Source organism: Lytechinus pictus, chromosome 12 (genome assembly GCF_037042905.1).
Source record: "Lytechinus pictus isolate F3 Inbred chromosome 12, Lp3.0, whole genome shotgun sequence".
NCBI classification, from domain to species: domain Eukaryota; kingdom Metazoa; phylum Echinodermata; class Echinoidea; order Temnopleuroida; family Toxopneustidae; genus Lytechinus; species Lytechinus pictus.
The window spans coordinates 18,995,242-19,130,583 of record NC_087256.1 but is presented as its reverse complement, the minus strand read 5'-3'; the positions used below and the strand labels follow the sequence as shown (position 1 = coordinate 19,130,583).

General features: G+C 36.1%; 2 protein-coding genes across 2 annotated transcripts; both read right to left on the bottom strand.

The window, feature by feature from the left end:
• Positions 1 to 68,867: 68,867 nt before the first annotated feature.
• LOC129273646 (tripartite motif-containing protein 2-like) lies at positions 68,868 to 78,071 on the bottom strand. Its single transcript, XM_064107545.1, has one exon. It carries the CDS (start codon positions 77,916 to 77,918, stop codon positions 75,831 to 75,833), a length of 2,088 nt encoding a protein of 695 aa, XP_063963615.1. The 5' UTR covers positions 77,919 to 78,071; the 3' UTR covers positions 68,868 to 75,830.
• A 2,258-nt stretch (positions 78,072 to 80,329) lies between these two features.
• Positions 80,330 to 130,963, bottom strand: LOC129272516 (disintegrin and metalloproteinase domain-containing protein 12-like). The gene is made up of 19 exons (XM_054909651.2): positions 130,885 to 130,963; positions 125,583 to 125,661; positions 124,900 to 124,976; positions 120,256 to 120,365; positions 112,896 to 113,032; positions 104,535 to 104,606; positions 103,973 to 104,142; positions 102,116 to 102,200; positions 101,593 to 101,735; positions 99,977 to 100,148; positions 99,098 to 99,268; positions 96,664 to 96,781; positions 96,036 to 96,138; positions 95,359 to 95,557; positions 94,468 to 94,545; positions 93,900 to 94,017; positions 91,994 to 92,062; positions 84,805 to 84,946; positions 80,330 to 84,375 (listed from the first exon to the last, which is right to left on the bottom strand). Exons 2-19 carry the CDS (start codon positions 125,631 to 125,633, stop codon positions 83,550 to 83,552), a joined length of 2,841 nt encoding a protein of 946 aa, XP_054765626.2. The 5' UTR covers positions 125,634 to 125,661; positions 130,885 to 130,963; the 3' UTR covers positions 80,330 to 83,549.
• Between the last annotated feature and the right edge of the window lie 4,379 nt (positions 130,964 to 135,342).

Genomic DNA, 135,342 nt, shown 5'->3' with positions numbered 1-135,342 from the left:
TTACATTTATATATTTTCATGTGTACATAAAATAAAGCATGTGATATGATTGTGATGAAACATTCAAAGTATGCGGCGGAGGGATTCTGTTTTAGCACTTATACTGTTACCTCTGATTGAGAGATACAATTGACAGGCTGGAAACCACAGCATACTGCCTCAACATCTGTTGGCATGGGGCAGCAGTGGTTGCATCTGCACCACAGTACAGGGTCCATATGTTGTGCCCGTTCTGGTGCAGGCTACGGTTGTGGTGGCGCCCTCAGCAGGTCAAACAGCATTCCACTGTTTCGTTCAGCTACATTCAGTAATAGCTGACGAACTTCATCAAGGCTGAAGCCAAGGACGAGCTCCTAGATAATGAAATAAGAGAAAATTGATTTAAACAAGTTTCCTGACTTATTTCTTCCGTCAAACATTATGAGTGGGAGAGTTTGTGTGGAATGGCGAGGGTCTAAAAGTGGTATCTCACATTGCATAGTATGGCAGACATTTCAGAGATGTGTCTTGGGGACGAACAAAAAAAACAGTATAGCTATAAACATGTTTGATTGTCCCTCAACTCATGAGACGTCACATGGGAGATGTCTCTGTGATTATTGCCGTGGATGATGTTGCCAAGACCGTCTCTCTTCCTCACTGTTCTCTCAAAATCTTGAGCATTGTGTCTTTAAAGTAACCCAATTTAAATAAAGTGGCATCTCTGCTTGACAAGTCGGTAACATGAGCAAATTCAAATGTGGAAAAACTGTATTCTGTGTTCTTAATCTTAAATTTAAACATAGATTTATAGAACCCTCCAATACTCCCCTCCACATGTGCTTGCATTTCTTGGTGAATTAATGAAAGTATAACCTATAGGAGTGCACTTCCCCAATCAGTACATTGTCCTGATTGTTTCAGCAAGTTTCTGCAATGCACATAATACCATTATTGTATTCATTGACATACTCAGCAACATAGGTGGCTTTGTATTTTACAGAATTTGCATTCCACAAACAGACATTACAACTAGATCTACAAGATTATTATCAATACAATACACAGTTTGAAGATTAGCATTGTGCCTTCCTTGCTTCTTCTGTTGACAGCTGTTTGCAGAATCCCTTTTCTGTCCTTCTCTTTTACCTCGATAATGTGTCTGGGTACCAAGTTCTTTAATCCAAAGCCAATTTGTGATAAAATCCTCATCTTTATTAATTTGACATGCTTTTCATATGCATGCAAGTCAAACTCTTACCCATTTGTCATAAAAGGAAAACCAATCAAAGACATAAAGCTTTATGAGAGAACATGTATGCAGGTGCAGATCCAGCCGGATTATACACAACAATATTTCAGGGGCTTAAAATGTTATTAATTACATATACGTAATTAATAACATCTAGATGTTGTTAGTAATTACATATATGTAATTAATAACATCTAGATGCATAATATATACCCGGTAGACTCTAACTCTCTAAAATTACTGCCCCCTCCAAAATTAATTCCTGGCTACGCGGTTGTTTTCCCCAAGAAAAGTAGATCTACCAGCTTTGTATGTTACTTTAATAAAAGACTGTAGCTGACTCACTTAGATCTAGTACTGGATTATAACTTATAGTTTAGAGTCTAGATCTAAGCCTGCGCTGAGACCTAACGTTAGATCCTAGTCCTAGGACCTAACTGTTAGACAGGGGCCGATTGCACGAAAGGGTCTTTGCAAGAACCGTCTTTCATGTCGCCCATTTATTATGATGCGCCATGTGAAACGCATTTTAAATAAATTACCTGCAAACATATTTTATTCATCCGTTAACCGTTAAAGTAAACAAAATCTTTGTTTATGAAATGATGTGATATATCATGAAATTGTATACAAATTGATTTAAATACTAGCTAACAAATTTTAAATGTTTATCATACATTTCAGAAATATCCTGCATACAGCGCATGGTAAAATATGGGCGACACGAAAGATGGTCCTTGGAAAGACCCTTTCGTGCAATCGGCCCCTGGTAGAGGACAGACCTAGTATGTTAGTCAACAAGTGCAAGTTTGATTACCTCCTGACTGTTGCCTGCAGCCCGAGCCGGAGCCCGAAGGCGAAGCAGATGACGATCGACCTCTGGCTCTGCCTCGGTTGCGTGATGAAGTTGAACTTTGTCCTCTCCCTGAGAGCCCAAATAATTGGCGAAACTCGCGGCGCAGGCCGGCTTCTCCTGGTGGTGGGAGCTCTGCTGCTGGAAGTGGTAGTGGTACAACTGGCTGAAGCTGTTGCTGCACCTGCAGTGAAGGTCTAGATCTGGTTGTCATACTACTACTAGGCCTACTGCCTGAATCTGAGGCTAAGCCTGAGGGCGATGCTGATCCTCCCGAGGCTGATGAGCTCGGTACCAGTTGCCAATCAGCCAGGGCATTACTTCAGTTTGTAACACCCTCCATCAGCCTCTGAAAAAGCTGAGATCTAGTACTAGTATCATTTACTTGCTCGGCCATGTTGATAATCGTTGTTGAGCGTGGCTTGAGTTAACGTTAGTGGCCTGGACTCTGAGTACGCGCAAGGTGCACTGCTAGGCTATAGCTGTAATATAGATATGGCTAGCTAGCAGCTTGGCCGGCCTCTGGTGATTACACGTTGGCTGTAGGTTGAGCTCGATCATCGCGCTTGCGCTCCAACAGCCAAACACAAACTTCAGTGGTGCCAACAACAGCGCGTCCCCTATTGGCTGAGAAAAAAAGAGGAGCATTTTTTTTTTCCTTGCCAAAGATTCAAAAGGTTGTTTACTGTCTCTCTAGTTCAATATTGATCGGAGTATCCTTACTCAACCCACTGCTCTCCAGAACATCACAAATCTTTTGTTTCCCTCTGGTTTGCAGCATATCGTTGTGGTTTGCCAAGTGCATGATCTTCCCACATTTGTTTGCACTCTCCTGCAAACTTCTCATTGATGGTGCAGGAGTCTTCATGGCTGTCAAATCTCTTCTGGTAGCGATTCAAATGCTGGTTTGGTATAGCCCTACCTGGAGTGCCAAGTGGGGCACTGATTGTTTTCTGCCACGTCCACTGTTTTCTATCTCTCTATAAAGTTTTGTTGGTGTGCAGTCAAAATTGCATTATTGCATCTAAACTTGGCTCGGCAGTCCTCTTATTGTTTCCGATTCCTTGGGAAAAACCTAGTTGGGTTCTTTGCCAGTCCAGCGCCCACTTGAATGCTGTTTTGGGATGCCATTCAATGTTTCATCCAACTTTCCATAACTATTGTTCTATTTCCTATAGCATTTCCCTCTGGAAAAGCTTTTATTTCATTGAAGGGTAATTTTTGGGGTTTGGGTCGAAGAAGAATCTTGTCCACACTTGCTTGGAAATATGTTCTGGGTCATGGATGATGTTGCCAAGACTGTCTCTCTTCCTCACTGTTTTCTCAAAATCTTGAGCATTATTGTCTTTAAAGTAACCCAATTTAGATAAAGTGGCATCTCTGCTTGACAAGTCAGTAACATGAGCACAATCAAATGTAGAAAAACTGTAATCTGTGTTCTTAATCTTTAATTTAAACACAGATTTATAGAACTCTCCAATACTCCCCTCCACGTGTACTTTCATTTCTTGGTGAATTAATGAAAGTATAACCTATATATCATCCTACAAACCAAATTTGACCTCAAATCGCTCACAGACTGTCAGATGAGGGAAGGTGTAAAGCTGCTGAAAATGCCATGCAAGTTTGCAATTTTCTTGGAACTTAATGTTCAAGACAAACGTAAGCTTGTAACATCCATCAACAGCTTTGAGAAGTGATTTTTTTGCCAGTGCCTTCATTCGAAAGACAACGAATACCTGCATTTGGAGAAGAATATTTTCTTGGTAGAGGCAGAGAACAAAGGGCTGTTGCCGTTCTTCTTTGTTGATGTCTTTCAAGTAGGTCCGCAGGTCAGTCATATCCTTGAAGAGAAAAAGTAAAGACAATATTAAGAAACGTATCCCACACTTTGGTTGTGCTCTTTTGACTCTTAAGGCAATATGGAGTGCACCATCTAGTCCGGCGATGAATCTGCAAAAAGTATCCCCTTCTTTTGCCTCTTCATCGTAGCTTAGAATGCTTCTTCCACCATGGTGACGATGGTGGCAGCAAATACCTCTAATTGCTTGTTAAATTGATATTCCCTTGCTATGATGCAGGATTCAAATATTTCTAGGTCTTGTGACCAACCAAACAATTGTGACAATTTAGCCTTAATCAAGTCAAAATTCATCTTTTGGGATTCTGACAATTCTTCGTAAACTGTGAAGGGAGATCCTGTACGTCTCACAGGAAGAAGGATGTGTGCCTTGCTCGGACCATCAGGGCTCCGTTACATAGGGGTTCCTTATATGGTAACTTTTCCATCCAATTCCAACTTTAATTGTCTAACCAGGCCTCTCTTCCCGCCGACGGTCTCATCGCTGAGGTGGGTTCTCTTTTCAGATATGGTCTGCCAGCTCTCAGAGCCCACCGTCGTCGAGGAGGGGGCCCTTTAGTTTAAAACAACAACACAACAACATGAAATGATTTCATATACAAATAAAAATTTAAGTTTATATATACATTAATTCTTGTTTGGCTCTTTTATTAAATATTAACTATGAGTTGCCAGAGAAATATGTTTATACTCATTTCTTCTCTTTTATAAATAATCAATTAAAATTTAAAGTTAAAAGGGTGTTATATTTTAAGAAAGAAGAAACCTGTTTTTCTTGAAAGTCCGGACAAGATGGACAAGGCCTTTTTGTCGCAGTGCTTTCAGTTCAACAAAATTTTAAGTCCCTCCAGCAGTTCTCCGTAGATCTGAGAGTGTACAATTACTAATTATTTTAGAACAATGGCATCTCACATCACTTTACTATTAATGTCTAACATTAACTTTATTTTTTATTGGGATGGGAATTGTTTTGGTAAACAGAACATCAGGTGTCTAAAGATGGAGTACATTCAACCAGTTATTAATTTCAATTCTTCTTATTTCTTGTCTACCTTCTTTTTGTCAGGTGACAGAGCCCAGTTCACCTTGCCATACACTTTCTCTTTTATTCCTTTACATTATTTGTATCACCCTAGGAACACTTTTTAGAGTACCCTATATAGGAGCACTCTTTCCAACCCACTACAATTGTAAAAAGTAACAAATGAAAATGAAATGGGAAACTGCATAAATGAAGCCAAGAAGCCTTCTACAAGCACAGTTCCCAGAACATTGATAACATGTATTACATGGAAGAATGGTTAAGACAAAGAATTAAACAAGGTATATCAACAACAACAACAACAAAAAGTGTCAATTTACGAGAGAGAAATGACTATACATATTTGAGATATAAAATGCTTTAATTTATCAGTTATATCTCTTGGGATGGAATTCCAAATCACAGGGAAATTGTGTTGTACAAATTTAATTACATTATTAGTTTTAACTGGCCGGTGGAACAAATATTTAAAACAGGTATTGTAATTATGTGTACAGTGATGGAGGGTGAACATTTCATTTTTGAAAAATAAAGTCATTACTAATACTTGATCAGATGATATTGGCTTTTACCTATTCATTCTTGGCAATGAATTTTGTCTGGATCTAAATAATAGGGGGTTTAAACTTTAAGTTTGATCTAGATATCTAACTTTCTGATTTTACACTTAGGTCTACAGGCATGACAGGGAAAATTCCGCATTAGTGCATGTTCTGATATCTATTTACCATGAGTCAAATTTATCTTATGAACAAAACATTGGCTTACGCCTAATTATCTACCTACCTTTTTTCTGAAAGATGATGTTCTTTGTCGTTTGACTTGTGGCTTTGAGTCTGAGTCAGAGGCAAGCAGAATTCTTCCAACGTTACACTTTCCAGCTGGTGTCGATGGCCTTGCTGCAGGCACACTCACAGCTTCACTGGCACTGCCCTTGGATGTTGAACTTGTAGGCATCGATGTTTGCGAAGATGCGTGGGACTCAGAGCTGGAATGGGTTGGAACAGGTTCAGTTGTAGATCTAGAGGTAGAGGCAGCAGGTTCAGGATTATAGATGTGGGGGACAGCTTCTGGCAGGAGTTTAGGCGGGTTTTTTTGGAGTCCCATCTCATACATCCGAAGCTGTGTTTGGTCATACTGGCTTTTGTCAAAGTGCAAACTACGAGTGTGGTCAAAGACCCTATGTAATTGGATAAAATGTATCCATGCCATCTGGAGGGCAGAAAACCTACCACCAGCAGCTGGCAAAGGCCCAGGCATGGAGTGTACTGTAGTGGTCTGGTATGTCGACACGCCGTTCATCACCATGCAGCGATCCCCTGACGTCTTCTTTTTCTTCTTTCCTTTTGACTCCATTTTATCCTCTGGATCATTTCCACTCATTCCGCAGAACAATCGTGAATCAATCCTACTATTCTTCTCAGCCTTCCAAATTGTTTTTTATATTTACACAAGAGATCTGCGAGAGCCGTCACATATACAAACGCCAGTGAGTTGAAGACAGCAAGCACGTATAAGGTGTACAGTAGCTCGACAGCTAGCTACGCCGGCGCGGGCGGCCGGTCGGCACAGAGCAATTCCGCAACCAACTGTTTTTTGCAAGAGCCGCGTCACACCTGTGTTGACTTCCTTGGGGGAGTTTTCTCAGGGCTTAGTTCTTCATCACTATCACTGCTTGGTGACCACCCACTTGGCTCCCTTTTACTCAAATGAAAGTGAAGAAATTATATTTCTTATCCACTGGTAGTAAACATTCAAAGCTGCTGAAAATGCCATGCAAGTTTGCAATTTTCTTGGAACTTAATGTTCAAGACAAACGTAAGCTTGTAACATCCATCAACAGCTTTGAGAAGTGATTTTTTTGCCAGTGCCTTCATTCGAAAGACAACGAATACCTGCATTTGGAGAAGAATATTTTCTTGGTAGAGGCAGAGAACAAAGGGCTGTTGCCGTTCTTCTTTGTTGATGTCTTTCAAGTAGGTCCGCAGGTCAGTCATATCCTTGAAGAGAAAAAGTAAAGACAATATTAAGAAACGTATCCCACACTTTGGTTGTGCTCTTTTGACTCTTAAGGCAATATGGAGTGCACCATCTAGTCCGGCGATGAATCTGCAAAAAGTATCCCCTTCTTTTGCCTCTTCATCGTAGCTTAGAATGCTTCTTCCACCATGGTGACGATGGTGGCAGCAAATACCTCTAATTGCTTGTTAAATTGATATTCCCTTGCTATGATGCAGGATTCAAATATTTCTAGGTCTTGTGACCAACCAAACAATTGTGACAATTTAGCCTTAATCAAGTCAAAATTCATCTTTTGGGATTCTGACAATTCTTCGTAAACTGTGAAGGGAGATCCTGTACGTCTCACAGGAAGAAGGATGTGTGCCTTGCTCGGACCATCAGGGCTCCGTTACATAGGGGTTCCTTATATGGTAACTTTTCCATCCAATTCCAACTTTAATTGTCTAACCAGGCCTCTCTTCCCGCCGACGGTCTCATCGCTGAGGTGGGTTCTCTTTTCAGATATGGTCTGCCAGCTCTCAGAGCCCACCGTCGTCGAGGAGGGGGCCCTTTAGTTTAAAACAACAACACCACAACATGAAATGATTTCATATACAAATAAAAATTTAAGTTTATATATACATTAATTCTTGTTTGGCTCTTTTATTAAATATTAACTATGAGTTGCCAGAGAAATATGTTTATACTCATTTCTTCTCTTTTATAAATAATCAATTAAAATTTAAAGTTAAAAGGGTGTTATATTTTAAGAAAGAAGAAACCTGTTTTTCTTGAAAGTCCGGACAAGATGGACAAGGCCTTTTTGTCGCAGTGCTTTCAGTTCAACAAAATTTTAAGTCCCTCCAGCAGTTCTCCGTAGATCTGAGAGTGTACAATTACTAATTATTTTAGAACAATGGCATCTCACATCACTTTACTATTAATGTCTAACATTAACTTTATTTTTTATTGGGATGGGAATTGTTTTGGTAAACAGAACATCAGGTGTCTAAAGATGGAGTACATTCAACCAGTTATTAATTTCAATTCTTCTTATTTCTTGTCTACCTTCTTTTTGTCAGGTGACAGAGCCCAGTTCACCTTGCCATACACTTTCTCTTTTATTCCTTTACATTATTTGTATCACCCTAGGAACACTTTTTAGAGTACCCTATATAGGAGCACTCTTTCCAACCCACTACAATTGTAAAAAGTAACAAATGAAAATGAAATGGGAAACTGCATAAATGAAGCCAAGAAGCCTTCTACAAGCACAGTTCCCAGAACATTGATAACATGTATTACATGGAAGAATGGTTAAGACAAAGAATTAAACAAGGTATATCAACAACAACAACAACAAAAAGTGTCAATTTACGAGAGAGAAATGACTATACATATTTGAGATATAAAATGCTTTAATTTATCAGTTATATCTCTTGGGATGGAATTCCAAATCACAGGGAAATTGTGTTGTACAAATTTAATTACATTATTAGTTTTAACTGGCCGGTGGAACAAATATTTAAAACAGGTATTGTAATTATGTGTACAGTGATGGAGGGTGAACATTTCATTTTTGAAAAATAAAGTCATTACTAATACTTGATCAGATGATATTGGCTTTTACCTATTCATTCTTGGCAATGAATTTTGTCTGGATCTAAATAATAGGGGGTTTAAACTTTAAGTTTGATCTAGATATCTAACTTTCTGATTTTACACTTAGGTCTACAGGCATGACAGGGAAAATTCCGCATTAGTGCATGTTCTGATATCTATTTACCATGAGTCAAATTTATCTTATGAACAAAACATTGGCTTACGCCTAATTATCTACCTACCTTTTTTCTGAAAGATGATGTTCTTTGTCGTTTGACTTGTGGCTTTGAGTCTGAGTCAGAGGCAAGCAGAATTCTTCCAACGTTACACTTTCCAGCTGGTGTCGATGGCCTTGCTGCAGGCACACTCACAGCTTCACTGGCACTGCCCTTGGATGTTGAACTTGTAGGCATCGATGTTTGCGAAGATGCGTGGGACTCAGAGCTGGAATGGGTTGGAACAGGTTCAGTTGTAGATCTAGAGGTAGAGGCAGCAGGTTCAGGATTATAGATGTGGGGGACAGCTTCTGGCAGGAGTTTAGGCGGGTTTTTTTGGAGTCCCATCTCATACATCCGAAGCTGTGTTTGGTCATACTGGCTTTTGTCAAAGTGCAAACTACGAGTGTGGTCAAAGACCCTATGTAATTGGATAAAATGTATCCATGCCATCTGGAGGGCAGAAAACCTACCACCAGCAGCTGGCAAAGGCCCAGGCATGGAGTGTACTGTAGTGGTCTGGTATGTCGACACGCCGTTCATCACCATGCAGCGATCCCCTGACGTCTTCTTTTTCTTCTTTCCTTTTGACTCCATTTTATCCTCTGGATCATTTCCACTCATTCCGCAGAACAATCGTGAATCAATCCTACTATTCTTCTCAGCCTTCCAAATTGTTTTTTATATTTACACAAGAGATCTGCGAGAGCCGTCACATATACAAACGCCAGTGAGTTGAAGACAGCAAGCACGTATAAGGTGTACAGTAGCTCGACAGCTAGCTACGCCGGCGCGGGCGGCCGGTCGGCACAGAGCAATTCCGCAACCAACTGTTTTTTGCAAGAGCCGCGTCACACCTGTGTTGACTTCCTTGGGGGAGTTTTCTCAGGGCTTAGTTCTTCATCACTATCACTGCTTGGTGACCACCCACTTGGCTCCCTTTTACTCAAATGAAAGTGAAGAAATTATATTTCTTATCCACTGGTAGTAAACATTCAAAGCTGCTGAAAATGCCATGCAAGTTTGCAATTTTCTTGGAACTTAATGTTCAAGACAAACGTAAGCTTGTAACATCCATCAACAGCTTTGAGAAGTGATTTTTTTGCCAGTGCCTTCATTCGAAAGACAACGAATACCTGCATTTGGAGAAGAATATTTTCTTGGTAGAGGCAGAGAACAAAGGGCTGTTGCCGTTCTTCTTTGTTGATGTCTTTCAAGTAGGTCCGCAGGTCAGTCATATCCTTGAAGAGAAAAAGTAAAGACAATATTAAGAAACGTATCCCACACTTTGGTTGTGCTCTTTTGACTCTTAAGGCAATATGGAGTGCACCATCTAGTCCGGCGATGAATCTGCAAAAAGTATCCCCTTCTTTTGCCTCTTCATCGTAGCTTAGAATGCTTCTTCCACCATGGTGACGATGGTGGCAGCAAATACCTCTAATTGCTTGTTAAATTGATATTCCCTTGCTATGATGCAGGATTCAAATATTTCTAGGTCTTGTGACCAACCAAACAATTGTGACAATTTAGCCTTAATCAAGTCAAAATTCATCTTTTGGGATTCTGACAATTCTTCGTAAACTGTGAAGGGAGATCCTGTACGTCTCACAGGAAGAAGGATGTGTGCCTTGCTCGGACCATCAGGGCTCCGTTACATAGGGGTTCCTTATATGGTAACTTTTCCATCCAATTCCAACTTTAATTGTCTAACCAGGCCTCTCTTCCCGCCGACGGTCTCATCGCTGAGGTGGGTTCTCTTTTCAGATATGGTCTGCCAGCTCTCAGAGCCCACCGTCGTCGAGGAGGGGGCCCTTTAGTTTAAAACAACAACACCACAACATGAAATGATTTCATATACAAATAAAAATTTAAGTTTATATATACATTAATTCTTGTTTGGCTCTTTTATTAAATATTAACTATGAGTTGCCAGAGAAATATGTTTATACTCATTTCTTCTCTTTTATAAATAATCAATTAAAATTTAAAGTTAAAAGGGTGTTATATTTTAAGAAAGAAGAAACCTGTTTTTCTTGAAAGTCCGGACAAGATGGACAAGGCCTTTTTGTCGCAGTGCTTTCAGTTCAACAAAATTTTAAGTCCCTCCAGCAGTTCTCCGTAGATCTGAGAGTGTACAATTACTAATTATTTTAGAACAATGGCATCTCACATCACTTTACTATTAATGTCTAACATTAACTTTATTTTTTATTGGGATGGGAATTGTTTTGGTAAACAGAACATCAGGTGTCTAAAGATGGAGTACATTCAACCAGTTATTAATTTCAATTCTTCTTATTTCTTGTCTACCTTCTTTTTGTCAGGTGACAGAGCCCAGTTCACCTTGCCATACACTTTCTCTTTTATTCCTTTACATTATTTGTATCACCCTAGGAACACTTTTTAGAGTACCCTATATAGGAGCACTCTTTCCAACCCACTACAATTGTAAAAAGTAACAAATGAAAATGAAATGGGAAACTGCATAAATGAAGCCAAGAAGCCTTCTACAAGCACAGTTCCCAGAACATTGATAACATGTATTACATGGAAGAATGGTTAAGACAAAGAATTAAACAAGGTATATCAACAACAACAACAACAAAAAGTGTCAATTTACGAGAGAGAAATGACTATACATATTTGAGATATAAAATGCTTTAATTTATCAGTTATATCTCTTGGGATGGAATTCCAAATCACAGGGAAATTGTGTTGTACAAATTTAATTACATTATTAGTTTTAACTGGCCGGTGGAACAAATATTTAAAACAGGTATTGTAATTATGTGTACAGTGATGGAGGGTGAACATTTCATTTTTGAAAAATAAAGTCATTACTAATACTTGATCAGATGATATTGGCTTTTACCTATTCATTCTTGGCAATGAATTTTGTCTGGATCTAAATAATAGGGGGTTTAAACTTTAAGTTTGATCTAGATATCTAACTTTCTGATTTTACACTTAGGTCTACAGGCATGACAGGGAAAATTCCGCATTAGTGCATGTTCTGATATCTATTTACCATGAGTCAAATTTATCTTATGAACAAAACATTGGCTTACGCCTAATTATCTACCTACCTTTTTTCTGAAAGATGATGTTCTTTGTCGTTTGACTTGTGGCTTTGAGTCTGAGTCAGAGGCAAGCAGAATTCTTCCAACGTTACACTTTCCAGCTGGTGTCGATGGCCTTGCTGCAGGCACACTCACAGCTTCACTGGCACTGCCCTTGGATGTTGAACTTGTAGGCATCGATGTTTGCGAAGATGCGTGGGACTCAGAGCTGGAATGGGTTGGAACAGGTTCAGTTGTAGATCTAGAGGTAGAGGCAGCAGGTTCAGGATTATAGATGTGGGGGACAGCTTCTGGCAGGAGTTTAGGCGGGTTTTTTTGGAGTCCCATCTCATACATCCGAAGCTGTGTTTGGTCATACTGGCTTTTGTCAAAGTGCAAACTACGAGTGTGGTCAAAGACCCTATGTAATTGGATAAAATGTATCCATGCCATCTGGAGGGCAGAAAACCTACCACCAGCAGCTGGCAAAGGCCCAGGCATGGAGTGTACTGTAGTGGTCTGGTATGTCGACACGCCGTTCATCACCATGCAGCGATCCCCTGACGTCTTCTTTTTCTTCTTTCCTTTTGACTCCATTTTATCCTCTGGATCATTTCCACTCATTCCGCAGAACAATCGTGAATCAATCCTACTATTCTTCTCAGCCTTCCAAATTGTTTTTTATATTTACACAAGAGATCTGCGAGAGCCGTCACATATACAAACGCCAGTGAGTTGAAGACAGCAAGCACGTATAAGGTGTACAGTAGCTCGACAGCTAGCTACGCCGGCGCGGGCGGCCGGTCGGCACAGAGCAATTCCGCAACCAACTGTTTTTTGCAAGAGCCGCGTCACACCTGTGTTGACTTCCTTGGGGGAGTTTTCTCAGGGCTTAGTTCTTCATCACTATCACTGCTTGGTGACCACCCACTTGGCTCCCTTTTACTCAAATGAAAGTGAAGAAATTATATTTCTTATCCACTGGTAGTAAACATTCAAAGCTGCTGAAAATGCCATGCAAGTTTGCAATTTTCTTGGAACTTAATGTTCAAGACAAACGTAAGCTTGTAACATCCATCAACAGCTTTGAGAAGTGATTTTTTTGCCAGTGCCTTCATTCGAAAGACAACGAATACCTGCATTTGGAGAAGAATATTTTCTTGGTAGAGGCAGAGAACAAAGGGCTGTTGCCGTTCTTCTTTGTTGATGTCTTTCAAGTAGGTCCGCAGGTCAGTCATATCCTTGAAGAGAAAAAGTAAAGACAATATTAAGAAACGTATCCCACACTTTGGTTGTGCTCTTTTGACTCTTAAGGCAATATGGAGTGCACCATCTAGTCCGGCGATGAATCTGCAAAAAGTATCCCCTTCTTTTGCCTCTTCATCGTAGCTTAGAATGCTTCTTCCACCATGGTGACGATGGTGGCAGCAAATACCTCTAATTGCTTGTTAAATTGATATTCCCTTGCTATGATGCAGGATTCAAATATTTCTAGGTCTTGTGACCAACCAAACAATTGTGACAATTTAGCCTTAATCAAGTCAAAATTCATCTTTTGGGATTCTGACAATTCTTCGTAAACTGTGAAGGGAGATCCTGTACGTCTCACAGGAAGAAGGATGTGTGCCTTGCTCGGACCATCAGGGCTCCGTTACATAGGGGTTCCTTATATGGTAACTTTTCCATCCAATTCCAACTTTAATTGTCTAACCAGGCCTCTCTTCCCGCCGACGGTCTCATCGCTGAGGTGGGTTCTCTTTTCAGATATGGTCTGCCAGCTCTCAGAGCCCACCGTCGTCGAGGAGGGGGCCCTTTAGTTTAAAACAACAACACCACAACATGAAATGATTTCATATACAAATAAAAATTTAAGTTTATATATACATTAATTCTTGTTTGGCTCTTTTATTAAATATTAACTATGAGTTGCCAGAGAAATATGTTTATACTCATTTCTTCTCTTTTATAAATAATCAATTAAAATTTAAAGTTAAAAGGGTGTTATATTTTAAGAAAGAAGAAACCTGTTTTTCTTGAAAGTCCGGACAAGATGGACAAGGCCTTTTTGTCGCAGTGCTTTCAGTTCAACAAAATTTTAAGTCCCTCCAGCAGTTCTCCGTAGATCTGAGAGTGTACAATTACTAATTATTTTAGAACAATGGCATCTCACATCACTTTACTATTAATGTCTAACATTAACTTTATTTTTTATTGGGATGGGAATTGTTTTGGTAAACAGAACATCAGGTGTCTAAAGATGGAGTACATTCAACCAGTTATTAATTTCAATTCTTCTTATTTCTTGTCTACCTTCTTTTTGTCAGGTGACAGAGCCCAGTTCACCTTGCCATACACTTTCTCTTTTATTCCTTTACATTATTTGTATCACCCTAGGAACACTTTTTAGAGTACCCTATATAGGAGCACTCTTTCCAACCCACTACAATTGTAAAAAGTAACAAATGAAAATGAAATGGGAAACTGCATAAATGAAGCCAAGAAGCCTTCTACAAGCACAGTTCCCAGAACATTGATAACATGTATTACATGGAAGAATGGTTAAGACAAAGAATTAAACAAGGTATATCAACAACAACAACAACAAAAAGTGTCAATTTACGAGAGAGAAATGACTATACATATTTGAGATATAAAATGCTTTAATTTATCAGTTATATCTCTTGGGATGGAATTCCAAATCACAGGGAAATTGTGTTGTACAAATTTAATTACATTATTAGTTTTAACTGGCCGGTGGAACAAATATTTAAAACAGGTATTGTAATTATGTGTACAGTGATGGAGGGTGAACATTTCATTTTTGAAAAATAAAGTCATTACTAATACTTGATCAGATGATATTGGCTTTTACCTATTCATTCTTGGCAATGAATTTTGTCTGGATCTAAATAATAGGGGGTTTAAACTTTAAGTTTGATCTAGATATCTAACTTTCTGATTTTACACTTAGGTCTACAGGCATGACAGGGAAAATTCCGCATTAGTGCATGTTCTGATATCTATTTACCATGAGTCAAATTTATCTTATGAACAAAACATTGGCTTACGCCTAATTATCTACCTACCTTTTTTCTGAAAGATGATGTTCTTTGTCGTTTGACTTGTGGCTTTGAGTCTGAGTCAGAGGCAAGCAGAATTCTTCCAACGTTACACTTTCCAGCTGGTGTCGATGGCCTTGCTGCAGGCACACTCACAGCTTCACTGGCACTGCCCTTGGATGTTGAACTTGTAGGCATCGATGTTTGCGAAGATGCGTGGGACTCAGAGCTGGAATGGGTTGGAACAGGTTCAGTTGTAGATCTAGAGGTAGAGGCAGCAGGTTCAGGATTATAGATGTGGGGGACAGCTTCTGGCAGGAGTTTAGGCGGGTTTTTTTGGAGTCCCATCTCATACATCCGAAGCTGTGTTTGGTCATACTGGCTTTTGTCAAAGTGCAAACTACGAGTGTGGTCAAAGACCCTATGTAATTGGATAAAATGTATCCATGCCATCTGGAGGGCAGAAAACCTACCACCAGCAGCTGGCAAAGGCCCAGGCATGGAGTGTACTGTAGTGGTCTGGTATGTCGACACGCCGTTCATCACCATGCAGCGATCCCCTGACGTCTTCTTTTTCTTCTTTCCTTTTGACTCCATTTTATCCTCTGGATCATTTCCACTCATTCCGCAGAACAATCGTGAATCAATCCTACTATTCTTCTCAGCCTTCCAAATTGTTTTTTATATTTACACAAGAGATCTGCGAGAGCCGTCACATATACAAACGCCAGTGAGTTGAAGACAGCAAGCACGTATAAGGTGTACAGTAGCTCGACAGCTAGCTACGCCGGCGCGGGCGGCCGGTCGGCACAGAGCAATTCCGCAACCAACTGTTTTTTGCAAGAGCCGCGTCACACCTGTGTTGACTTCCTTGGGGGAGTTTTCTCAGGGCTTAGTTCTTCATCACTATCACTGCTTGGTGACCACCCACTTGGCTCCCTTTTACTCAAATGAAAGTGAAGAAATTATATTTCTTATCCACTGGTAGTAAACATTCAAAGCTGCTGAAAATGCCATGCAAGTTTGCAATTTTCTTGGAACTTAATGTTCAAGACAAACGTAAGCTTGTAACATCCATCAACAGCTTTGAGAAGTGATTTTTTTGCCAGTGCCTTCATTCGAAAGACAACGAATACCTGCATTTGGAGAAGAATATTTTCTTGGTAGAGGCAGAGAACAAAGGGCTGTTGCCGTTCTTCTTTGTTGATGTCTTTCAAGTAGGTCCGCAGGTCAGTCATATCCTTGAAGAGAAAAAGTAAAGACAATATTAAGAAACGTATCCCACACTTTGGTTGTGCTCTTTTGACTCTTAAGGCAATATGGAGTGCACCATCTAGTCCGGCGATGAATCTGCAAAAAGTATCCCCTTCTTTTGCCTCTTCATCGTAGCTTAGAATGCTTCTTCCACCATGGTGACGATGGTGGCAGCAAATACCTCTAATTGCTTGTTAAATTGATATTCCCTTGCTATGATGCAGGATTCAAATATTTCTAGGTCTTGTGACCAACCAAACAATTGTGACAATTTAGCCTTAATCAAGTCAAAATTCATCTTTTGGGATTCTGACAATTCTTCGTAAACTGTGAAGGGAGATCCTGTACGTCTCACAGGAAGAAGGATGTGTGCCTTGCTCGGACCATCAGGGCTCCGTTACATAGGGGTTCCTTATATGGTAACTTTTCCATCCAATTCCAACTTTAATTGTCTAACCAGGCCTCTCTTCCCGCCGACGGTCTCATCGCTGAGGTGGGTTCTCTTTTCAGATATGGTCTGCCAGCTCTCAGAGCCCACCGTCGTCGAGGAGGGGGCCCTTTAGTTTAAAACAACAACACCACAACATGAAATGATTTCATATACAAATAAAAATTTAAGTTTATATATACATTAATTCTTGTTTGGCTCTTTTATTAAATATTAACTATGAGTTGCCAGAGAAATATGTTTATACTCATTTCTTCTCTTTTATAAATAATCAATTAAAATTTAAAGTTAAAAGGGTGTTATATTTTAAGAAAGAAGAAACCTGTTTTTCTTGAAAGTCCGGACAAGATGGACAAGGCCTTTTTGTCGCAGTGCTTTCAGTTCAAAAAAATTTTAAGTCCCTCCAGCAGTTCTCCGTAGATCTGAGAGTGTACAATTACTAATTATTTTAGAACAATGGCATCTCACATCACTTTACTATTAATGTCTAACATTAACTTTATTTTTTATTGGGATGGGAATTGTTTTGGTAAACAGAACATCAGGTGTCTAAAGATGGAGTACATTCAACCAGTTATTAATTTCAATTCTTCTTATTTCTTGTCTACCTTCTTTTTGTCAGGTGACAGAGCCCAGTTCACCTTGCCATACACTTTCTCTTTTATTCCTTTACATTATTTGTATCACCCTAGGAACACTTTTTAGAGTACCCTATATAGGAACACTCTTTCCAACCCACTACAATTGTAAAAAGTAACAAATGAAAATGAAATGGGAAACTGCATAAATGAAGCCAAGAAGCCTTCTACAAGCACAGTTCCCAGAACATTGATAACATGTATTACATGGAAGAATGGTTAAGACAAAGAATTAAACAAGGTATATCAACAACAACAACAACAAAAAGTGTCAATTTACGAGAGAGAAATGACTATACATATTTGAGATATAAAATGCTTTAATTTATCAGTTATATCTCTTGGGATGGAATTCCAAATCACAGGGAAATTGTGTTGTACAAATTTAATTACATTATTAGTTTTAACTGGCCGGTGGAACAAATATTTAAAACAGGTATTGTAATTATGTGTACAGTGATGGAGGGTGAACATTTCATTTTTGAAAAATAAAGTCATTACTAATACTTGATCAGATGATATTGGCTTTTACCTATTCATTCTTGGCAATGAATTTTGTCTGGATCTAAATAATAGGGGGTTTAAACTTTAAGTTTGATCTAGATATCTAACTTTCTGATTTTACACTTAGGTCTACAGGCATGACAGGGAAAATTCCGCATTAGTGCATGTTCTGATATCTATTTACCATGAGTCAAATTTATCTTATGAACAAAACATTGGCTTACGCCTAATTATCTACCTACCTTTTTTCTGAAAGATGATGTTCTTTGTCGTTTGACTTGTGGCTTTGAGTCTGAGTCAGAGGCAAGCAGAATTCTTCCAACGTTACACTTTCCAGCTGGTGTCGATGGCCTTGCTGCAGGCACACTCACAGCTTCACTGGCACTGCCCTTGGATGTTGAACTTGTAGGCATCGATGTTTGCGAAGATGCGTGGGACTCAGAGCTGGAATGGGTTGGAACAGGTTCAGTTGTAGATCTAGAGGTAGAGGCAGCAGGTTCAGGATTATAGATGTGGGGGACAGCTTCTGGCAGGAGTTTAGGCGGGTTTTTTTGGAGTCCCATCTCATACATCCGAAGCTGTGTTTGGTCATACTGGCTTTTGTCAAAGTGCAAACTACGAGTGTGGTCAAAGACCCTATGTAATTGGATAAAATGTATCCATGCCATCTGGAGGGCAGAAAACCTACCACCAGCAGCTGGCAAAGGCCCAGGCATGGAGTGTACTGTAGTGGTCTGGTATGTCGACACGCCGTTCATCACCATGCAGCGATCCCCTGACGTCTTCTTTTTCTTCTTTCCTTTTGACTCCATTTTATCCTCTGGATCATTTCCACTCATTCCGCAGAACAATCGTGAATCAATCCTACTATTCTTCTCAGCCTTCCAAATTGTTTTTTATATTTACACAAGAGATCTGCGAGAGCCGTCACATATACAAACGCCAGTGAGTTGAAGACAGCAAGCACGTATAAGGTGTACAGTAGCTCGACAGCTAGCTACGCCGGCGCGGGCGGCCGGTCGGCACAGAGCAATTCCGCAACCAACTGTTTTTTGCAAGAGCCGCGTCACACCTGTGTTGACTTCCTTGGGGGAGTTTTCTCAGGGCTTAGTTCTTCATCACTATCACTGCTTGGTGACCACCCACTTGGCTCCCTTTTACTCAAATGAAAGTGAAGAAATTATATTTCTTATCCACTGGTAGTAAACATTCAAAGCTGCTGAAAATGCCATGCAAGTTTGCAATTTTCTTGGAACTTAATGTTCAAGACAAACGTAAGCTTGTAACATCCATCAACAGCTTTGAGAAGTGATTTTTTTGCCAGTGCCTTCATTCGAAAGACAACGAATACCTGCATTTGGAGAAGAATATTTTCTTGGTAGAGGCAGAGAACAAAGGGCTGTTGCCGTTCTTCTTTGTTGATGTCTTTCAAGTAGGTCCGCAGGTCAGTCATATCCTTGAAGAGAAAAAGTAAAGACAATATTAAGAAACGTATCCCACACTTTGGTTGTGCTCTTTTGACTCTTAAGGCAATATGGAGTGCACCATCTAGTCCGGCGATGAATCTGCAAAAAGTATCCCCTTCTTTTGCCTCTTCATCGTAGCTTAGAATGCTTCTTCCACCATGGTGACGATGGTGGCAGCAAATACCTCTAATTGCTTGTTAAATTGATATTCCCTTGCTATGATGCAGGATTCAAATATTTCTAGGTCTTGTGACCAACCAAACAATTGTGACAATTTAGCCTTAATCAAGTCAAAATTCATCTTTTGGGATTCTGACAATTCTTCGTAAACTGTGAAGGGAGATCCTGTACGTCTCACAGGAAGAAGGATGTGTGCCTTGCTCGGACCATCAGGGCTCCGTTACATAGGGGTTCCTTATATGGTAACTTTTCCATCCAATTCCAACTTTAATTGTCTAACCAGGCCTCTCTTCCCGCCGACGGTCTCATCGCTGAGGTGGGTTCTCTTTTCAGATATGGTCTGCCAGCTCTCAGAGCCCACCGTCGTCGAGGAGGGGGCCCTTTAGTTTAAAACAACAACACCACAACATGAAATGATTTCATATACAAATAAAAATTTAAGTTTATATATACATTAATTCTTGTTTGGCTCTTTTATTAAATATTAACTATGAGTTGCCAGAGAAATATGTTTATACTCATTTCTTCTCTTTTATAAATAATCAATTAAAATTTAAAGTTAAAAGGGTGTTATATTTTAAGAAAGAAGAAACCTGTTTTTCTTGAAAGTCCGGACAAGATGGACAAGGCCTTTTTGTCGCAGTGCTTTCAGTTCAACAAAATTTTAAGTCCCTCCAGCAGTTCTCCGTAGATCTGAGAGTGTACAATTACTAATTATTTTAGAACAATGGCATCTCACATCACTTTACTATTAATGTCTAACATTAACTTTATTTTTTATTGGGATGGGAATTGTTTTGGTAAACAGAACATCAGGTGTCTAAAGATGGAGTACATTCAACCAGTTATTAATTTCAATTCTTCTTATTTCTTGTCTACCTTCTTTTTGTCAGGTGACAGAGCCCAGTTCACCTTGCCATACACTTTCTCTTTTATTCCTTTACATTATTTGTATCACCCTAGGAACACTTTTTAGAGTACCCTATATAGGAGCACTCTTTCCAACCCACTACAATTGTAAAAAGTAACAAATGAAAATGAAATGGGAAACTGCATAAATGAAGCCAAGAAGCCTTCTACAAGCACAGTTCCCAGAACATTGATAACATGTATTACATGGAAGAATGGTTAAGACAAAGAATTAAACAAGGTATATCAACAACAACAACAACAAAAAGTGTCAATTTACGAGAGAGAAATGACTATACATATTTGAGATATAAAATGCTTTAATTTATCAGTTATATCTCTTGGGATGGAATTCCAAATCACAGGGAAATTGTGTTGTACAAATTTAATTACATTATTAGTTTTAACTGGCCGGTGGAACAAATATTTAAAACAGGTATTGTAATTATGTGTACAGTGATGGAGGGTGAACATTTCATTTTTGAAAAATAAAGTCATTACTAATACTTGATCAGATGATATTGGCTTTTACCTATTCATTCTTGGCAATGAATTTTGTCTGGATCTAAATAATAGGGGGTTTAAACTTTAAGTTTGATCTAGATATCTAACTTTCTGATTTTACACTTAGGTCTACAGGCATGACAGGGAAAATTCCGCATTAGTGCATGTTCTGATATCTATTTACCATGAGTCAAATTTATCTTATGAACAAAACATTGGCTTACGCCTAATTATCTACCTACCTTTTTTCTGAAAGATGATGTTCTTTGTCGTTTGACTTGTGGCTTTGAGTCTGAGTCAGAGGCAAGCAGAATTCTTCCAACGTTACACTTTCCAGCTGGTGTCGATGGCCTTGCTGCAGGCACACTCACAGCTTCACTGGCACTGCCCTTGGATGTTGAACTTGTAGGCATCGATGTTTGCGAAGATGCGTGGGACTCAGAGCTGGAATGGGTTGGAACAGGTTCAGTTGTAGATCTAGAGGTAGAGGCAGCAGGTTCAGGATTATAGATGTGGGGGACAGCTTCTGGCAGGAGTTTAGGCGGGTTTTTTTGGAGTCCCATCTCATACATCCGAAGCTGTGTTTGGTCATACTGGCTTTTGTCAAAGTGCAAACTACGAGTGTGGTCAAAGACCCTATGTAATTGGATAAAATGTATCCATGCCATCTGGAGGGCAGAAAACCTACCACCAGCAGCTGGCAAAGGCCCAGGCATGGAGTGTACTGTAGTGGTCTGGTATGTCGACACGCCGTTCATCACCATGCAGCGATCCCCTGACGTCTTCTTTTTCTTCTTTCCTTTTGACTCCATTTTATCCTCTGGATCATTTCCACTCATTCCGCAGAACAATCGTGAATCAATCCTACTATTCTTCTCAGCCTTCCAAATTGTTTTTTATATTTACACAAGAGATCTGCGAGAGCCGTCACATATACAAACGCCAGTGAGTTGAAGACAGCAAGCACGTATAAGGTGTACAGTAGCTCGACAGCTAGCTACGCCGGCGCGGGCGGCCGGTCGGCACAGAGCAATTCCGCAACCAACTGTTTTTTGCAAGAGCCGCGTCACACCTGTGTTGACTTCCTTGGGGGAGTTTTCTCAGGGCTTAGTTCTTCATCACTATCACTGCTTGGTGACCACCCACTTGGCTCCCTTTTACTCAAATGAAAGTGAAGAAATTATATTTCTTATCCACTGGTAGTAAACATTCAAAGCTGCTGAAAATGCCATGCAAGTTTGCAATTTTCTTGGAACTTAATGTTCAAGACAAACGTAAGCTTGTAACATCCATCAACAGCTTTGAGAAGTGATTTTTTTGCCAGTGCCTTCATTCGAAAGACAACGAATACCTGCATTTGGAGAAGAATATTTTCTTGGTAGAGGCAGAGAACAAAGGGCTGTTGCCGTTCTTCTTTGTTGATGTCTTTCAAGTAGGTCCGCAGGTCAGTCATATCCTTGAAGAGAAAAAGTAAAGACAATATTAAGAAACGTATCCCACACTTTGGTTGTGCTCTTTTGACTCTTAAGGCAATATGGAGTGCACCATCTAGTCCGGCGATGAATCTGCAAAAAGTATCCCCTTCTTTTGCCTCTTCATCGTAGCTTAGAATGCTTCTTCCACCATGGTGACGATGGTGGCAGCAAATACCTCTAATTGCTTGTTAAATTGATATTCCCTTGCTATGATGCAGGATTCAAATATTTCTAGGTCTTGTGACCAACCAAACAATTGTGACAATTTAGCCTTAATCAAGTCAAAATTCATCTTTTGGGATTCTGACAATTCTTCGTAAACTGTGAAGGGAGATCCTGTACGTCTCACAGGAAGAAGGATGTGTGCCTTGCTCGGACCATCAGGGCTCCGTTACATAGGGGTTCCTTATATGGTAACTTTTCCATCCAATTCCAACTTTAATTGTCTAACCAGGCCTCTCTTCCCGCCGACGGTCTCATCGCTGAGGTGGGTTCTCTTTTCAGATATGGTCTGCCAGCTCTCAGAGCCCACCGTCGTCGAGGAGGGGGCCCTTTAGTTTAAAACAACAACACCACAACATGAAATGATTTCATATACAAATAAAAATTTAAGTTTATATATACATTAATTCTTGTTTGGCTCTTTTATTAAATATTAACTATGAGTTGCCAGAGAAATATGTTTATACTCATTTCTTCTCTTTTATAAATAATCAATTAAAATTTAAAGTTAAAAGGGTGTTATATTTTAAGAAAGAAGAAACCTGTTTTTCTTGAAAGTCCGGACAAGATGGACAAGGCCTTTTTGTCGCAGTGCTTTCAGTTCAAAAAAATTTTAAGTCCCTCCAGCAGTTCTCCGTAGATCTGAGAGTGTACAATTACTAATTATTTTAGAACAATGGCATCTCACATCACTTTACTATTAATGTCTAACATTAACTTTATTTTTTATTGGGATGGGAATTGTTTTGGTAAACAGAACATCAGGTGTCTAAAGATGGAGTACATTCAACCAGTTATTAATTTCAATTCTTCTTATTTCTTGTCTACCTTCTTTTTGTCAGGTGACAGAGCCCAGTTCACCTTGCCATACACTTTCTCTTTTATTCCTTTACATTATTTGTATCACCCTAGGAACACTTTTTAGAGTACCCTATATAGGAACACTCTTTCCAACCCACTACAATTGTAAAAAGTAACAAATGAAAATGAAATGGGAAACTGCATAAATGAAGCCAAGAAGCCTTCTACAAGCACAGTTCCCAGAACATTGATAACATGTATTACATGGAAGAATGGTTAAGACAAAGAATTAAACAAGGTATATCAACAACAACAACAACAAAAAGTGTCAATTTACGAGAGAGAAATGACTATACATATTTGAGATATAAAATGCTTTAATTTATCAGTTATATCTCTTGGGATGGAATTCCAAATCACAGGGAAATTGTGTTGTACAAATTTAATTACATTATTAGTTTTAACTGGCCGGTGGAACAAATATTTAAAACAGGTATTGTAATTATGTGTACAGTGATGGAGGGTGAACATTTCATTTTTGAAAAATAAAGTCATTACTAATACTTGATCAGATGATATTGGCTTTTACCTATTCATTCTTGGCAATGAATTTTGTCTGGATCTAAATAATAGGGGGTTTAAACTTTAAGTTTGATCTAGATATCTAACTTTCTGATTTTACACTTAGGTCTACAGGCATGACAGGGAAAATTCCGCATTAGTGCATGTTCTGATATCTATTTACCATGAGTCAAATTTATCTTATGAACAAAACATTGGCTTACGCCTAATTATCTACCTACCTTTTTTCTGAAAGATGATGTTCTTTGTCGTTTGACTTGTGGCTTTGAGTCTGAGTCAGAGGCAAGCAGAATTCTTCCAACGTTACACTTTCCAGCTGGTGTCGATGGCCTTGCTGCAGGCACACTCACAGCTTCACTGGCACTGCCCTTGGATGTTGAACTTGTAGGCATCGATGTTTGCGAAGATGCGTGGGACTCAGAGCTGGAATGGGTTGGAACAGGTTCAGTTGTAGATCTAGAGGTAGAGGCAGCAGGTTCAGGATTATAGATGTGGGGGACAACTTCTGGCAGGAGTTTAGGCGGGTTTTTTTGGAGTCCCATCTCATACATCCGAAGCTGTGTTTGGTCATACTGGCTTTTGTCAAAGTGCAAACTACGAGTGTGGTCAAAGACCCTATGTAATTGGATAAAATGTATCCATGCCATCTGGAGGGCAGAAAACCTACCACCAGCAGCTGGCAAAGGCCCAGGCATGGAGTGTACTGTAGTGGTCTGGTATGTCGACACGCCGTTCATCACCATGCAGCGATCCCCTGACGTCTTCTTTTTCTTCTTTCCTTTTGACTCCATTTTATCCTCTGGATCATTTCCACTCATTCCGCAGAACAATCGTGAATCAATCCTACTATTCTTCTCAGCCTTCCAAATTGTTTTTTATATTTACACAAGAGATCTGCGAGAGCCGTCACATATACAAACGCCAGTGAGTTGAAGACAGCAAGCACGTATAAGGTGTACAGTAGCTCGACAGCTAGCTACGCCGGCGCGGGCGGCCGGTCGGCACAGAGCAATTCCGCAACCAACTGTTTTTTGCAAGAGCCGCGTCACACCTGTGTTGACTTCCTTGGGGGAGTTTTCTCAGGGCTTAGTTCTTCATCACTATCACTGCTTGGTGACCACCCACTTGGCTCCCTTTTACTCAAATGAAAGTGAAGAAATTATATTTCTTATCCACTGGTAGTAAACATTCAAAGCTGCTGAAAATGCCATGCAAGTTTGCAATTTTCTTGGAACTTAATGTTCAAGACAAACGTAAGCTTGTAACATCCATCAACAGCTTTGAGAAGTGATTTTTTTGCCAGTGCCTTCATTCGAAAGACAACGAATACCTGCATTTGGAGAAGAATATTTTCTTGGTAGAGGCAGAGAACAAAGGGCTGTTGCCGTTCTTCTTTGTTGATGTCTTTCAAGTAGGTCCGCAGGTCAGTCATATCCTTGAAGAGAAAAAGTAAAGACAATATTAAGAAACGTATCCCACACTTTGGTTGTGCTCTTTTGACTCTTAAGGCAATATGGAGTGCACCATCTAGTCCGGCGATGAATCTGCAAAAAGTATCCCCTTCTTTTGCCTCTTCATCGTAGCTTAGAATGCTTCTTCCACCATGGTGACGATGGTGGCAGCAAATACCTCTAATTGCTTGTTAAATTGATATTCCCTTGCTATGATGCAGGATTCAAATATTTCTAGGTCTTGTGACCAACCAAACAATTGTGACAATTTAGCCTTAATCAAGTCAAAATTCATCTTTTGGGATTCTGACAATTCTTCGTAAACTGTGAAGGGAGATCCTGTACGTCTCACAGGAAGAAGGATGTGTGCCTTGCTCGGACCATCAGGGCTCCGTTACATAGGGGTTCCTTATATGGTAACTTTTCCATCCAATTCCAACTTTAATTGTCTAACCAGGCCTCTCTTCCCGCCGACGGTCTCATCGCTGAGGTGGGTTCTCTTTTCAGATATGGTCTGCCAGCTCTCAGAGCCCACCGTCGTCGAGGAGGGGGCCCTTTAGTTTAAAACAACAACACCACAACATGAAATGATTTCATATACAAATAAAAATTTAAGTTTATATATACATTAATTCTTGTTTGGCTCTTTTATTAAATATTAACTATGAGTTGCCAGAGAAATATGTTTATACTCATTTCTTCTCTTTTATAAATAATCAATTAAAATTTAAAGTTAAAAGGGTGTTATATTTTAAGAAAGAAGAAACCTGTTTTTCTTGAAAGTCCGGACAAGATGGACAAGGCCTTTTTGTCGCAGTGCTTTCAGTTCAACAAAATTTTAAGTCCCTCCAGCAGTTCTCCGTAGATCTGAGAGTGTACAATTACTAATTATTTTAGAACAATGGCATCTCACATCACTTTACTATTAATGTCTAACATTAACTTTATTTTTTATTGGGATGGGAATTGTTTTGGTAAACAGAACATCAGGTGTCTAAAGATGGAGTACATTCAACCAGTTATTAATTTCAATTCTTCTTATTTCTTGTCTACCTTCTTTTTGTCAGGTGACAGAGCCCAGTTCACCTTGCCATACACTTTCTCTTTTATTCCTTTACATTATTTGTATCACCCTAGGAACACTTTTTAGAGTACCCTATATAGGAGCACTCTTTCCAACCCACTACAATTGTAAAAAGTAACAAATGAAAATGAAATGGGAAACTGCATAAATGAAGCCAAGAAGCCTTCTACAAGCACAGTTCCCAGAACATTGATAACATGTATTACATGGAAGAATGGTTAAGACAAAGAATTAAACAAGGTATATCAACAACAACAACAACAAAAAGTGTCAATTTACGAGAGAGAAATGACTATACATATTTGAGATATAAAATGCTTTAATTTATCAGTTATATCTCTTGGGATGGAATTCCAAATCACAGGGAAATTGTGTTGTACAAATTTAATTACATTATTAGTTTTAACTGGCCGGTGGAACAAATATTTAAAACAGGTATTGTAATTATGTGTACAGTGATGGAGGGTGAACATTTCATTTTTGAAAAATAAAGTCATTACTAATACTTGATCAGATGATATTGGCTTTTACCTATTCATTCTTGGCAATGAATTTTGTCTGGATCTAAATAATAGGGGGTTTAAACTTTAAGTTTGATCTAGATATCTAACTTTCTGATTTTACACTTAGGTCTACAGGCATGACAGGGAAAATTCCGCATTAGTGCATGTTCTGATATCTATTTACCATGAGTCAAATTTATCTTATGAACAAAACATTGGCTTACGCCTAATTATCTACCTACCTTTTTTCTGAAAGATGATGTTCTTTGTCGTTTGACTTGTGGCTTTGAGTCTGAGTCAGAGGCAAGCAGAATTCTTCCAACGTTACACTTTCCAGCTGGTGTCGATGGCCTTGCTGCAGGCACACTCACAGCTTCACTGGCACTGCCCTTGGATGTTGAACTTGTAGGCATCGATGTTTGCGAAGATGCGTGGGACTCAGAGCTGGAATGGGTTGGAACAGGTTCAGTTGTAGATCTAGAGGTAGAGGCAGCAGGTTCAGGATTATAGATGTGGGGGACAGCTTCTGGCAGGAGTTTAGGCGGGTTTTTTTGGAGTCCCATCTCATACATCCGAAGCTGTGTTTGGTCATACTGGCTTTTGTCAAAGTGCAAACTACGAGTGTGGTCAAAGACCCTATGTAATTGGATAAAATGTATCCATGCCATCTGGAGGGCAGAAAACCTACCACCAGCAGCTGGCAAAGGCCCAGGCATGGAGTGTACTGTAGTGGTCTGGTATGTCGACACGCCGTTCATCACCATGCAGCGATCCCCTGACGTCTTCTTTTTCTTCTTTCCTTTTGACTCCATTTTATCCTCTGGATCATTTCCACTCATTCCGCAGAACAATCGTGAATCAATCCTACTATTCTTCTCAGCCTTCCAAATTGTTTTTTATATTTACACAAGAGATCTGCGAGAGCCGTCACATATACAAACGCCAGTGAGTTGAAGACAGCAAGCACGTATAAGGTGTACAGTAGCTCGACAGCTAGCTACGCCGGCGCGGGCGGCCGGTCGGCACAGAGCAATTCCGCAACCAACTGTTTTTTGCAAGAGCCGCGTCACACCTGTGTTGACTTCCTTGGGGGAGTTTTCTCAGGGCTTAGTTCTTCATCACTATCACTGCTTGGTGACCACCCACTTGGCTCCCTTTTACTCAAATGAAAGTGAAGAAATTATATTTCTTATCCACTGGTAGTAAACATTCAAAGCTGCTGAAAATGCCATGCAAGTTTGCAATTTTCTTGGAACTTAATGTTCAAGACAAACGTAAGCTTGTAACATCCATCAACAGCTTTGAGAAGTGATTTTTTTGCCAGTGCCTTCATTCGAAAGACAACGAATACCTGCATTTGGAGAAGAATATTTTCTTGGTAGAGGCAGAGAACAAAGGGCTGTTGCCGTTCTTCTTTGTTGATGTCTTTCAAGTAGGTCCGCAGGTCAGTCATATCCTTGAAGAGAAAAAGTAAAGACAATATTAAGAAACGTATCCCACACTTTGGTTGTGCTCTTTTGACTCTTAAGGCAATATGGAGTGCACCATCTAGTCCGGCGATGAATCTGCAAAAAGTATCCCCTTCTTTTGCCTCTTCATCGTAGCTTAGAATGCTTCTTCCACCATGGTGACGATGGTGGCAGCAAATACCTCTAATTGCTTGTTAAATTGATATTCCCTTGCTATGATGCAGGATTCAAATATTTCTAGGTCTTGTGACCAACCAAACAATTGTGACAATTTAGCCTTAATCAAGTCAAAATTCATCTTTTGGGATTCTGACAATTCTTCGTAAACTGTGAAGGGAGATCCTGTACGTCTCACAGGAAGAAGGATGTGTGCCTTGCTCGGACCATCAGGGCTCCGTTACATAGGGGTTCCTTATATGGTAACTTTTCCATCCAATTCCAACTTTAATTGTCTAACCAGGCCTCTCTTCCCGCCGACGGTCTCATCGCTGAGGTGGGTTCTCTTTTCAGATATGGTCTGCCAGCTCTCAGAGCCCACCGTCGTCGAGGAGGGGGCCCTTTAGTTTAAAACAACAACACCACAACATGAAATGATTTCATATACAAATAAAAATTTAAGTTTATATATACATTAATTCTTGTTTGGCTCTTTTATTAAATATTAACTATGAGTTGCCAGAGAAATATGTTTATACTCATTTCTTCTCTTTTATAAATAATCAATTAAAATTTAAAGTTAAAAGGGTGTTATATTTTAAGAAAGAAGAAACCTGTTTTTCTTGAAAGTCCGGACAAGATGGACAAGGCCTTTTTGTCGCAGTGCTTTCAGTTCAACAAAATTTTAAGTCCCTCCAGCAGTTCTCCGTAGATCTGAGAGTGTACAATTACTAATTATTTTAGAACAATGGCATCTCACATCACTTTACTATTAATGTCTAACATTAACTTTATTTTTTATTGGGATGGGAATTGTTTTGGTAAACAGAACATCAGGTGTCTAAAGATGGAGTACATTCAACCAGTTATTAATTTCAATTCTTCTTATTTCTTGTCTACCTTCTTTTTGTCAGGTGACAGAGCCCAGTTCACCTTGCCATACACTTTCTCTTTTATTCCTTTACATTATTTGTATCACCCTAGGAACACTTTTTAGAGTACCCTATATAGGAGCACTCTTTCCAACCCACTACAATTGTAAAAAGTAACAAATGAAAATGAAATGGGAAACTGCATAAATGAAGCCAAGAAGCCTTCTACAAGCACAGTTCCCAGAACATTGATAACATGTATTACATGGAAGAATGGTTAAGACAAAGAATTAAACAAGGTATATCAACAACAACAACAACAAAAAGTGTCAATTTACGAGAGAGAAATGACTATACATATTTGAGATATAAAATGCTTTAATTTATCAGTTATATCTCTTGGGATGGAATTCCAAATCACAGGGAAATTGTGTTGTACAAATTTAATTACATTATTAGTTTTAACTGGCCGGTGGAACAAATATTTAAAACAGGTATTGTAATTATGTGTACAGTGATGGAGGGTGAACATTTCATTTTTGAAAAATAAAGTCATTACTAATACTTGATCAGATGATATTGGCTTTTACCTATTCATTCTTGGCAATGAATTTTGTCTGGATCTAAATAATAGGGGGTTTAAACTTTAAGTTTGATCTAGATATCTAACTTTCTGATTTTACACTTAGGTCTACAGGCATGACAGGGAAAATTCCGCATTAGTGCATGTTCTGATATCTATTTACCATGAGTCAAATTTATCTTATGAACAAAACATTGGCTTACGCCTAATTATCTACCTACCTTTTTTCTGAAAGATGATGTTCTTTGTCGTTTGACTTGTGGCTTTGAGTCTGAGTCAGAGGCAAGCAGAATTCTTCCAACGTTACACTTTCCAGCTGGTGTCGATGGCCTTGCTGCAGGCACACTCACAGCTTCACTGGCACTGCCCTTGGATGTTGAACTTGTAGGCATCGATGTTTGCGAAGATGCGTGGGACTCAGAGCTGGAATGGGTTGGAACAGGTTCAGTTGTAGATCTAGAGGTAGAGGCAGCAGGTTCAGGATTATAGATGTGGGGGACAGCTTCTGGCAGGAGTTTAGGCGGGTTTTTTTTTAGTCCCATCTCATACATCCGAAGCTGTGTTTGGTCATACTGGCTTTTGTCAAAGTGCAAACTACGAGTGTGGTCAAAGACCCTATGTAATTGGATAAAATGTATCCATGCCATCTGGAGGGCAGAAAACCTACCACCAGCAGCTGGCAAAGGCCCAGGCATGGAGTGTACTGTAGTGGTCTGGTATGTCGACACGCCGTTCATCACCATGCAGCGATCCCCTGACGTCTTCTTTTTCTTCTTTCCTTTTGACTCCATTTTATCCTCTGGATCATTTCCACTCATTCCGCAGAACAATCGTGAATCAATCCTACTATTCTTCTCAGCCTTCCAAATTGTTTTTTATATTTACACAAGAGATCTGCGAGAGCCGTCACATATACAAACGCCAGTGAGTTGAAGACAGCAAGCACGTATAAGGTGTACAGTAGCTCGACAGCTAGCTACGCCGGCGCGGGCGGCCGGTCGGCACAGAGCAATTCCGCAACCAACTGTTTTTTGCAAGAGCCGCGTCACACCTGTGTTGACTTCCTTGGGGGAGTTTTCTCAGGGCTTAGTTCTTCATCACTATCACTGCTTGGTGACCACCCACTTGGCTCCCTTTTACTCAAATGAAAGTGAAGAAATTATATTTCTTATCCACTGGTAGTAAACATTCAAAGCTGCTGAAAATGCCATGCAAGTTTGCAATTTTCTTGGAACTTAATGTTCAAGACAAACGTAAGCTTGTAACATCCATCAACAGCTTTGAGAAGAGATTTTTTTGCCAGTGCCTTCATTCGAAAGACAACGAATACCTGCATTTGGAGAAGAATATTTTCTTGGTAGAGGCAGAGAACAAAGGGCTGTTGCCGTTCTTCTTTGTTGATGTCTTTCAAGTAGGTCCGCAGGTCAGTCATATCCTTGAAGAGAAAAAGTAAAGACAATATTAAGAAACGTATCCCACACTTTGGTTGTGCTCTTTTGACTCTTAAGGCAATATGGAGTGCACCATCTAGTCCGGCGATGAATCTGCAAAAAGTATCCCCTTCTTTTGCCTCTTCATCGTAGCTTAGAATGCTTCTTCCACCATGGTGACGATGGTGGCAGCAAATACCTCTAATTGCTTGTTAAATTGATATTCCCTTGCTATGATGCAGGATTCAAATATTTCTAGGTCTTGTGACCAACCAAACAATTGTGACAATTTAGCCTTAATCAAGTCAAAATTCATCTTTTGGGATTCTGACAATTCTTCGTAAACTGTGAAGGGAGATCCTGTACGTCTCACAGGAAGAAGGATGTGTGCCTTGCTCGGACCATCAGGGCTCCGTTACATAGGGGTTCCTTATATGGTAACTTTTCCATCCAATTCCAACTTTAATTGTCTAACCAGGCCTCTCTTCCCGCCGACGGTCTCATCGCTGAGGTGGGTTCTCTTTTCAGATATGGTCTGCCAGCTCTCAGAGCCCACCGTCGTCGAGGAGGGGGCCCTTTAGTTTAAAACAACAACACCACAACATGAAATGATTTCATATACAAATAAAAATTTAAGTTTATATATACATTAATTCTTGTTTGGCTCTTTTATTAAATATTAACTATGAGTTGCCAGAGAAATATGTTTATACTCATTTCTTCTCTTTTATAAATAATCAATTAAAATTTAAAGTTAAAAGGGTGTTATATTTTAAGAAAGAAGAAACCTGTTTTTCTTGAAAGTCCGGACAAGATGGACAAGGCCTTTTTGTCGCAGTGCTTTCAGTTCAACAAAATTTTAAGTCCCTCCAGCAGTTCTCCGTAGATCTGAGAGTGTACAATTACTAATTATTTTAGAACAATGGCATCTCACATCACTTTACTATTAATGTCTAACATTAACTTTATTTTTTATTGGGATGGGAATTGTTTTGGTAAACAGAACATCAGGTGTCTAAAGATGGAGTACATTCAACCAGTTATTAATTTCAATTCTTCTTATTTCTTGTCTACCTTCTTTTTGTCAGGTGACAGAGCCCAGTTCACCTTGCCATACACTTTCTCTTTTATTCCTTTACATTATTTGTATCACCCTAGGAACACTTTTTAGAGTACCCTATATAGGAGCACTCTTTCCAACCCACTACAATTGTAAAAAGTAACAAATGAAAATGAAATGGGAAACTGCATAAATGAAGCCAAGAAGCCTTCTACAAGCACAGTTCCCAGAACATTGATAACATGTATTACATGGAAGAATGGTTAAGACAAAGAATTAAACAAGGTATATCAACAACAACAACAACAAAAAGTGTCAATTTACGAGAGAGAAATGACTATACATATTTGAGATATAAAATGCTTTAATTTATCAGTTATATCTCTTGGGATGGAATTCCAAATCACAGGGAAATTGTGTTGTACAAATTTAATTACATTATTAGTTTTAACTGGCCGGTGGAACAAATATTTAAAACAGGTATTGTAATTATGTGTACAGTGATGGAGGGTGAACATTTCATTTTTGAAAAATAAAGTCATTACTAATACTTGATCAGATGATATTGGCTTTTACCTATTCATTCTTGGCAATGAATTTTGTCTGGATCTAAATAATAGGGGGTTTAAACTTTAAGTTTGATCTAGATATCTAACTTTCTGATTTTACACTTAGGTCTACAGGCATGACAGGGAAAATTCCGCATTAGTGCATGTTCTGATATCTATTTACCATGAGTCAAATTTATCTTATGAACAAAACATTGGCTTACGCCTAATTATCTACCTACCTTTTTTCTGAAAGATGATGTTCTTTGTCGTTTGACTTGTGGCTTTGAGTCTGAGTCAGAGGCAAGCAGAATTCTTCCAACGTTACACTTTCCAGCTGGTGTCGATGGCCTTGCTGCAGGCACACTCACAGCTTCACTGGCACTGCCCTTGGATGTTGAACTTGTAGGCATCGATGTTTGCGAAGATGCGTGGGACTCAGAGCTGGAATGGGTTGGAACAGGTTCAGTTGTAGATCTAGAGGTAGAGGCAGCAGGTTCAGGATTATAGATGTGGGGGACAGCTTCTGGCAGGAGTTTAGGCGGGTTTTTTTGGAGTCCCATCTCATACATCCGAAGCTGTGTTTGGTCATACTGGCTTTTGTCAAAGTGCAAACTACGAGTGTGGTCAAAGACCCTATGTAATTGGATAAAATGTATCCATGCCATCTGGAGGGCAGAAAACCTACCACCAGCAGCTGGCAAAGGCCCAGGCATGGAGTGTACTGTAGTGGTCTGGTATGTCGACACGCCGTTCATCACCATGCAGCGATCCCCTGACGTCTTCTTTTTCTTCTTTCCTTTTGACTCCATTTTATCCTCTGGATCATTTCCACTCATTCCGCAGAACAATCGTGAATCAATCCTACTATTCTTCTCAGCCTTCCAAATTGTTTTTTATATTTACACAAGAGATCTGCGAGAGCCGTCACATATACAAACGCCAGTGAGTTGAAGACAGCAAGCACGTATAAGGTGTACAGTAGCTCGACAGCTAGCTACGCCGGCGCGGGCGGCCGGTCGGCACAGAGCAATTCCGCAACCAACTGTTTTTTGCAAGAGCCGCGTCACACCTGGATAAATATGTTATAATAACACGTCTGCTACGTTATCGACTGGTGAGAATATCTCGATCAAATTTCATATTATTCGCCTTGAAATTATTCCTTTAGGGTCTATGGTATCATTTTGAGGGAATTTACATATTTGGGATAATAGTACGGCCATAAATGTACTTTTAATCATTTCCTCTTTGCAAGTTCTCCGGCTCGCAGATACAACTTCAACTGCAGTTCATTAGATCCATTATGACTTGTTTCGCCACGGACACAGTCCCGAACGAAAACAAGGCATTAAAATCGTCTAAAATCGCTACAAAGAAGAAAATTTTAAATAATTATTACTTCCTTTCAAAATCGTTCACATAAAATCAATAGCGATAGAATGAAGTTTTGACACAAAAGTAAATATGAAGGCGTACGTGCATAGTACACAAAACGGCACTGCCTTGTTTACTACACCGGGACCGAACACCCGTCTCGGTAGGCATTGCAGGAGCAAACTCGGAGGAAAATGGGTAGGGATAAATCATTCAAATTCACTATTTTGAAGAAAAAAATTAGGGGGGGGGGGTCGAATCACCTCTTAGTGTTTTGGGGGGTTGTAAGGTTGCTATTAATGTAAATATCTCAATATTTGGAATCGTCTTCTTAATTCAACTTTAACAGGTAGTTTATTCTGAAAATAAAAGAAACCAATTTATGCAATTGAGAAATGATACAAATCAAACTTATTAAGAACAAGCATGATAATGACATCCAATACATTTATACAAAGTCTCGACTTGACAGAAATGTAAGACACTGAATGCTCCTCCCTTACTCTTCCGTCCTTCATTTGTTGGTTTTCAACATCTTGAACAAATACTATCTGTTGCATTTGGGGGCATTTATATATTGTTGATGAAGAATTTTACAGGGTCTGCTCTTGAGGAGTAAGCCAGCTTTCCCATTTGCCTAGCTACTTTCAAAGATGCAATTTGGGGTTGCTACGCTTCTCTAATCTGTTTTGGTATGTCTTCTGATATTTATGTATTTGTGCCTTTTAAATTCTTGGCGTGCTGCTTTACTAAATCTCTGTCAGAGTACTTGATGAAGCATACCTTAATAGCTCTTGGCCTCCCTCTAGATTCAGCATTCCCTGAAAATCAATGTAGGGCCGACTCAAAGAGGTTACACGGGCCTAATTACAACTGGCAGGCAAAAGATATTCATTCGAGCCAACCCATTCTCAATTTTTAATTTTATATTGCTGATTGACAAAAGTGAATGAGTATGATTGTCGATCTAACACTGATTCTATTTTTGGTAACTACTGAACTTCCTTTTCCCAAATTTGGGAAGATACATCACCAAGTTTGGAACTTAAATGACGGAAGAGTAAGGACCATTTTACTGTCTCATGTGCTGAATTTGATCCTGTCAAGTGTAGTTTTTATAAATGCCAATTTATTCTTAAAATGAGCAGGTCAAGGTACCCTTTTCTCTTCAGATATGGAATGGCAGGTAAGGTCTGTCAAAGGTTCCTTTTCTGGTGAAGGAGGTGGACGTTTTGTGCGTGTTGACTTCCTTGGGGGAGTTTTCTCAGGGCTTAGTTCTTCATCACTATCACTGCTTGGTGACCACCCACTTGGCTCCCTTTTACTCAAATGAAAGTGAAGAAATTATATTTCTTATCCACTGGTAGTAAACATTCGACCCTCGAATTTCATCCTTTTTATGAATTTTTAAAGTGCCAAATTAACACACAAGTCTATGGGAAATGTTTTAGGCCTGTGCAACCAAGAGTGATTCATATATAGCTGTCTAGTGCCCTCTGTGTTGAGAGAAGGAGAGTAAATATATGAATAAAGAATAAGCAGGTTTTTGTGGAATGATTGACAATTATAGTAGTCTTTATGCTCAGACCACCTTGATATGAACTTTCCAACATTACCATATAAATGCACTATATGATCAACAATTTTGTTTATGTAATATAGCCCTTCTCTTGTGATAGGGTCTTTTTGCTCATTGTTAATTTATTTCACATATTAAAAATTGGTAATTATACATGTTACATGTAGTTGAAAATTTTTTTAATGTAATTGTCTCTTGAAATCTTGCTATGGGAGTTATCGATAAAAAAAGGGCTACCATTAATAGCAAGTTGTGAAATCTTTTTACAATAGTTGTCAAGAATTTGATTTTTTTTTTGTAATAAAAAAAAATGGAATTTAAGAATGTGTTCACATGTATTTTTTTTTTCGATATTAATGGCCATATCTGATTATAAATTCTGTGTTTGAGACAGCTGCCGTTGAGAAACAAGATAAGGCTTATCTCAAAATATGTCATTAGTATTACCATAGTAAACTTGATCCTAAATCTATGACTGAAATAAATTTTGATCTCACTCTTTTGTTTGGTATATTGTATGCTCTATAGAGCATTCCCACGAGCAGACATGTTGGAGGACATACAATTAAAACCTGTGCATCAAACAGTGATAGATCAATGTTTTATGGTCTAATGCTCAGGTTTCCCATTGTTAAGTCATCCACTGTGACATTTAAAAATCATATATAGTTTGTCCATGATTGTTTACCAACATTGAGGATAAATAAACATTATTTTTATTAAGAAGTGTTTTATCATATCATCAATATGTTCAACATAAATAATGTTAAGATTTCATCAATATGTTCAACATAGATGATGCTGAGATTACTACACAAGCTTGAATTCAACTATTTACTAAGATTAAGAAGTAATTCTTTGAAGTCATGAAGTGCATATTTGGGTCTTTAAATCAGACTAGTTAGTCACCCACTACAATCTCATTTGTGGCAAGCCAACACACAGCTTACATACAACAGAAGACACACACATTCACACACTGTACCCACCCCAAATCATGAATAAGCATGACATGCAGATTAGGTCATGTTTATTAATGAACATGCAGATATCTCTTTGTACAGTGAAATGTCAGTTGCATTCCGTTGTTATTCACATCGACAAGTGGTCCATATGTTACAGCCAACACAGCAAGACAAGGAATTATATATTTTTGTCTGATAATTATTCCAGACATTCTCAAGTTCTTGTCATTCTTGTCATATGTAAAGGAGACAATAGAGATCAACAAGGCGAGACCGCTTTGAACGAAAATGTGTCATTTTGTGTAAAAAAAATTGAGAAATTGTGAAAATTATTCCCACTTGCTATAAGCCAAAGGAATCCTTGTACGCTCCCAAAATGTGACGTCCATTGCCTTTCTCCTACTATAATGCATATATCACATCATTTTAGTTTTGTCAGTATTTATAGATTCTTTCATTCAAAGGTTGTTTTTTCATTATTATTAGTTATTATTGATTTGGCTTTTTTTTCCCTTTATTTGTAGTAGATATCAAATTGTGAGGTATAATAGAACATTAGTAAGTATCATCTGAAGGAAGATAAAAAGAAAGTAATATTTATTGTCAGTACTGTTAATGTAGATCTGCATCCAATAAAGTGTACGTTATGAATATGTGATCGGCTTTGTCAGCCAGGTGGTCATTTAATTTTAAGCTGAATCTTATTAGGTGATGCATGATGTTGTGCATGACTTGTGAATGTTTCTTGTACAAAAAGTTATTGGCCTAATCGCTATGTAGCTAAGAACCTATAAGAACATGTTCCGATTATGAATAAAGTCATGCGTTATTTCATGAACAGCTTCATGTAACACTCTCCTTGATCCAGTATCACAAAGGTTAGTGATTAATCGTACGCTTGGTTCTCATGCTTAATTGTACATTGTAGTCAATGCAATCAATCGCAAAAAAATGTTGTACGATGAAAGCCAAGTTTTGTGTCACGGTCACCTTGTCAGTTTGTCTCCTAAATTATGTCATTATGCAAATACAGATCTGTTCTTTCTTTTATTTTACTTTGTTTTGTGTATTCAAAACCTCTCTAGATATTACATGTAACAGATTTCATTTATTGTACAAAATCGAAATAAATATTTATACAAGACTTATACAAGTGATTTATACAAAATGTTTTCTATTTGCTTTTATTGATTGTATGTAGTATGTTTATTTCCTTCAGCAAGAAATTTATCTGTATTGCACTTCACTCAACCCAGGTTAGGTACCCCAGTTGGATTGATTACTTCAATACACTGAGTGCTGCTAATGAAGCTGCAGCTTGTATGTAGAAAAAATACTATGTCAATTAAAATGCAATATTACCATTACAGGAAGCCAAATTGCCCCAATATCTGACTATTATACAATGATTAGTAGCTCTTACACTTTGGCAATGGTCGGAGTCGGTCAGTGCTGGTTCAGGTGACTCTCTCGACTATTCGGAACAAAAATTTGGTTCTTGTTTGGTATACTACTGTTCTCAACCACTGTATTGCAGTCTTTATTGTGGTATTTCGGCATTACTACATTCAAGATAGTCACTTAACCATCATTTACAACACTCGAGTGAGAGTTTACCCTTAGAGTTATTGTAAAATTTTACCAAATCTACAGACGATGTGTCATCCTTTTGTCTGTTATGCAACAAGTTTTATCTGATTATCATCAACCCAACTACCTACCTGCCAATTGAACATATCCTTTTCCTCATACCAATTAAGGATTAGTAATCTTCTCAAATTCATGTGTCTGAATTCAGAAGAAACAAATAAGGAGAAATACTTCTACAGTTTGGGCCCAATTGCTTGCAAATGACTGTTGATGGTAAATTAGATGTCCAATGGCATACAGATGGGGGAGAGGGGGCTTGGAGCCATGCTAAAAAAAGTTCCACGATCAAGGGGGAAAAAAACGGGGGGGTGAAAGAAAGAAAAGGAAAGGGAAAAGGGACAGACAAGTTATTTCTGAATATTATGTCAAAATTTAACACAAAGATGTTCATTTTAAAGCGTCAATATTTTTGCTTGCTCGCTTGACTTTCTCAGGTGCTCTAAAAAAATTATGTTTGGCAAATTATGCAACTGATTATTAGATGTAGTTCCCTGAATATATTTTTGTTTCACCAAAGTAATTAAGATTAATGACAAAGCTAGTTAAGCTACCACCATTGGTATACACATAGAACTTATAAGCGAAGGCTGTAGTAAGAATTACACATCATACTCATAGGGCATAAGTAAATACAGTTCTAACATCATTTTGAAGGTAGCAAGTTTGGGTGATAATAAACGAAATGTGTTGTATTTAAAATAAGATAGTGACAGTGATGTGAACCCTTTTATTTGTTAAACGATGGACTTCATTGATTCCAAAATTTTGCTTATTAAAGGTATTGTTTAACTTTGTGAGCAGCCGATTTAAAAAATTCTCAAACCAAGATGAAACATGTGTACAAGTGCATGTATTAGAACTAATAAACCCTGAAAACAACCATTATTGACAATGAAAAGCTAAAACTACAAGGCAAACCCCGATTTTGTAAATAGGTGTCTTATAGACGCCTAAATAGTACACATAAGTGTATGGGATGAAATTAAGATGGTGTTTTCGGTCACTTTATATTTCAATTTTTGAAGCACTAAATAATCATTTTCGAACGCAATTTTTTCTGGGCTTCATTTTTGTAACATATCACAGACACAGGTGACAAGTGTGACCTTCTAGCTCAGATTTTTTAAAAGTCAAACCAATGTTAACCAATCACATTAATAAACAGATGTATTCCACAAAGATGGGTTCCCATTTTAAAGCAGTTTTCTGAAGAATTTCAGAAAGGAGCGACAAAAGACAATTATTGTCCCTTCCATAGTCTCCACTTTTCATATTCATGCCTTTCCTTTGAAACGTCAAGGATAATATTATTGAGAATTCTGGGCATTTATCAAATGACTGTTTGCAAAATACCCTCGGTAATTAATCATCTGGCCTGTGTTTGAACTTTATGAAGGCAAATTCATTTGCAATACACACTGCTTATTACTTTTTTCACAGAAATTAACTTAAAATATTATTTTTTTATTCAATTTATTTAACATGTCCAGTGGTTGATACGTTTGATAGTGACTTGATAAGATATTTATTTGATTGGTTGGTTGGTTGGTTGGTTGGTTGGTTGGTTGGTTGGTCGGTCGGTCGGTCGGTCGGTCGGTCGGTCGGTCGGTCGGTCGGTCGATTGATTTGATTGATTGATTGATTGATTGATTGATTGATTGATTGACCTATCAAATTAATTTATTTATTGAGTTGTAAGTTTGTTAATAGAATGAGTGTTTCATTAATATACCGTGTGTTCTGGTGAATGGATTATCATTGATGATAGATTGATTGACATATAGTTCATTGGTGTACTGATTCAAATATATAGTCATCTATATTTACCCTTGCTTACCCTGGCATCCCTATGATGGTACACACATCTTCATCAGTGCATTGTGGGGTAGATGATGCAGACCAAGAAGATTAGCAATTTTTGTCAAGTCTATTTATCGCAATACATGTATTTCTCTCCCTCTCCTTTCCTCCTTCCCCTCTCTTTTTCTCCTCCGTCCCTCTTCATCCATCTCTCCCCACTCTCCCATTCTCTCTCTAATATACCCAACCTCAAACCCCAAACCTCTACTACCAATCCCCCTCTATCTTCTCCCCCCCCCCTCTTCATCCATCTCTCCCCACCCTCCCCATCTCTCTCTACCCAACCTCAAACCCCAAACCTCTACTACCTATCCCCCTCTATCTTCTAAACCCCCCCCCCCCCCACCCATCCCCTCTCACATCATTCCACTCCCTGATGATCCACTTCCAATACACTTAGCCAGATGGTATGACCTTTGAGAAGAGACAAGGTCATCTTCAAGTCTTGGGATGGGATGCATCAGATAGAGCAATACGATACAATGATACCAACTCAGAGAAGACATCAACATGTCGAGTGTTAAAGGGATACTCCAGGCTGAAAATAATATGATTTGAACAAATCACGAAAAATCAGAGAAACAAAACACTTAAATTTTACCAAAATCGGACAAGGAATAACAAAGTTATGGCATTTTAAAGATTTGCATTATTCCGGTGAAACATTTCTAGGCATGTTTTCATGAATATTCAATAGGCAAACTGATGATGTCATATCCCCACTTGTTCTCTTTTATTTTATGATATGAAATAAGGTTTATTCAAATTTTTACTTCAAGAACAATAAATATTGGAATAACAACTGTGCATTAGATATTCATTGCTGCAACTTCTTTCATTACATGTGAGATATATCATTCACACATGTATGAAAAATGAAACAATTATGATTTCATGTAATAACACAAGAAAAAGGGAATTGGGGATGTGACATCATCATCAACCCATCTAATGAATATTCATGACGATGTGCATATAACTCTTTTCAGCCCGGAGCATCCCTTTAAGTCGAACGAAACCGAAATTTAGACCCAAAAAATAGAAACATTCTTCCCACTCTCCACTTTTTCCATTTCCTCTTTCCCAAGCCCTCAAATAAATCTATATTGAGGTTTGATCTCTGATCTCATTGCTCAAGGTGTATACCGTCTTCCAGTTGGTGTTTTTTTTATTCTTTGGATGTGTAATAGATTTTATTGTTTTTTGTTTCCCCAGTAAAAAAATCATATAAGGAGGGCCGTCGCGCCCCCACCCCCCAACCAGAGCAAGGCCCCTGATTGCTGGGTATGTTATTGTCAGTATAATTATTATGTGCTTACATCAGCGATGTGTCCACCTGGTGATGTACTTGCTATCAGGAGGTTAAACAATTGACTCGTAAACCAGATGATGTTGACTCGGCTGCAACACAGATGAGCTCATCGTCTCTGTCATTAATCATGTTGATTCCGCTGTATTCTCTTATTTTGCCAGTCATGGAAACATTGAAGAAATGAAACACAGGTTTAATAACCGAAATGGCTTAGCCTATACGTATCTAGATTATGTCTATGGAACATTTGCTATGTGGTAAAGAAATAACAGTTTTTCTTAAGGTTAATTATTTTCCATTTTGAATAATCATTCTATTAAGGGTCAGGAACAGAGCAGTGCAAAACAGCATTTTTTTTTTCAATAAAGAATTGAATAGCAGGGGTGTGTAGAGAGTCCCACCTCTCCTTGATATTGTTAATTATCCTTTCATTTTCTTCCTCTTCCTTTCCCCTTTTTTCTATTAATTGAAAGACCCTTGCCCCATGTAGCACCGCCGTGCGCCCCTTTTTGGGGTTATACTGTGTGCTTTCACAACATAGACTGTGTCCCAGTGCAAAAAAAAGTGTGTTATGTTGTGAAAGCACCGCATCCTCATGTGTTAGAAACACACCTTGGTGTTGGAATGTAACACCAAGTAGTGTCGATGAAATAAACAGAATAACAATGGGTGTTGAACAAACACCGTGAATTCAACACTGGTTTATATACGTGTATCTTTAATTGTAGTACACTCACAACAACGATAGGTGTAATTTAAACACCACGGTCTTTTTTTTTTTAGTGAAAATACATCTTAGTACATCGAGCTGAATTCTAAATTACAATTTTGAAGTTAATCTTATGCATCAATCGACACGCATGGGACAATGATTATTCCTCTTTTTTATTTCATCAATTACGTTATTAAGACGTTACTTGAGAAGATGGATTACATATGCTAATTCTCATGCTATTCTGGGTTCTACTAGACTACGTCAGTGATGATGATTCAGCAATGACTTGATGTTAAGCCCTTGCATTTAAAGACATTCTCAAATGTTAGCTCGGGTTTGACTCCTACTCAATATCGGTTAAAATAATTTCAATACTCATGACAAAGATAATTATGTAGGCCGAACAAAGTATTATTTCAACTATTTTGTACGTAATTTATCAAACTTTAGTTCGGAGGATATGAAACATGATTGTATTTTGTATATGTCTTCTTTGCGAAATTTTTGATATGCGAAGAATTATTTTTAACAGAAAAAGATTTAAGGTCAAATACACCCGAAAGGCAAGTTGATGTGAATATTTAGATAAAATCAAACCACCATAGAGGTGGGTTTTTTTTGGGGGGGTTGGTTGTTAAGGTTTTTTTTGTAAATCCAAATCGGAAAAAAAAAATGAGAAACTTATTACATTATTTTTATATAACACAAAAATTTATTTCGTATGTTTTTCAGGGGAAGGGGTCCAAACTCTATCACAAAATCAGATTTTCATTTTTATTGCTCATAATTTTCACTCCCTCTCGACCTTTTAGAATTTATTTTCCTCATATGCCATATTGTATCGCTCAATTTTTCAATCATTTTTTTGGGGGGGAGGCATTTTTTAAATTTTATCCCTGCTTATTACGCCACTGGTTTCATGATTTCATTTTTTTATCACAGCAATAGATATACACGGAAAAAATTTCGCGGAAATTTCGATTGTGTGTTTTGTGTATTTCGTGACATTCTAACTTTTGATCACCTCTATAACGTTTATTTTTTTAATTAGATTGTATTCATCCTCTACCCCTTTATATCCAAACAATTTAAGATCATTGTAATGAATGACATGAAATTCAGCAACATCACAGCTTTATCAAGTTTGTTCGTTTGCAGTTTATTTGCCCCTCCCCTCTTTCTTGCTTAAAAAATATCACACTACACACTTAAATGTTGGGAAATATACTGTCCACTGTGTTTGGTAATGTATGTTGGTAAAATTCTGGGCAATTATTATCCAATTGAGCAATTTTTTAAACCCAATTATTAGTTTTTATTACCCAATTTGGGCATATTTTAACCAATAGTTGTGTGGACAGTATGTTGCCCAGGGTTGGTTAAAAGTTGGGCATTTTTGGCCCAACTATTTTAAGAGGGTACCTTTACACGAAATAAATTCCACTCTTACGCCACTAGCACATCTCAAAAAACATTCACATCACGCACTCAATTCAAATACAATCTCCTATTACCCGAACTGTTTTCACCCTTTCTCCCCCTTTTTGGCGCGAAAACACTTGTCCGGGTGAGCGCGCTTCATTAGCATACAATCTTCCAAATTCTGCTTTCCAATCGGTTTCCAAAATAGATTTTTTTTTATTCCATCGCACTTTATATTTCTGCTATCCATTCATCAGCGATTACAGAAGACCATATAAATTCATGTTATGTATTCTTGTGGAATTATGGGACATTTCTTACGATGGTTTCTATCGGGGAGGACAGTAATGTTATTCTCCAAAGATATTTGTTGTTTATATTATTTTCCTTTATATTAATTTCATTTTCGTTTATTTCCAGAATGATAGAAAATAAATGCAATTTTTACAATTCAAAATCATTCTGAAAAATACAATTCAAATTACATCTGAAATCTACCAATACAATATGCCTATAATATCAAATTAGTTCAATAAATATAATTATAATCCTGACACTTTGACAATTGTTCTCTAATGGAGGAAATTATATTAAGCTGTAATGAAAGGACTTCATGATACTTTGTAAAGATGACCATGTTATACGAACAGACGAACAACTCTTTTTCTCCAATTTACCTGAGTGCTCCCCACTATCAATACCAAAGTAGGCCTAGATTTGCCGATAGGGATTGATATATCACCCTCTCCACCCATCTTCCTCTGCATATTATACTCTGTTACTAATATGTGAAAATTATTGAATATTGCCTTAGAACATGAAAACAAACTCATTGTCCATATCCTTTAGTGTTGATTTGGAAGTATTGATCTCTCCGTCTCCGGAACAACGCCTGGGTCCCCGTTGCAGAAAGACTTGCAATCAATCGCAACTCGAAAATCATACGAAATTTGTACGTACTTGGAAATAACGCAATGACTTGGTCGGACTGTGGTCCGTTTCGCCGGTGGAACTATGCCATAATATTTGCTCTGGTGATGAGTGCCATGGCTTTATTATCGGATATCGCTTGGGGTCTATTTTTTTTTAATAGCAAATTGAGCCTTTATCACTTTCACTGTTCGTATACCTCCAATATATGTATTGATCTTTCTAATGTTTGCCGTTTAAGGTCCAAGTCTGGGGTTAGGACTTCGATTCCGTTTTAAGGCACTTGAGTAAAATTGGGGGGGGGGGGCATGATAAAGAAAGAAAAGTAGAAAAGGGAGAAAATTGATGGAAATGAAAGGAAAGTGGTAAAGGACGATATAATTTCGTGAATGTTTTATATGAATATATCACAAAATTTGATTTTCGTTTAAAAAGGTAAAATCTTCACTCGGTCAAGCTTTTTTTTTTAAATTTCGCATCATATGCCATGCATGTTTGGCCACCTTTATTTTTGGCTCATTATTCCACTGTATACTGTTGAGAGGTGTAAAATTTGATGATTCTTGTTTTCTTTTTTATAAAAGTTGAAATTATTCAACTCAACTTTAAATTTGTTTTAATTCCTTTAAAAAAAATAATTAGAAAATCTTTATTTCATTTTACATTTACTAGCATATCTTAAAACAGATAAAATCAGTGTATAAACATGATATTGGGTTTACTTTCTTTTTCTAAACAATGATTCATAAAACACACTTGAAATGGAACCAGAATCCCCCTCTACCCCTCCCTCTCTTTCCATTGTAAATACCTCTTCTTGAAGTTCATATGATCATTATCAAAATTAAATATAACACGCATGCAGTTCTTCTTTGCATTGGTGGAAAGCATATAATACTGTATGAGCAAATACAGATGCATTATAGCCGAGAGAAATGCATGTGCGGATTGAAACAAATATTTCAGACACATATTCTCTTCGATTATTTTGACCTTTAGCTAAGCAAACTATCACATTCGCATGTTATATTCCTCAAATGGAATAGCTCTCGCAATAATGATATTCTACTAGCCACAAAATTAATTCACCTCGCGTTATATAAAATTTCAGCATGCTTTAAATCATGCATGGTGGATGGCTGAAGGCAATATATTATAAAACTCTCCTCGTTATCAAAATACAAATACAAGCCCCTCATTAGCGCAAATCAGAAAGCTTTCGGACTGTTTTGCAAGTCAATTTTGATCCCCAGTTGTGACCATCTTCTCGACGACATCTCAATCTAAGACGTCACTTGAGAAACAAATAACCTTGCCATTTGGTTGCCGCCTCCATACTGTCCAATGCGTGAAATGTCACATTCCTATACTTTTTATCTCCCGCTATTTTTGAGATCGTCTGTTGCGTGGTGCGTGTCGCCACTTCCATATGGTGTGCTTTTTACCACAGAAAATACATCGTATCAAGAATTGACGCACTAGGAGATGGGAATTAATTTGGCATTTCTTCTTGAAATTCGACTTCTTATTTGCTATAATTTTTTACCTAAATAATTTATGTAAATTTAATAAAACTCCGCACGAAGCAATTTATTAATTAAGAAAATTAACAAATGAGTTTGTTCGATCTTTTTTGTTATTTGTTGTCATTTTCACTCAATATGTTTACTTATTCATCCGTCATTGACTCAGAACAATTGGATATTTGAATATTCGACAATTAAATTAACATAATCAAGTGTCACAAATATTATTACATTTTTTTAGATCAAATATTAGGTTGTCATTAATAAACTTGAAACCTTTTTTTTTTCACTATACATTTCGATTATAACATGTCCAGATATCACACCAAGAAATTGAAGTGCTCCTGAAAACCTCATGAATAGTGCTGGAAGAGAAAAGATATTTAAATGCACAAAAAACTTTAAAAATAGAAGCATTCCATATGGAATTCGATGCTCGAAAGACGCCAACAAATAGAAGTGTGCATCATGCTCCAAGACTCATTGATACCTGCTTGCGTCACAAAGAGACAGAGACACGACTCCTGGAGGTAAGAAAGACTGATGTTGGTCAAGTAAAAAGCATGTTATACAGGCCGGCGTCAGGTAGGGGGTGAGGTAACCTAAAGGTGTCATTTTTTTTTCTCATTGAATAAAAACTAAAATTTAGAGAGATACGTGACAAAGATATCTCTTTTTATATACTTCTTCCTTTTTCTTCCTCTCTTTCTCCCCCCCCCCCCCTCTTTTTTTCTCCTTTCTAGAAATATCATAAGGGCGATAAAGCCCCTGTAGCAGCACCTCTGTATATACAGTAAAAAGTCTGTTTAGAGTTGTTTTACAACGCCATTTACTATACGAATTTCACAGTAGTTGTTTAACAATTTAAACAAGTGTTTAAAATCCTAAACAACAAAAGTTACATTTTGCTATATAATCTTCAATAAATCAAGCATGGCTGTTTCAAAATATAAACTCTTGTTTAAACTGTTAAACAGCTATATACCGTATAAGCAGCGTTATATAAACAAAATAAAAGACAAACCATGGTTGTACTATGTATATAAAGAAGTGGATGGGAAAGGGAGATAAGTTGACAAAGAGAGAGAAAGACGAGATGGACATAAAGAGAAAAACAAAACAGTTTGATGAGGCTGGCAGAGGCCGATGGTTGTGGGAAAAGGTGTAAGAGGGGAGCGAGAGAAGGGCAAATAATATATGGAGGAGATATATAGAGAGTAAGAGATATATAGACAGTAAGTGTTACCATTCCTGATAACACATTGCCAATCTATGTGTTTTTACATTTTAATTTCTTTAATTTCTATTCTAATTATATATATAATCTATTTGACTTTAACATTTTAACCCTTCATTGTATTTTATGCATGCATGCTGCTATTCCTTTTTTCCTTTTTATTGTTGTTCTTTGTGTTTAATAATTATGTTTTACATTCCACCTTGTGCATTTTTCATGGCTTTTATCTTTATAATTTATTGTTAATATTGAGCTATGTTTACTACATTTACTTTACTTGGTTATGTTTATACTTATCCTCATTTTATTATATTACACTTGTTCATTATTGTTTGTAAATGTATACGCATAATTATGGACCCTTTGAAAATCAGCTTTGTCGAAAGGGCTATCCATCCTATGATAAGAAATTGATGAATGAAATAAAAATGAATAAAAATTAGAGTGAGATAGAGGTTGTTGTGAAAAAGGTTTGCGAATTCAAGTTGATACATGGAGGGGCGCCACACAGAGAAGGGGATATAATGACGTTGGAAAATAAGGCTAGAAAAAAAAGGGTAGATGGGGACAGAGAAAGTCGGGCACATAAGCGGGGGCAAGACACAAAAATAGGGGATTTTAATATTAGTGAGAGAATAGGGAGAGCCATACAGAGAGAGAAGGATGTCCGTTGCGTGGGGCACTTTACTTTTACATGTACTTTGAATTTGTTGAATAGCAAATTAGGGATTCTTAGGACTTTCGCAGAAGAAGGAATGCTAATTTTTCTGACCTCCTTTACGTGCCCAGTTCCCTCATCTCTCTCGTGTTTGTCTCGACCTCGCATCGCTTGTCGGTTCCGTTCACCTATTCGACCTCGCTGTCCATCGTCGGTGATCGTGTTTCATCGGAGAATGACCTCCGTAGAGACATGGGTGCGAATTATTCATGTGATTGAATTTCTGCATCTTTTCGGATATATGATCAGCTAAACACATCTTCCTTTTATTATCCGTCTTCACTCTTTCTCTCTCCTTTCTTTTACTTGGTCTTAATTTCTGTTAGCCTTTCGGTCCTATATTTTGTAATAAGAATTGAAATAGTGATCAAATCTTGCAATATACCTCTTTCATATCTCTCTGATAATTGTTGCCCCTTACATCAAATCGATTTCCTTTAAAAGAAAATCATATTTCTAAAATTATTATGCGTATCTGATTTTTTTTTCGTTTCAAACTATTTTTTTTGGGGGGGTAGTCACAATTCAAACCCAGAGACAATAGTTTTGAAGGTTTCATCTGTTTCATTTTGTCCCCCTAATTTTGTCCAATTGATCTCTTTAGAGATGTACACGTGAAGATTTTGAGGTTGTTTTCCTACATGGTTTTTTTTTTTAGATTTTCAATCTATCCATGCTTATTCAAATCTGAACATGGCACTCCGGAAAATTCCATCCAATTTTGATCGGAATGATGGATTCATGAAGTGCAAGCATGCATCGTCAAACCTGGATGGGTTTCAATTTATGGTAACCATGTAGCCGTGGATGGAAGAGAGAGAAAAAAATAGGGTCAGGATATGTTATACCGCTGGGAGAGGAGATATTTGCATTACTTAAGACGTTACATATGCCCTTTACAAGCTGTACCTGCCGGGATAGTAATTTGAAAGCATGTATCCCTGCAGTGGCGTATCTTGAGGAAAAAAACATCGTCAGGAGGGGCAACTAAAATGTTATGAAATATAATGTAGCATGTATGACTCGATTTTATCGATAAACAGAAAATGAAATAACTCCAAATTTACAAATCAATTTGTCTGGCCATTAAAGAGGTACTGCAGACTGGGGATATTTTTATCTAAAGAGTGAATTTCAATGAGTCATTGAACTTTCATAATATTGTTGATTTTTTAAACATTTAAGTCAGACTTAAATGTTTAAAAAATCAACAATATTATGAAAGTTAAAGTTTTGTGAAAACGTATTATATTCACAAAGAATGGGAGAGTGAGAGAGTGAGAAGAAGGAGAAAAGATGGAGAGAGAGAGCGAGAGATTGAGATAGAAAAAGAGAGACGGATAGATGAAGGGGAGAAGAGAGATATTCTTAACAACTAAAAAAAATCAGCTACTGTTATCTAAAGTAGATGTAGAATTGTCAATGTGATATTTTTCAGTCTGGTTTACATCAAGAGCTCGGAACAAAAAAAAATCTTTATTAGAATGTAAATAAAACATTACATCAATAACTTACAAACAACAAAGACATTGAGAACCATTTTCTAGTCCTGTCCAACGTGGAAATTTAGATGATCTCGGTTCGTGGAAGAATAAGTAGTGCTGTAGCCAGATTAAGTTACCAACAAGGAAAATATCGGGCTTAACTTTCAGCTGAGAGATAATCATGAGGCAATAACCCGCAAAAGCCCAATGCATGGGCGGCGATCCCGGGGAACAGGGGGATGTACCCAACCCCTTCCCCCTCTAATTTCGAATTCTGTACTGCAACCTTTTAGAGGTCGTCTCTTCACCTCTAGACTAACCAAAATCCACAAAATTTCAAGAAAACATCGCGCATGCCCATTCCGCCTCTTGTTCATCACATTGACACGATTGCATAATAATTTATAGGCTCGAAGGATAATTATTGCGCAAGATATCCGTGTAAGTCTCGCTACGAACTAGTTCCAGTGACTTGGTGCAAGGATGACGTCACAGGGGACAAGGGGGCAACCTCTCCCTATTATTTTTCGAATAATGAAAAATAGAGAAAAGGATAAAAATAGAAAGAAAATTGAAAAACGAAGAGCGTGAAAAGAACGTTTTGCGTCGTTAAAAAAAAAAATACCCCTTCGAGTGAGAAAAAAAAAACGTCACTAGGTCGCATTGCTCCCCCCCCCCCCCCTCCATCGTAGAATCATGTCTCTGCCCCTAAGTTTGCGGATGTTTCAGCCGGATGCAATAAGTTTTGACGTATTTCAACATTTTTTAAAATAAAAACTGAGTACAACATAACAATTTCTGACCAGAAAAGAGTATTTTTTTTTTACTTATGTTATGACGAGACAGCTCCGTAAGTTCCACCCAGCTGACTATACTAATAGTCATTTTAATGTAGATCGTTTACGAGTGATGCAGGGAAATTTCTACATTATAAAAAAAGAACGGTGAATGATCTTGAACGAATTAACCCATGTTTGTATACCAGTTGCATCGCGGTGGTTAATAATATATAGACAGAGACAATGATTCATCGTGTCAAGAGAACTCAAAGCTTTTCACCAACCTTGGCGTAAACAACTCAATGCAGGTTCAAGAATCAAGAATCCTGATGCCTTTTTTTTTGCTTTTTGCAATGAGTCTATTTTCATTTGGTAAATATGCGTTGTTGAAACAACACAATGTTCGAAATGTATTTGCATCTTGTTATTGCTAGCTACGAATGGGCAACCAAAACGTCACAAGACATGTATAATTATGGACAAATTTTATCACTTTCTGTGCATGCCGGCATATGTTGGTGTATTACATAATATTCAAGCTAGTTCATAAACTTTGATGGGGAAAGGAGGTAATTAAATGAATGACGAACTTCCTAAAATGCACTGGATAATTCATCATTCATGTTTAAAAAAAAAATCATGACAGACTTGAGACCAGACGACCACGACAAAGAACTAATATCGATGAGCTGTATTAAGCCCTGCTGCATCTTCCTCAAACAAAACTCTATTTACTCACAACTCCCACATCGAAATTGCTTTCATTTCCGACCGATCATTTTTCCCGCCATTTTTCGCATTTCCCACCCTTTTATTGCAGACGGCGAGACGCAATGGCTGAAGTATGAAGAATTCAGTCTGTTTCTTCCCAAACAGGCGACAGCGGGGGTTGGTTTTTGAACGAAAAGCATGAATCTCACGGTGACGCAGCTGAAATGATTGTCTCCATTATCATTTCATAGACTTTGATATAATTATTGCTCTTAAGAGAATGAAGAGACTCACTTCATAATGTATTTCAATGTGGTGAATGTGTTTCCAACCTAAAATATGTATAAAAAAATAATAATAAAAAATAAAATAAAATCCGTAATTCTGCTACGTTTTTAGTTACTATAATAATAATAGTTTTGCAAGAATCACACAAATTGCGTCAAAACGAAACGATAAACGAAAACTTACGAAATCGATCATAGCTTTAAAAAGGCAGAACGATGTATTCTTGAAATGAAAATAATAATATTTGGGACAATAGAGATGATGGAGATGATAGTGAGTGAGGATGAACACAATGATGAAAAATATGAAAACGAAGGCGATGGAGATGATGACATCACAAAGAAGTATCTTCTATGGACACCTAACAGGGTACCACTAACTTTCGAAACTTCACGCTTGATTCAACTATAATACTTATGTCTGCCTATACTACGTATTACTCAATCAGATAACTTTACATGGCCGTATGTAGAGAGGGGACAGAGACAGTTGCCCTCCCCCTCATTTTTCAAATTTAACTTTTTGTACTTAAAATTTTCACAAAATTCATAAAAAGTGTTCCCAAAATCCTTCAATTTCACTTAATATAATAAAAAATGAAAATGAAAATCCATATTTTATTGTTCGAAATAGACATGAAATGAAATACTTCGAAAATTTGCTTTGCCCAATTGATCGTGGGCCCGGCAGCCGCTGTGCAGCGCCAGATTGACGAGGCTCTATCCCTTTAATCACTGAACGCCAAACAGGGTAGCAGCAACTCCCATCTTTTAACGTCTTTTGGTCTGACGCGGCCGGGGCTTGAATCCCGACCTCTCGGTTGTGAGACGGACGCTCTACCAGCTGAGCCAACACACCGGTATCCATTTTTTCTCAATCAATTTTCTCAATCAAATGCAAAGGCGTCCCCATAACAAGCTCGGTTGCTTCGCACCCTTGCTTTCGAGTCCCCCCAAACAAACAAAAATTAACCGTCTCCCCCCGGAAAAAAACTTCTTGTGTACCGCCATGTAACGGGATAGGCCTATACATTATACGCTTCTTAATGATTAGATATCTAATCTCGTGATAAGCGAGATATTCTGCACTTTTGAAAGTAATCTCTCACAATGCGGCGTCATGTAAGGGAGTGGACAAGACAACCCGAAGGTGTCTTTTTTTCTCAATCAAAATAATAATAAAGGTCAGTATCAGGCGGGGGCATGGTTCATTCCTCGCTATGGAAACCTACAGAAGTTTAATTATAGAGGTATGACATAACTCCACGACCGAAACATATCTTTCTAATACTGTCCTTTTTTGTTTTCGTTTTCCATTTCTCCTTTTATATATATTTTTTTTCAATCACTTTTCATAATTACGAAATCATATCGGCGGTCGCCCTTGTCCGTTTTGATATGTTTGAAGAAACTTTTTTTTCTTGAAAACTAAGAAAGTTTTTCAGAAATAGAAGAAGGGATTCAATCAGCATGGACATTTCTTCGTGGAAAGTAACGAGGTATCTCTTTAACCCAATTTATTTTAGCCATAAATACATTATTGGTATTCGAAATCCAGTTGCATTACTCAATGCAATGTTTGGCAGGCCTCCGGTAAGTCATCAAAATGAAAATAAAAAAATACACTTAGCAGGGTTCCGTAACACAAAGGTTAGCGATTAAAAATTTGTACACTTGATTTTCACGATTGATTGTACATTGTAATCAATGGAATCAATCGTAGAAAAAATGTTCTACGATCATTGCTAAGCTTTGTGTTACGGGCCCCAGATTATAGTATGCATCTCCTGACAACTCCCTTGTTCTGCAGCATAATCACTTATTCAAACGAACTCATTTTACGAGCAAGTTTCATTTTAATACATTGGCCTAATTTGTCAATAACAGTTGAAAGCCTGCCTGATAAAGACATAGCAGCAAGTATTCGAAAGTCTTATCAGATGTTTTGATTCTATGCAGACTTGAAAAACTTGAAGCTTGTCGGAATTCTACCAGGGCTACAAAAAGCATTGGATATGAACTGCATTCATTACTTGAATACATTGCTACTATAAGATTATGAGCATTTTCACACGTGAATCTTGAATCATCATTGTATGATGAATGTTATTGTTATCTTGACTGTGATTAGCGTTCGTAATCCTAACCATGTTCTAGTGTGGTTTTCACACGTGCTAAATATTCGTCATTAGCACTATTTTTCACTTGAATCATCATTCAAATAACAATGTTTTTTTTACCGTGTGAAAGGGCGGTATTTGAATTCGGAGCACTATTAACTATGGCGGCTGTACATAGGGGGGGGGGGGCTTCCAAAGAATAACAAAAGCACTTTCAATGGGTTATACAATGAGTCGAGTGCGTTGCTATGTCAGAAAGACCTTTTCGATAAATTGCGTGGCAATGCGTGCCACAAGTAATTCTTCACTTGGGTGCTTCAATTGTGCTTTAACAATTTTATTAATTCGTGGATTGACATAGCAGCGCACCTGGCTCATTGCTTAACCCATTGAAAGTGATTTTGTTCTTCATCAGATTCCCCAGTCATCACCGACCGCCATGTTGTGAAGTCAGATACAGCAAAATGCCTCCAAGCTTTTATTTTAAGAGAAAGATCTATATAGACTCGAAAGAAAGGGATATTTTGGAGGAGCTTTAACTTGAACATTTCTAGAGCATTGCCTCTGATCCCGCCTGACTCACATGCACCTCATGACATTTTCCACACTGATGCAGTCATGCATGTAGAAATACACTAACATAGCAACAGAACTTCATGGGTCATTGCGTAATCTACTGAAAGTGTTTTCGTCTTCAGAAGCCCCCATGTTATGGCCGCCATAAGTTACAATGCTCCGACGTGGATTAGAAAGAAAGATTCTTTGGAGGAACTGCAAATTGAACCTCTCCAGAGCACTGCTTCTGCATGCTCCTTCCTTTGTCTCAAATGCATCTCGTGACATTTCTATCGCTAATGCATGCAGACAGTCAGACAGCACTCACATGCATGTGCAGTCTCATCTAATATGTTGCAGTTGGTTCTATGACTCATCCTGCGATGAAAAGCATCATGAATGTTACCCCCCGAAGAGTCCTCTTCAACAGAATGCATGTTAATACGAGATCGGAACAAGCAAGGCGAGATCGAGGGATAGCTGATGTGATCTGATGTAATAATGGTCGGCAATTGGAGGCACACACAGGTAAGGCGTGATGTATTTATTTTAGTAATTGATAATAACACGATCAAAACTACCATGATAAAAATCAGGGACGGTGCCACAGTGGGGACAAGGGGCGACCTCCTCGCTATGATTTATTTTTACGTAATGAAAAAAAGGGAGGAAAAGGAAAAGAAGAAATACAGAGGCGGGAAGAAAGAATGAGGAAGAGTTTAAAAAAATGATCGGTCTGGGCTGCAGTACAACTATAACACCCATACAAACTGAGAAAAACTTATGACGTCATAATAGGTCGTCTTTTCCCCCACCCTATATCAAAACCCCCTCACGTCACCCATGTTAAAAACAGCACCGGTCGGTGCTTCGAGAGCACAACACCCCAGATGTTAAAATACACCATCGTATGACGTAGAGTTTGAACATAGTAAACACTAAATAGTGTTGAATAACAGACATGAACACCAGTGGGTGTTGAACTAATTCCGTGAATTTAGCACTAGTGTAAAATATTTGATGTGGTTCTCTGTAAACACTGGTGGTGTAATTTCAATACTTTTCTATTTTTGCAGCGAATAAAAGAAACAATATAACACCACAACATCAACTCATTAAATATGAACAATGATAATTTGGACAACTATAGAAATTGAAATATATATTTTCTACAATAGAAGCGTGAAACGTCATTAAATTCATTATACAGGCCTAAAAGTCTCAGATAAGGTCATTAGAAAACTCCTTTTTACCCGTCATCGCTTGGTTTAATTCTTATTAATCCAATTTCATACTAAGAACAATAACTTTATTTTTTGTAAAGATTTTTTTTCCTCATTGAAATAACCTGAGAGGGGTGAAGACCAGGGACCTGGGAAGCGGGGGTGCTGGGGGTGCTGAAGCACCCCCAGAAATTATCCTGGGGGTGCTGCGTGTATTATTTTCCATAGGCAGCACCCCCACGAAATCGGGTTCCCCCCTGTATTAAAAAAAATATGTTATAATAATAATAATAATAATTATAACATTTGTAGGGCGCTTAATACAGGTGTTTCTAAGCGCTCAGTTTTCTGCCTATCAACTAAATTACCTGGGAAAAAAAAAAAAAAAAAAAAAACCTTGATATATTCAAAGCAAAATTTTAAACAAACAAATGCAACTAAGATGTGCACCTCAATATAGACCATGTACATAATTATCACATCCGACAATCGCAAATCATTTACATAGTCTTTCACATATTCCAATAACATCCCTCCTATAACGCGACTCAATCAAGCTCCAACGGGGCCCGACCGCCCGTGTATTGTATACAAAAATTACAAGTCAGACAATAGAAATCAAATTTCAGTCTTTTTCGCCCTGCCCCATGGCCCTGGGAAGCGGGGGTGCTGGGGGTGAAGCACCCCCAAAATTTGGGGGTGCTGCGTGTGTTATTTTCCATAGGCAGCGCACCTCCTGGAAATCTAGTGGTAGGTATGATAAAATGACAGAAATGTAATGAAAATGAACGACGTTTTGTAGAACCACCCCCTTCAGAATTTTCCGACACATTACTTGAAATAGTGTTTAAATTCACCCTCTTTCAGATCGAAATATCAAATAGCGCACCTCCTGGAAATCTAGTGGTAGGTATGATAAAATGACAGAAATGTAATGAAAATGAACGACGTTTTGTAGAACCACCCCCTTCAGAATTTTCCGACACATTACTTGAAATAGTGTTTAAATTCACCCTCTTTCAGATCGAAATATCAAATATTTTCTGCTCGCGCTTCGCGCTCGCATTACTTATTTTTATAATAAAAAAATGTATTTAGAATGCCCAAATACTAGGTATAACTCTAAACACGCGCAGGCATGTTTATTCAGATACGCAGCTTGATAGGGGGGGGGTACTCCGGGCTGACAATATTTATATCAAATACATTTTATCAAAAATGAATAAATTTTATCAAAATCTGATAACGATTAGTTAAATTATTCAATTCTAAAGTTTAGCAATATTTTATGAAAATGGTGATATGCATGTCGTCATGAATATTTAATAGGTGGGCTGATGCTGTGACATTCCCACTATCCTGTTTCTTGTGGAATCAAAATTGTTTCATTTTTTCATACCAGAGTGAATGATATGTCTCCCTTATAATGAAATAAGTTGTCAATTCAACTGTTTTGGTTCTTGGAAAATATTGAATAAACCTCAATTTATATAATAAAATACAAAAGAACAAGTGGGGATATGACATCACCAGTTTGCTCATTGAATTTTAATGAAGACATGCCTAAAACTGTTTCACTGGAATAATGCTATAATCTTTAAAATGCAATAACTGTAATATTCTTGTCTGATTTTGATCAAATCTTTATTCTTATGTTCGTCTGAGTTTTCTTTATCTGTTCAAACCATTTTACATTCAGTGTGGAGTTTCAGATCAGAATATCAAAAATTTTCTGCTCGCGCTTCGCGCTCACATTAATTTAAGAATATATCCAATTACCCATCATTTTCTTGATTTACAAAACATGAATAGAATGTCCCGTTTTCAGGTCTGAAATCTCAATTTTGTTTCCGCTCGCGCTTTGCGCTCGCATCAATTGTATAGTTATATACCTATCCTGTTCATGATTAGAAAAGTGCATTAGATGTCTCGTTTTAAGGTTTGAAATCTCATTTTTATTTCCGCTCGCGCTTCGCGCTCGCATCAATTGTATAGTTTTATACCTATCCTTATTATGATTAGAAAAGTGCTTAGAATCTCTCGTTTTTTGGTCAGTGCATGAAATCTCAATTCTGTTTCCGCTCGCGCTTCGCGCTCGCATCAATTGTATAGTTAAATACATATCCTGTTCATATTTACAAAACGTGCTTAGAATGTCCAGTATTTAGGTCGGAATGTCAAATTTTTAAGCTCGCGCTCGCATTATTTGATTGTTGATATATGTATCGTCTTCATGGGTAACTGCAGAACAGTCCTTATATACACGTCCCTTTCGATCAGGCCAGAGCGTATATAGAAAATATCTGCTCACGCTGATCGCGCTCACAATTATTATTTGTTACATACGTATCTTAATTGGACCACAAACATTGCTCAAAATGATCAATTTTCAGGACAAAATACATGAAATTTCCACAAAAAGTAGCTCGCGCTTCGCGCTCAAATTATATATTTATGTTCTTTTATAAGAAGAAAGCTAAGTGTGTGAGGGTGTGTGTGTGTGTGTAATTTAATATTGAAAACTCAATTGTGTCTGTCCCCCCCCCCCTCACATTTGAGGAGAGATTTCAGCACCCCCACTGAAAAAATCGTTCCCAGGTCCCTGGTGAAGACGATAAACATAATTATCTATGGTGATAGGATAGTGATGATTAAGATGATAATAGTCATGATGATGAGGATAATTATGCATGGTGGCGATAACGACGATGATGTTGTAAATTGCATAAATTCATCAATTCTTCCATTATGAATATTTCTAACACCATCGCCGTCATCATTACCATCATCGCTACCGTCATCAATATGATCATGATGATCATCATCATCAGCATTATCATCATCTCATCTTCATTATATCATCTTCATCTTAATCATCATCGTCGCCATCATCATCATCACCATCATCATCATTCATCATTATTATTATCATCATCATCATCACTGACATTCGCATGGTCGTTACATAACGTAATGGAATTGTTATAACAATCTGGAAGAATGTCTGACAATGGTACGTGTGGTATTGTGATGAATATAATGACTTTCAATAATGCGTTGCAAAGACATGAAGGTTCTTTTTCATTATTCTCAGCAGGGTTATTCTGATAAATTAATACGAGAATGGCGCCTCGTAAACCACGACAGTCAGAACTTACAGAATTTCACTGACGTGCCTCGTAGGCTTTTCGTAGCTCTTACCCCCCCCCCCCCCCCCATCTCACCTCATCTCTGTCTCTGTATCCATTTCTCTCTCTATGCCCCCGCCCTCTCTCCCTCTTCCTTCCTCCTGACATTTCAAATTCATTTTTAAAAATACTAGGGGAGCTGGAAATGGTTTATCAATATTACTCTAAGATTTTTCTTATAACCATTGATAAGAGAATGTAGCGCTTGGATTTTATTAATGCTGTGAACGAGGTTTTTTATGAATAATATATCTAAGACATTCTTTACTTTAAGGAACACTGTTGACTAATCCCAATTATAATTATGTTTGCTGTGTATGTTTTAAATTCATTCTTGATATAATATTAATGAAAATAAAACTGATATTGTAATTCCAACGAATAACCATGATAATGATGCTACTGGTCATAAATATAAGTACTACTACTACTACTACTACTACTACTACTACTACTACTACTACTACTACTACTACTACTACTACTACTACTACTACTACTACTACTACTACTACTACTACTACTGCTACTACTACTGCTACTGCTACTGCTACTGCTACTACATATACTTCCACTACTATACTACTACTACTACTACTACTACTACTACTACTGCTGCTGCTACTGCTGCTACTACCACTACTACTACTACTACTATAATACTACTACTACTACTACTTCTACTACTACAATCACCACTACTAATACCATGACTACTACTACTACTGCTACTACTACTTCTACTACTACTACTACTACTACTATACTACTACTATTATTACTACTACTATTACTACTACTACTACCATGACTGCTACTACTATACAGTGAAACCTATCTATAGTGGCCACTCAAGGGAAACGCAAAACATGGCCTATATAGACAGGTGGCTGCTATTCTTACACACACATTCTTCCCCCATGGGATTCGTTTTAGTTATTGTATAACTACAATGTGGGTTCGAATTATTTTTTTCTATAATCACCGATATTGCTATTATCCTTTTGTTGTTAGAGCTTGTTATCATTCAGAGAGTGCGTTTTCTTCATGTTTTTCTTCTCCACTCAAAACATGTTGATCCTTGGCACTTAATGTTTGAAATAACTATATTAATTGTCTATATAGCATTGTCATGACTGTTTCTTTTATCCTTGTCTCTTCCTGCTCCATGTAATTGTTTTTATTTCCTTTTCTCAGTACCTTGAGCACAATCAATGTGGATTCGGCGCTTTATAAATACTCTATATTATTATTATTAATTTTTAGAATTAATTATTTATCTATTTCCATTAATAATTTACCATAATTCTCTATTTTCTCGAGATAGCCTGTGACTCTGTCTCCTTTTGAAGATGTAATTTGATTATTTCATATTCTGAAATGTCAAGCTGAAGACAAAATATATCAAATACTTCTGAAGCTTGGCACGACATATTCATGCCCCACATAATGCAGCCTTCATCATTGTGTCATAATAAATACTATCATCTGAACTTTCCATGTTATAGTCGATTCTATTACCCTCCCCTCGTCTGATAATCATTGTCCTTGGCTCTTTTCATTACGAGAATTGCATTTAGAAAAAAAAAAACAGTAGTTTCTCGACAGAAAAAAGACCCATGCACAATGGAATCGCCTAATCAAGTTGATCAATGTGGCTGTGTTCTTGAACTAAAGGTTATACCTAATTTGATTCAGTTTCAATAGAATGCAATAAGTTTACTTTGATTTCTATTCTGTCCATTAATAATTCTCACATGATAATTCCATTATCATTATGACGAACCAATCTGCCTCCTCTGATAATGACACTCAAAACATATATCTTTTAAAGGTCTTGAGAGAGTCGTAAGAAAAAATAAGTTTAGAACGACATTATTTTTTTAATTCCCGTTCACCTTGTAAAGTATTCTAGTGTGAGCACTTTACACACTGTTAAAAAAAAACCTGATTTTACAGAACAAAAAACAGAAGATTTTGCAGAAAGCAATAACAGAATCATTCTGTAAAAGCATAAAAAAAGAATTTTCTGCAATTTAACAGAAAAGGTGTGTTTAAAAAGGGGAAAAGGCTGTTTTATTAAAGGAAATTTGTAAGGTTCCATACACCAAATACCAATTTCTTGTAAGATTATACGCAATCTGGTAAGATTACAGGTATTCTCGAGACTCTGCTGCAGAACTTCTTTTATTTTAAGGATACATTTTCTAACAGTGCATCAATAAAAATATAATTGATATATACGTTCCCTTTATTCAAACATTGCCAACACTAGGGTACAGGTGAGGGTTCTAGGGGCTTTATACCCCCTCCACCCGCCCTCAAAGAAAATAATAGAAAATAGAGGAAAAAAGTGAATATCATTGCATTCTTATTTTGTTGAATATTATGCAATATCTATCTAAAAAAATAAGATTTTCATTTCAAAATGGCCAAAAAATCACATAAATGCCATGTCGTGCCTCAATACGTTTTGGCTCATTGCGCCACTTTTGTCCTATCTACCCTATTAGAGTAATATTTTGGCAACCTTTCGTCGGGGCCTCCTAAATCACTGCACACTGCCGCTCTTAAAATCTGCGCGTCATACATTATTCCTTAATGCATGCACGTTTAGGTCAGGTTTGGATTTTCTCCCTTTCATAAACTAGGCGTCCCTTAAATCATATTAATATATTCTTGCTCATGCCCTTATGTTTCGTTTTATGTCCAGAAATCTGCACAGGGAAACCAACATAATAGTCATGTTGCGGGCATGTATGTGCAATTCCTTAATGAGACTTTCAGGCACTCAGACTGCTTCTTGCAAACATGATTAGTGTCTAATAATTTAGATTTTGATAACCACACAGAGACATGTTTAATCATTGATTAGCTGTGTACTCTAGGACATTTTTCGTCAAAGGAGGAAATGTACTAATATATTGATGAATATTAAATTCATGCTGTGGAAAATATAACTTATGAATTATTCACGCCATTCTTTCACCAAGAGAACCAGGACACTGGGAGCGATTTTTAAGGGGTGCTGATGTAAATTTGAGAAGAAAATGTTTTCACTCCAAAATGATCAGTTTGGTCCCGAGAAATTAGATAAGCAAAAAGGAGAATAAAAAAAAAAACTTTCACTATCAAATGTTGGTCCTTTTCGTTATGATCCTCCATTTTGCCACACCTACCAGAATTACAGGGGATGCTGCCTATGGAAAATAATACACGCAGCACCCCCAGGACAATCTTTTGGGTGCTTCACCCCCAGCACTCCCGCTTCCCAGGGCCATGCAGAGAACCCTTTACTGATCATCATAGATTTTAATTTCGATAATTGACAGTCGAAGTATTGACGATTGTTGGCTTTCTAAAACGCTAATTGCTCGTCAACCGAGAAAACAAATGATTAACACACACAGTGACAAAACACAGGTCGGCGTAACTAAGCCATTTGGCAATATGCATACAGAGTGGATTTTACTCTCCCCCACAAATTGACTTTTGCTAATTATTTTTATCCGATTGCTATTACCATAAAGTACGAGGTTCGACCGTGGAGTTGGTTGACCACCCATAATAAATAGGCAATCTATATATTTCATAGCAGAACATTGTTTCCGTTGGGGAAAAAATGTTTCTGGTCATGTTAACAGAGGAGTTTTTAGATTTTTTCCCCTTTAAAATATTGGTGAATGTGTGTGTGTTTGTTTGTGGGGGCAGTAAACGGGAAAGTCAAACTTTCAAGGGTTGTCAAAAATGTGCTATTCCTTTGAAGGGGAATTAATTATGATCGACGTTTTACAGAATTTGTGTGCGCAGGTATATGCTGTTTTGTGTTCTACGGACAACGACCAACTCAAAACCCAGATAAAGCCATATGTCTTCCACTTAGGTAGTTTAGGCTTAGAAAAAGGCTACTAACATTATATTTTTATCAAATATATAACTTGTAGCTACATACCATAAGTTTGCAAAAGTTGTGAGACCGCCTGAAAATGTATGGTATATAATAATATCGTAATATACTGTAATAATTTCATTCAAAATTGGTCTATATATTATGTGTTGGTGTCGATTCCGTGTTTGATTTCAATGGTTAAAGGGGGATTAGTTTAGATAAATTTTCCAATAGCTTGACTAATCCTTTTGTTTAAAAAAGTCGTTTTGAAGAGAAAATAGTATGCCTTTGAAAACAAAAAGTTTAGTCAAGCTATTGGACGGGCTATATGACACACAAACAAATCAGTCATATTGACTATATCAGTAGTCAGCTGGGTGCATCTGATATCATTATCTAGTCACATTTTCTGACGTATATTCTAGTCAGAAATAACTCTGTTCTAGTAAAATACAACTGGAAAATAGTCAAATATGACTAGAATAGCAGTTGCACCGATTAACTAGTCATTTTAACTGATTTGTTTTGAGAGTGCACACTACAGTAGTTTCTTTGTCGAAATTCTTAAAAAGAACCGCTTTTTAACTACGCAAAATATCAAGAATTCAAATTGTTTATAAGGTTTAATATTTTGGATTGTAAACAAAAAGCAGTTCTTGATGTCAATAAATGGATTTCAGAAAATAGCTTGTCATAATTATAGCAGGTCGACATACGCAGGCATAAATGTTCAACTGTCACAGTCCCTTTACGCTCTATCTCTTTAAAGGACAAGTCCACCCCAACAAAAAGTTAAATTGAATAAAAAGATAAAAATCCAACAAGCATAACATTGAAAATTTCATCAAAATCGGATGAATAATAAGAAAGTTATGACATTTTAAAGTTTCGCTTAATTTCACAAAACAGTTATATGCACATCCTGGTCGATATGCAAATGAGGAAACTGATGACGTCATCCACTCACTATTTCTTTTGCATTTTATTATATTAAATATGAAATTTTCTAAATTTCTCCTCATTGACAAGTGAAACAACAACTAATTCCTCCCTGAACATGTGGAATTAACATTGTTTAATACTATATGATTCAGTCAAGTTGGCCTTTATTGTCAAATCTGTAAAAAATGAAATATTGTATAATTCAAACAATAAAAAACAAAAGAAATAGTGAGTGAGTGACATCATCGACTGTCAATTTGGATGTCACTGAGTTGTGCATATCACTGTTTTGTGAAAAATAAGCGAAACTTAAAAATGTCATAACTTTCTTATTTTACACCCGATTTTGATGAAATTTTCAGCGTTATACTAGTTTGATTTTTCGCTATTTCTTAAAATCAACGTGTTTCTGGGGTGGACTTGACCTTTAAGTATATAGTCAAACATAATTTTAGATATATTGGCTAACTCCGTTTACTAATTAATAGCTTAGGCCTATAACATTATATTTTCTTAAAGTGAATTAATTCAAAGCATTAAGATTGTATATCGGGTATTTATTCTTCTTGATATCACTACACTGTAAATACTGTGGTGTTAAAACTTACACCAGTTGGTGTTAATAGAGGATCACACCCTGAGGTGTTAAAATTACACCCTAGAGATTGAACATAACACCAAAGAGTGTAAACGTAACAACCAAAGTGTTGTAATAACACCTATAGGTGTAAAACTAGCACCACCAATTTAACACCGGTGTAAAATAACTGATGTGGTCCTCTATGTACACCGGTTAACGCCACAGTTTTTTGCTATGTATCTCTCCGAGCCCCAACAGGGCTTCACTTGCAGAAAACCATGACATGGCTATATTTATGTGTTAATATGAAGAAAACCCAGTCATCAACCACAAAATTGATCGCGTTAAAATTCAAGGAACAAGTCAATCACATGCATCGTTAGCAGCTTGTGGGAGTTTGTGGGGCTATTTAGCAAAGATCATTTTGATCCGTTTTGGATCTTGTGTCGGGTAAACTATTAAATACTTTGTCTAAATTCCGATGTATCCCTTGGTATTCGTCGGTTGGGGGATACAAAATACTTGCCCCTCCTCCCGTACGCCCCCCAAATAACTTTATTGAAGAAATAAAACCTTTTCCCCCCTTTTTTTTTGGGGGGGGGGGGCTGCCTTTCACTTTCTTTTATTGGAGACAACGCCTTTCTTTGGGGTAACAGCTTTCTATTTCATAAATTTATGAATTTGAATTTAGTCCTTTTTTATGTTTTTTCTTCATTTATTGCTTGATTTGTAGTTATTAGTATTATCTCTTTGGGGGCGAACATTCTAGAAAATCAATTAATTCTGCAAAACAAAAATTGAACAAGTGTGCCACAACCCCAAACCCCCTTTGGACCATTGGACCCGCCCCTGCCCCTGGCCATAAACCAAACCACTTTGTATTGTTTTGAACGCAGAAGCCTTCGACAGGAAGAACAGATTTTAGCCAATTATGACAAATTGATCTTCAGTGATGAACGTAAATTAAAACTGGCGTAAACCGACACTGTAGCTAATTCATTCTCTCTCTTAGACAAGCTAATTCCACTCCTTGAAAATGTGGGGTCTAATTCCCTCGTGATTTAACTAATAAGAAATAGGCCAAGAAAATATGGTGTATTTTTAGTAGTAATGTTGATGTTGACTAAATTTTTGGCACGTTTCAGTAAATTTAGTTTCAAGGAAAGATTCTTCTTCATACATTAGAGACCATCCAATGTTGAACGTTCTAATTTACATCATATTTGAGGATTTAAAAAAAAATTCTTTATCGATATAGTTTCTACAATTCGATAAAGATATTCCTACAGAGTTCGATAAAAAGTGGTTATATTTCGACACGGCCGTTGATTTGTTCTTACACTTAGTTTACCTGAAATTTCTTAATTTTCAGTTGATTCTCAGCTATGCTATTGATTTTGATTAATTTCTGTTAAAAAAGAATTACTATTTTAACGATTTCTTCAACGATTAACATTGAATCAAAAGTCTAAACAATATGATAATTATTTTGGTATTCCATCCACATTTTTGGTCCGTTTCTCATTTTCATCAAGATTTCATTTATGAAACTATAACTGAAATAGATTGAAATGCAAACACTTTTGAACATAAATACCTTTCAATCGGAACGACACCATTGTAACTCTATTTTTCAGATTTCAATTTCTTCATTTCCATTATTCTATGCGCGCAGAAAAGAGTCATGCTTTAGTAGCGTTTTTAATTTGATTGATATTTTATGATGGATTCTGTCCGGTACACGTCTGTTTTGATACCCTGCCTATCACTGAGCGCAAAAGCAATAAAATCAACTCGTTTTTTATGCCAATGTCAATGGCATATCGTATATTTTACTGGGATGACTTGTAAGCAATATTGTATCAGAACTTGTCTTTATATATTTTCCGCAATGGAATGGTTACTCTCCATATTCCTTAGATTAGAAGTTAATCTAGAAGATTGAAATTTGGACCTATCCAAATTAGAATGAAAAAGATGAATTTCTTAATATATTATAATTTGTATTTTTTTGTGGCAATCTAAAAAAAATAGAGATTATTAATCTTTTTATGGTATATCCAAGTACCATACAAAGTTTCGAAGATTTTTTTTAATGAAATTAAAACAAACATTGTATACATTTCTTGTTTCTTTTATATCGATGTTGCTTTCATAAAATGGAGAAAAAATGTCTCCTACACATTGTGAATAAGAGTTTGATTGTAGTATCAACAGCTAGCTATTCAACTCTTGAAAATCTTGTTTAATGTAATTATAAGATTCAAAAAGACGGTCATTGTACTAACCTAATAATCGCTGCATTTTCAAACATGTTTTACCCTGGCATTTTTTTATGAGCTATATCGACCAAAACATGTTTACAAATTATCAAATAATACTCACACTGGAAAGGAAATGACGATGATAATCATTAGGCAATAACATATGGAACATGGATGTTCACAGATGTATTGAAAGAGAATTGGCTATCGTTTGAAATGCAACGCTATGCGACTGCAAATCTTCACTGCTATCGATCAAGCGATGACGTCATCATCGTCTGTACTCCTCGCATCGTTCGACTTGTACGTCTTGTACCGTTACCATGGTAACTCTCCGTAGGAGGATGCATGGGGAGGAATATAAGGCATCGTCAGAAGTAGGCTTTTTATTATCTCCCGCTGGGTATGAACAAATCAAAGAGGACCATATTAGAATGGTATTTTGTTTCTGAATAGTGATATTTTTTAATGGTAATTATTATTATGATCGGTGATATCCAACTTTTAGATTCGTCTCTTACGTGGTGTCTATTATAATAGAAGGGTTTACAAACGGATTTTCCCACAATGCTCGCGCTACATTATTCTATTTTCTTACGCCATAAATAGCATCAACCTTTACCAAAGACCCCTTACGGCATGGCCACCGAAACGATATGAATGAGAATGAGATCCTTGCTTTTTGTATAATTCTGCACTGAATACAGAGGAAGAATTCAATTCATTTTTGTCAATATTATAATAATTATTTTCAACTTGGATTTTTTTTTAGTTCAGTAGAAACGCATCAACTGAACTTATTCCAAATTATTTCCGTTGAATAAATCGTTCGTAAGTGCCATATGGTGGCTGAAATAATTAATTAATTATTAATATAATCTGTTTTTCACGCAACAGTCCAGAAAAATGAGACCCAAAAATAGTATCAATAATATTTCTCATTTTGTAGTTTTATTTCGATCTTATTTTCTACTTATATAGTTTTTCAATTTATAAACATAAAGAAAAAATTGCATTAATGAACTCATGTTTGTCTTATTGTAGATTTCAAATATGCAATCATTATAATTGTATTTGTATTTGTCTTTTTTGTCTCTTTTTGTGTGACATATCGAATGGCAATAATGTAAACACCTTTAAGAACATAATTGTATTATGATCATTAGTATTTGAAAATGTAAACATTTTGTAAATCACACTTTATTTTCCGATATAAATTTGGGGAATATCGCATTTGTGCAATACACATTATTTTTGTTTATGATTTTTAGGTTGAAAAACCACAATAGCCTCCTTCTCCCCCCCCCCCCCCCCCACCCTCGAACACACACTCACAAATATAAATTTATCTTCACTCAACCATAATAGACATGTGATAGACAAGAATAATAAAACAATTCAACCCGGATCTACATCCGTATCCAACAGATCCAAACAGGAACACCCAACAAACTCAATTTATTTTCGAAGAATTAGCGATTATATCAGAAATAGATATTGCATTGATTAACGTTGGATAAACATGATGAGTTGGCTTAATTAATTAACAGTTCAATGTCCTATTTCTATGTTCGTTGATAAGGAAAAAAAATGAGTATGACGTCATTGCTACGGACTGAATAATTGTTCCTTTATCATAAAATTTATATACAGGAAATTTTAATACTTTGAAATGGAAATCGTGAATTTATCATATATCATTCAGGCTCTGTTCTAAATGAATGAGATTTTACCTAATTCAATATTTATGTATGCTGAATAAAGTAATTTGAAAATCTTATAGAAAATCTCATATTTTTGTCATAATGCATCATCAATTCGTAAAAGGGATCGGTCGAAATAACAAACGTCATGGTCGTATTAATGAAGGTTCGTAACACCCAAAACAAAAAAGGTAAAAATCTTACAAATTATTTTTAAAAATTAACAATTTTTTTTTTTTTAATTCAGTATGAAAAAAATTACGATTTAGTTTCGGGCTCATCATAAATATGTTATTTTAACCAATAAGTGTTAATGTATTTTCATGGAAGGACTTTCGCTAATACTTATTCTCTATTTTTTTCACTGCCAAAAAGACAATTTAAAGCAAAATTGGTACTTACTAGAGCGTAGAAACCATTGTTGAAAAAATATGACCAACTTTTTAAAATTTTCGATGTACTAACTTTTGGCAATTTTATTTTTGGAATTTTCATATCCTCTAAAGTACCTTATAATCAGACTGCCGTATGAGTAAATTTTCCAAATAGATCTATCTATTTCGTTATCATGATTATCATATACGTTTTAATTTGTTTTGGAATTGAGGTGGGATAGTATCTAAATTTTGTTTATTCAAATATTTATCATGTTGTTGCATTTTTCTTCCCAATATACATTTGCTGACTTATAAAGTGTTATGTCATCGCATCTTTCATACATTCTCACATAAAATACAGAAAACAGATTTGTACAAATAAAAAAAAACACCACAAAAACACAAGTTATCATATTGGGTCAAATCATTTGTTTAATTTTGCACTGAGTATATCAGCTAAATAATATCAGACATTTGCGTGCTTATAAATATTCACTGTAATATTTTAACTAGCTTTTCATTATCATTACGACATAATTTGAAAATGCAATACATAGTAAATATTTGTTCTCATTTTTAATAAGTTAACATCTTATTTTTGAAGTAACATCTTATCATTGCGATACATCTTGCTCCTGATTGCTACACCGTTTGATGACATGTTAACAAGAACGGAACACCGAGGTAAAGAATTAACACAAGCACTGCAAAATAATGGTGTTAACTTCACCACCGGTGTTTAGAGAGGACTTTATACTGGTGTTAAATCAATGGTGCTATAAATACCGACTGGTGTCATTATAACACTCAATATCAATATTTGGTGTTATAATCAAATTTCATATACATGGTGTATTTTTAACACAAAAGGGTGTGGTACTCTCAGAACACAGATTTCTGGTGTATTTAACACCGTAGTCTTTACAGTGAACGCATGAAAAACATACGTGGGTGCTAATGATTTGTGTATATCGTGGGATATTTATGGGGGAACAGAATTACAATAATGACGAGAGGAAGCAAGCTGGTATATAAGCCGATCATTACCAAATACAAACAAAACGATATAACTCGAGAAAATTTACATTATTTTTTATCTCTTCGAGTTTTTTCATCGCGGAATAGAAGTTATGATTACAAACATCTCATGGGATGTCGCTTACCCAACTCTAAAACATTTAAATCTCGAAGCCAGACACATTTTCCTATTTTGAGAACAATTACAAAGTTATTTCACGGTAAACAATGACACATTTCCCATAAACAGAAAAGATACGTTTTGAATAGTTGTCTTTTGGGGAAAAATATTTATTTTTTTCCAGCTATCGGTGCTGTTTTTGTTTGTCCAAACTCTTGAATTAGCTTCCAGTTTGATATGCAAAACATTTCCTTCGAATACAAGGCGTTTGAATGAATGTAATGCAATGTAACAATTTACGATGTGGATTTTTCTATTTTTGTTCCAGGCTGTATTATCATATCATGAAATTGGAAAGCTATCAATAAATAATGAATGTCTGAGTAGCTGATATTGATTTCCTTTAAAAACAAAAGTTTGCCTTGTTTTGTAATCAATCAATATTGAAAAGAAACCAGTGTATTTCCCAGTTTGTATTATTATGAAAATATAACAATTATAAATCAACAATTTGTCATGAACAAATAATTTGGTTATAAATATTAGCACTTTTTTCACTGTTTTATTTTTTTGGGACCATCTTACCACAGCACATCTAATAACTATTTTTACTGTTACCTATAGGCCATATAGATTTTTTTATTACCAAGACTAGGTTCACAATACAGTCGTTTGATAACATAGATATATATCTCTATGTGTGATAAAATTTCAAGACTAGGCTCACAGTACAGTCGTTTGGTAAAGCTTATAGCGGCACAGTACACACAACATACATTGACTCTATAAGACAATATTTTACGTGCAATTTAAAATCATTTACTCCTGATTTATGTACATCGACTATAAAAATATAATATTTTCTGATGATCATGCCATACTCTTTATACATTCCAGTTTAATTTACAATCCATTCCCAGTAAACTCTAGTCAATAATCAAATATCTCCTCATCTCGTCATAGATAAACAACTTTAAAACATACTCGGGATAATTCCTTTTCGCATTCTATTTGCTATAATGTGTTCAAATTAATTCTATCTAGATTTTTGAAATATACATACTCGATTTGATATATGCAGCCTTTATAATTTCATATTAAACATAATTTTTATTAACATTTTCATGCTAATTTACACGTACTTTGAATATATTTACATAATTTTAAATAATTCATTTGAGTAAATATCAGTACTATTTCTATATCGATTCAAATCTATTTAATACTCAATATTGTATCTGTTAATTCATCTATGAAGGCAACCAATATGATCTCAATTTATTTGTAAATATTCTTCCAAGGTATTAGAAATAACAAAATTTCGAAGAAGTTCTATGTTTACTCAGTACACCTTAGTGATAAACGAACAGTTTACTGAATCTATAGTGGAAGAGAACGGAAATAATTTACAACAAAATAAGATAAATAAATGTGGAATGTAACACGTTGATGAAGAAATAAAAACATCCATCCTTAAATCATAATCACTTGCCGCATGCTTTGTGATATTTACTGTCTTATATAATCACGTCAGTTTATAGAGACAGATCCGGGAGTTATATTAACATTTTTACAAGCAAGGACTACTATAATGTATCATGCGTGGCTGTAAAAACACCCTAATGAACGACCCCGGCGATAAAGCATTACCAAGCATTGAGCTCCATACATTACGGATTCTGTATGAAGTAACAGTCAGTGATGCGATCCACGCATCTTCCATGCACGCATACATAATGGCGCCATCATCATCGCCGAGTGACCGTACATTTGCATTAGGATGTACGTAGTAAAACGCCAAATGGACGCTCCTAATACCGCACCTTACACCTTGGGACCTTATATCTTCCTAGAACTAGTAGGGGTGTGTATTGCGCATACCAGGAGATGATGGGGTAAATAAAGGCATACCACATCATAAGGGGTTGGAATGTATCAACTGAGGTGTATCAAATTACCGGTATCAGCATAGGGGTAATACGATTCCCTTATGGATATGACTTTGGGAGTAACAAGATTGGTTGGGAGTTGTTATTATCCTAATTGGGGTAATATGTGTGCCCCATGTCCATATAAATATATATATATATTTATATAAAGTATGCCCCAAGCATGGATGGCGGGAGGGGGGGGGGTAGCGATTCAGGTCTTGACATCAGCATCAATAATATAGCGCACAATAGGTGCAATGAGATTATGCGTCCTGATAAGAGTGTGGTGCAAAGACTACGTTCCTGTGCATTTCTTTATCACAAGAGACAAAAAAAATGTACAAATGCCCAAAGTCAAACAGGCACTTTCCCTCTGTTTACAATACAGAATATTATATTCTTATGTATAAAGTATGTTTTAAAACTGGTTTCAGTGCAAAGGTTGACGAAGAATCCCGCATGCCTCTACCAGGTCAATGAAAGTACATGCTTGTCGACTGTTAACCGGCGCCAAAGTCTATTTCGATCGATAAACTAATCTGCTATCAGCTCGATGCATACTGTGGCTACTGCACTATAATCCAAATCCGCAAATTTAATATCCCAAACCTCTAAATGAAATTAATAAACCGAAGGATATGGTCTCCGGTTTCACCAACACCCAATGGGCATTCTTGTGGATAATTGTATTTGCATGTATATGGTATTTCAGGTTTTGGATGTAAATAATGAAATTCCTATCGTACTTGTAAAACGCCCTCGCGCTGATTGTTTTTACCGTTTGTTACCTTGCAAATTGTTGACTGTTTTCGCGGGCAGAAATCTAACTCAATATGTTGGGTCTACAAATCAGACACAAAACAAAAGTCATGCGAAAAATATTTTGGAAAAGCGCTGGAGCATTCCTCGGATCAAATAGGAAACAATATAGTATATGAATGCAGAATAAATAATGAAACCAAACAGTGGCAAACATTTTCTCATTCCTATTGTTAAGATGACGCGGGTTCATTAATGAAGGAACAAATTTCTCTTTGCAACGTTGATGATTAAAATGCAGAACAAACATAATTATTTTTATAGTTTATCACACTCTTATGAAAATTTATAATCTTCATGATCTGCTTTGTTTTATCTGTATTCATATTTCCTTCTTAACATGTGACGTAATGAAAATGACGTTAAAATTAAACAAATCCTACGAGTGGGTATACAAGCACTGCAAAATTTGACTGTAAGCAAAAATAAAGTAAACAAAATCAAGATATATTTCAAGTCATAAGTGAGCCACAGCTATTTTCCCAATTTTATAAGACCTTGTCAATTAGGTTTAAGGTAAAGTCATTAAGTCATGCTGCAATATTAAATATCTGTTACCTAAATCCGAAACAACATTATCTCTTCAAAATGTGATTGCAATGAGGATTTCTATATTCATATCGAGTCGCATTGCAGTATTGAGAGATTATGTGTTCCGAAGATAAGAATATTAAGAAGGATTATACCACATGGTTTCAATTATCACTCCTTGATCTACCTAAAGCTACTGTGAATATTACCTTTCCAATTTGCTGTTTATTTCATGCATCCCCTAACATAATGGTCTTTTTATGCATTTCTATTAAACATGTTAAATGAATATGACTAATCACTCTGTTACGCACTCGTACTTGCTTCACCTCGACTGAAAACAAACAAAAAAGTCAGGTTTAAACCACAATGATTAAGTTATAACTTCGTTGTAGATATAAAACAAATAAAACGAACAACCTGATGACTATTATTTTCAATACTTGCAATAACCTTTTTCACAATTTTATTGCAATCGAAAAAATCTTTCAAAATGAAACGTGGACGGCTTTCAAATCCACTGTAAAAAAATATTGGGTAATAATTTTACCACCACGAATAGAAGGTAATTATGTGTCCTGTCCAACCAGTTTGGGGGCAGTATTTTACTCAATGCGGGAAGCATATTGTCCAGTAAGGTTAAAAAACAAGCAGAAATTACTTTACAATGGGCAAAATTTCCATCACGCTGGATAGATAAAAATGCCCAAAAGAAATGCCCAATGTTGGTTGGAAACACACTTGTACCCAATATTTTTTAGAGTGTCCAAATAATCCAAGTTTTATGTTGTTACAATGTTCACACCGAGTCTACTTTTTATTTTAGGCAGCAAGAAGAATTTCTACACTTTATAATTTGCGCTCGAAAGAACAATATCGTGAAAGCAAATACATTACAATTGTCATGCATGGCTTCCAGCAAAGCATAAAGGCGTTTGAAATGAAAATGACCTGTCTTTGACTAACAGCTTATAACATAATGAATAGCTTCCTCTCATTCATAAATGTAATCTCCACATGCCCCAAAATACAATCCTGTAAACATGAATATGACGAATGTTTGCCCGAGATGAGATCAGCATGGAATGAATAATATCACGGAAAATTTCCATTCAATAATTCATTCTTTTTGACCGTGTACTGTAAATAAAGCATCCAGTCATAACGTATTGACTTTGACACTGATGTACAAGGCGTGTTCACACGGTGATATATTTAGTTCTTTTATGCAGCTGTATAGAGTATGTGTATAACGCAAAATAAAAGCAAACTGTGTGACATGGACTTTTGATTGCCACTATTAAAAGCAGTAGTGTGAATTGCCCTGCAAGAAGTACGAGGACATAGATATATCTCTTATAATGGCACACAAAAGGACAATATTATGTTAAATTGTTATTTTGCAATACATGCCGTTGAAGCAAGGTCATTATTATTAGTCACATACAAATTAGTCATTTTGTAAACCAGCGATGTATTCTACACCGATGAGTGTTTGTATTCAAATAATTTCCATATTTATTGGCGTAAAGGAGTCGTCGATGTAATGTGCCTGTATAATATGTTTTTTTTATAATGACCTGGGGTATCATAATTATAACCAGATTTAGTAGTTATTTATTTTTCATTTTTTACAAAATGACATTTCAGTGAACCTTAAACCTTCCATCTTACTTTCTCATTATAATTTCCTGAATGATTAAAAAAAGAAGAAATACATAAACTCGTTTTCCTTTCTTAATAATGCGCAGAGTATTATTGATTTTTCACAAAGGAATCCCAGGGAATGATCTTTCAATCACTTAATCCCCCAAACAGCCGTGGTTAACCTCGTAATATCAGATAATAATATTCTCTGCAAAAATCGCGAAACTACAGATCCAACACCAAATGTCGATATTATCCTAATAATGACGCATATTCAATTTATTCCATACAATGTTTGGGTCTTTATTTGGATTATCATAATTTACTTGCGTTAATCTGTTCATATAGTCTAAATTTAGTTGGTATCTTAAAGTTTGCTTAATTGTAGTCAAGGTGACCCATGACAAGATAGACGTATCACCATCAAGAAAGAGAGAGGGAGAGTTTTATATATATATATATATATATATATATATATATATGAGAGAGAGAGAGAGAGAGAGAGAGAGAGAGAACAACAGTATATAACAAAAAAATCCACGCAGCCGCGTGAATACAACAGTAAAATTGATTTTAAAAACGACATAAGTAAATAAAATGTATTTTGGTTGCGTAAATATGAAAACTAATAAATAATTGAACATTGATATTCTAAGAAAAAAATATTTGTTAAACAAACTTCGATTTTATAAAAGCTTTGAAAAAATAATTCATTTATAATATATCTGCCAAATAAAAATTAAAGTAACAAATATTTCATATTTGTTTAATTAATTTACAAGTACCTCTGTTCCTATTTTTTAACCAGCTTGCAAAGCGGTTATCGTGAACAAAGCACCCATAATGTTGATATGGTGTCAGGTTGACATATCGTACATTCATTTGGATTTCGCATCAAAACTTCAATGTAATCCTTATAATGTTCATTATTTTTCTAATTGTTTTCTCTAACATCTCTTTGTGCCCCAATTTACTGACTCTGTGATATTTTATTGTACCGGTAATTTGCGTCCCCTTTGATTAAAAAGTTGCGAAATTTTATGTCTGCTTTTTTCCTTCCAAAATAATTCTGTTTCTAAAAAATGGTGATCATTACCTCAATTTCCTCAATATGCTCATGCACAATGTCAAACTTTTTTAGGTATGAACGTGGAGTTATTATATTTTGCTGCATTACATCTGGTGGCAAACAGCAGTGGCATAAATTCTTACCAGTCACATATGGTGTATATATTTGTTTTCTTACTGAGACTAATGATTAAGCATGTTAAGTGCGTTTTTGTGATAGATAATCATGGGAATGTTTACTTCAAACCCAGCTTGAATACCTAAACATGTTAACACAGTGAGTACCAAGATTAGTGATTACAAGCTCTCCACTTGATGCCATAGCCATACCAAGAGGCCCACTTAGACCATCAGACTCATTCAGAAGATGACGGATAAACATTCCTTCAGGAGAGAACAACTGTAGCCTGTCGGCACAATCAGCCACCAGAATGTTACCTTCTTGGTCGGTACAGACTCCAGTGGGACCGATGAATTGTCCATTACCAGAGCCACATGATCCAAAGGTGTGTAGGTGGGTGCCTTTGAAGTCGAAGATCTTGATGCAGTGGTTGCAATGGTCGGAAACAATGATACGGTTGTTGCTGATGGCGACGTAGCGAGGTTCGTTAAACTGGTTGTCGGCGTCACCACGAGAACCAAAGGAACTGATGAGATTTCCGTCAGGATCGTGGATGGTGATGCGGTGTTTCCCAATGTCAGTGACCACCACGCGCCCATCTTCGGCGAGAGCTATTCCATATGGCTGCTTAAAGAGGCCGTTGTCACCGAAGTGGAGGATGTACTGGCCATACAAGGTCAGCTTCTGGACACGGTGGTTGTATTCATCGGTTACATACACACATGGGTCATCACCTGCTGTAATGGCAATGTCCAAAGGAAGCTCAAACTGACATGGCTGGCGCCCTCTCGAGCCGAACTTACACTCAAACCTTCCCTTGTGATTGTAAACTTGGATACGGTCATTGTCGCGATCCACTATGGCTGTGTACTCACCATCAGCAGTAGAAGCAACACCACTTGGCCAGTCGAACTCTCCAGCTTCGTCTGTTTCATCTTTCAGGTGGAATAATATCTGGGGTTTCTTCAGCACGGACTCTTTAGCAGTTCTCTTTGGTGATTTGGGAGCACATTCAGATAAAGAACTGTCGTCAAGTTCAGCTGAATCGATGGAACATATAGATCTGGTATCAGTGGCCTGGGAGAGTTCACTGAAAGTCTTATCACCACATTTGATTTCACCTAGCTGGGGGAGGGAGTGGTCAACGGCACTTTCCTTTGCCTCAAAATACAGGTTACTCAATTGCTCCATTGTAAAGTCTTGTTGAGGAGAAACCACGGCTAGTCCTTGTAATCTTTCAATAACCTGATCCTTGATCGACAGAATGTCCAACTCGGATCCATGTCCAAGAGCCTTCTCGGTGAAGTCAAACCCACTAAGAAGGTTATCTAGTCCAGATTGTAAACTCCTGCGGTGGGCGACTAGCTGCTGCTTTCTACCTTGACAAATTCTTGCTAACCTGTGTCCTAGTTCCTGCTGTTGCTTACGTAACAGCGACATGATATCTTGGAGAGTCCTCTCTATGACATACTCAGCCTGACCACGATTTGCCTCAAGCTGAGCCTCCACTTCATCCACTCCCCGAAGAGCCTCCTCGAACGTTGCGATTCGATCTCGAACATTCTTCATCAGACTATCGATGGTGTTTTTATGTCGGGTCACCTCATCTTGAAGAAATGTATGGGAGTGATCCTTATGTTCGATTAGTATACATTCTCGGCAGATGGGAACGGTGCAGGATTCGCAGTAGAACCGGACCGCTTCGGACTGATGCTTCGAGCAGATGATCTCGCGTTTGAGAAGCTTTTTATTCTCAGAAGCGGGAACGGATATGATGTGATGCTTTCGAGTGAAACGGGCGATTCGGTGATCGTGAGATGGTGCACAATCATCACATAAAAAGTCGACACATTCCAAGCATCTGTAGTGAGCTTCAGCAGGGTTTTGACCGACGCATATGGTGCAAACAGCTTTCCTCCTCGGCCCTTCATCCTTGCGCGGTGTAAATACATCCGATAGATTCAGTATGAAGAAATTATCAGCCAGCCCGGAGACGCCATTTTCAGGGAGTTCCGATTCCTGCCGGCATAGAGGACATCTGATTGTGTGACTTCCATCTGGAGCGTATCTCAATAAACATGCTTCACAAAAGCTATGAAGACAGGGCAAGACTTTCGGTTTGCTAAATCGTTCGAAACAAACTTGACAAAGAAGGAATTCTTCACTGATTTGACTGAGAACAGAGAGCTGTGAAAGTGATGCCGCCATTTTTACAGTCGTACGTTGCTCATAATGCGGTCATGCAATGTAGAAGTGATGCTCGCTTGTGTCTCTCTCGTTCAACCGGTCTTTGCGCTGATGGCTAAAAGTCGTCTGCTAGCTACGTCAGTGCATTCATTAACATCTCTGATTTGCAGACGACACGATACCCATTGCCTGGCTATCGTTCGCGGAAATGACCTCAATGCATTGAATTATCAGCGAAAATGACCACGCCCCTTTCATGGGAATTTACACAGGTGGCGCTATGCATAGTAGAAAAAAGTAATGATAGATCGGGCTGTCAAATAGACGGTGGTTAGCTTAAAGTGAGATGCATCTACATTGATGGTGCTGATCAGAAACTCATCTTTTTTTTTACTTTTTACTAATATGTGATAGCAAAATTAACAGGCAGTATAACAATAAGACCTACTTGTAAATACAAATTTGGGGAACGAAGGCGTCACTCTCTTCCAGATCAGCCATACTATCAGATGAGACTCAATATTTTGTTGTTTTCACTTTAAGTTTCGACATTCACCTTTTTTAGTTTGCTTGCGTAGCAATACCCCCCCCCTCTCTCTCTCTCTTCCAACCGATGTTATTTCCTAGGCTCACAATGCCAGTACCCTGTGTCGAGTTTTTGCTCTTGTTGAAGATAAATATTTCATCTTGAATCTCCCTTTTTTTTTAAACAATGACAACAATGACATCCGGGAGTTCAGACCTTCTCTCAACAGAGACGGGGGCGATACAAGCTTCCGAATGTCTACGACCCGACCATCGACCATTACGTCACTAAGGTCAAATCGGGTCACATCGCTGATGAAGGTTGCAGTTAGCAGCCGAAAATTTCGAGGTAACTCTTCGTTATTTTCTGTTTTTTGTGTTGTGAACCAAAGTTCAACAATATCGTTATCTTTTACCAACACAGATGAACTTTCATGATCGAATGACTGTTCTTGGCAACATAAGTGTTTGTGAGTTGCCCGACCTATAGTTTTAATAAATGAAAATGCAAATTAGCCTATCGTTTAATTTTCGATTAACTGGTTGGAGCCATGGGTCTTACAGAAAGAAGCATGCGTGGAATTATTTTGGTAGCCTATAGCCTGTATCCCTTTATTGCTTCTTCATATCCCTACTGTTGACACGGCATTGTTGGCACAGGGACGTGAAGTATCTGTAACAAAACTTGTTAGTTCTTTGTCAAATAGATTTTGGATTGATCGGTGACGGTGAGTCACCATAAACAAATTAATATGGCCTTGACCCCTGGACACATAATCGGATATCCAGACTAAGAAGTGAGTAGCACGAGTGTCATCTTTTAATAGGATGGTAGGTATATTATATATAGGGGTAAGATAATGGGGTGAGGTCACTAGCGTACCTACGGGGGGCAGACTGCCCCCCTGACGAGTCACAACCCATGCAGGGGACATATCCCTGTCCCCCCCCCCCCTGACGAGTCTTGAAGACCTTTTTTTTCCCAAATTTTTTTCTGGTACGAAATCCTTAATTTGTGGTTGAAGACCTTTTTTTTTGTGCTTGTCAAATCTTTTTCTGGTACGAAATCCTTTATTTGTGGTTGAAGACTTTTTTGTTTTTGTTTGCCAAATTTTTTGGCGGACGAATTTGCCCCCCCCCCCCCCTGTGGAAAATCCTAGGTACGCCACTGGGTGAGGTCAAGTTTCAGTATTGATCTGTCTGTATTACTTGGTCCTGGTAATGCCGTTGCATGTAAAGTCATTTTGATGATGAAAGTGCCACTTATAAAAGATCAATCATCCGGTGCTTTCTACATAGGCCTCCATATCAGATATTCACTCTCTCTTTCTCTTTCCACATTGCCTTTTCTCCCTGCCACTTTCACACCCTTTATTTCATTTCATTTCATTCATTTCATTTATTTCCATTTCTGGTAAAAAAACATTCAAATGCAATCAAATATTTACAAAAGAAAACATATGAATACAAATACCAAGAATATGGGGGAGCCAGCAGAGGGGGGGGGGGGTACATTTATGTCTGGATTGTGATGAGTAAATTATAAAGTACTTAAGATTCCTTCATGAGATGCATTTTATACTTTCGTTTAAATGAGGCAATAGATGGGGACATTTTTATATTATGTCCTCTAATCCTCACTCTATCCTTCTTCCACCCCTTTGCCCTCTCTCCCTCTTCCTTCCCCCCCCCTTATTTTTGGCTCTATTTCATAACTTCCCATTTTTCTCCACTTTCTTGTTTGATATCCCTCCTTCCTCTTTCTCATATATATCACTCTTTTCATCTAATTTTGTTTACCTTTTCTTTCTGTTCATCTCTCTCCACTCAAAATAATACTCCATGGTAACCAGTGACCTCACAGAGATACGGCTCCAAAAACTATAACCAAGATAAACCACTTTCCGTAATTTTGTTAAATATAAAATGCTTTATTCTCCACTTCCCATCACATAATTGCAACAATTTATCAATGAGATGTTCATATTATCACATTACGAACCATACATATTCACTATGGTTTCTCGACACAACATATTACATTTCAGATATCTCAACAAAATTTTCTGATAGCTTTTACAGAGCAACAGTAAATCTGCAGAAACTCCACAGACTTGTTAAATCTCGAGCGAGTGAAATTCATTAATTGTAAAAAATTAGTCATCACTGAAATATATTCCAGAAATTTAGTGACATGTTTCGAAGGAACTGTTCAGATTTTTTTGTATAAATGCATCTTTCATTCCTATAGTACCTTCTGTTATGAACAGAACAAAGACATATACATGAAATACATAAATAATGGAACAATATTGGGATGACTGAGTTCTTTAAATTAGCCCAGTTCTCAAGAATGAAAACGTTCAAACCTTGGTCTAATATCTTAACAAAGGGTAGAGAACAAATACAAAGACTTTGTATATGTTATTTACATAATTTTGTTTGTCTCTTACTTTTAATAATGATCAAGGATATCCTTGGGCTTATCATTTCAAGACCTCTAAGGCCAAAGTACAATCGGTTAACAAAGGGTTACAAACATAACTTTAAAGAACATATCTTACTTACAACATAATGTCTTGTATAAATAATATGATTCATGGAGCTGATAGTATAAAGTTAAACATTTTAAAGTTTTTCCAGTATCTTAATTTGTAAGTTAGTGAGTAATACACAGGGGTTCAATCTGGCAGAGATGCTTAATACCACCAAAAAGATTTATATGGAAATTACAAAAAAGTGAATAAACTGATTAAAAATAGGTGACTGGATATTTCTAAGTTCATGTGGTAAGCATAGCACATTAGATGAATCATATCTATGAATATTGAAAACAAATCTATATTTTACTATAAATACATTTTGAGTTGGAAAAAAAAATATCTGAGATGTAGAGGCCTACTAGAAATGAAGCCAGTTTTCATTTCTAAAATGAAGACAAATATACCCTGTCCAGCAAGGATACTGAAAATAACAAGAAAAGCAGCAAAAAACGGAATGAACAAAATGTATATAAAATATAACATTACTCAACAGATATTAAGCATATACTGTACAGTGTACATAATAAAAATGGTAATACAAATGAAATAAATCTTCAAATCTGAAAAAAACCCTCAAAACTTCCTCGGGGAGTGGAAAATGTGCGTATTAGATGAATGGGCAAGTCTGATTGAATCTGATGACAGTGGTATTAATATGTGGTATTAACTTTTAAATACATTCATCATTCTCAAAATTGTTTCAAGCATATTTTAAAAACATTAACTAGGTCAATGAAACAAGATGAAAATTATTAGTGACCATTTTTTATTTGTCATAATGCCCAAAAGTCTCCTCCACTTTTGGCACCCAATTTTACTAAATTGCATTCTACATGAAAAGAAAATCCTATCAATCCCCAAACCTAACCCCAGAAAAACAAAATATCATTAAATCAAGGTATTCATACACCCCTCCAAAACTTCAGCAAAGGGACGAACAACATTCTAAAGATAAGCCATGGCAACAGAATACCACAAAAGCAGACAAAGATTTTGTTTTCCAAGATGACTTTTTGAGCTCAGCAGCCAAAATTTGCTATGTTTGTAGAATTGGTTTATTGAATGCATTTTAGGGCAGTTTTTCCAGTTCTATTTAATTCAAAAGCCTCAATGTCTTACATTGTTTCAGCACAAGATATTACCGTTATTCATTACTCACACACAAATACCAGCTAGGCCCTGTGATATCAAAAGATGCAATCAATGATTCAATCAAGCATGATTGTATGTCAATGGCAAATCATGCACAAATAGTTACAATCAATCATAAATATCAATTGCATCTCTTTATGTAAAAGTCTCTTAGATAGATAACATGCTTCAGCATGATACAACCTGGGTGGAGTTTCATAAAGCTGCTCGTAAAGTTATGCACAACTTCACGGACAACTGGAACATGTTCTTAAGTGTTAAGTTGGCTACGTAGAGATGAATCATTAATAACAAGGAAGGGTCACCAGTAGTGTGTAAAGAGTAATTTGTAAACTTACAGTTATAAAGATGAGCATTGGACTTAATAAGGTTGCTGTTGTTTTCAAATCATTAAAAAAATAATCAAATCACAGCATTTTTTTATTTAAGATAAATTAAATATAACTATATTTACATACCTTGTTCGTTTCACAGATTTTGCTGCGCATGTACCACATTGACATTTTCATGTATTCGGTTTCCTATTTTTTTTTCACACGCAGAAATTTTCCATCGAATATTGAATTTTAATTTGGACAAAATAGATGTGAGAGGTGGAAAAGTTGAGATGTGCGCTTCACTGTGAATACCCTGTAATATACCAAAAATGGGTGAAATGTACAATTTTACTTAATTAAATCAACAGATTACTGAATTCTGTAATTTCTTCCTCTTGGGAATGTTTAGAGAAGTCCCTTGGAAAGTCCCGCATGATTTTAAAACCAACCAGAATATGAAGTGAAAGTGAAAAAGGGATATTGGGCAATTTTCTGTTTTCTTAATGACGACTTTGCACCAGGTAATATACCAAGCTGTTATATTTATCATCACAATTATTAACATAAAAAGGAATATAATTAAATATAATAATATATTTTTGAATTTTCAAAAATATCAGACAAGGTTTGATAACTAACTAGCATGAAACATTTAGGCAGATGCTTTAATCATTGCAAAATGTCGACTTACAGTGGTTTACAAACCAGAAAAACATGATTTTTTTCATAAATACACATACATGAAAGAACAGAGTTATCTTGACAATTCCATTATGGCAGAAATCAAAGGCTTTATGGTATGGAATATAACCAAGCAGGTAAATTTCAATATTTTATTAATGATGTTTAACATTGTTATCTGGCATTTGGTGACAAATATCTATTGCACACACAAAAATTTGTATTGATTTATTTTCAATCAATACTCTAAAGGTTTGTAAAGATTTCTGCCATAATGGAAATGACATTCTGCGCAACACAGGCAGTAATATCTTACAACCGAGAAAAACATACAATATTCGTCTTAAATACACTGGAATCATAGAAAAGACCTAAAGTACCGATGATAAAGTGTTCATTAATTAATAAAAGCCTACATCATTGAGATGCTATCGTCATACAACAGGGTCCTTCTTGACAGGTGGTTTAAGAGCAGGTGGCCTGGATGGTACACTTGGTTTGTTTGGTACAGCTGGCTTTTTGGGTGGTACTGGTTTAAGAGCTACAAGGGGTTTATCTGGCACTGGCACCGACTTCTCTCTTGCGGGGGGTTCCGAGACTTTACTCGTCGGTGAAAAGTTCGAGCTTTCGTCAAGTTCTGTGGAATTGTTTCGATTCACGTTTGGTTTTGGCCTCGTAACAGGGGTTGGTCTTAGGGGTACCTTTGGCACCGTTGGCTTGAGGGCAGGTTTTGTGGGTAGTCCTGGCGGTGCAGTAGGTTTCTCGGTGTTAGATTCTATAGGAGGTGGTAACCTGAATTGTGGTTTGGCACTAGATGGTACAGAGGGAGGTTTGGGTGGTACTCTGATGGCTTTTGGAGCTGGCGCCGATACCTGAGGAGCACTCTTAGCTGGGCTAGGAGGCTTGTTTAACGGTACAGGAGGCTTTGCTGGTTTTGGTGCGGGCACTGCTTTCAACGGTGCTATACTTGCAGTTGGTTTTTTAGCTGGCGCTACTGTCGGTGCAGGCCGGTGGACTATAGGTGTTGCATGAGTTCTTGTCGGTACCGGTGCTGGTCGTGCGGGTGTGATAGCAGCTGAAGATGCACTTGAAGGAGGGAATTTAAAGACATTGGATGAGTCGTGTAGATGTGTGTGGTGTATCGTAGGTTTCACAGGGGCAGGGCGTGTAGCGCCAGGTGCAGGGCGTGTAGGACCTGGTGCAGGACGCGTAGGCCCAGGCGCAGGTTTGTCTTGACTGCGATAGTTGCTTGATGAATAGCTGAAAAGAAATTTTAAAATGTGAATTATAATTCAGTAAAAATGTCACAATATGTTGAAGAAGTTAAAGTAGAGGGTTTCTATACTGAATGCACTACTTGATATGGTCCCCCTTGTACAAGGCTTAGCCATGATCGCACAACTATGATTGATTGCATTTCCTACAATATACAATCAGTAATGAAAATTGATCATAAAATCTATCACTAAAGTTTGTGTTTCTTTCAATTGTCTGTTCCTAGTGTTCATTTCGTTCTTTACAAAAGCTTTAAAGATGAAGAGGGCTTGATTATTTATCACTCCCCAATAGTTATGAATTGATCTTGTACAGTAAGAGGAATTGTGTCAGGATTGACTTTCCATAGTTAAACCACAACTTCAGACCAGAGTTTAAATCAAACCCAAGTTCGATTCTAAGATCTTTGCTCACCTTTGTTTAGTAGTTCCCTTGGACAACATTTTGGAAAGAGTCTGTCTCTTGCAGTAGACGAGGATCCCGATCAGTGCCAGCCCCGGTAGAACGCATAGGAACATCACCAGGAGTACGATCACCATGTTGGAGCTAGGACCACCTGCAAATTGTGGACGACAAAAAGAATTAGAAGGATTACGCTGGAGTCTAAAGTTTTCTATGTCATAAACGGCAACTTTTGTGTGTTCTTAGATGACATGTACAAGACATGATATTTAAGGCAAAGGTGAAATTGTGGAAATCTTAGAAAATAAAGTTAGATTCAATCATATACTTGAGTATGCAGACAAATTCTTGGAAAATACAATCTTGACACTGCAAATAGATTCCCACTGATGCCTAGTTTTGTTTTACTGTTACTGGATTTAACTTTGATTTTCACTGAATTTTTCACAAATATTTGGCCTGAAAATTGTGATTTCAATGAAATTCTGTAATATTTTCCATTTTCTTTGAACTTTAAACTCAAAATTATTTATTTTCATACCAAGTCTTTGAATTTTGCAAAATGACCCACATTTGTGAAAAAAAGGAAGTCAGGATTCTCACAATATATCATGACTTTTTTAAAAATCTCATTAAAAAAAATTCAATATATACACATTGATATATTATAAAATGTTCAATACTTCAAATTGATCATTTACATGTACATTAAAAATTAATCTAAATTATGAAAGAGACGTTGTAGTATCAAACTGTTTCTAGTAAATGTAGTCGGAGCAACCACTGTAATAAAGTAATCCATATTTCCTTCATCATATTCAGAGTTGTCTTAATTCTTATATACTGAAATTCGAACTTTCATCAGGAAATGCCTTTTTTAATCATTTTAAATGTGTTTTGTAACAAATAATGAGTAAGAATGGAAAAACATTAAAACACACACACAAAAAAGGATATAGAAATATTATCCTAGTATCAGAAGTATATCCAGATTATTCTAGCATCACCATCAAACAGATTTGTCAATCTCTAAAATCAATGCAAAATCAATGATCAGAACATTCTCATAGTTAAACAATGATATAAAAATCCTCTCAAATTCCATTTGCAGTTTTATGAAAAATGAATTAATCACATTTCAATGAAGATTACAATACATAGTTACATACACAACCATTTTCATGCGTGACATGAAATGATATCTATGACATGCATGAATTAACATCAATAATCTTATAAAAACTAATTTCTGACAACTTTAGAGTATACAATCATCTACATTCATGATTATATACTCTGTCTTAAAATTATTTTGGTGAAATGAGGATGTACATATGCCAATATCTGATATGGACACATTCTAAATGATCAAAACTTACTAAAATGATGGTAAATATTGAATATACTATCATATAGAGTACATGAGTATTATTCCTTACAAAATGAATAAATATCATTAATATGTTATACAGTATACAGAGAAAAATGACTAAGGTTGTCTAATGTATCACAGAGGTATAGTCCTTTGCTACATGCTACAGCAATAATTGCTTCCAGATAGAAATATAAAATGCTGTAACTAAAAAGGGGAACAAAGCATAATATCTTCACAATATCATGAACCGAATCCGAACTGCACAGCTCTTTTGCGAGGTTTTATTGTCACAGCAGGGGGGGGGGGGGAGTCGGGAACCCTCTACTAAAGGCTGCTGACCAAGACCACAACCTACAACCCCAGCCCTATATCTACACAGAAATAAAGACAGTCTAAGTAATTACTACAGGGTAACTATTTTGTAATAGTAATTTCCAAGAAGAACATTTGTTAATCAAGACAAATCTAATAATTATTCACTCAAATGAGATGCTTCAAGAAACAGTGCATTCGTATATTATGTCAGTTAGTTCTATATTCTGAAACCATGCAGTGGTGCAAGTAAAAACTTGTAGTATATTACCTTATAGTAAATAGTGGTAGTAAAATACGAGCTGTGATTGGCTAGATTGGTACCACGTGACCTCCCTTCAAAAAGTTATATTGTACATATGTACAATATAACTTTAGATTTTTGGAGGGTAAAACCCGTGTTAAATAATGGGGAGAATAATGGCAATGGGCATTTAGCCAGTAAGCCCTGCACGTCTGCATTTACTTAGTGCATGCAATGCGTTGAATCTTAAGTTTTATAGTGACGTCACCTTTTCCTGACCCGTGCAAGGTACATTATAGATGGTACATTTTGGATGGTACGTGTGCGAATATTTGACATTCAGCCTCCCATTTGCTCGCGTACAACAAGCTAAGTAGGCATTGTACAATTTACTATAAATAAATAGTGAATATTCTATTATACAATATTACTGGACTATATGACTTCCAAATATAAAATTTTCCCTTGTGCAGGTCTATTTCACCTCGGCCTTGGTAAACATAAACCTGCACTCGGGATAACTTTATATTTGTCATACATATAATCCAGTATACTGTATTGTACGCTATTTATATAATGATACATTCGATCATTCAAATACAATGTTGATAATCACCCACTCTTTTCCAAGCAAGCATAAATACTCCCAATTCCAGTGCATTTATCAAATATTTCAGAATGTTATTTTGACCTATTCATTATTTATTCATTTATTTCTCTCTTTTGTAGGAGAATGCATCAATAAGATTCAGTCTGAAAATATGTATCATGTAGACGTTATGGATCATTAAAAAGGACTTGTACATGCTTACATTCATATTACATACATCTATCAGATATCATGCACACGTTTATATATGAATACATGTTTGCCCCCAAAGTCCCTCCTTTTATGTATATGTGATTAATAAGTAATCGCAATTGCTATGATGTACTTACGAGTGTCATTTTGAGTATTTTTAGTAGGTTTAGATTGCTTCCAACTAAAGACTATTTTTTTATCAGAGAAATGAGCAGACATTTAACTCCTTACGATTAATTTACTTCACTTCTGTGAACAAAGATTGACTTCAAATAGACATAGATTTCTTTTTAAAAAAAATCTAACGAGGTAGGAATTCTGTGTACCTCACAAAAACATCTTCTATGCAATATACACAACAATCAAGTGTCAAAATATTGAGGATTCATATACACAATTCACTAAATTAATAATAATAGATTTCTTTATTTATGATTGCGTCGTTGCTGTTTTCCTAGTTGCATGAAAGAGTATTGGTATTCAAACAAATGTATTTTTTTTAAATAAAAGTTTGGTAAAGTTATTGAAGAAATACTTTAAGAGTTGCGTTTGATGTGTCATATTCTGGAGAGAAAAAGGAAAATGGATTTATGTAGCCAATTTTTTCAAATTCTATTATTTTTATTATCTTATCCTCTTTAAATTTTGATAGGATGTCCCTACAGTCCTTTTTCAATTAAACCTCTTAAAAGAAAGGGGTGAGGAAGAAACAAAGAGAAGATAGATGGGAAAGGAGGGGTGGGGTATGAGGAGAGGGGATGGGTTGGGGGAGGGGGATGGAGAGAAGGAGTAAAGAACATATTTTAATGTCAGGCATACAGCTTTGAGAACAGGGGAGAGAGGATATTGCTTCTAAGGAAAAGCAAGAAATACTGAAATGAAGAAAAAGATAGAGAAGGGGACATTAAGAAAGTGGAAATTAAATGGAAAGAAAATGAGAAGAGATAGAAGCACTAAATGAGCCTTCAAAGGTAAAAACACAAAAAATGACAAGTGATGCGGAAGCAACAGGACATTGATGTAATGTATATGCATCATATCATAAAAGCCATGAACAGAGACGGCAATAGAGATAACAGTGACAAAAAGAATAAAGTAACAGGAAAAATATTGAAGAAAAGATACAGTAGCAAGCAACGTCAACATTGAATTATTGGTCTTTTTTTTTGGGGGGGGGAACCCTCACCTTTGTGATATGTAACGAACTTTTGACCATACCTAAGATGTACATTCATTTGGGATATCTACTGCCTTTACTTGTATCATCAGCTGTTTTGAATCCGTCGCATTTTCTCAGCTGACAATCGTTACGATTGAAAATCTTAAGCCAGAGTTTGATTTGAATAGATTTAAAGTGATTTGAATCGATTTAAATCTATTGCAAACTCTTGGGTATGATCATATAATTATTCCCTAGTATTCGCACCCATCATCTACTAACTGGTACATAATAAAGGTATTATATTTTGTTATATACTTTATCAATGCAAAGTACTTGTAATCAGATTAAGTACAAGTATTTATTGTCCATAATTGGAAATTCTTAACTGTGAGTATATCAATATGACATAAGGCAGTGTGTAAGTGATAAAAAAAAACTTGTAGGTATAGTAGATACAGATGCCTTTTATGTATAAAAAAATATATAAACATTTCCTTGCAATCAAGAACCTTGGGCTTTGCATGGGTTATAAGATGTTAGCCTAATCTATGAATAATGTTCACAAACTTCACATTTTATAAGGAGAATAAAATTGCACTTTTCCCATTTGCTAACTTCAGGATCAGGGGCAGCAGTGCGAAGTTGAAAGTGGGGGCACAGGGAAATTTTTAAAAACAAAGATTAAAATGACTTATCTACAGTAATGACTTAATGAGCCAAAATTTTTGAGGGGGCTAGACATAATGTATCACATAAAATTTGTAAGAAGCTGTGAGCAAACGAAGCGAGCGAGCAAAAATTTTGACATTTAAAAAATGAAAATCCAATTTTGTGACAGATTTTGACATAATATTCAGAAAATAATATCTCATTTGAACCTTCTCTCTTTCCATTTCTTTCCTTCTTTCCTTTAATTTCTTTTGAAATATTCAGAAAATGATATCATATTTCACCCTTCTCTTTTTTCATTTCTTTCCTTTTTTTTATTCCTTGGTTGTGATTCTTTTTTTTCTATATGCCACTGCTCATCTATCCCACTCACATGACTCATGAAACTTAAAAGGCATGTAGGATTATTCTTACAAGTTTTTTTCCTTCATAAGTAGTAACATCTAAAAATGAGAATATTGTTTTGTTTCAAAGGGGCACTCGTTAACACATAGGTGAACACTTCTCAGGTGAAAGGTACACAGAATGTGTTCGTGCGGCACTTTTCTTGGGTAAAAAGTGGCACTGATACGAGAAAGGGCACCTATAAGAAGGCAAAGGGGCACTTGCTAACGGCATAAAACGGGTTCTTCTCAGGTGAAAGGGGGGCACAAAACACATTCGTGAGGGACATTTTTTTGTGAAAGATTGGCACTGATATGGGAAATGGCACTTGCTAACACCTAAAACGGGTCCTCCTCAGGTGAAAGGGGCACAGTACACGTTCGTGAGGAGGGGGGGGGGGCATTTTTCTTGTGTAGAAAAGGGCTCTTTTCAGGATCGCCATCCCTGTTCAGGATACAAATATTTTGTGTACTACTAATAAACTAATTCCGTAATTTATTAGAATACCTTTTCACCAAACTTATGATTCATACTAGTAATAATTAGTGTCATAAATAAATGATATATTGTGACAACTATATATAAATATTATATATACACTTTAGTCACACTTTAAGCTGCAGTCATTGATGTTATAAGGTGCTAGTATAATAACACCAATGTTAAATAAAAAGTTAGGACAGCTGACTAAAATCTCCTGCATGCTAAAACAGAAACACATTCCTCCATTTTGTTAGGTACATTAGCACATACTTTCATTAAATATTATAAAATATTAATTCATCTGCACAAATCCTAGGTGTTTGGTTGAATTAGCGATATGCATTAGTTTTAGTGTTTAGTCTTATACATGAATTATACAAGCATGTGAAGTGCACGTAATGAAAATGTTACAGAACCATAATGACCCAGTTATGATTAGCAGTTAAATAGAAAATTAGTAATCCTTTAAAGTGTGGTACTAAAGACCTGCTTTATCTCCAAAGTTTCCTTCTACTATCCGCCAATCTAGATGTTAGTATGGAACACTTGAAATCTAAAACTTGCTTGTCAAATCCCCTCGAAAACTCATGCTTGTTGATAATCCAGTAAAACATCAGGAAGGGTAACTGATGCAGTTGAAAGTTGAACACCTAATTCATTCATTTTTTAGTTTAACCATATTAACCCGGGGGAAGATTCTTGAGTGTATAAACTGCTTACAAACATTTTTTTTTTTTTTAAATTAAGGGCAGTTTCACAGATGAAATTTCCAAGAGCACATGGACTGGGTTGTGAAGGAATTAAAAAAATCTTTGGTCTATTTTGTATTTCATAATATGTAAAAGTGCATTACTTTGTGTATGTTTGGGCTTTACACCATATGATATGAAATGCAGAACAAAAAAACTCAATATCTTATTAAAATAGTAATTTGGGATCAAAATATGTAAAAGTAATGGATTACTTCACCACTGTATGTATATAAACATATTAATTAAATGAATTGTTTTAATAAAAATGATAATTGATATCTGTCAAAAAAGGGAACTAAAGATAAAAAAGATCTCTCATTATTTGACCAAATATGAATATTGACACGCAAATCAGAACCTTAATCATTAAGTCCTTTGTAAGACACGTTAATCAGAACCAAGTGTCACGTGAGTTTGGTTTACGCCAGATGTAATGGAGAAAACGATTAGGAACAGCATTGCCAATTTGATGAAGTAGTAGGGATTAGTCATGAAGTAGTTAGGTAATACATGTTGCAAAAAAAATTAAAACTGCATGGCGAAAGTAAAACAGATGATAGATGGATTAGAAGTGAAATGAGAGAACCAAACAAACGTTCAATATTCTTTTCTTTCACTGCTTACAAGGTAACATTGCCAATCTGATAAAGAAATAGAGATTAATTTAAAAGTTGTTTGACAGGCATGATGCTAAAGACAACTGCATGGCGAAAGTGAGTAGATGAATTATTGATTAGAAAGGATGATCGAAGAACAGGACAGACACTTAATCTTCTATTCCTTCATTGCTTTCAGGCAACATTGCCAATTTGATGAAGAAATAGGGATTACTCATGAAGTCATTGACAGATATGATGCAAAAAAACAACTGCATGGCGAAAGTAGATGAAGGATGGATTAGAAATGATAATCAAAGAACAGAGACTCGGCCTTCTATTCCTTCGCTGCTTTTCGAAGGGCAGACAGAGGATCAGAAATTGGCAACATATATGACGAGTTGATGAGTTTCCATAGTTACCTCGGACAATAATTTTTCTTGTGATGAGAGATTTGGTGCTTTGCGAGAGTGTATTAGGATATAAAGTTACTGTGGGGGAAAGAGAAAATATCAGTTGGACTAGTAGACAAGACCATGTGGTGTCAAAACAAATGTTAGAAAAAGGTGTCAAAACCAGTTAATTACCCCCAAAAATATAATGATTAAAACCAAACTTGGCTTTTCAATTTCACAGTTTTCTAAGTAATAACTTTTCTCCAAACAACAAAACATGTTTCGAACATTAATGAGGTATTCACAATTATCATTTAGCTTAAGAGAGAAAGTGCTAATAATGACTTTAATACAATCAAATTATAGATTTCACTCCCATCTGTTATTGATTACACCAATTTTTATATCAATAAAAAATTGACCAATTTGTTTGTTTTTGCTAGTATATGTATATAATAAACCTAAATTTTTTTTCTGTGCCAAAAGCAAAACATTAAGATTTTGTTTGATATGTATGTCAAAATGATCCCTAATTAATATTCTTCTATCAAACCATATCTTGAAGGATAAAAAAACTTACTGAATAACCAAAGTATTGGAACCTTTTCCTTTGACTCTCCATTTAAAAATTCAATGAATGAGAAATTAAAACATCTAACAAAAGCTAAGATTTTAATTCATTCGAGCCTAAGTAGCAAAGCAAGCGAAGCTAGCATGCATTATTAGCGATCAGCTTAAGATCGATCTTGTCACAGGGCCTATATTTGAAAAGCTTTTGTATTTAATTAAAACGAACCTTCCCTTAACGATTCAGAATTCATTTCCCTCTTTTTCCATTAATCTATATTTGAATCAAATACCCTTTTAAAACAAATAATAAATGTTGCATCAAAGCAAAAAGTACAAGCATATCTCTCAATATTATAATCCAATAAAGAAATTATCATTAAATTTCTTTTATAATGTGATTAAATTATCATTACATACAACATTGTTAGTGTTCATAATATCCAAACCATGATTAAATGATTAACATATGTACATGTTATAAGTGTAATAATATATCTTTGTATAATTTGAACAACATCCAAGTGTACATTCTATTTTTAAAGTAAGTGTACAAATTATTTAAAGAAAATGGGTATAATTCTTCCTTTTATAATACATGTACAACAAACTCATGCACACATGAATTAGTCATATCTAACCATAGTGTAAACATATGATTCAAATTCCACAAAACTAATACCATGAAGTGTTTCTGTGAAATTAAATGATCCAATTAAACACACTAGTATACATGTACTTCCAAAAATATAAATGATAAAACTAAAAATGACAATTTAACTATCATCCTCAGTAAAACCAAGACGAAAAGGTAAAATGATGATGTAAATTAATGAATACACAATACAAAATAATCACAAACATGATGATAATGAAAGGCAAAAATAAATCTGAGTTGTATTCAAATATAAAAATACATTAATCCTTCTTTCAAATGCCTAGCCTTTCGTAGTTTCAACTATGTTCTAATGCTAGGCCATTTTAGAATTACAGGACCTGTCTAGAAATCATCCAAGAGATTGCTCAGGCAAAAGCTTTTGGGGTGATGCAGGAAGGAACATCACAACTTGGACATATTGGGAAGGAAGTATTTCAAACAGATGAAGGGCAGCAAGAGATACAATGCACAAATGCCTAATGAAAAAAGCCTACTGAAATCCTCAAACACGGTTCCACAGGGAACCATGCTGGGTCCATTGCATTTCTATAAAACTTACGGTTCCACAGGGATCTGAAGTAGGTCCACTACTGTTCTTCTAAAAGAGGGACCTCACTGTATATGGAAGAAGGTCCCAGCAAACACTACAGACCTTGTGGTGGGAAGTGGATATAATATGTGTTGCGAGCAAAGGGGGTGTGTTCTTACCTGGTTGGTCTGTGGCTCTGGCAGGTCCGCTATCAATACTGCCCCCATAGCCAGGTGTGTTACAGAGAGGTGGATTCCACTGAGGGTCACAATGACAGTGGTTCTTGCTGTTGCATACCTGCAATTTTGATAGAAAATAATCCATTATTAGACATCCTGTAATCAGAACTATATCCAAATTTAATTAACGTAGAAATTCAATGATTCTTACTGGCACAAGGAACAGCCTTGAAGTTTCGGGTGTATAATTGTACCCATACCTGAGCAAAATGGAGTGTCCCAATAGGGTCATAACTGTGCATTGACTGGTCATAAGATGGTGATATAAATCTAAATCCTTGTTATTTGCAAAATTGCCTTCACATCAGAACTATGATTAGTCATATTAATTCAGTCATAACTGGTCATCACAGGTCATGTGTATATGTGTTATGGAAAATATAATATCGGGCACTAGGCAAAATTAATGCCTGGTGGTCCAGTGTATGCTCTCGACCAATCATTTGATAAGGATTCCTCTGATCATCGTATAAGACTAGACTAGTGACCGGTCACTTTCAATGCTTACCCCATGACCATTACAGCCCTGTGGACACGCCCTGATATTCAACGCTGACAAATTCTGGCATCTGAAATCACTGCATACCTGCACAAAAAAGCATATAAAATTCAATTTAAAATCAGAGAAACAATGGTATGAAATGAATTACTGCATCAATTATTGAAAAATATGGATGGCCACCAAGAACTATCTCAATATTGTTAACATGTATATTTATATGTAGATGTAAAATGGTTTGAATGGTAGGGAAATTTTCATCAAAAGATAAGTAGTCGATGATTGCAAACTTTCAGATACTGGATATCAGTGTACTTGTTCATTAACATAAAACGAATTTGGGCCCAGTGGCGATGCATCTTAGAGCTAAGACATAGAGTTGTGGGGTCAAGCAATTGTTTCCTCTCAATGACTTTGTGTTATAAAAATCTAGTCAGTTTTATTTGTATAGAGACACTAAAATGCTTGAAGTGGAATAAAACTTGTGTTGCTACTTGGAAACATAATCATTGCAGTATGATTCCATTGATTTGTGAGTTTGTATCATTCACGTGGGTCTATATTACAAGAGTACACTGCTTAAAATGTTGCATTATGGGTTAGGAACCTAACCAGGGGCTCGTTGCAGAAAGAGTTGCAATCAATTGAAACTCTAAAAATCATGCGCAATTTGACTTTCAACCAAACAACAGCACGTATTTGGGACTTGCGATTGACTTTGTCAATTACTTGCGTTTAAACGCAACTCTTTCTGCAACGGACCCCAGATTTGAATAGTTGAGGACTTCAGACAGTGCTATACTACGGGTCCGTATTTGCTTTAATGGAGCGAGGGATAGAAATACATCACAATATAGGTTTAATTCTTAATTTTAGAAATCTAATTTTTGAGGTACTCACAAATCCTGGTGCACATAGCGATCCCGTGGCGACATAACCCGGATCCGGTACATCCTGACCTAGGTCGATAGATGCTGACTTGCAGGTTTGCTGGTTGTTGTTTTGATCCCAGATGTAACCCTGACTGGCCTTGGCTAGAGAACTCAGGACAGGGTAGGATTCCCCTCCACTGCACATTAGCTTGCCGCACTTTACATTACTAAGATATTAAAACAACATTGTATAATAGTAATGATGATAATAATGATATATAAAAATGCTAATAATGATCATGATGATAATAATAATAATTATATTAATAATAAGCTTTTGTATAGCGCCACCTATCTAGATATATTCTATTCAATATACCCTAGCTTTAGCTTGTGCTGCTATTTCATGCACTTAGTGCATTCAAGGAATGGATCCAGCCGGGTATCCATGCACCTCACCTGGGTTGAGTGCAGCACAATGTGGGTACTTTTTTTTCTGTTTTCAATCTTCAGTATACTTGGTTTTTTTTTTTTTTTCAGCTTATATTTCATGATTTTAGTTAGGTTCATAATTGTAAATGCTCTAGATTCAGATCCATGATTATATGGTGACAACTAAACCTTGATTTCAAAGGAATTCTCACGAAACCATTGTTTGCTGAAACTACATAGGTATAATGCCAAGTTTGGCATACATATATTCACCTTCTTTCACAAGGTAGGAAGGATGGACTAGTACCCCCACAGTTACCAAATGAGCTACCTTGGGTGTTGAAATCAAAGCAGTCTTCATGCGCTACCCTGGCTCCTGAGGAAGGAAAAAACCCAACAAAAGTGTAAATATCGCGTATACAAAAGAAAATAGGTCAAATTTCATGAAACTATTGTTTAGGAGGTACCCCCAGAAAATTATCCAATGTTTGATTGCACTACAAAATTGATGAGAATCACTGTATCTCCTTAATCAATAGTCCGGAATCATGACAGAAATCAAGTTATGTCACATGACATCTAAGAAAGTGTTGTTCCACAGACATTAAAACAAAACAAAGCAACAACAAACTGCAAACTTCTTCCATTTTTACTTTTCACTCTTTTCTTTCTCTGTCCCTCTCTCTTTTTCTAAAGCCTTTGCTTCAAGCATGATTGGATCTGGTTCTGGAATATGCTACTTTTGATTGTACTCAAAACGAAGAACTAAGGTTTCCACATTTCACATATGAATTTCCTGACAATGCACCAACCTTTATTAATGCCTTAAATGTATCATCATATCTTTAATGCCGTAATGCTTTCCTACTTCTCTCTTTAATAATCCTTGCAATGCACTTACCGTCCCCCCAGATCTTTTTGCACTGGTCATCAAAGGTCAAGCATTGACCGTCGTAACAGGTGGCATACTCCATATTGGCACAAGACTCCCCGTTCTGTCTGTATACATTAGCTGGACACTATAATCAGAAGGAAACAATTGATTAATCAATCATCACATCAGGTGTCTACTTTGTCCTTTGTAAAAGCAGTATTCCTTGACTTTAACATGAACTTTTTTAACCTCCTTAACAACAGTCAAGCTTGCTTGGGAAGGGCCACCTATCTATATAGATCACAAATTTGGTTCCCTTAAATAATATTCTCAATTTGAAAGTGGTGTTAATACAGGAACCTGTCTATAAAGACCACCTGCTCATAAAGACCATAAACACAAGCATTGCATAAAGTTGTGTGCTTTGAATGGTGTTTGTGTTTAACACAGCACTTTACTTTAGAATGGAAGTATGTGTATTACAAATGTTGCTATTTATCGTTATTGTTGATGGAAAAATTAACGCCAAGTGATGTTAATTCCAACACAAGCATTGCATAAAGTTGGGCGCTTTGAATGGTGTTTGTGTTTAACACAACACCTTACCTTAGACTGGATGTATCAACGCTAAGTAGTGTTAATAATAATAATAATAATATGCAACATTTACATAGCGCTTAATACAAATGTTTCTAAGCGCTGCATACTATTACCCCGGCTTTAGCACGGCTACCCTGATCGGGCGCATCGAGCATTCAAGGAATTCCTTCCTACCGGGTACCCATTTACTACACCTGGGTCGAGAGTGGCAAATGTAGATAAACGCCTTGCCACAAAGGACGTTAGTGTTGCGGTTGGACTTGAACCTCGGACCTTGTGGTTTACAGTCCGGAGACTTATCCACTGAGCCACAACACCTCTAGTGTTCAGTCAAACACCAGCTTTGCAACAAGTTAGGTGCTTAGACTGGTATTTATTTTTAACACACACATAATTGCATTCAGCACCATACTTTAATCAAATTAACCAATGACACTTCCCTGTATTCAGAATGAACTATAGAATCTTCGGCCAGGCGATGTCACATGACATCATCACCTGACCGACCCACAAGCATTTCTTTGCACGTTTTGTTTGGAGGCGTGACCTCTTCCTTCCTACCATATCCTGTTCGGATCGACACCGCTTCCTCATCACAATCATCATTATAATGTAACTTTAGTAAGCCAAACATGGCTCGATTTCATGTTTAAGACAATTTCTTGAAAAAATTGATCTCATCTGTCATATTTACCACATTAAATAATGACATGACACTCCCTAGCCTGCCCTCAGTTTAAATTTATGATCATGTTTTTGTCAATGTTTTGTCAAAACAGGGCAAGATCAATTTCCAAATGAGCTCGTTGCAGAGAAAATTTTGACTAAAAGATCCTGAAGATACTGCCTTTTTCTTTTTCTTTTTTAGCTCACCAGCCAAAATTTGTTCAAATGTATTACAGTTCAAATGTATTACCATGTGACTTTCTCAGGCTCTTTTTGTATATTTTTGCAGGGCTTTTGAGGAAATTCGGGGTTAATTTGCCCTGAGCTCCAGTGTAATTTTTTCACTTCTTATTTGCTGGTTCTAGAGTGTCACCCTTGATTTGAAAAGAAAGGTGAGCACGTATGAGACATAACAAGTAGATGATAACATGCTAATATGTATACTAAGGGTGAATAAATATATATTGATTGTTTATCACTCATTCATTTATTCATTTGAAATGAGACCTGCACAGTATTCCGGGAGGTTACAAGTTAATATTGAGATCCTTGTGTACTCCATAATATTTCTATAATTTGCACAAAGTTCGGTCTCTAATTCCCTATAATCCCTTTATTAATCTACCTGTACCTCTATGAATCCCCTAAATCTCTCTCAACATACCTCAGCAGAGAGACCAGTACAGTATTCTGGGAGGTCGCACATGTTGCTAAGATCTCTGCAGACTTCACCAGCTTTCTTGAGTTGTTAATCTCTCCTCTCCTAACACCCTAATCTGCCACCAATCCTTAATTAATCTACATGTACCCCTATTAATCCCCTTAATCCCTTCCAACATACCTCAGCAGAGAGACCTGTACAGTATTCTGGGAGGTCGCACATGTTACTAAGATCTCTGCAGACTTCACCAGCTTTCTTGAGTTGTTAATCTCTCCTCTCTTAACACCCTACTCTGCCACCAATCCTTAATTAATCTACATGTACCCCTATTAATCCCCTTAATCCCTTCCAACATACCTCAGCAGAGAGACCTGTACAGTATTCTGGGAGGTCGCACATGTTGCTAAGATCTCTGCAGACTTCACCAGCTTTCTTGAGTTGTTAATCTCTCCTCTCCTAACACCCTAATCTGCCACCAATCCTTAATTAATCTACATGTACCCCTATTAATCCCCTTAATCCCTTCCAACATACCTCAGCAGAGAGACCTGTACAGTATTCTGGGAGGTCGCACATGTTACTAAGATCTCTGCAGACTTCGCCAGCTTTCTTGAGTTGGCAGTCTTCACAGCATCCACCGATAGCACAGGTTGCATTCTCGTGTAGACGACAGGTTGCAGCAATGCAGCAATCATTGTCACATTCCTATAACCATGTAAAAATACATAATTATTCAATTCATTTTATCTTATACATGTTGCTAGAATAAAAAGGGAAAAAATGTTCATTAACATATAACTTTGAGTACTTTGGCTTTAATAATTTCAACTGGTACTTTTTAGCAGAAATTACATACATATGTAGATACATTTTTTTCCAATGATCGATTAAATCATCCAGTTTGAAAAATGAATCATGTTCACAAACAAGAATGTTGAAGAATAAATTCTGTTGCCGGTTCTGAAAATAGTTAGTATTTGCTGGTAAAGTGGAACCCCCCAAAAAGTACAAGTGCAGGTCAAGCCTAGCCCCTCTTCATTTAAAAATTTCACATACATTAATTTCTATACAAATTCAAAATTCTAAAATATTAAGTTATCACACCATGATATTACATAAATATGTGCACATCGTTGGTGGGTAATTGTTAGATCCTCATTTCTCAAAAACTAATAATTTGTAGGAAAGCTAAGAGAAAGCTACATTGCAGAGTTATAAATGGCAACATTCCTTTGCCCGAAAAGAGTTCTGTAGAGTAATTAGAAGATGGTTTCCAAACAATTTGAGGTTGCTACCATTGTCATAATCCTAAAACATAACTTTCTATGAACTCTCCTTAAAGAATTAACTTTTGAGATTTTAACAGCCCACTAATCAATGATTATTTCAAAGGGAACTCTTATAGTCACTAACCTCTACTGTTCCACAATCACACTCCTCTCCAACCTCCAGGAATCCATTGCCACAGATAGGTCCATCAAAGATCTGATCAGGGTAGTCAAATAGACACGCTCCTAGACCTTTCTCAAGGGAAGTCTCCAAGTACTCGTAAGAACAGGATGAGAAGTTTGTAGGTGGAACCGATCTGAGGGTGGATAGACATTGTAAACTTATATTTGATTTGGTTTGAATTGATCAAGTGAAACATTACATCATGGGTAGGTACATTAAAGATCTGATTAGGGTAGTCAAAGAGACATGCTCCGAGACCTTTGTCTAACGAGGCCTTCAAGTAATCATAAGAATAGGATGAAAAGTTTGTAGGTGGAATCAGTCTTGGGATAGATGGAGATTGGAATTAGTGTCTTTCAGATACCTAACATTTGATTTGATTTAAATTTACTGAGTTATGAAGTCAGTCATGTATTGATAGAAGGGGTATTCAGACAGTTGTAAGAATGGGATGAGAAGGCTGTAGATTGGATTGGCCAATGAATGGATAAAGATTTTAATTAATAAGTTTTTTTTCAGGTTTTATGATTGATTTGATTTGTAATTGATTAAAAGGTCTCCAGACATGCATAAGAACAGAATGAGAAGTTTGTATTTGGGTTTTGGTATGCGAATAGATAGAGATTATAATAGGTGCCTATCATCTTTCAAAGATATAAACATTTGGTTTAATTTTCAATTGATCAAGATTTATTCATTTACGGATTGACAGATGTAAGGGAGGTTTCCAGGTCGTGATTAGAACAGGATGAGAAGTTTGTGATGATGGAAGTTCTAATTAGTGTCTTTCAGAGATCTTGCATTTTACTGGAAGTTGATTGAATAATATATCCCAGATGACTGATGACTTAATTTCCTATGATCTGAATTCATCTGTCAGGGTGCAATCTATTCAATTAAATGTCAATTTTCAAAAGCTGGCAATAATATAATTCACCAAAAGAATGTTTACATCTGACAAATTTCATTTCTTAGAAAACAACATACACCACATTTTTTTACAAAAGAATAAGTGAATAGTACTTCCGGTATGAGAAAAAAACATTAAGAAAATGACCTTTGTTTAATCATTTGTGGGTAGGTGCGTCGTGGTCTAGTGTTTCTGACTCTCGCCTTTCAAACAGAGGGTCGTAGGTTCGAATTCTAACCAAGGCATGTTTTCCTTCAGCAAGAAATTTATCCACACTGTGCTGCATTCGACCCAGGTGTGGTGAATGGGTAATTCCTTGCATGCACTGAGCGCCGGTGATGGCAGCTCGAGCTAAAGCCGGGGTAACAATTGCAGCGCTTTGTATCCTCAGGCAAAAAGCGCTTTATAAATCCAGCTATTATTATTATTATTATTTGCAGGGATATGAGGGGGGAAAAAGAGCTGAAATATCAGAAAAGCTCATTTGAGTTTGGACAAAGGATCTTCATAAAATGGCTAAAAATGAGCTGAAACTGAAGGGGGAAAATAGCTGAAATCTGCTGAACTCTTGCATCCCTTCATTGGACATTAGTGTATCCACAATACATGTACTTCTTGTCCCCTAAACATTATTGATAAAAGCATCTGCCAAACTGGAAATACTTACCCACTAGAGGGCTCCATCACACAACCAACATTAGACGGGGCATCACACTGGCACCCATCGGTGGTGTCATGTATGAAGCCGAGGTTATGACCCATCTCATGGGCGACTGTGCTGGCAACAACAGCAGCATTCTTGTCATGGTCCTACAAGAAAAAAGAGAGGTTGATAAAATGACAATTGATTATTGAAAAATTAAAGCTTTCAAATTTCACTGTTTTTTCCTGAATGCAATATAATCAATGGATGAAAATAAACGTAAAAGAATGAAAGAGGGCTAAAGTAACAGCTACAGTAAAGGGTATTAAATATCAAAATACCTTGAAATACACATGAATGGGGAGGGGGAGAAAGTCAAAATAGAAATAGAAACAAAAATACAAAATGAAAATGAGAGAGAGAGAGAGGGAGATAAACAGAGGGGGGGGGGGAAGAAATTGGAAGAGAAAGAGAAACCTGAAGAGAGAACAAAAGAGAGAGAAAAGCTAGGTAGAAATAAATTACTGATATAATCCACAATGCTAACCTGACTGACTCCGCCCGATCTTTCATCTGAACACATCGTCCCGAGCGAGGCCATCCCGACCGTACTTCCATCGAATGACACACCCCTGTCATGAATGACACAACCTAGACATTATTAATCCTCATACTACCACCAACATTCATTATGTATCAAACAAAGAGAACGCCCCAAAATAACACATCAGTAACTACAATGTATAGAGGAAAAGGGTGATTAGCCCTTATCCCAACCCCTACCCAACCCCCCTCCTGAAATGTCTAAAAGTAGGCAAAATACAAAAGAAATATTTTTCCTTGTAATAGTGAACGATATACTTGAAATGAAGCCCTGTATACATGGTATAGTTCATAAAATAATGATATGGCTCCTAAGCAAATGATTGGCTGAAACGCACCACGTGACCATTATTTCAGCTAACAGGAAAATTTTGCTAATAACTGGTATTAATGACTAATTCTATTTACTGGTCGTATACCTATTTTTTTTTTAGATAAGGATGGTTTTATCAAATAACAAGGATCCATATCACTATCTTGTAAAACAAATAATACACACCATTCTTCTTGGGTCTTTGAAAAATTACTTAAAATTGTTTGCTTTGAAACAGCTCAAACATCCTCGACTATGCCTCAAGTGTGTTAGAAATGTTCCTCAGGTACCACGCACATGTAACTCTTACAAATACCCTCGATGATGTGCATTATATATAACCACGATATCAATTTTATTCGCTGGCTTTCCAGCAACTCACAGACAATAATAATCAACTTTTTTTATTGCGGGCAGTCAACAGGAAGAGAAGACAACAGCCCATCAAAGGTACATTTCTACAAGTAAAAACAGATCTATAGGGCCTTTTTTTTTACTATTATATAATTTTAAATTGGAGAATACCAAAAAGAACAGCCTTGCTCAAGAAAAACAGATTATCAGATTATTACAGATTTGTTTGTTTGTTAAGCTTTATTTTTGTTGATATTGCTTTTTGTCACAATAACTCTGATCCGTCTGAATAAATTGTAATTTTACCTTGATTATGACTTCATGATTTAATAAAATATACACATGTTATAAAAAAGAAACAGATCATTTGAGTGGGAGTTAAAACAATAACTGAAAAGTAAATATACAGTGTAATGACCATAAACAGTCATATTTCATCTTTAAGAGCCATTCTCCCTACCCGCTTCCATCTATATGATGCAATTTATATTCCTTTCCCTTTTAAGAGGGAGTTAGAAATAATAACCAAAATGTCAATATGCAGTTGCAGTCTGAATACCACATCATAAAATCCTTTATGGATATTATCAGAGGAGCATTTCACAAAGAATCTTGTCATTACTTGCCACTGTTAAAGCATGACTTAAGCTTTAGTAAATCCCCCTAATGCATCAATCTTCAATCCAAATGATTACTAGATTAGATTAATGTGTATACCCCAAAAACATTCATGTGGAGGATATGAAGTGAAAATATGTTTTGCAAGATAAATTTTGTGGTTTTACATGATTTATTTTGATAAGGTTCCAGATCAAAGATATATTGAAACACGTGACATCCAAAGTTTTGTGTATGATCGCAAGTACATCAAAATCATAAACGAGTAAGAGACTTCTCTCAAAGACAAAGTTGATTAATAGCTGGTTATACATATACTCCAATCCATATGTTACGTTTCGTTTCATGTTATGTTTATACACATCGTCTGCATTTACGTTTATGTTTGAATATGTGAATCTGAGAAATTCTATTGTTACACAATGTATCAGCATATAGATCAGGGTGCTTCTATTTTACACAAAACATACTTAGAAATCACTTTTAAATGTAGATATTCTTTTGAGTGAATCTTACGTTATAAATTGAGCATTGTCGTTCTTGATGACGCCGAGTAGTTCGTCTTTTCTCCATCTCTGAAATTCACCCATGGTAATTCCGGGGTTTGACTCGACGATAAATTGATCGGTTTGACTCCATGTGACTACGCCCACTAGCGCTACCCTCACGTTCATTGGACGGTAGATCTATGGGGGTGGAGATGAGAAATATTGCTACAATGATCATCATTTATATTCAAGAGATACTAATAAATAACAAATTATTTATTGTGAACATGACTGTAAAAAGTTCTGTAGATTTTTTTTTCTTCACATATTATTTATCAAAGAAAATGCAGATATATTACAGAAAAAAATTGGCATAAGTGTTATAAAGAGCATTAATAAATCCAGCAATAAAAAAACCTTTTCTTATCCAATTGAATACATGGCATGTTAGTGCGGTGAAAAACAACCATTAAAATCTTTAAAAGCATTTGATGATCACATTTATAAACAAAGTTACAAAAATAGCTGTAAGATAAAGACAAACAAAGTAAAAGAAAAGAAAAATAAAGATGAATTGAATGGGATCTTACCATGTCCATAACATTAGCAATTTCTTTGCTTCTGGCTTCCACATGTGTAATGTTCCCATTATAGCGTACAAACTGCATAAAAGATACAAGAAAAAGGGAGAATTAATATATCAATATATACATTTACTGTGTGTGTGCATTCATCCATCATCTTTAGACAATTACTTCCTTCAGAAAGTGATCAGAAGTAGGGGGCACACAGAGGACATATTTAGTAATGATAGAAATGTAATAATAATAGTAAAATAGATAGGATTCATAGTGCACCATATCCACTCTGCAGAGTGCCCAAGATGCAATAAAAGAAGAGAGAGAGAGAGATAGAAGGAAGTATACTTATAGAATTATCAATAAAGGAACTAGAGGAGTAATTGCCTATTAAGAGTAATGATGAGGGAAATGGACTCCTTCCTGTAGTGAGGATCTATATTATAAATGTATTTTTTTAATGATATTTTTGTTTTGGAGAGATATATATATATCCTTTTTACAAGTGAAAATAATTATTTTTCTTACGAATCAATAGTCTACACACCCCCACTCACGAATAGTGAAATCCTGGTTGGCTTGTATTAATTCAACGAGGATGAGAACATAAGATCTGACTTGAAATCCCATGTTGCTCATCTTTGCGTCATAAATATTATTCATCTTTATAGCCGAGTCCTCTTCTTACACTGCCCCTTAGCCCTTAACCATGGAAGATAAAACCAGAGTAGCGACCGCCAAGATGAAACAGAACACTACCTCATCCAAACGCATCACACTCACTTAGCCATTGGGAGTGTTCGTACGGTGAATTGCCACTTGATCTAAACCCACTTTGCATACATCATCAAAGCGCATCACACTCACTCAGCCACAGGGTGTGTTCATACTGTACAGTGAATTACCACTTAGTCTAAACCCACTTTGCTTACATTCCATCTGGTATCCTCCCACATTCATCTACAACCAGTTCATCTACTAGCTATTTTGGTCCAATTTCCATGAACCAATTTACAATTTTGCCCATTATCCAGTATGGCTACACATTTTTCCTACCTGGTGGGTGTTTCATAAAGCTGTTCGTAAGTTAAGAGCGACTTTAAGAACGACTGGTGAACCTTTCTTACGCGCTAGATAATCACCAATGAACATAATAATGGTGAACATCATTTCCCACAAGAAAGGATCACCAGTCGTTCTTAAAGTCGCTCTTAACTTACGAACAGCTTTATGAAACGGCCCCCAGGTCTAACATCAAGTTAGAGTCAATATGATTACATGTACATAAGCTGTTTGTAAGCCCAAATTTTAATGAGACAATTAACAGTGGAAATTAGATCACATGGGCTTTGGACCAAATAAAAGTTACACCAAGTGAGATTTAGACCAACTGATAATTGGACGAAAATGATAGGATACAAACTGGATTTAGCTATGATGGTGTTAGTCTGTTAGACAATATGAGAATTAGACCAACTGCCAGTAGACCTGGGGAGCGTTTCATGAAAGGACTTGTCAGACGTTTTATCCGACAAGTCCCATTTTATCTGACAGTTACCATAGTAACATTGCTTATCAGCCAATCAAAATCAAGGAAAGATGTCAGATCTGACAACTTGTCGGACAAAAATGTTGATGAAACGCTCCCCAGGTGGAACCAAACCATTCATATTGCATTGTTTGCATAACTGATGCAGCATGGACCGCAATACAAAGCCACCATAAGATCATGGTCTCAACATGGGAGATGTCTTTGCATTGAGCATGCTGCATGGTCATAATTCATTTCCGGACAGAATCACATCTACCCCGACGATTAACCATGGCCACATCGAGATCGGTAGTGTGGTGAGCATTTCTTTCACCAAGAATCAAAGCAGAATTAATATTGTCAAGAATCTTAATTCATCATATACTGTAAGCTCAACAACACATTACTAATATACTAACTTGTCTAGATACCGGTAATCACATCAAATTAACATTATTAAAGTAAATATAAAGACATAGTTTTGTGAATGATAATAAATAATTAGTGTGTTAGTATATCGCACTTTGTCAGATATGATACTCCTGGTACTCCACAGTAATATTACCCTGGCTTTAGCGTACCTGTCAGTACGGCACTTTAGCATTTCAAGTAACGAACTCCTGCCGCACACCCAATTCCTTCACATGCAACCAATAATCGAGATGTAGGTTTGTGATTAATGCACTCTCTATATAAAGCCAAACCTACATTTTTTACTCTACTACTCTCAAACTTTATAAAAATACAATTTGCTATTGAGGTTTCCATTGAATAATAAATAATTTTTCATGAATATATAATTTTTAATAAACTAATTCAGCGATGCTTCATAATATCCAAACTGAGAAAAAAAGAGGTAATGGAAAGTTGACCTACATATGCACGATGCGAGGTTTCCTAATCAGTGCATGATACTTGAACTGATGGACATACATTTTCAAGACGATACTATGTTGGAAGCTCGGAGATCTCTGAACCTGACCTAGAATTATTAGCCATCTATCACACAGTGTATTTGTAAAGTTGCCAGTTTGCAAGCTTCTTCCACATAGTCTGGATTTTCCAAAATCCTTCAAAGGTTTTCTTGAGGTATGATGAATACAGACAGCAATTTTCTTGCAATTTCTTAAATTTTACGATTATGACTACACATGTATATGTAACAAACTGTGTTATCAACAGAAATATGCATAGCAAGCATGTACGTAAAGAGGCAAAAATACATGTAGCACAGATTTCCATTATATTGAGTAAAAAAATAATAACCTTATAGTGTGTTTTCAATTGGTAAATATTTTTGTACAAATCTATTTTTTACAGGTTAGGTATTTCATCTTCAAGTTTAGTAACTAAATTCAAATTGAAATATCTATTTGAAATGTATTTTGCATTGTACATACAGTACATCGAAACAATGCAAACAAGATGCCCTGATCTTTTTATTTAATCCATAAACATTCCACTTCTGTATTCACTATTCACCGATGTTCTCTTAAAGTTAACATCAATAAACCAACACACCGGACCAACTCAACACTTTAAAGCACAAGAGACAGTTGCATTCATATACTTGCGACAGTTTCATTGGTATATAAAAGAATGAGTAGTTTTAATGGTAGCTTGCAAACAACCCTTTTGATATGCAGGACCGCCTTCTGTTGCATCATGGTCCATATGAGACTAGACGAGCCGCAACTGGTAATTGCCATTCCAGGAATAGTAAAGAAAGCAATTACAATCATTCTCCTCTCCATCACTCTCCTATCATTTTAAAAAGTCAATCACTAAAGTACGTGATTCTTAAATTCAAAGCAGGTTTTTTTTTTTTACTTTTGATAATTTCTATTATTGACTTGATGACCATTTTTTATTGCATCACAGGTAGTTTCCTATCTACAAGTCTCTCTATTTTTTTCTTCCATTCCCTTTCCATATTTGTTGTTACTTAGAATGTACCTGCATTACAATATCTCACGAAAAACAATTCTTGAAATATTTTTTAATAACTTTGTTCTTCATTGAAAGTACCTCCTAAAGCTTAATAGATTAGAACTTGGCATATCTTGATTATCATACCTCTACCAAAAAATGACAGCAACTAAAATAAAATAAGATTCTCTTCTTTCATTGAAAACTGCTCTTTCGAAAATTAATTACCCTCAAGGGGGCATCTATTTTTATCACTAGCTATAAGTGAAGTTCATCTCCAATTCTAATACGAGGTCACAAATCGAGAAATGTATTTTTAAAGGACTTCTCTTCTCCAATGTGGCAAACTTCCAACAGACATGTGAATTCCCAAATGATATTCTCTTGTTCCAATTTGTACTTTCACACCTGCCTGCTCACAAAAATACCTGTAAAATATGAAAATCATTAAAGTCTTCCAATATCTGATAACTATTTTCAAAGTTTACACCTGCCTGAAGCAGAAAAAGTTATCATAATCATACAAGAAATCAAATATATCTCCTATAGGAAATAATATTCTTCTCAGCTTATGATATATTTTACAACACCTAATTAGCTTGTTGTACACGAGCAAATGGGTGGCTGAATGTCAAACATTCGTACCCTTGCACACACGACGTACCATCCAAAGTGTACCGTTGCACGGCTTTAGGTGACGTCACAATACGATTTAATTCATTGCGCTCAGTAAAAAATGAAGGTGAAATACGCATAAAGCTTGCTGGCTACATGATATCCGCAACGCTGCCCGAGGCCATGTGCGCTTGTGGGATTTTGCTTTTCGCTTTCAATATTTTTGCTCCCTTTTCATAGATTACTGCAGGGAAAAACTCTTCCTTTTTTTTCATATTTTCGCTAAACTCTGAGGCGATGTACAACACAAATAGCGAATATTCTTATTCGTGCAATGGTGCAAGATTTCGTATTTGGTGAAAGAAAGAGACACTCTTTTCAACTCGGCTAACGCCTCGTTGAATAGAACATCTTTCTTTCATCTCAGGCGAAATCTCGCACTATCCCACTCATGCCTAATCGCTTTTTGTAAAAAAGTTTCTTTCTTTCTGCTAATATCACACTATTCTTGGGGAAATTGCTATAAAAGTTCTCATGTTTTTAAAAAGTACCTCTATTTGCAAGGGTATCGCAGGTACCTTGCTTTCACAATGGCAAACTAACAGGTATTTTTGTGATTGGGTAGGTATGAAAGCAGCTTAAAATCTCATTTCAGAGATGTTATCAACTTCACTTTAGGATGATAAATGCTAGCGACATATAGTGTACTTGTACGTCATTTAAGGATATGAATATGGTTTCAATTATCATTTCACCTTCTCTCTCTGGTGATAAATGCTTGCTATATGTGCATATATGATGAACACTAATCCCCCCCCCAAAAAAAAAGGTTTATGATCTCTATTCACAGTATAAAAGCATGGCCAATTTTATCATATCATATACCAATATTCAGAAATTAAAAAAACTTTAACCAGTGCTTGACTTAGAGGCCCGGCCTGCCAATCGTTGCAGCCATATTGCATGTATGTAATTCTTTCTCATATTGTAAAAACTATACTTCTATTATTTGAAAAATCAAGATCTTTTCATTTATCATTTATGGTTACACGTATTCTTTTAAAAAAATTTATGTATAAATCCATTAAAATAAAAAAGAGTGTTTTTTAAAATAATGGCCTTTCAAATTACGATGTAAAGCGCTTAGAGACAAGTATTAAGTGCTATATCAATGCAACTATTATCATCATTATTATTAAATGCTATAATGTTTGAATATGTGACAGAATAGTGACTTTAATTGATTATTATGTTTATTCAACCACGAAATGAATTTAATTGTTTTTAGTAAGAGTCCTGTGTCAATCCATTTCAAATATTTTATTACTTCCATTAAAACATATATATGCATATAAAAGATAAATGAATGTAGAATACACAAACTTAGTCAGTAATACAACTCCACAGAATACCGGTAAAGCATCTCTTACAAAGTATTGAATAACTGTAAAGTATAGCACGTTTGCAGGTCCGACCTGAAGCACTCAGCACTATCTCGAGTGCGTTAGTACAGGAGTTCAACGTCGCTAACTATTCATGTCACGAATACTTCGAGGGCTCCTAGCCGGTGCTAATGCATTGCCCAGCTGACGGGGTCCGGCGCGGCGGGTTTAGTCTATCTACCCCAGTGATATACATTACATGCACGTTATCTACATGTGTGTCTTGCGTTCGGGTGATGATGAGAGGTATGCAGACGGTGCACTAATGAACTAACGCTTCCTATGGTAGCTTTAAGGGCTGAATTAATGCAAAATCTGAAGTTACAAGTTACAGAATATCATCAATAATCATATTGGTAATAAAAATGATGAGGATAATGATGATGATGGTGGAAGTGGTGGTGATGATGATGATAATTAGGGTGTTCATTGATAACAACAATAACATCAAATATAGTAAATTAATTATATAGGCATATATATTGGGTTTTTATTTTAAAGGAGCACAGATTATTTAAAATGCTAGGTCTATATTAGAAGAATTTTACAGCCATGTTCTGTTACGTTTGTTATATAATAAAGGAATCTTAATATTTTGGTAGGATATGCCACCAATGACACAGTAGTAGGGTTTCCAAACGGTGATTCTTGAGAAAAGATTCATCGCTTGAACATGGTCATGAACATGGCCGCCATCCTATGCCTGTCTTATCTTTAACATGTTTCAAAACCTTGATTCGGGGTGGGGGGGGGGGATTCATCGCTTGAACACAGTCAAAGCTAAATTAGCTAATGTACCAGTATCTTAAGCTTGTCTACCTTTCAAAAGAGGTAATGCACCAAATCATTATCTTAAAGGTCAAAAGTCCCAACATACTATAAACCCAGTTCAGAGCATTCTTTCTTTAATGTGTCCAACCAGCTGTATGCTTTATATTCTCAAATATAAAACAAGGCAAAATCGAATTTACACAACAATATTTCAGTGAATTATATTGCTGTCTGCACACCTAAACTAATCATGTGTGTAATAAAATTTCACCATTTCAATTATTTCCATCAAAATACATATTTGTTAAGCACACATGATTTCTCCCAATGTCCTAAACAGTGTTGTCTTTGCCGAGAATACAGTTTTCAAAGTACCATTCTTTGTAAACTTATCTGTTAGTTTCTCACACTTTTTAACTTAAAAAAACTGTAAAATTCAATTCAAGTGAGAGTTGTTCCAGTTAATCATTGATTGAAAGTATCAAATGATTTGAAAAACAATACAGCTGCAGGCAGTAAATGTTCATATGAAATCCAATCGAATCAATCAATACCTTCTCCATATGAACACTGTCTGACATTTTATAACATGAATTTTCATGGTTTTAACATGGCTGTAAATAGGAAAAAAATTGTAATAAAAAAACAAGATACGAATTTAGTCTCTGGGAGACTCTCAGAATACTTAAATGCTTAGGTTGCAAATCCAGATATGAGTTTATAAATGTTCATTATGATTACACTTACAATGTACGTGGAATCCTGTTTATGTTTTATTCAAGGTAAATTTGCAAAGCTGCACTGAGTATGCTATGCTAGCCTGTGAAGAGAGGTTATATTGGGGTGCACACTTTCTCAAAAGAATATTGTTTTAATACTGCGATCTAGGTTAAACAGGAAACATATTTATAATGATATTATTTATCTGCATTTATACTTCACCTAAATTGTCATTTTGGAGAAACGATAATATACACTTATACATATATGTCATTTATATGTATGTGAAGATGCATGTACATATGTAACCTATATTGTCTTTTTGGAAAATAGTAAATTAACATTTTGCATGTAATCATTAGCGTTTAAAGAATGAGTATTTAAAATCAGTGCTAAAATGAAAATGAGAAAGGAAACAATTTTTTAATCTTTAGCGTGTGACAAAAACCTGATATTGGTTTGAACATGGAGAGAAACAAACGTGAACACACAGCTACCCTGAAGCACATGAAATATAAATCATGTGTAGATATGTCATGGTTGGTTAAATATCATAATTCAATCATGTGTGCACGGAAAAACAAGTCGCTGTTTTTAAAAACAGAAAAATCAAAACATATTTAGCATACAGGCTTTTGAAGCTTATTGAGTCACACTCCCATGTAAACTTTTTCAAGTGATAAGATTTAAAATTCTTTCAAAAATCTTGTGATCATTCAGAAATGTCACTACTTCCAATCTGCTTTGAGGGAAAAGTTAACAAATTAAATGAAAATAAGATAACTTTCATAAATTAAGATGGGACCGGAATTTTTTTTTACTCCACTCCCTCTTAACAAAACACTGAATAAATTTAAGTACTAGCTAATTAGCCATTATGAGTAATATTCTTGAAAGAAAGAAACAATGAATATGCTCTAGTACATTTGCAATTTTTGTTAATGTATATGAAGATTTTTATTTGTATAAGAATTCTCCAATTCAGCTCATGCTCAGGGACAGTCTTGGAATAAGTACCACAATTATTTTATGCAAACATCATGCATAGAAAAGTAAGTACAGCTTTAAAAATACATTTGTAGGCCTTGCCATAATTTGTTTACACTTAATTAATTTTTCTTTCAATTTCACACACACCATACTCTTGAAATCACTTACTTGAAATGCAAAAAGCATATTCCTGAGATGAGTTTTTCTTATATTCTTGAAATGACATTATTCCTCAAATCATTTTCCTTTCCAATTCCATCAAGAGAAAGTAATCAAAATTCTGAATGGAATGTGATCAATAAATATCTTGAATACAAACCCATTCAAAAGGAACATTTCTCCCCTCGTTTGTGAATTTGCAGACTCCCTACGTACCTCTTGATAGTCATTAACAATGACTAGCTCGATAAATTTAGTTTCAGAATGGATGTCTCTTCGGGTTCGATGCCCGAGGGTCGGCTCCGACGCTTCTTGCTTGTAATGCTCTTCATGAGATGAATCCATGTCGTACACTGCAGGAAAAAAATGGTAAATGAAATCGAGCAATTACAAACAAAATGTTATGGCTAAAACGAAAAAGCAATGTTTATAGCCCGTCCCATTTACACTTAAATAAGAACACACACAAAAACTTTGGTAAGTTAATTCACTGAAGCCTATGAAAAGCTATGATAAAGGATCAAGAATGTGAATAATACTCAAGTAATATTCCAGTCTTACAAATAGGCAGTAGCCCCTGATTTTTGTTCCTTTTCAACCGTCGAGTATTTACGAAAATATGAGATGAGAATCAAACTGTGTCTCTACCCTCAATTCGTAATCTTGTTATTTAAATAACCATTTGAGAACATACCTTTCACAGTTTGGGATTGGATATTGAAAAGATACATCAAATTATATTTTCTGAAATTTTTATTCCATTCAATACATGAGAAGTGGTTTTACATTAAAAAAAATAAAAACCCAGATATTTATTTTAAACCATGCACACAATCAAAATAAATATTCATGGGAAATTGCAAGAGAATTTATCCAATTAAATGCAATTTGATGTTACATTCCACATCATAGCTGTTTTAGGGCATACTCATTCATATAATCTATTAATGAACTTGAATAGCGACATTCGCTTTTAAGGGGATTTACCAACACTAAAAATAGGCTATTGGGGGCAAGGGGGGAGCACATGAGGATAAAACAACTTCATGTTAGAGATGGTAGACAATGAATAAAATCAATTCTGCCTTACAAATTATTACATTGACAGTTTGACATTTCACGTAATAAGCAGCTGTGCACAGCAATATTGGATGATCAATAACAATCAAGCGTTAATTGCTAAAACACATTCAGATAATCAAATGAATTATGATTTCCTCTGAACATATTTTTAGACCGTGAGGTGACATGGTAAAGATTTTAATTTTCACGTTCCGCCTCAAACTTTGGATACTTTTTTTAGCTGAATTCAATTATTTTTACTATTTTTTGTCAATGATCCTGTAATGATTAGTAAGTTCAATGGGAAAATTTTCATGACAGCAATATAACAATTTTCAAAATATCAATGACAATCAAACAATTATGGCGTAGAACTCAAGGCAAGTTCTATGTCCTTGTTCCCTATTATATTCCCTTTTATATTCTATTGTGTTTGTATTTGTTTCAGATTCTATTTTGGTTTAATTAGAATTCTCAACAAAAACTCAGAAGACTAATAAGGTGAGTTTACAAGTGCAAAGATAATATCCATATTCCATTGTTATTTATCTTTCACATTCATTTCCATTTTGGTGAGGTTACAAGTAGAACGATACAAATATCTACGTCCTTCATGGCCGTATACATAATTTTTTTCCAGGAAGGGGGAAAGAAGCATAAAAATTTTAAAAGAGACTAAAAATCGAAAGAAGTGACCGAGCTTGTCATGGGGGCGCTTTTGCATTTCTGAAGTGAAATTGAAGGATTTCTTGCACACATTTGGTAAATTTTGTAAAAAAATTTCAATGAACTGACAGTCTTAAAAAATTATGAAAGGGGCAATTGCCCCCACCCCTTGCTAAGTTTGGCTACAATGTCTATTTTAATATTCCATAGGGGTTACTCAAATAGGTATTCAAATAAAACAATAAGAAGATTATCAAATAAGAAAAAAATAATTTAGGAAAGAGGTACATTTCAGAATTTCTATAACAAAACACATCACTGACCTCATAAGAGAATGTCTGTTTATTTTTTTTTAATGATTAGTTAAAACTTCATTTGTAACAAATTTAAATCAACCTAAAAACAAAATCAGAACATGCATTTCTTCTTTGAAATACCGAAACATGAAACAATAAGTTATAAGGTATTTCTCATTTCAGTTTCTATCGGGCATATCTTATCGCTGTACATATATTGTAGCAACCAAGAAATTATGGTTTTCACTTTGCTCCTGCAAGAATGCTTTTTAACAGTGCATTCTGCATTGAATACAACAAAGCACCCCGAAGGAAAATGATTTACGGTGTAGAATTGCTTCATTTCCATCCAGCAGCAATATTTTTAGATAATTTAAAATGCGGATCACCAGCTGAGCTTACTTCCATGCAATGAATTGATGCTTTGGGCATTCTAGTGGTAAATAACATCATACAAGGATTATGAATAATATTTTAAAAAGTGCTGCTTTATAAAAGCCTTCTACAAATCAATGTAGAAGTTTGTCATGAACAATATCCCCCCTTATTTTTTAATTCATCATTAACAAAATTCCCCATATTTTCAAATTCACCATTCTCTTGTACATTTGTCTCTATACGATTTTATAGATCCTTGGATTATTCTAGACGTTGGTCTGATTTCATATTCAATATTTCTATTCCTTTGCCTGGCTCCGTTATGAATATATCTATTTCCTTGTTTGAAGAAAGCGCTACCTTGAAATTCATATTATCTTTACTACAGATACATGCAATTCAATTTAATCTAACCGGCAAAGGTGTTGGAAAAGGGTAGTTTTCAGGTCAAGATCGTTAAATGTCATCAGCAAAACATCGAGTCAATCTCCTGAGATTCGTAAATAGGCACTGTAAAAAGAGGAGTTATCATCTACTCAAAGTAAGGGCATTTTAATACACGAAAGAATCACTGTTATTTCAGTAGCAACCATCCCAAAAGGCAACGCAATCATGTTAGAATTTCTGATCTTAAATTCCGCAACACTTTCCATGATCTCAAATCAGATAGGCTCTCTGCCTCGGTAAAAAACACGAGGAGGCTTTATGTAAGCATCGGTTATTATGTCGCCCTCAACCATCTCGGCAGCTCTAACCTAATTTTTCTGAAGTTGCTTTCCCTTCAGGCAAGCTTCCAGAACGACGGATGTACCTTCGGGGAAATACACGTCTACGGTTTCATACAATCTTGGAATAATCTAGTCAAATTCTGTTTTGATTTCGCAGCATCTTCGAAAGCCACCTGATTACTCTCTCTGCAGAATCCCTTCCCCCCTTTTTAGAGGACCTGGAGGCAAGAGACATCTCAGAGATCATGTTGAGTTGGAATTTTGAAGGAAAAGTCGCAGGTAACGCAGATAAAAGTAGATTGCACAATCACTCAATCAACCAACCATAGGATGGAGAGGAAATACAGGCAGATGACATAATCGAGATGCAGACAGATTAGTTCTTTCAATCTGGTGATTCTAACATCTTACAAGGCCTTTGTGTATTCTCTTCATTGCATTGCACGTGTGTGTGGATGTGGTGTGGAAGGGTTGTTGCATCAATTCATTTTTATTTATTATTCAGACGATGCTTCATTTTATATAAAAATTTAAATAAACTCTTTTCAAATATATGGGTTTGAGAAGGAGTTACAACATATCACAAAGCAAGTGTGAAACAAAAACCTCAAAAATTTTCAACGTAAAGGAACTCCTCAAAATTTATATCAAATAATATCAAACACTTCAGTTTGTCACACGAATACATTTTGACAGTTACGATTTAAAAAAACTGTAAAATATATATAATACTACTGTAGGCATATTCTTTACAAGTTTTCAATTATTCATAATTAATTAACACACAATTCACTGAATTCAGTGCATGACCTGTGCTCTGTTATTACTTTATACTACTGTACCATCTACATCCAATTCGCTGAAAAACAACAACAAATACTACAATTTTTCAATTAAAAAGAAAGATTAAGATCCCTTCTCTTTCCCTTTTTTGATAATATATCCTACTTCAATCTGAATTCCATAATGATATAAATTGACATTCTCAAGAAACCATAATTTTAACCTCATCAAAATTTATCCTAGATGAACATATGGAACATAAATCAATGCTAGAAAGCTTGCCCCAGGCTTTTTCACAATCAGTACCTGCAAATTACTCTGCCATTTTACCGATCTGAAGAAAAAGAGGAGAACCAGTGATTAATTCTTTTCCGATGAATGAAAGCATCCTTCCCCTTTCTCTCAACTTCCCTCTTAACATCCAAACCAGATCATCCAGGCACCACGGATGATTATCATCACTAGCATAGATGCCCTTCAGAGATGATAGGACGATGAAGATAACATGACACATTAATGGACAGTCATGTCAGATCCGTTCGCCCGAAGCCTGCCCTCCAGAGTCCATACTAAGGATCTGATTTTTCTTGACGATCTTTTGAAAGTAATACCAAGAGCTTTTTCATAATTTGCATGCAATTTGTAATGTATGCCCAGCCTTCTCTGCTCTGTAAGAACTGTGGTGTTAAACACACCAGTTAGTGTCAGAGGCCCCCCTCAGATGTTGACAAAACACCTTACAATTTAACACCAAACAGTATATGAGGACGTCACCCAGAGGTGTTCACAATACACCATACAGTTTAACACCAAACAGTGTCAATATGAGAAGACCTCACCCTGATGTGTTAATAATACACTATTGAGTTTAACACCAAACAGTGTCAATATGTGAGTAGCTCACCCTGAGGTGTTAATAATAAACCATGGACTTTAACACCAAATAGTATCGATATGAGAGGACCTCACCCTGAGGTGTTAATAATACACTATGGAGTTTAACATCAAGCAGTGTTGATATGTGAGGAGCTTATCTTGAGGTGTTCACAATACACCAAAAAGTTTATTAGAAAAAGAGTAGATCCAATTGATGAAAAACTACCTCCATCAATCTAACACTATTGAAAATACTTGGTATGGTCCTCTTGTAACACAAGACTGGTGTAGTTTTAGTTAACATCACTGTTTTTGTAGTTTACTCATTCCATAATCATACATAATTTCTGATTCATACTCATGCATCTTTAACTGAATAAAAATCATAATTTGTTTTGAGTCTGTAACGTTGTGCGACGGCGGTAATTAGGGTCTGCGATAATCCAACATTTCCCAGCATCATCTTGAGGAATGGGAATCAGGCTCAAGTGACTTATCTTGACGGAGCAGGAGTATTATGAATGACAAGAGAAAAGATTTGAGCTGACGGCTCCCTGCCTCCATACTGGATATAGGAAATTATTAGACATCATTTGGAAAATCCGTTCCTAAATCCAGTCTGCCTGCGCAGCCATGTCTCGGAGCACTTTCAATTGTTATAACCGTCGCTCGCTCGACAAATTTTTAAAAGCTTTCAAGAGATGATCATTGTCTTACTGTTTTGTTTATGGTCTTTGTTTGAAAGTGGGGCAGACAATTCTATCTCGTAATCCAAATCTCTTCCTCGTTCATCCCTCATTTCCGATGATCCAGCTAAAATATCAGATGCATTTCTGTCCCATTTATAATCATCAAACGACTCAACGATTCATACTCTCTCTCTCTCTGCATTACTTACTTTAATAACTGATTTGAGTTGTTGATTTGTTTTTCTCTTGTAAATTATCAAATTTCTATACTGTTCCTTCACAGTTCTATAAAATCTTTTTTTTTTATTAAAAAGGGACAATTCATATAGACTGCTTCAAAAATAAAGCTATCATATTTATCATCTTTATTTATCCTGGAAGGCAAACTATGTAAAAAAAAAAAGAAGATGTAATTAAAATGCATCATATTTTCTTGCTACGTAAAAATTTTCAGTGTGATAAATGGGTTACTGAGTTATATCAAAGTGATAACATATTCTCATTCATTTATGAGTAATTTGTGTCATGAGTAATTTGTGTCAATTTAAGGCTTTTTATTCTTAGCCACGTATTGCTTAAAAAAAATAAAATAGAAAAATCGCCATAATTGACTTGAGTTTTAATATCGCAAATTTCCATTGAATCATGCTGTACTTCTCTACCTTTCACTCCAGTATCTAATTTTCTAATATGATAATTTTTCTAATCAAGATATGTTTTACTATTCTTATAGAGGAAAAAGAATCTTTCATAACATAAACAAAGAAAAATATTTATATCCTCTCACAAAGTGGGAAATCTAATTTTCTTTGCATCTTAAGATTTGCCAGTGGTTTTAAGGGGGATACGCATATCTGCACCGTATGTAACAAGATCCTCTTTCAATATTTGGCTAAAGAGAAATATCTCTTACGACTTAACTGACATTTCCATTTTTGGTTATTCCTCACATATCATATATCCTTCCATCTCTTAACCTTTCCCTTTATAGCAGCAATCCATGCTCTTGAAGAAAAAAAAAGTAGCCCACACAATGTCCGAAGATAACTTCACGGTGCTGCAACCCGCAGCCTTTTGACGTCAGGACTGATATCCTCTCGTGATTACTGCATGTGAATAATCCTCCCTGTTTTGGGTTGGTTAAAGTTCATCAAGATGACTGTCAGGAGTCTTAAACCATGTCATGATATCATTCGTACTCAAAATTGTGACGACTTGAAAGTCAGAGATGTCGTGACCTTTTTTCCTCTCTTCTTCAATTCTGAATATTCTTGAAGTATTGTAGTACCAGGTACCAGCGGGTGCACAACACTGGGTGAACATCCTGCTCTTTCATGAATTTTAGTTTGTGACTATCCTATTCACGAGACCAACATCGGCGTCCTTTCCGATGGACAGTTTTTTCCAACTGCATTCACACCTGCACTGAATACAGCAGAGAGGCACGCTTACACATAACGCTATAGCATCAGTGCCCCGATGCATTAAAGTTACTATTATAGTATCTTTGCCATCCAACGGTAACTACCATGGTAACAATGATCAACAGCCAATCAGAATCAAGGATTTCAGGGAAGTTACCATTGGATGTCATAGTTACTACAACACTAACTTTTACGCAACCGGGCCCAGATTTTGATAGATGTTTCTTGGCATGAGCTGGACTCGAACCAGCTCATGTTGAGATCAGGCGCTCTATCCCACTCAGCTATCATATCACCTCCACTTTTAGATCCCCTCCAAATTTGAAAGACTGTTCACACTCTAATGGCTGTTCAGAAAAAAAGTGATCCTTTATCATGGCAACACATGTACTTTTTACAGCTATCCTAAAGCCGGGATAATTGCCAAGTGCTGAAAGTGTCATATCTGAGAGTCATGAGTAATATACCGTACAAAGGCAGTGATATTAATATATAAACTGCCAATTCTCGGTAAATATGTGATGCCTAGATGAACACTCAAACTACCCTGAACAAAGCCCTAAATTATTATTTTAGGTGTGAAAGAGGCAATAGCATGCAATCATTTACGTGGGGGGGGGGGGCTACTGGGTAAACATCACCTCTGTTCAAGTTTAAGTTTCTAAAGTGCTTACCCCATGTTTTCTTGTCACGCCTATCCTGCGGTCTGTAGATGAGGTGTTCTTCGTCTGCCTCGAGTAGTGGTTCGATATAATAACTATCACCATCTGCCGTGAACACTCCACTGTTTTCGAGAGGAAAAGCAAAGATGGGAGAGAGAAAATACTTTACTTACAAACCACCAAAAAATAAATCTATCCATCTATCTATCTGTCTGTCTATCTGTCTGTCTGTCTATCTATCTATCCATCCATCAACCTATTTCTGTCTATGTCCATGTATATATCTTGGAAAATGCGAGTTCTGCTTTGGTATGTAGAATAAGAAAATGAATAACAAAAAATTATGTATACAAAAGTTTCATACCAATTTTCAACCATAGGCCTTCCTCAAGTATTTCTAGAGTCTCTTTATTTTTCTATCTGTATATTTATCTCTGTATATCTTTGCACCTGTGGGGTCTTTGTCTTTCCTTGTTTTTTTTCATTGCACCCTCTTCATGAAACATTAATGAGTTAAAAGTACGTACTTGACGTACCACACTTATCCAGTCGATGGTTTTAAAACTACTGGAGAAATCCTACATCCTTCATTTGACTTGGTAATTTGCAATGGCTACCATCTATCTTTAAGCTCTTAAAGTCGGACATGACAGACATGTATCAAAGCCCTCCGGGTGTAAGATACAAAGAAAATCTATCTCCTATCATTGCCTTGTCTTTATGTGTTAACTCCCAGGGGTATTTTACAAAAAAGTTAAATGTGACTTTAAAGTCAATCTAAGCCAGACATGACTTAAATGAATCAACGTCCAATGGTTGTGGAATCAAGAGAAATCTACATCTTATCCCATCATAGCCTTGTCTTTCACAAAACCCAAAGGTTGTTTCACAAAGAGTTAAAGGAGAAGTCCACCCCAACAAAAAGTTGATTCACGTAAAGAGAGAAAAATCCAACAAGCATAACACTGAAATTTTCATCAAAATCGGATATAAAATAAGAAAGTTATGATATTTTAAAGTTTCGCTTAATTACACAAAACAGTTATATGCACATCCTGATCGGTATGCAAATGAAGAGACTGATGACATCATCCACTCACTATTTCTTTTATATTTTATTATATGAAATATGAAATATTTTCATTTTCTCTTCAATGTCAAGTGAAACAACGATTATTTCCTCCCTGAACATGTAGAATTAGCATTGTTTGATGTTATATGGTTCAGTCAAGTTGGTCCTTATTGTCAAATCTGTAAAAAATGAAATATTATAGAATTCAAACAATAAAAAACAAAAGAAATCATGAGTGAACGACATCATCGACTGTCTCATTTGCATGTCACCAAATTGTGCGTATCACTGTTTTGTGAAAATAAGCGAAAATTTAAAATGTCATAACTTTCTTATTTTACATCTGATTTTGATGAAATTTTCAGCGTTATGCTAGTTTAATTTGAACTTCAAATCAACATTTTCTAGGGTTTACTTGACCTTTAAGTCACACTTAACTCCTTGTGAAACGTTCCCATATATTAATTAGTATCATACAAAATCAGGTGCTCAGTGATAAACGTATATACTGCACAACCACATTATATAATATTATTTAAGTAAATAAAATTCCTGATATTTCAATGATTTTTTTTAATGTCTCACATGAGCAAACTTTGGGTAAAAATAATTAATTATGCTCATTCTTAAAATTGCTTTGAGAATGAACTTGATGAGATAAATATCGATGGAAAATAATACTTAAATTAATGTATCATCACAACACCTTGAAGCTTTTGAGAACTTTTGTAAGAATTATGTCATTGTCATGCAGTGAACAAGAACATGCTCAAAGCAGACATTTTCAAAATTTAAAATGCAGATGAATTTGCTGAAGAGTCCCAATCAACGGCTGGTCCAAATAAAAGTATTCTCCAAAATGATATAGAGTTTTTAAATGCTGAGGTAACATGTTCGCAACCCTTCTATGAATAATGCAGCACTTGTTGAGTCATAAGTTTTCTCTGCTTCCTTCGATTTCTTTAAAACACCAGACTTTTTTCTTTAATACTGCCAGGTATATATTGCTCTCACTGCTTTTCCCTTACAGGCCCCCTTGTGACTCATGTTAAAGTGTGCACAATCCCTTTTCTCCAGAAATTTGGGATAAATTCAATTCCTTGAATTTTGTTCCTTTTTTGTCTTTATAAAACTAACATCTGCAAATAAACCTCGGGCTGTAACACAAAGATTTGCTTTTTTTGTGATGGATTGCAAATATGAAACAGCAATCCTGATTGGTTCATTATGCAGTATCTTGAACAAAAGGAAAATGTAACATTGATCTTGATTAGGGAATGATTGGAAACAACAGATACATTGCGTGAGCTTTCCTGGCAAAACATTCCAATTCTAAGGAAGAAAGGGATGGTATAGACGAGGTGACTACATGTAGAACAGTGCGTCAGTTTGGAAATCGTTTCTTGGCAAGTTTTTACTATTGTTTCTGCTACTGTCAAATGATCAATGATCATGAACACTGTTAATCTTCATGTGACAAAAGGAATAGTTTACAAGGAGTACATGAATAATCTGAAATGGGATACTCATGTTATTGGCAAAGTATCCAGATGTATTGGTATCTTATGAATCATGCTTTATTGTCATTATATAATGCACTTGTATTACCATACATGTATCTAATCTATTATACTGTGAAAGTGTTTGGGGGTAATTGTGCTAAGCTGAAAATAAATACCTTATTTAAATTACAGAAAAAAGCTTCACGAATATGCAAGAACAGCTATTACCTTGCCCATTCTGCTCCTCTCTTCATTAAACTTAAAACTTTGAACATCTCTGATTTATATCTGTATCACACAGCAGTGCTAGGGTACTTGTATTTTCATAATCTCCTTCCGTATAACACTTCAACTTTGTTTTCTACAAATCTCAATATTCACAATTACAATACAAGAAGTCAATCTAATTTTCATCGTTGGAAGGTTTTATTTACATATGAAGAAAAATCTCCACGATGTAGTCTACCAATAATTTGGAATTCATTACCAAATCATTTTATTCTTTTTAATAACCAAAAATGATTTAAGAAGCATTTGAAAACATTCTTTTTGTCCCAATACTGGCTCACATGTACTGCACATTTACTGTAGTATTATAGTACCAGATTCCCCTTCCATTTTCAATGTCCTCTGACTGATATTTCTTTTTTAGCTTGTTATGTTTTCTTTATTTTTTTTCTATGTTTTTTATGTTTTTTCAGTACCGCTAACTTATTATCTATAATATAATACTTTGTATTGCGTACATGTGTAATGGAACTTATTTTACAAGGCCACATGGCCTTATTTTAATTCCCCTTTTTCATTTTCAACTGCTGATTTTTGTTTTTGTTTTACCCTTTCCTTCTTTTTGATTGAAAGGCATTGTAATGACAATGTAATTTCTTTAGATGTATTTTATTTGTATCAATTTGTATATAATTGCATTCATTACAGGCCTATTACAATGTATATCGTAATATCCTGTTTTTTATGTGAATATGAAATAAGTGATCAAACAAAAAACAAAACAAAAAAATCATCAAATCGCAAATGCAAATGTCAGTGCATTTGAAATGGTCCTCTATCTCAAAAGACTTCTTACTAATCATGCACAGTTCCAACTATGAAAGTGTTACTTACCCCCCTTTTCTACCTCACATGACTCATCCAACACGTCTTCTTAAAAATCCCTCTTGGGTTGAAAAAAAAAAACTTGGACGCATTTCGTTTATCACCTTTTTACTTGTGTAAAGAGGGGCGCCCATGAACCTTTAGGTATCATAAGCTATTCTTAATGCACGCAGAAGGAGATTGGTATATATAATTCAACATTGAGTAATGGTGTTGTAACCCTAAATAAATAAATGAAGCGGACACTCAGGGGGGGTACTCACAAAATAAGGCATACAGGGATGTGCCGCTGGAATGGGTCGTTTTTTTGGAAGAAATCCCTAAACATGGGGTATTTAACGCTGGAAAATCCCTAAACATGGCCCCAATTATTAGATACTGGCCTTAAACACGGGTTCATATTCTCCTCCAATTTTGGGTGATAACCTTCTTTTTTTTGCTCTTGTCAAATTTTAATAGATCCATAATAATGGGTACCTTTTTAGCCAAAATGACCCGTTAATATGGGTATGGGTTTTGAACCTTCAGCCGCACAAACCCGTCCAAACCAAATCTAAGTATCCCCCCGGAACACTCTTCCCATTGCAAAGGTGTTGTTAATGCAATCCATGAATTATTCATGTCCATGCTGGCTCCTCTGTGAAATGACGCATCTGGTGACTTAATATATAAAACGTGACATTGCTATGAATAGGTTCTGTTTCATAAAACTTATCATCAATAACAAATGGATAAACCAATTACAAAATGTGATCTAATATTGAATGTGATGATACCGGTAATGGGTTTCGTTTCATGAAACTTATCAATATCAACTTGTTCAATTAATTACAAATTTACTCTTGAACGGTAAAATGGCACGTGTTAAAGTAGCTCATGACAGTTGCTGTTAACATTTCATTGACAACAGGGGTTTGTGAAACATATCCCCTAGATATACATGCATAAAATTAATATATAGTTGCTTACCTGATTCCATTACAAGTACTGAGTGCGACCGATGACACGTTAGCTTCTCTTACTTCTCCATGATAGTAACAGTGATGCTGCATTAATACAAATAAATAAGGTTTGCATTTAATAAAATTTCTTAGGCAAGAATTACAACAAAAATCACAAATCAAACACAAAAACAAACAATCTGGCTTTTAATTGTTTAAAATACAAGTAACTTTGCCTAAGTTTATTCTCTTCGAACCTCAGAAATCTGATAAACTAAAATTTGACAAAGAAGATGTTATTAACACGTTTTACAAATTCCGATCCGATATAATGCTTCACTGTTTTCTATTTAGTTGATTAATCAACTTTTGGAAGGTTGGCTGATACAGAGTCTCCTCAAAATATGCATAAACTTAAAGTGCATGTTTTTTATATCGTAAGTGTGCATTGTCATTTTAAAAAGCTGATCCTTCAAAAAGAAATCTTCACATCATATCATTGTTTTTATCCACATAATAATGATCCTAATCAGACAAAGCTGGAGAAAAAAACACATGACATAGTACAGAATATTCTGATTCCATAAAAATTGTACACAAACTACACACTCATTCATTCATCACTCACAAGTGCCTCTGAATAGGATCAAGAGGGGATTTCCCTTATGACATCATATGGGACTTCCCCCTAAATCTTCATTCATAACTTACATGTGGGTGTGGCTTCCTAGTGACAGCTTCACCATCATGTGCATATGACATCTCAATGTATCTTGCTGGAAATAAGCCCCTGTCAGAAATAAGAAAAAAAAAAAATTAATTTAACAATATAAAATTTCAGTTTATCTTGTTTTTCTTCAGGAAGATAAAAGGATTTTTACCATCTCCTTTTGAAATAATTATAAAAATATAGAAGTATAGTAAAATAAAACATTAATGACCAATACAATTTTCATAGGTTTTGGTTAGGGGCGGTGCCAGGATATCATGATGGGGGGGGGGGGGGGCTAGTGCTGTTTTCAGTAAGAAAATTCTCTGTCGATATATCGCTAAAAATGTCTTACCGATATCGATAACTATTGGCAAAAGAACATAATCAATACATATTTTTTATTAGCGATGTCACAATACACTGCATTGGTCAAAATTTGTATCTGCCACTGTACCAAGAACGCTTTAAAATCTGTGTTTATCGAATGTAAACGATTACATTACATCTTTTAACAAACATATCAAGCATATATACATCCTCACCTTTCACGTTATTATAATTATTTTAGGGTTGGATGAAGTTTTATCGATAATTTGGGGGCTGTTTGGACATCGTTCTGTGCACTTTCGCCTATCCGCCATTTTGATATCGTGCTGTACATCTTCAAACGTAGAGGGCAGCAACACACGGCCGTGTGCTGCATGCCTTCTATTTTTAATTGTTTTTGGTCGCTAAAATTTAGCTTGCGGTTGTACTTGTGATCGTTTTGGATTATCATGATTATAGTGAAGTGAGATCGTGTTTTGTGGCAAGTAGGTATTCGTATTTTGTTGAGATTTTGGAGTAATTTCTGTTGCTGTTCTGTGCATTTTGAAGAAAAATATGTTTTCCGTGATTTTCCTTTTGAAAAGCCACTTTCAAAAGGCCGTTTCCATGAATTCTGTCCGTTTTCCGCATTGCAGAAAATCACTGTCATGTCCCTACATAATCGCGGATATTATTGAAAACGAGAGAAAGATTATCGATATTGCTAAGTGGCAAAAAACATGCGATTATCAACAAGACTAGCGATAACAGCACTAGGGGGGCGGGCAAGATGTTGAAGTTGATATCCATTTTTTTCTCCTTTGGATAACAGAAAATATAGTTAAATGACACAGACATCCCCTTTTATAATCTTCTTCCTTCTTTTTCTCCCTCTTTTTCTCCTCCTTTCTTCCTTTTCCTGCCCCCACTTAAAAAACAATTCATTAGCAGACTGACCTTTAATTCTGGAATACATGCATGAATTCCTTTTTTTAGGTGATACTTATTGAATATCTTTTGACAACCAAGAAGCAAATATTCATGAGCAACACTTTAAATCACTCCATTTGTATGAAAAAGGAAAAACAAAAATGAGGATTTGAAATAACATTAGTGGCTAGAAAAGTGTGGAGATGCCTTAGAGAGAAATAAATCACACAATCTTTTTGTAGGTTAGTAATCATATTTGTTACTTAGTTTTTCTAAAATTCTGCATAAAATCAAGTTGTTGATGGTATAGAGGTAGACAATTCTTGAGTCATTGAACTCCCTATAGAGAGAAGTATGAAGAATATTTGATTTTTCTTGTGGCTTCTACCACAGGATTTGCGGTAAGAAAGTACAAACTACACAAAGCATGTTCAATCATATCTCATGTTTACGTTTCAAAGCGTTTTTTTCTTTTTTGCAATAGGACGTTTGTCTAATTTTACATCAATGGTGATTCTCCCAGAATTCTGACTTTGCTTCGGAGCAGTGTATTCTGCAATTTAACGGTCATGAACATATTGTGGCATGTAATCAAATGGAAAATGTGTGATTTATTACAAACATGACTGAGAACACTAATGCGTTAATGAGGTTCTGGTTATATCATTCTCCTTTTTATCTAATTTTTTTTTGGGGGGGCGGAGAGTTTTGTTTGTGTTATCAACTATGATCACATGAAAATTGCAAGACCTCAACCATATTCTAAACAATGAAAATAGGTATTTAAAAATCATAATAAGGGGGGGGTGGGTTTTGCTTGCATGTAACCTAAAGAAACGTACGTATAATACACCGCAAAAAACTCTGGTGTTCAAATTCAACACAAACCCAGTACAGTATAATAATATGAAAGAAGTGCTGTGACAACACAACTTCATTTGGGCTTACACTAAATAGATGTTTAACACCATAAAGCGTAAAAACAAAATCGGTTTGATTCCAATCTATAGCATTGTGTCAGCACTTCTCTGGGGTGGTGATACATAAATACTGTCCAGTGTTGACAGCAAGCGTTTTGCAGTGTTATATTGACTGGGAAATAGTCATCATCTATTAATCGGCCATTGTTTCAAAGGGTGGAGATGTCTCAGTGATATCCTGAAGCCTAGCAATCATTGTAGAACATTTTTTTTTTACAATTGATCGCAGTGACTACAGTGTATAATTAACAGTGAGAATCAAGCGTACAATTGATCGCTTACCTTTGTGTTACGGGACCCTGGTTTATACAAAATCTGCTTTTTGAAAAAAAATGCAAATTCAGGATTGTACCGAATCTGACTCATTGACACAATCGTAACTTTCCAGACATGTTTAAATGGGGTATTAAAGTCCTTTTTTATCAAATACAAATTTGTGGTTGGTTTGTATCCAGTTGGGGACCTATATGCTTGATTTGCAATTGAATGTGTTACTTGGAATGCTCCAGTAGTCCGTAATTTAAATATGAAATTATAACAATGAACTTGACGCCTTTTCAAAATAATTCAAGTATGTGTGCCTTGTTTTGAAACATAAAAATAATACCACTAAATTATCTCAGTATCATTGCAATGAATAATGATTACTGGAAAACCATTAGAAACACAACAATGCATGAAATCTAATTCATTTATCTGGAGGTTTTTTTTTCTTCACATAACATTCTAAAAAGTGAGACAATATAAATATTTCCCTTGCGGTCTTTGCATAATATCAAATGCCTGGGAGTCTATATACATAGTGTAGGTATATGGACTAAACCTCAATTCTAAAATTGGAAACCCCAGACTTAATTAAGTATCGCTCTCTCCAAGCAAGTTTCCCTTCCCCGCTGGGGAATTGGGAGTGACTAAAAACGATACTTTTCCTGATTAAATTTATCTCTAACCTTCCCCTATAAAAAAAACTTTACCGAATGCACTCACACCGATTGAAAGTTGGGCTAAAAAAACGTGATACAATATGAACATGAGAGTTGAACCAAAGTCAGACTGGTTCATGCTCAGTGAAATGTGGGTGCATTCACATCAGTGTTGTTTTATCTGTTTGAAATCTTTGGTGCAAAATGATGTTCATATCTATCCTGTACATATACATGTAGCTAATAATTTCTAATATGACGAGGCCCATAGAATACTACTGCAACATGAAACATTTCATTTTAGTGCGTGGTGTGAATATGTATCGCTGGAAAATTAATCTGAAAGTGAATGCAATTTACCCTGGTTGTAGACCAAAGGTAAATGTCGAGAGAAAATACTTAGTGTGAAAGAGGTTCAACACTTTTTAATGTTTGAGAAAACTCCAGTATCAAGTAGAAGGATGAATCAGAGGGATTTCTCAAGGCACAAAACACTAAATGTAAAAGAGGTTCAGGATAATGTTAACTTTTAAGGAATACCCTTGCATCAAGTTACATAGGATACATTTCCAAGTATGAATGGAGTCATAGCAAGGAAGAAGATGAATCAGAAGAATTTCTGGAGGCACAAAATTCACTTCAAGGCATCCCAGTTCTAATGTAATTTAACATTCTCTACCTATTCCAACTCAAGACTGATGAAAAGAATATGTGCCACAAAAGATTTAACAGGAAGTTATCTTCAGTAGGTAGTTTACCCCCCCCCCCCCCAGCGAAGACTGATGGTCAGGCGGTGTATGATGTCTATAGCAAGAATAAAGGACTCCACATTAATTGTGAAGGAATCACTTATAGTTCATACATCAATTATGATTTAGTACTAATTTATGGTCATAGAGGGGGCACAATGTTCTACATGGTAAGGATATTTGATAAAGTGAATAAATACTGACTGTGAGAAATCAGCCACAATAAAAAAAAAAAATTCAAAAAGAATATTCTGAAGAAAAAAAAATCATCATTCACAATGCATTCACATCTCCTGTAGATAGTGTGTAAGCTGAAAGAGAAGTGAAGTGCATTTACTAATTTGCTGGACTAAATATGTTGTAAATATGGAGGGATAAAATTTGGATTTCTTGATCTGTCCATGGACCTACTAGTGATTCAATTTGTGTCAAGATGAAAAAAATGCATTACACATAAAAATAATTGTTTGAGGTTTTCTCATTTTTCAGATTTAATGAAAAAGGAATTTTTGCTTAATATGCATATACACAAGTGGAGTCTATTAAGGCATGCATGTAACACTCTTTCATTCAAATATCTTTGAAGCAAAATATGTGACACTAAAATATGTTACAAAATATGAAATCGAGAAATAAAGTAGGGGCCTTTCCTGCGTGAGAGTGAGACATACATGTATATTCCTGGAGGTCAAAGAGATCCTGACAAAGCTGATAAAATTGCTAATCGTAAATAATCTCTCTTTACCATTGAAGCCAAGGTCTGATGAATTATGAAAGCTCCGATTACAGATTAGAAATTAATCTCCATGTTAATCTCTGCCTAATCCTAATCCTAGCTGGACTTCCGTATTTTGACGAAGATAAATCAGTTGAGGTTAAAGCCAAAGATTTCTACCAAGGCAGAAGCAGTAATGGTCCATGTACATGTATACCACTGACTAATAATAATCTTTATGTACAATTTATTTATATCTTTCAAAATCCACAAAATTGGTTAACAAACTTAAGATTTAACCTATAATACCCAATCAATAAAAATCTCGAAAAATGGTTGTAAAATGAGCTTTGCGGATTTTAGAGTATGATTTCTTCCTTTATTGAGGGAGAGAGGGCATGAAAGAGGCGAGTCAGCTGCTTATTTCATCGAGCAGCATTTCATGGTTGCATATTGGATACCCAAAATTCTCACTTTCGTAATGATGTACATGTATGTATGCAGCCTTTTGAAAGAAATTCACATAATTTGTAGTCTATCTTCATAACACATACACATTCTTCACCAAACTTATATTCACTGTAGTCCCAGTATTCTTGCTAATGTCATTTCAATATATACATATGAAAACGATGATAGGCAGAAATTGGATTTACCTACTTGTGAAAATTGCATTTTAATAAGTGAAACACACTTACTCATTTAGCCTGACATCAAGAGTAAATTGTTTTCCAAAAGCCGATAGAACAAATGACGTTTCTCTCAGGTGACCATCCTGTGAAAACAAACAAGCCAATTAAGGAAATTCAATTAACACATGGTAGGCTTATATTAATTACAATTGAATGCATTGTGGGAAAAATACGAAGGTAAAACGTAAACACTTGGTCCTTCACATGCACCCACTCACCACAGATCAAACAAACTTTTAATTCTATAAGATTTATAATGACCCCATCCAGTCTCTACTTTTCTCCCTTCCACATACATTTAGTTTAAATTGTATTTTGCATATCAATTTATACATCACCTTGGTCACTCTCTGTCTCCTTCCCTTTATTCAGGGTCTAAATTTCATTGATTCAAAATAAATCCAGATAAGCTTTGAATAGTGACCAATTAAAAACTGGAATTAGATTAAATTTGCATAGATTGGGATTTAAATCCTTTGAGATTAAAAGATAAATACATTTATGATTAAAATTAAATCCAAATTTGGGCTGTTCATCGCTGATTTGTATTTAATTAAAATCCAACAAATATAGAAGCACTGCAAGCTTTTGGAGATGTTATTTAAATGAATACTCTTTCAAGGTGGAATGAGCAAACATTTTGGTCAACCCGAACAGCACCGTCCTACATCTGTGAGAGCGTCGCCGACAATGAAAGTGGAAAAAAGGAAAATCTGTAACAAAGATTCCATATCGTCTGCCAAGGCAATTATTCAACGAATCCCCAATTTCGGTATTGCCACTAATGGGATGGAAACGGTAATGGGTCGCTCATATTCATTACAGTTGCTGGACATGATGAGAATACAACATCATATTTGCTGTAGCTCAATGGGTCTCCCTCCCTTAGCTAACACGAATGACAGGCATGATGTATCATTCAGCCACCCCCCCTTGAGGAAAAAATTACATAGACTGAATTTCACTGAAATCAGTTCTGTAATTCAAAGACAAACAGATTTATGTTGATAATCAGAAAAGGAAATAACACAAAAAAAATAGAAAAACATTTCATTACAAATATAAAATGTTATTAATTTACATTTTTAATAATGTCTGAGAATCAAAATGTATTGTTTTTAATGTGGTTATTCTCTTAAGTTGTGAAAATGTGGTTATTCTTTGTTATCCTACTTTATCACAAAGAAGAGAAGTATTCAACAAACAAGTGGAACGACACTGGCAGTTTCGCCTGCATTCCGCAATTCAATATACATGTAGCATCAGTGCTGACTTTGAAAACAGCTACAAGTCATGGTGCTAATTCAACAAATACCCACAACACGGCCAAAATTCATTGACCTTAAATGACCTTTGATCTTGGTCATGTGACCTGAAACACACACAAGATATTCAGGGATACGTGGTTACTCTTATGTCCTCTTATGAAGTTTCATAAACTAGATCCATAAATTTTCAAAGTTATGACAATTTCACAAATACCCCAGCATGGTCAAAGTTTGTTGACCAAAAGTGACCTTTGACCTTGGTCATGTGACCTGAAACTCAGGCAGGAAAAGCAGTGCCAATAGTCTCGCTCTGCTACGCAGGCAAGACAAAAACTAATTCCCAACTTGTGTTCTTTCAATGTTTTATTAACCAAGTAAAAACAAATGTTAATGATACTTTCTTATCATTTTATCCTCAAATGAAATGATCACTATTAAAATAATGCAGAGTTACAGGCACCTAAATAAATATTGTGATCACCACTTCATTAATAGTCTGCATGTTGTTTTAGGAATGCTTTGCCTAATATCAAATTCATTATTTCTAGGAAGACATCTCTATTGTGCAGACAATAGCTCAGCAGCATCAAAATAATTCAAATTATTTTGGTCCTCACCCTGACATTAATCTAAAAAACAATTCTATTATCTGTATTATCTGAATTCTTCACAGGCTGAAATTCATTGACAATGGCTGAAATACAGAGCATTGGAAACCTAAAAAAATAATATTGTCATATTTTACATCGATTAAAGAATAACAATGAGCTTGATGCATGCTCAAGAAAATACAGGAGATAACAGTCTTTAATATGAAACCAAAACACCCTGAAAAGGATGACCCCGGTGACCTGACGGAGACAAGGGAACTCTGGCAAATCAGCAATCATCGTTTCTGTTTGATAGAACTCCGGATATGAGACATGACAGTTCTTTTACTCCGGGTTTCCCTGACATGAGCACAAAGCTCTCAAAACAAAAATGCAAGTTTTCAAAATCTCTCCAAATACTGCTTTTATGCTAAGCCAAGCTGTGCTGTGTCTATATACATTTCAACATGGAAAACCAGTTTTGATTTTGACTTTCTTCAGAATAGATCATAATGATTACTTTATCTATTCTGAAATAATGTAACTTAAAAAAAGAAAGAAGCCAAATCAACTCTGTTGGGTACTGAAAATGCAGACAGGAAAGAATATAATAGGTTTTGGGATAGGTACCAATTTACTCTTCTCTCAAAAGCCCATCCATCCGGCACCCCCACCCCCCCCCCCCCGCCCATTTTGACCCTACCCTTCCCCCTCCACAACAGTCTTCTAAAACCTCCCCTATTTATTTCACTACTCCCTTTCTCCCCCTCCCCTCTCTATTTTCCCTCTCCCTCTTATCCCTCTCTGTCTCTTTCAGTGTTTCTGTCGTTCTCTCTCTCCTCCCGACCCCCCTCTCTCTTTCTTATCATCTCCAACCCAGCCTATCCCTGATATACTTCACTACTTTCAAAAACGTGTTTATTGCAAAAATATCGAAAAAATTATTCCACTCTGGAGGTGTCTTAAGCATTTCATTTCCTTCAACGCTCCTGGCTAGACACTAGAGTTTGGATTGGATGGCTTTCCTCCAGATTGAAGTTGTAATCCAGTATTTTGAGAGATTCTCTGTCTGATAAGAATACTTCTAAATGATTAGAAGATACAATGGTCATGAATATTCCATCTTCCTCTTTCACACATCTGTACATCAAACGATTTGAAGATACAATGGCATGAATATTCCATCTTCTTCCTTCACAAATCTCTACATCCTCATTCTAAGCACATTCATGAATAATATTTTGCAGAGACTATATATTGTTGAAATAATGTATCATGCTGTGACGATTCAATGGTTTCTAAATTCCAATGCAGAAAAAGTTTCAAAAGGAAATGAATGATTTTATTCAAAGGTACACATCACACGTAGCCTTTTCAATTTCCCCCCTTTTTTGTGGGGGTTGGGAGGTTTAAAGATCAAGGCTGTCCCAAAAGAAAGTTGATTTGAACACATGGAGATAATTAAAACAGCAACACTAATGACTTCATCAAAATCAGAAAGTTATTCTTTATAACGTTATGTTTAATTTCATAAAACAGTTACTGTAGTTCCAAATGAAAGTGTAAAAGGCAACTATTTTTTATTTTATTATCATACACATATCGATAGGCCTATAATATGAATAAAATAAAATAGTTCAATTTTGTACATGTAGATCAAATAGTAATGAGACACTTGATTGGGAGCATGGTGGTTTTGTGGTTACGAATCCCGTCTTTCAATCTGAGGGACGTGAGTTCGAATCCTAGCAAGGAGCTTCAAACACATCCTAGCCATGGCGTGTTTTCCTTCAGCAAGAAATTTACCCGCATTGTGCTGCACTCAATCCAGGTGAGGTGAATGGGAACCCGGCAAGATTAATTCCTTGAATGCACCAAGCGCCTAAAGCAGGTTAAGCAGCTGGAGCTACAGCTGGGGTAATATATAGTGCGCCATTGAATAGGAAACTAGATAATGGGCATCTCATAAATGCTACATATTATTACTATTAAGTTCAAATAAAGGAAGTATCAAATGTTCATGGACCAGACAAACAATGTTCTTCATTACAAAGGAAAAACAATAAATTTCATAATTCATATAAGCATTATATAATACCAAAGAATAAGTGTCTGATGTCATCACATCAGCTTCCCCATTTGTAGGCCTATACTGCACATTAAATTTGGTGCATATAATTGACATCTAAATATGACTACTTTTTTATTTCACATTTAATATGCTTGCTGCATTTCTCTGGTTTTTTTCAAATCGATATGTGTTGGAGTACACAAGGCCTTTTACAAGGTTGTCATTTACAAGTTTAACTCTGAAAAAGAAAAAAGCAGGATTTTCAAATATATTTTTGTCGTGTAAATGCCCCTCTATACTGATCAATATGATTTCCCTTGACATGACCTAAGTTATAACCAAGATCCTGCGACATGAAGCTTAGAAATCGATCACGGGGCGGAGTTTTACAATTAAATATGCACAATAATCAATGCAGTCAATCATACAAATCAGCCCTGCGATCAATCGCTAAGCTTTGTACTGCGAGATGCCATGCTATTCTGGCTCTTATCCAGAGCAAAATACTCTATTCTGAGAGCTGTATGGAATCCCA

Coding starts and splice junctions, on each gene's coding strand:
- LOC129273646 (XM_064107545.1), bottom strand. CDS start 77,918: ATGGCGGCATCACTTTCACAGCTCTCTGTTCTCAGTCAAATCAGTGAA.
- LOC129272516 (XM_054909651.2), bottom strand. CDS start 125,633: ATGTCATATGCACATGATGGTGAAGCTGTCACTAGGAAGCCACACCCA. Junction 113,033..120,255: donor GCGTGACAAGAAAACATGGG/GTAAGCACTTTA, acceptor TTTTTCCTGCAG/TGTACGACATGGATTCATCT. Junction 101,736..102,115: donor GATCGGGCGGAGTCAGTCAG/GTTAGCATTGTG, acceptor TTTTTCTTGTAG/GACCATGACAAGAATGCTGC.